Source organism: Anolis carolinensis, chromosome 6 (assembly GCF_035594765.1).
Source record: "Anolis carolinensis isolate JA03-04 chromosome 6, rAnoCar3.1.pri, whole genome shotgun sequence".
Taxonomy (NCBI): Eukaryota; Metazoa; Chordata; class Lepidosauria; order Squamata; family Dactyloidae; genus Anolis; species Anolis carolinensis.
Window position 1 is genome coordinate 27,969,082 of NC_085846.1, and position 114,843 is coordinate 28,083,924.

Consider the following 114,843-nt stretch of genomic DNA (forward strand, 5'->3'; position numbering starts at 1 on the left):
CGGACTGGAGAAAGTGCAGGGCTGGTTTCCTATAAAAGAAGAAACTTCTCTGAAGTGAAGGCAGTGGAGTGCGTGGGACTGGGAGTCCCGTGACACAAGCCACAAACTCTCTTAATGGCACTTGGGCAAAGGAGTGAGAAACATAGAAAGGAAGCTTCTGCTAGCTTGTGTGGTTTCCCAGGTGTTTACCAATTTCTGTAGAAGAGAAAAAGATTTATTTGAGGAGGGGGTGCAAATGGAGGCAAGGCCCTGGAGAATAAGAGAAGTCCTGCTGGATTAGATAAAAGGCCTGTCTAGTCTAGTTTCCGTAATAGCCAATAAGATATTCCAGTAGGGTTGCCAGATCACAGTTGGCCCAAGTCTGTGCAAAGATACGTAATATAACAGATCAAATAGGATGTTGACAACCAATGTTAATTCAATTATAATTTCAGGTGGAATACCTATAAATGGCATTCTCTTTAGTGGAAGAGGCAGCAACATTTCCAAGAAGTTAGTAGTGTGCATTCTTACCCTACCTTTTTCATGTTATAAGGCCATGTAGTAAAAAGGTCCTGGGTCTCTTATTAGAGGGATAAAGTGGGGTATAAATAATAATAATAATAATAATAATAATAATAATAATAATAATATCTAAGAATTCTCACAAAATTTCACATTTGATGTACATGGATGACCTGAAGCTATATGGGAAAACGGAAACTGAAATCCAGTCTCTGACCAACACTGTCCGAATTTTTAGCACTGATATCAACATGGAGTTTGGTTTGGACAAATGTTCGACAGTGGCATTGAAGAAGGGAAAAATCATTGAAAGTGAGGGCATAAATATGCCCAATGGCCAAACAATAAAGTGTCACCAGCCAGAGGCCTATAAATATCTGGGCATACTACAGCTGGACAACATCAAGCATGAACATGTGAAAACTGTGGTCAGCAAAGAATACACACAAAGGGTCAGAAAAATTCTCAAAAGCAAGCTCAATGGAGGCAACACCATCAAGGCCATAAACACCTGGGCCATACCTGTCATAAGATATACTGCTGGCATTATAAATTGGACACAGGTGGAACTGGACAATTTGGACAGAAAAACAAGAAAACTCATGACCATTCATCATTCACTGCACCCTCGCAGTGATGTTGACCGGCTATATCTGCCTAGAAGATCAGGGGGCAGAGGACTCTTACAAGTAAAGCAAGCAGTCAAAGAAGAAGAACATGCCCTGGCAGAATATGTCAAGCAAAGTGAAGAACCTGCTTTGATTGAAGTCAAAAATCAGAAACTCCTCAAAACACAGCAGACAAAAAACCAGTACAAGAAAACCGCACTACAAACTAGAGCTGACAGCTGGCACAACAAAACACTGCATGGAAAGTTCCTTGACAAAATTGAAGGAAAAGCTGATAAGGAGAAGACCTGGCTCTGGCTCACGAATGGGACCCTGAAGAAGGAGACAGAAGGCCTGATTCTTGCAGCCCAGGAGCAAGCCATCAGAACAAATGCAATTAAGGCCAAGATTGAAAAATCAGCTGATGACCCAAAATGCAGACTGTGCAAGGAAACCGACGAAACCATTGATCATATCCTCAGCTGCTGTAAGAAAATCGCACAGACAGACTACAAACAGAGGCACAACTATGTGGCCCAAATGATTCATTGGAACTTATGCCTCAAGTACCACCTCCCAGCAGCAAAGAACTGGTGGGATCACAAACCTGCAAAAGTATTGGAAAATGAGCACGCAAAGATACTGTGGGACTTCCGAATCCAGACTGACAAAGTTCTGGAACACAACACACCGGACATCACAGTTGTGGAAAAGAACAAGGTTTGGATCATTGATGTTGCCATCCCAGGTGACAGTCGCATAGATGAAAAACAACAGGAAAAACTCAGCCGCTATCAGGACCTCAAGATTGAACTTCAAAGACTCTGGCAGAAACCAGTACAGGTGGTCCCGGTGGTGATGGGCACACTGGGTGCTGTGCCAAAAGATCTCAGCCGGCATTTGGAAACAATAGACATTGACAAAATCACCATCTGCCAACTGCAAAAGGCCACCCTACTGGGATCTGCACACATCATCAGAAAATACATCACACAGTCCTAGACACTTGGGAAGTGTTCGACTTGTGGTTTTGCGAAACGAAATCCAGCATATCTATCTTGTTTGCTGTGCCATACAACGTCGTTGTGTTGATAATAATAATAATAATAATAATAATAATAATAATAATAATAATAATAATAGGCATTGAGCTTCCTTGTTACGTTCCATGGCTCAACTTGGCTTTGAAAGGTGAATAAAAAGTCACTAGGTTGAAAGGGAATTGGAGAATGAGCAAGCAAATAAAAAAGGAAAAAGGGATGTTTGATAGAGACTTGCCCTTCTACTGAACCTGGGCCTGGATAAAATACCCCGTATCTGTGGCTGCAAAGCACTTAGTGAAACACCACTGGGAACTCTGGACTGCTGGGTCAAGTACAGGCAAAGTGGTTGAAGTTCACATAGGTGTCAGAATAGATTTAGCCTTGTCATAGCCTGCCATGTAGTAGCAGCAGAGGTGAGATGTGCAAAACATTTTTTAAGTCAAAGAACAGCCGATGAAGAACATTTTCTGTGAATTTAAGAGAGTTTCCAATGCAAAAGAGAATAGGGAAAGAACTTCTATTTGGCTTCTGATTTCTTGCTTTTGCAATATCCAGAGATAGTCTTTCTCCATTCTTTACCATCATCACCCCCACCCTAACCATTTATTCCATGATCAGAGTTTAGGGGAGAAATTAGCTGAGGGATTTTAGAAATTGATGGTGGAGACCTATCATTTCCAACTTATGGTGACTCTTAAGTGACTCTATCACAGGGTTTTTGCAGCAAGATATGTTCAGACAAAATTTGACTTTGCCTTCCTCTGAGGTCGAGAGAACGTGATTTGCCTAAGGTGACCCTTTGAGTTTCTATGGCTGAATGGGGATTTGTCCCTGATCTCCAAAAACTGTAGTTCAATACTTAAACCATGACCCCATACCGTATCTCTGTTTTGGGAGACATAATCCAAAACAGCAATTTTTCTCATCTAAATCAAGCTTCTTCAAAATATATTCTAAGAGTCTTCTCTTCATCAGTTTGAGTCCTGAGAACATTCATATCATTAAACTAATTGCAAAAGCATAAGTTGCTTCTGAACATGCACCAAGTGCTTGTCATTTTCCTCCTAAGCAATTACGGTCTGTCCGAGTGAGATTGGCAGCATGAAGCAGGTGGTTCAAGGTTACAAGGAATCACTTCCAGACTGTTTTGAAACATAGTTCTGGTCTGAGTATAGGACTACGATTCTGGAGATCAGAAGCAAATCATCACTGGAAAAGTGTGTTTGTGTGTTGCATTTTCAAAGCCTGGTCATAAACTTTGTCCCACAGTGGGAAAAGAGAGTGTCAGTGCATGATATGGCAGTGTACATGAGGCCCTAACTACAAAGCAGAGGCACTGAGAAATCCAGTTACTGAACTGAATAACAGGAACCAGTAAGAACGCCCAATGCACATTGGTGAGCAGTTCTCTCAAGGGCTGTTGTGATGCACTTTGGGACCAACGCAATGTCCATCATTCACAGGATCCATTGCTTCCATCGTGCATCGGTCTTCTCGTGTATTGGTGTCTCATGCACATCACTCAGTTTGCTAGCTCTGCAGTAATGTAACAACTGTTCTTTACTGGATATAGATGTTACGCAAGTGTGCAATTCAATTTCCTGCAGAGGTAAGTTCACTTATGAATATGTGATGCAGCAACAGCATTCTAGTCAAAGATTTTGTTTTTGTTTTGCAAAGACCACACATTGCTTGTCTGCAGAAAAAAAACAGTGATGCATAGATTGCTAACAACTGGATGTAACCCCGAATTCTACACATTATTTTAATTAATTTACTCTGGTAAACAAACAAAAATATTCAGTTTTTTTTATTTTGATTTTAATTTTTATAATTTTCAAGATATAACTTCTGATGATGGCCAGCCCTCTAGTGGCCAGTCATGGGATAAAGTTAGGAAAGTGTATTCTTTGGTGCCAACATTTTTGTTCTCTGTTAAGTAACACTGGTATCAGGCACATAGACTGGGGCGGGAGACAACACTCTTAGCTGTGTCATAACTACATTTTCATCAGCGTTGGAAAATCTTTTGAACATTTACTACATGAATAGGAGGTGCATCTACACTGTAGAATTAATGTAGTTTGGTAGCATTTTAACGACATGGCTCAATGTGATGGTGGCCTGGGATTTGTAGTTTGGTGAGACACTGGCACAAGAAGCCTATAAATTTTGTAAAATTATATCACTGAGCCATAGCAGTTAAAGTAGTGCCAGACTTTATTAATTCTACAATGTAGATACGCCTTGAAATTAAATTTAAGAAGACTATCAATAGGAGACTCATGCCTTTTCTTCCACCTCCTTCACACTCTACCTTGATCATCTTCATAAACTTTCTTGACTCATACACTTCTCACTGGAAATCATACCCACAAGTCAAGTAAGGAGTGAGAAGCTATGAGTCAGATCAGAGATATTGTGATGATGTTTGAAGCATTATCATGTGATTTAGAAAAATACAAAGACCTCATCATGAACTGGGTATGTATTTACAAACCCAGGTCTAGGGGCCAGAGATCTTGCTAGTAATTGATTTCAAATAACTAGCTACCCATAATTAATTCCTTTGACAAAAAAATGAAGATTGTAACCTTATATGTTAAGGCATGAGAGGAAAGTGTGAAGCTAGGAAGGAGCTCTTACGTTTGTATTGTTTTCATTTTTGCCTTGCAGTATTCTGGGGCAATGGGTCAGTACTTGTGTGTTTGAAAGGTAGTCTTGTTTTATTTTAAATTGTCCATTTAGCAATGCTTGGATAACCATAGTCACAAATAGCTATTGGCTTGTTAAGCCCTTTCCGAAACAATTAGGGTATATGTAACTCACATTATCACTAGTACGCAAAGAAGGTGACTTCATCCCTCTTTCCTGCATTGTTGTAAATATTTAGCTACTTTTCTACTTATGGGGTGTGTGGCCTCATTAAATGGTGAGAGAAGAGTGTTTCGGGGTTCAAGTGGCGACTTGCAATGCTCTGTTGTGGGTGTTGAGGTGGTGACAAGGTCGATGATGGCGGAGAGTGCTTACCGCAGGCCAGCAGCTTGTAGCATTCTGATTTGTATGTATGAAACTGATGCTGTTACTTTTGAAAAACAGAAACAGAAGCACTTTTTGTAATTGGAACCACTTCAGGACCATGATATTATTGATTTTATGTGACTTCAAGCCATTCTGATCTTTGACAATCCTTTCATAGAGCTTTCTGGGGCTAAGAACAGGTGAATTGCCCAGGGTGATCCAATGGGTTTTTATGGCCAACTTTAGGTTGTATGCCTTCAAATTATTTCAGACTTCCTATATTGTAGTAATTTTCCAAATTTTCTCAATAATTGCTCGTCCAGTATTCCCAACAAAGAAAGCTCTGGTTTCATCACAAATTTAATGTTAATAATTTCTTCCAGCTCAATAGATAGGTTGATGGATACAATGGATGTTTTCTTGTATCAGAAGTGAAACTGAGAACATAGCTGTAATGTATTTAAAAATACAATATTAAAAAAAACTTGGCATTATACTAAATATCATTTGACCAGTAGCTGGCCACTTGGAGTGCCTCTGGTGTCACTAGAAGAAGGTCCTCCATTGTGTATGTGGCAGGGCTCAGGCTGCATTGCAGTAAGTGGTCTGTGATTTGCTCTCCTCCACACTCACGTGTTGTGGACTCCACTTTGTAGCTCCATTTCTGAAGATTGGTTCTGTATCTCATGGTGCTAGAAAGCAGTCTGTTCAGCCCCTTCCAAGTCACCCAGTCTTCTGTGTGCCCAGGAGGGAGTTTCTCATCTAGTCTCCCAAGACACCCAGTGACTTTTCATGGCTGAGTCTACTGGTCTCCAAAGTCATCATCCAATGCCATGCTGCTTCTTTTGATCTTAAAATTGCAAGTCATTGTTTTTGAAGGCCACTTTCTGGTTCTAGCTGAGCCAGTGTGCAAGCCTAGCTTAGTCCTGGCTTACAGGTGAACCTTAACTTAATAGCCAGGGCACAGTGTGAGGTGTGCCCCATCTTACAGTTCTCTGCTCAGACCACTGACCAACGGGCTGAGAGGCCTGCTGTTGTGCTGCAGAAGAGGCCAGAAACATCTCCAGCCAGTCTGCCTGTTGCTGCCTCTGGACTCCTTGCCTACTGCCCCCCTCCCTTTTTCCCAGCGCTGGTGAGTGGACATAAGAAGGGAGGGAAGACTTTTAAAACTCCAAAGCCATCCGGAGGAAGAAGAAGGCAGAGGAACTGACTTTAAAATCATTCTGTCTCTTGCTGCAGGCCTACTGCCCTCCTCGCTTTCCCCAGCATTGGCTATTGAACTAAGAGTCTGTCTTACTGAGGTCAAGTCATTATTTATATATTGCTGCTATAACAATCTTTAAATGCTGTTATAATAACTATTATGCACTGTGAAGCCTGGTCCCCCTGACTAGTTTACTAAGTCTATCATCTCTAATTGGTCCTGCCCTGGCACCTTATAATACCATATTGCACCATATTGAATTAGTTCACCATCATAATCCCCACTGGCTGCCTTGCACTTTAGTCAGCTCAGACCTATACCTATGCTGCTCATGCACCCTCTGCACTTTACAACTGCATTTGCACTTTGTATTGTTGGAGGGGGGTGGGGGAGGCTGGAGGGTTATGGGGACTGCAGGGTGGGGGAAGGGAATGGGTGTGAAAGGATGCCAATCTATAACAGAAAACTAGTAAACCAAATAACATCGTTTGGACCAGGGGAAGAGAAAGGGAAAGGACAGTGTGATAGGGGAGGAGGGTGTTCTGATGGGTGGGGAGCCTCTATAGAGGTGGTGTCTGGGAGGGGGAGATACGGGAAAGGGAGACCAAATCATTTAATTCGGCCTAGGGTTTTTGGTAGGACATTAATAGTTCCAAAACGGTCTCCTGACATAGCTAATCTGGGTAGCCAGGATGGCGGTCCCTCCAGGTTAAAGGTGGTGCTGTTTAATGCCAGGTCAGTGAACGGAAAAACATCTTTCATCCAAGATCTCATCTTGGATGAGCATGTAGACCTGGCATGTATTACGGAGACCTGGCTGGACGAGATGGGAGGAGTTAATCTCACCCAGCTCTGCCCGCCGGGTTATTCCGTACAGCACCAGCCGAGATCTGGAGGGAGGGGAGGTGGGGTCGCGGTGGTCTATAAGGATTCCATCCCCCTGACCAGGTGCCCTGTCCCTCAGTCGACCATGTTTGAATGTGTCCACCTGAGGGTGGGAGACTGGGACAGATTAGGGATTCTGTTAGTGTACTGACCACCCCGCTGCACTACAGTCTCCCTGCCTGAGCTAGCTGAGGTGGTCTCGGGCCTGGCGTTGGAGTCCCGGCGGCTCATAGTGCTGGGGGACTTCAATGTCCATGCCGAGACCAACCTCTCAGGTGCAGCTCAGGACTTCATGGCCGCCATGGCAACCATGGGGCTGTCCCAATTAGTAACAGGCCCCACCCACAGTGCGGGACACACACTGGACTTGGTCTTCTGTCAGGGATGGGAGGAAGGTGGCGGTGTGGAGGAGCTCACCAGCGCTCCGTTGCCATGGACCGACCATCACCTGATCAGGTTTAGACTTACTGCGCCCCCCAACCTCTGCAGGGGTGGTGGACCTAAAATGGTCCGCCCCAGGAGACTTATGGATCCAGAAGGATTCCTGACGACTCTTGGGGAATTTCCCGCCTCCTCGGCAGGTGATCCTGTTGATGCTCTGGTCTCTCTCTGGAATGGAGAGATGACTAGGGCAATAGACACGATTGCTCCGGAGCGTCCCCTCTCGAGTAACCGAGCTAAACCAGCTCCTTGGTTTACTGAGGAGCTGGCAGCGATGAAGCGAAAGAAGAGGGAACTAGAGTGCGTGTGGCGATCAGGGTATAACGAGTCAGACCGAACACGGCTAGGCTCCTATCTTAGGGCATATGCCGCGGCAATCAAAGCTGCAAGGAGAGCCCACCTTGCGGCCAACATTGTGTCCGCACAGAACCGTCCGGCGGCGCTGTTCCGTGTCATCAGAGGGTTGTTAACTCCCACCAATCAAGGTGGGAGCCCTGATAACTCGGCAGCCCGCTGTGAAGCATTTGCTCAGTTCTTTGCGGACAAAGTCGCTCTGATCCGTTCCGACTTTGACACCATATTAACGGCAGTCTCTGAGGATGTAACGAGTGCACCTGCTTGTCCAGTTTTGTTGGATTCATTTCAATTGGTTGAGCTCGAGAATGTGGACAAGATCCTGGGAGAGGCGAGACCGACCACATGCATCCTAGACCCCTGCCCATCCTGGCTGGTGAGAGAAGCCAGAGGGGGTTTGGCCGAGTGGGTGAAGGTGGTGGTAAATGCCTCCCTTCAGGAGGGCAAGTTTCCAGCGAGCCTAAAAATGGCTGTGATCAAGCCGCTGTTGAAAAAGCCATCATTGGATCCCACTCAATTCGGAAACTTTCGGCCTATTTCCAATCTCCCCTATTTGGGCAATGTCTTGGAACATGTGGTTGCTTCGCAGCTCCAGGGTTTCTTGGTTGACACTGATTTTCTGGATCCGGCACAGTCTGGCTTTAGGCCGGGGCATGGTACTGAGAAAGCCTTGGTCGCCTTAGTCGATGATCTACGCCGGGAACTGGACAGGGGGAGTGTGTCCCTGCTGGTTCTGCTGGACCTCTCAGCAGCCTTCGATACCGTCGATCACGGTATCCTTCTGGGACGCCTCGCGGGAATGGGACTTGGAGGTACTGTTTTGCAGTGGCTCCACTCATTCCTGGAGGGTCGGTCCCAGATGGTGTCATTGGGGGATGCCTGCTCGGCCCCACAACCGTTGACTTGTAGGGTCCCGCAGGGCTCTGTGTTATCTCCCATGTTGTTTAACATCTACATGAAGCCGCTGGGAGAGATCATCAGGAGTTTCGGGGTGCGGTGTCATCTGTACGCAGATGATGTCCAGCTCTGTCACTCCTTTCCACCTGTCACTAAGGAGGCTGTCCAGGTCCTGAACCGGTGCTTGGCCGCTGTGTCGGACTGGATGAGGGCCAACAAATTGAAATTGAATCCAGACAAGACAGAGGTCCTCCTGGTCAGTCGGAAGGCTGAACAGGGTACTGGGTTACAGCCTGTGCTGGATGGGGTCACACTCCCCCTGAAGGCGCAGGTGCGCAGTCTGGGGGTGATCCTGGACTCATCGTTGAGCCTGGAGCCCCAGGTCTCAGCGGTGGCTAGGGGAGCCTTCGCACAATTAAAACTTGTGCGCCAGCTGCGACCGTACCTTGGGAAGCCGGACTTGGCCACGGTGGTACACGCCCTTGTTACATCTCGTTTAGACTACTGCAACGCACTCTACGTGGGGCTGCCTTTGAAGACTGTTCGGAAGCTTCAATTAGTCCAACGGGAGGCTGCAAGGTTAATAACTGGGGCGGCGTACAGGGAGCGTACTACTCCTCTGTTACGCCAGCTCCACTGGCTGCCAATTAGCTACCGAGCACAATTCAAGGTGCTGGCTTTAGCCTATAAAGCTCTAAACGGTTCCGGCCCAGCTTATCTGTCCGAACGTGTCTCCCGCTACGACCCACCTCGAAGCTTAAGATCGTCAGATGAGGCCCTGCTCGCGGTCCCGTCAGCCTCACAGGTGCGGCTGGCGGGGACGAGAGACAGGGCCTTTTCAGTGGTGGCTCCCCGCCTATGGAACGCCCTCCCCATTGAAGTCAGGCAGGCTCCCTCCCTCCTATCTTTCTGAAAGAGGACAAAAACGTGGTTATGGGACCAGGCATTTGAGCATGAGTAGCAGCAAAAATGAGATAAGAATATATGACCTACTGACAGACCCCACATGAACATGGAAAGCGCCTTAAATGTATATTTAAATGTATAATTATGTATATTTTAATGGATATTCTTAATTTTATTGTAATTTTTAATCTTGATGGATTTTTAAATTTGATGACAACTGTTTTTAATGTGTATGGTTATACTGTAAGCCGCCCTGAGTCCCCTGATGGGTGAGAAGGGCGGGGTAGAAGTGATGTAATAAATAAATAATAAATAAATAAATAAATAAATATCATCACTTTCCAAGCCAAATACATCTCAGCACCATGCACATACATACTTCAGCTACATTCTCTAAGCAAGGAGTTTCCTTTTCTTTATATCAGTGGTTCTCAACCTGGGGTCTCCAGATGTTTTGGGCCTTCAACTCCCAGAAATCCTAACAGCTGGTAAACTGGCTGGAATTTCTGGGAATTGTGGGATGGCATAGGAGAACTAGACACACACAAACTGTCAGTATTGGGTTGCAATGGCAAGTTTTCAGTAAATAATGCAATAAAGCTTGAGCTGGGAAAAAGCAGGATTTTATTCTAGCCAATACCATGGTAGCTGTGTTCACTTGCCTGCTACAAGCAAGGTAAACACCCGAAATCTTTACTCAGTATGTGTGAATGGCAAAATATAAAGAAAGGAGGGAAGACAGATATAGTAGCCGCGGAGGTGCACTGAGTTAAACCTTTGTGCCGGCTGAACTGCCGATCTAAAGGTTGGTGGTTGAATCCACGAGATGGTGTGAGCTCTCTCTGTCAGCCCTAGCTTCCCATGTGGGGACATGAGAGAAGCCCTGGCAGGATGGTAACACATCTGGGCATCCCCTGGGCAATATCTTTGAAGACGTCTGATTCTCTCACAACAGAAGCAACTTGCCTCAATTCACTTCTGACATTTCCCAGCATGATAAAAATAATAATAATAGATCAATTGGTCTCATCACCAGAGTGAAAATCATAGGAAAGCTAAAAGCTGGTGAAATAAAACCCTGGATACATTTTGTAAGAAGCTTATTTAGCAGTGGGTGGCCTAATACTGGTCATTGGAATTGTCCACGATACTCTCAACATACCATCATTCCATGTTCAGTACATAAATAACCTAAGTAACTGTGCACTAGCACATAGCAGCAAGTTTTCTTATTCAGGAAATGCCCTGTTATCTCCCATTGTTGATCAAAGATGAAGGTGGGGTTTCCCTGAATAACACTCCTTCATCTCTAAGCAGGGAAATCCCAGCTCTTATCTCTTATCAGTGATTGGAGATGAAAGTGGGGGATTACCGCACATAGTGGGGGGAGCAGAGGTGAAATGTCCCCTATATCCATCTTAATGACTGAATATATCATGTAACATTATTTTTGGAGCAGTACTCCGCATGTTAATTTTAAAAATTGTATCTATGAGAATTCCTCAGCCAACATGGGTACTTTTTTGGACCAAAACTCCCATTTACTTTTAAAAACTACCTAGCCATCATGCCCCAGAAGGAACCTTTCCAAGCTCCAGGGAACACTCTTGTGAGAGTAAGACATACTGCAATTGCAACTATTGATGAAGAATGTAGGACACTATGTGGGAATAACAGTAGGATTGTAGCTTAATTTTAGTCCTAATTTTAACGATGGTGTGTCCAGCCTCAAGCCACGAGGAAGCAGGTAACAAATAAGAAATAAAATGTATTATATTATTATTATTGCCATAGTTCTTCAGTTCTAAGATTCCATTGATTGTAAGGCACACACAAATTTCAGAACCACTACCAACAAAAAGCCCTTGGTGGTGCAGTGGGTTAAACCATTGAGCTGCTGAACTTGCTGATTGAAAGATCGATGGTTCGAATCCGGGGAGCGGGGTGAGCTCCTGCTGTTAGCCGCATCTCCTGCCAACCTAGCCGTTCGAAAACATGCAAATGTGAATAGATGAATAGGTACTGCTCCTGCAGGAAGGTAACAATGCTCCATGCAGTCATGCCGTCCACATGACCTTGGAGGTGTCTACGGACAACGCCAACTCTTTGGTTTAGGAATGGAGATGAGCACCAACCCCCAGAGTCGGACACGACTAAACATAGTGTCAGGGGAAAACCTTTACCTTTTCCTACCAACAAAAAATACATAAGAATTGTCCCATTTTAGAGATGTTTATATTGAGAAGACCTGCATCTTAGAATTTAAGAAATAAATTATTATTATTATTATTATTATTATTATTATTATTATTATTATTATTGCTATTGCTATTATTATTATTAACTGGAAAGGACACTTGGAAAACTACTGAACTTAGAGGTGATTAAGTCAAATATGTTTTCAATGCATCTAATAAATAAATGGATAAATCTGCCTCTGTTTTCTGTATTTACCAATATTTTAAAGTACGGGTTTATTCCTTTTGTTTCCACAAAAATGTTCAATTTTAATTAAAAAACATAGAAAAACATATTTTTTAGGGTGCACAACAGTACGTATGTTTGGAAGCAAGTTTCTGTAACACGTTACATTGTTACCAATGCATGTCTTTTGTCTGCAATTTTTTCTCAGGGTATGCGTATTTGTATGCAGCTTTCCCTTATGTGTGCATTACGGTGCCGTAAATTTCAATAAAGATCCCAGCAGATGTCTATAGATTTATATTTTCAGTGGTCTCTCCCTAAACCCTTATGGAGAAGGCATCCTGATATCACATCCATATGGCCACAGAGTAAATTCCTCTTCTTCCCACATCCACAAATTGAAACATTTGCCTCTCTTTCTTTAGTGCAGGAAGCCTGGCTCTAAAGCCATTCCTGCCAAGCAGGCATATGATTCTAAAGCGCTTTGCGTTGTAGGTTCTTTCCTCTTTCTTCTAGAAATGTAGAGATCAGCTTCTAGCAAGGCTGCTTCGCCACAACCTCTCGGAAGAGTGGGTTATCTCCTTTACACCATCTGGTCAGGCCTTTGTACGGGTTTGTTTTTTGCTCTCCAAGCCACAAAAGATCTCTAGAATCAGTTTGACTAAAAACTGGCATAGGGAGGGGGGAAGTTGTGAACACAACGGTGGTGAGAGCACACAAAAAAGGCAACCCCAGGGGCATGTTTTCCACTGGTGCATCTAACAAAGCCTTGTAAATCAATAGGTTGCATTGAGAAGGTTCAAGGGGGAGTCTGGCATTTGAAGTCCCTAATTTTGGTCAGACTTTTTTGGCATTGGACGAAGCAACAGGATAGGGATGAGTGTCTTCATTCTCCTTGGAGGCGCCCCGTGCGTGTTGCTACGCAGCAATCTGCACAGGGTGCTTCCCTAAGCCGAATGCTCATCGTGGGGATGAGCCCCATCCCTCCAGCGAGCACTCACCCCTTGGGAGGCACCCTGTGGGAGGCACCCCTTGGGGCACTTCCCTAAACCGGCTTGCCGGGAGGGATAATAGGGCCTCCCTAATATCTGTCAGTTCCGGTTATTAGACATTTGGCCCACCTGTTTATGTCGAATAACCGAAACTCTACTATAATAATAATAATAATAATAATAATAATAATAATAATAATAATAATAATAATACAAATTACAGGATTTTATAGGAATGCATGAAGTACTCTTATATGTTGTCCATAGTGTCTATCTGGAAGAAAGTTTCTTTATCCTGCAACTGCCCTGATTTGGCAGGGACAGCCCCAACTAAACCTCTACTGTCCCACTATTTCAGCTGGTTTTACAGTATCATAAGCTGCTTATAGGTATATGAAGACAGCTCCTGCAATCTGCTGCCTGTAAAATCATCTTCTATGTGCTGAGTCAGTTTCAATTGTGATTTGCTGTTTTTCTCTTTCCTGAAACCAACTTGCTGTGGAATTATACATGAATCTATTTTTTCCATATTTCTATGCAGAATAAGTCTCTCCAGAACTTTATAGAGATGGCACAACTAGGAGATTGGTCTATAGTTTTTTGGATCGTTACGGTCTTTTGCCTGGTTTCAGAATGCTCTTGCTTTCCTCCAGATTTTAGGGTTCTGATAGGATGCAATGCAGTTGTTCATCAACTTCAGCAACCAGCACCTTGCTTTTGGGCCAAAGTTCTTAATTTGTTCAATCTGTAGATCACCCATGCCAGCTGCTTTGCCATTTTTACATTTATTGAGAGCCATCTCCAATTCAGTAGATTTAAAAGGTTCATAAAGGTTGTTGTTCTTGTTATCTGGTTGCTCTTCTCCACACTCGCATGCCATGGACTTCACTTTGTAGCCCCATTTCTTAAGGTTGGTTCTGCATCTCATGGTGCCACAGCACAGTCTGTTCAGCACCTTCCAGGTCGCCCAGTTTTCTGTGTGCTCAGGAGGGAGTTTCTCACCCAGTATCATCCACTGATTGAGGTTTACATATATTTAGCGATGTAGCAGAAGTGATAAGAAACCCTGCTGGTAATTTCTGAAGATGTGTAATGGGACTGTAGCAAGGGTGTCCTGATATACATCGGCACTCCCTAGTTAATGTCCCTATGCACAATGGGACTGATATGCATCAGTTCCATTGAGATTCAGTTCTGCTGTGCAAGAAGGAAGAACTTTGAGGGCGTGCATGTTGCACCCCAAGCCTGGAAACCCCTATTATCACAACACCACGCAAGAGTCCAAAATATAAGCAAACGGTTTATTTTAAAATATATCAAAAGTATAGGAAAAATTCAGGAATAGAGAAAGAAGTAGTATATCCAAAAAGGGTTTAGCAATAAGCAATAATCAAACAAGAGTCCAAATGTCTCAAACAGATTCAAAGGTAATAATAGTCCAGCTAAAAATCACAAGAACAGCTTAAGTCCACAAGCAAAAGGTATCCTTAGAAAAACGTGATCATGAATATAAACATAGGAACATACTTGAATTCCAAAATCAAAGGTTTAACTTGAAACATGAACCAGGAATTCAGGCCTAGCTTCTTACTTCAAACGCTACGTTGCCTGAACTAACGTGAAAGTAAACAACTTTCCAAATAGAAGCCACCCATGAAATCATTTTGTCTCCCCTGAAATCTCTCCCCAGCTTTCCCATGCAAATGCTTTGCCCTATGATGTCTATTGTCTGCTCTGATCTATAAACAAAGCCCTGTGTTGAGTTCTGTATCTCCAGGTGCTTTTTTCTGGGAGCCTTCTATAACAATTCTCTGCTCAACTCTTCCTTACCTAATGTCTCTGGCTGCTTTGACTGACTTTGAAGGCCTGCACTTTCCAAGTCAGCTTTTTCATTGAAAGAAGCATCATTCCCTTGACTTAAATCTTCATCATTTTGTGCCCTTAAAACATAAGTGAACCCATCAGGCTGATTTACAACAGCGCAATCCTGAGGGATAGAGTTAGAGTTCTGTGGGAAAATCAGAGTCAGAGTTGGGTTCCATTAGAATCAGGGGGAAATTTGGCATTCCGCTGGATGAGTGAGTTTCTTCTGAAGGGTTCCATAATCAAAAATGTTTGGGAACTGCTGGTCTATAGCACCCAGTAAGATTTGGAGAAGGGAATCCAGACTTGAAAATCTGGGAACCCTACTGAATGATTTAAACATGTTTTAGCTCTACAACAGTCTTGTTCCTCTTTCTCTCAATCTCCTGGAATAAAGGACTCTTACTTTCTTCAGGTAACCTTGAACAGCTTCAGCTCCTTGAGGAGCAATTCTTATTTGAATCAAATTAGGTCAGCGACACTTAGAAACAATCTAACTATCAAAGAGCCATGCCTTTGCGAAGGAGAGTGAAGAAGAGGTGTCACCTTCTCCACCCCAAAGAACGAAGAGCTTATTAACACCTTCCTCACATTCTTAATAATGAAGCAGACCTCTGCACTTTGTGGGTTCAGGTGCCATGTTTCTCCCTCCCAATGAACATGAAGTATCAGCCACTAATTAAGTTTTAATTATCCGAGGCAACTTGATTTTCATTAACACGTCTGATTCACAAGCAAGTGCATGATGCTCAAATTGTAAAGGCAACTTCATTAGCATCACCTCGCATCTGTTTCAGGAAGCTTCCAGTTTGGGGATGCCATCTTGTTAATTTAACCACAGTCGGGGACCAGTAAGCAACCAACAGTTTTATAAACCATTCACCAGTCTACCATCGAAAGTGTATCAAGAATACGACTACAAGGTTGTGCCTTTGAGCTGTAACGTGTATTTTAGGAAGTCTTCTTTTAATATCCTGGAGTTCTACATAGTCAAATCATGTTGTGAAGTATAACATTTTGGGGGATATCCAAACTCTGCACTGTTTTCTATATCAAGTGTTATTCAGACCTAGAGAGTAAAAGTCCCCCCATGCTACAAAGCCGAAATAGGCAGGAATGACAGAGGAGGATATGCTTGACATAGCACTGAGAAAAAGCGTTGATTAGAAATGTACAGGACTTTCTCAAAAATTATTTTGAACTTCAACTTAAGAATTCCCCAGCCAGAGTGGACCAAGTTCTTCTGAAAAGGGACCCTCAAAAGCCTATTAAGAACTCTTCAGGCTTTTCGGGAATTTACAAAACAGATCTTTGAAGATTATTTGTTAATCTGTTTGTGTTACGTCCCAACTTTCTTCCAAAATGAGACTCAAGCAGCTTACAAAATCAGTTAAACAGCTAAAACAATATAAACTTACTTGATACGTTTAATTGAGGAGACCATCTCCAAGGTATTAATGCACCTATCTTTTCAATGTATGCGTTTATGTGCAGAGTATGCTTGATATGCTGGGCTGTGGTGTCACAGTGGGTTAAACCACTAAGCTGCATAACTTGTTGACTGGAAGGTCGGCAGTTCGAATCCATGGGACGCCAGTGAGCTCCAATTGTTAGCCCCAGCTTCTGCCAACCTAGAAGTTCGAAAACATGCAAATGTGAGTAGATTAATAGGTACTGCTTCTGCGGGATGGTAACAATGCTCCATGAAGTCATGCCAACCACATGACCTAGGAGGCATCTATGTACAGCATCAGCTCTTCAGCTTAGAAATGGAGATGAGCACACCCCCCCCCGAGTCGGACTTGACTAGAATTAGTGTCAAAGGGAAACCTTTACCTTTACTTATACTTGATATACTGTGCCACATAGTGCTGTGCATTTTTACTTAGAAATAATGTGCTGAAGTGGAACATATTAGGCTCTTACAATTGGTTTTAAGGGTATGGTATAGTGGTGAAAAAACAAGCAGAGCATGAATCAGAGCATGTATAGTGCAAATCACACCTCTACCACAAACTCACATATTAGGTTGCTTTTGGTAAGCTAGTCAACCTAGCTTACCAAAGACCACCTAATACATGATCTTTGCAGGATTTAGAGGAAAAAATATTTGAGGTTTTTTTTTTTACTACTGCTCCAAGAATTCCCCAGACAGTAATTACTGATTGACGTAAGATTGCACAACCTCACTCTGATTTCCCTTCACTTCAGAAAAATGGCGTCAGAAACAAAAATGGAACTATGTCCCTAGCACTTTAGAGCTATACAGCCATTTATTGAATCTTCTTTATTCTGACCTTGTATAGGAAGCCCGCACTAAGAAGTGCTGTGGGTACATTTAACAATGTAGAATTAATGCAGTTTGGACACCACTTCCAACTGCCGTGGCTCCTTGCTATGGAATCTTGGGAGTTGGAGTTTTACAAGGTTTTTAGTTTTTCCTGCAAAAGAGTACTACTGTCTTACCAAACTGCAAATCCCAGGATTCCAGGACTCCCTCCAAGAAGTTCTCCTTCTGGAGACAGGGGAATACTTTTCATTCAGATGTGTTTTTTGGCAACTGATCGTACTTAGAAATTGACTCTCTTTTTAAAGAAAAATCAGTCCAAATGTTTTAAAATACTATCATATTTTTGTTCTTTTAAGACTGTACCACAATGCCCCTATGACATCAGATATGATCTCTCCTAGGGTTCAGATGTTGGTCTTTGGTCTGACAAACCTATTCCCAGTCCTATTTTATGATGTCATTTAAATTGGAATGGCTTATTGGTTGCTATGTGGCAAAGCTGTGATAGAAATCATTAGCAAAGAAAACCACATAAACAAAAATATATGTTTGGGTTTAAAAAAAAATTAAAAATATGTCATTCTTCATTGCAGTTTCCTCTTGGAGGGAAAAGACAAAACAATTAAAGACTGGAATTAACTGCAGATATCTCACTATTGTGACAGTCTCCTCCCTGAGAGGGAGACCCATCCAACCAAGGTCCCTGTATTCACTGCCCTTATTTTAAAATAATATAAGAATTTGATCATCCCATGTTCCTGCTAGTTGCCAGTTAGATGCCTTGAATATGCCCACAAACAGGACATAAATGTAGCAATCGCCCTGTATTCCCATTCAAGGAGATTTTGGGTATAAATCCTGTCATAGCCAGAAGGATTTATACCCAAAATCTCCCTGAATGGGATAAATCCCTAGAAACACCAGATCCTAGCTGATCTTGGAAGCTGAGCAGCGTCAGCTTTGGTTAGCACTTGTCTGAGAGACCACCACTGGATATCAAGTGCTGTCGGTTATGTTTCAAATGAAGAAACTTGCAAAATCACCTGAGTGTTCCTTACCTAAGAAAATCCTTTGAAGTCCATGAAGTTGCCATAAGCCTTTCTTTAGGGCAGTGGTTCCCAATCTTTTTTGACCAGGGACCACTTTGACCAGGGACTACTCTCCAACATTAGTACAAAAGGGTTACAAATCAGTTTTTGGTCAACTTTAGATTCAGTTTGGTTATTTGGGGTGCTGATTCAGAAGATTGCATTGAATAGACCATATCAGATCTAGTTTCTGATACAGAACATATGCCATCCAGTAGTCGCCATTTGCTCGCCCACAGAAAACCATATTTAATAATCTAGAGCTGATATGATCTATCCAATGCAATTTTCTGAATCAGCACCCCAAATAAGCCCAGGAACAGGCTTAAAAACAAAGACAGCAAGGCGCCCCACTTCCAGGTGCCACATCGAATGGCTCCCCTCAGAGAGAGGGAGGGAGAAGCAGCAGTCAGGAGGCTTGTTGCACCTTTCGTGAGTAGTCATACTTCCCTTCCTGACATCCCCATTACCTCAGCACTATAAGAGGGTTTCGTGAGACCAGTTGCTGTCATTGCAACGGTGTAGTAACAGTGAAACCACTGACCATTTTTTAGTTGTTGGGGACCACTGATGGTCCATGGTCCACAGGTTGGGAACCAATGCTTTAGGGTATTTGTGAACTATTCAGCACTTAGAGATCATGAGTATAAGCCATGAATATATAACTTTAGGCCATGCATTTCTAACCGTGATTGTCACTTCCAGCTGGCCAATGATGGCGAGTTTCAGAATTCTAGACCAAAATAGTAATTTCTTCTAAGTACTGGACTAAGAATTCTTCCCGATATTGCTGATTACAACACAAAGCAAGTCATTGCAGGTGTAAGAAATGAAATAAATGAAAGTGTCCATCAATTGGCAACTTTTATTGGAGTTATTCTGTTTCACAGAGCACAGAATCTCTTCAGAAGAAAAAACACACATCAAAGAAAAGGATCAGGACAATACAAACAGACCAGTCTCTCTCCCAAGGGTTTTTTTTTTTCTCAGCCCGACAGCTAAGTAAGTTTTTCTTGCTCCTTCATGTTCAGAACAAATAAGCTAGAGAGAAGGGGTGTTGGAACAGAGAGGCTGATTTTTGACAAACAAATAATGTAACAAATGATACGTTCTTTTTCAAACTGTGCTGAATATTCCCTCCATCCCCATTTTGTGGAATCATTCATCCTTTGCAAAAAATGGGACAATGTTTTGTGACTTTTAGGAGGGAGGGTATATTTAAAGAATTTGGGAGCGTGGGGTCTTCACATCACGCCTTGCCATTGCTTCAAGCAACTGTTTGGCTGCTCCCTCTGTGCTTCGTTCCTGGGGCATTGCATTGGCAAGTCCTCCTCGGTCCTTGTGAATTCTTTAAATTTGCCCACTTAAAGTGTAATATAACATTTGGGTGCACTTTGGTCCCTGAAACGTGTGTGATTCAGATGAGCCAAGTAGTTCAACTGAACCATATTTGATTTAGGAAAAAATACTAGACAGAAGGAAAGGTGTATGTGAATAATAAAAAGTTATAGCTGGATTATTCTGATCCTGCCCAAAGGCAAATCTAATCTATATTACCCATTGTGAGACTCCTATGTGTTGGTTAATAAGGAACAAAAGACTAATAAAGGGCTGGAAGAGTATTCACATAAACATGCATTGTAACAGTGTAGAATAATGTACCCCCAACACATATTTTAACAACGCACATAGGAAAAACAATTTGGGGGTTTTTTTGTTTACCTTTACAGAGTTCTCAAATTCACTCCAATGGTTCTAAGAATTTAAAGTCTGTCTTGAAGGTTTGAATCCAAAAATTCCATTTACGCCAATGATTTCTTTTTGATAGTAGCCATGCAGATGTTCCTGGGAAACTGTCAAGCAAGGCATGAAAGAAGCAGCTGACCAGAGCCCAGAAATGTTAGATTTGTGGCCTGGAAATCTCAGAATCACCCTAAGCAATTCTAGCAGCAATAGCTGTAAAGTATAACATTTCCAAGCTCCAGCCCTCCTCCCCTGAAAAATGGTAATGAGAGAAAACTTACATTCTGTTTAGCCATTGGTAGACCCTATACAAGGCATGGGCAAACATTTTTGCCTTAGGACCACATTGTGGGCAGACTGAGATGGACAGGCCGGGACAGAGGGGGCCTGTGAGAGGGTGGGGCCATCCTCAGGTTGTCCTCCTGGCATAAAGATGGGGCTGTTTGCCCCATCCTTATGCTGGGAGGAAGGTAACAGGTGACAGCCGAGAGTGCTCCAGAGGGCTCTCGGCCACTGCATCCTCTCAGCTGCTGCGTCCTCTCGGCATAAGGCGGAGCCGTTTACTCTGTCCTTATGCTGGGAGGAGGGTGAGAAATGTGTTGGCTGAGAGCGCTCCAGAGGGCTCTCGGCTGCTGCGTACCTTCCTCCCCATCCTTTCTGCATAAGGATGCAGTGGGCCACCATGTCCTAATGCTGAGAGGACAGGGAAAATGAGGTGGGCCTAAAGTAAGCACCCAGTGAGCCACATCTGGCCCTCAGGCCTTAGTTTGCCCATGCCTGCCCTATACTATAAGGCTTAGTTAAAGACAGTGTTGATCTTCTAACTTTTGCTCTCTACACAAATGACAAAACTGGTTTATTTTACTGCAAGTAATTCCTACACCAATGTACTGCAATTGGGCAAAAGCCATTCCCCAACTGTACATTTATAGTTGTCTGTTGAGTCTTGGGGTGCTTCTAAAAAGGGGGGGGATGCTTCCTAGGTAACAAAAAGGAATCTTGGAGCCATTTCTTCCCTTCACTCCTTAAACAGCTTTCTTTCTGGCAGATAAAAAAGACTGGAAAAGCAGTGGGACAATGTGGAGAAAATATTTTCATAAACTGAAGGTGACATCTGCCCACCCACCCCATACAATTCTGTGTGAGATGGTTCCTTCATCTGGAAACACTTTGGAGCCACTGATGGTTCCAAAATATCTATGTAAGTTACATGTGCTAAATGTGAAGTTTCATTCAGAGCTGTTATAGGCCACTACTCAGTATAGTCACTACGCTAAACCAGCCTAAACAGATATGAAGGATCTTAAGCAGAGAATATTCCTCTGTTCGTGGCCTTTGCTTCCCCCTCTCATCAGCGCCTTGAGCTTGCCATCCCTTTTTGTTTCAAAAAATGTAATGCTTCAAGGCAAGGAAAAAGAGTTTGGAGAATATTAGAGCCCTTCAAATACGGTAGGCTACGGATTTTTAAAAAATAATATCTCCCTGTCATTTACTGCCCACCCACCTGCACATTTTTTGCTTGTATCATTCCTGCTTCTCATCAGTTCTGAGGTAGATTTCACAAACAGAAATGGAAGAAAGGTAACAAGTGGGAAAGATGCATTTTCAGCTTTGTTCATAGAACTTGCCTGTCTTCCCACTTTTAAAAAATCCCCATATAATCAGAGAAAGAATATGATTTCATGAGGATGAAATGTTTCCGTGGCTAGTTCTCAGTGCCTGTATGAGGGAAGGCCCATACAATATGGGTGCCAAGTGAATCGCTCCATTTTAAATAGATCCATTCAGTGAATTGTGCACGTGTGTAAGGAGAATCACTGCATTTGCCAGACACCGTTTTCCATGCTACTATACAATTTTAGATGAAGACCACTTTGCAGAGGTATCTACAGAACTCATTCTCATAGAGGAAGACTCACCATGGCTCCATGTGGCAACTGTGTCACTAAACTTTGTTGATAAAGATGAGGGAAAATAATGTTGATCTGGCTCAAGCAGAAGCAGCCCTGCCATGTAGTAAAGTGAGGAATTATCTCAGGCTGCTCTGGAGACACCATTACAAGTCAGTGGAATGGGAGACTCAGCAAAAATGTCTCACAAAATAGGTAATAATACAATAAGTGTGTGTGTGGGGGGGGGGGACACCCCTGAATTCCATTTCCACCAGCTTGTCAGATGTTAGCAGAGCAGGCTGTTCAGCTCAGATTCTGAGTCAGCTGACAGAGAGTGGAAGATATGTTCTGCAAGGGCCATCTTCCCAGCAAACTTCTCTTCTTGCGAAACCAACATGTGAACCTTCCAACTGGGGAAAAGTAAGACGAGAAAGGCTACAAATCTGACCAAAACAAGAGTAAGAATGGATGTCCATCAACTCTAGTTAATACAAGTTTTCTGTGTCTCTTTTACCACACTCTGTGGGGACAAAGGTTTCAGAGAATCTTCAAGCAAGTTGATGTGGAAAAGCCCCATAACTGACCTGGAATGGCATGGTAAAAACAGTGAACGAATTCAGAGTGTATCAACAAAAAGAACATGTTAGAACACCCACTATATTTTCAAGGGACTTGGGCACTTTATCATTCTATTCAATAGGAGTCCCCAGATCAGTGGCTCTCAACCTGTGGGTCCCCAGATGTTTTAGCCCTCAACTCCCAGAAATCCTAACAGTTGGTAAACTGGCTGGGATTTCTTGGAGCTGTAGGCCAAAACACCTGGGGACTCACAGGTTGAGGACCACTGACCCAGATGAAAATGAAAACCAAGGTAAGTGGTGCTGGTCCTTGAAAAATGTACCCCTTAAGCTGGTCTTCTCTGACCTGGCTCTCATGATTCCTAGTGTACGTGGTAATGGGAATGATTAAATGTAGTCAAATACATCTGGAGAGTTCCAGGTGGAGAGAGGCAATCTTAATGGATGAGGGTCCCAGCAACTGCCCAGCCCTTATTGGGCTGTACAACTCTCGACAGGTTGTTTATCTCTTAATTAGTATTACGGTAGATCTTAGAAAGGATTAATGCGAAGTTAGTGAAGTTCTTAGAGACTTTAACTGGTTTCCTGTTGATTAGTCCCAACAAGTGTAGGCTCATTAAATGAACTGTTGAATAACACTATGTAACAAAATTTGACAAAAATTCTGTTCCTGGTTTGAAAGTGTTATTTCCTGTTTAATTGTGCAGTACTTACTTTGAAAGTAGTTGTCATACTCCAGAAACTTCATTTTTGTGGCTGCCACAAACTATGTTGAATTGGTTGAGACTCAATGAGATATTCACTGAAAAACTATAACAAAATAAGCTGCAGGATGTCCAATAAAAAACAAAGTCTTTGTAGTTTAATGAACTTTTCCCATGTTTTTATGATAGAACCAATTCGGAAATGACATTTATAACCCAGGAACAAAAATTGTGTTACATAGTGTAATAAATTATCATATATGTAAATCCCATTTATTCAATGGGCCTTCTTTAGGTAAGACCAGGAATCAAATTCAAGCCCTTGTATATAAAGAGACACACAATTTGTAAATGTTCAGTGGCTGAGACAAAGTGACGTGTCCCGTGGGATCTTCCTTATTTTCAACATGCATTTTGTAAGAAAATTGGATTCACCTTTACAAAGGAGCTAGCAAGATAGGGATAGGGACATGTGGCCCTCCAGATGAAGTTGGACAGCAACTCCCATCAGTACATGCCTACACATTCAGTGGCAAGCGACGGTGGCAATTGCAGTCCCACAGCATCTAGAATGCCATACATTCTGTACCCCATAGTAAGATCGCCAAGACTGGACGTAAATCTGGCTAGGAGATAAACAGCCAGAGGCAGGGTGTTCAATCACGGGAGAGAAGTGGACAAGGAAAGGTTCAGCCGCACCCTACTGAATGAGGAGTTAAAATAAAAATGAAAGAAAGGGAATGTGGAAATTTCAAACCATGACAGGAGGGAGATCATACTAAAGATAAAAGGAGGGAAGTAATACTGTTGTATTCAAATCTGCAGAAACAGAAAACTGAACAGGATTACAACTAGTTCGACGGGGATAAGGGAGGTGAGCATAAAGGAACAAAACATCAATAACACATATTTCAATTCCATGTCTCATTTTTAAAATTCCTTTCTCCTCTTACGTTCCACATGAATTAGATAGTGAGTCACAAAGGCTCATGTCTATTTGCCACTGGGTATCCTGAGACCTCTTGGGATAAGGCAGTCTATAAATCTCAACACATACATTTGTTAATAAAGAACCTGGTGATAGGAAGACAGTTGCCTAAAGAGGAGAATTTCCGTGCAGCTCTTTTTTTTCTTTTTCTTTTTTTTTTACTTTTTCAGCAAAGCCTGATGTTATGCACAGGCTGTTCGTAAAGGAGACAATTCTCACAATATGGAGGCACCACACATCCGGAAGGAAGAGATCAACCGGAACATGCCTGTTGTTTTAGATCAGTACAGCAAAAAATATGTTCAGTAAGGCCAGAGCAAGAGAAAGAATGAAACGATGGATGTCAGATATGGAAAGTGTGTTTACATTTATGCTGTTGTCGAAAACAGTGTCAACATGCTGTCATTGTGAGAGATTTATGAGGCAGAATGTGGTGAGTACCATTCTTGTTATACAGGAACTATCTAAAGCAAGGTGAGAAGTGTGTTTATGAGAAAGGCGGAAAACAGTCACCAAAAGAGAACACGGACAGTCACGCGGGGACACTTCCTGGAGCCCTACCCAGTCAGGGACGCACAGTTCCTCTAGTGCAACACACAAGAAAATTACATGGGAGACCAGGAGGAGCTCCTCTGGAAGTGACAGTGGGGAAAGCTTTGTGTGTTATAATGTCCAGTGCAAAAACATAAGAACGTCCATGCTACACCTCTGGAAGTTGGCTCTATTTCTCAGCAGCATCGTTAAAGTAGCCTTTTAATGTAAAAGACCAAGACAAAGACACTTGAACCAGTGACTGGAGGCCAAGGCTTTCTATGTCTGATAAATGACCAACCCAGATGCCCTTCTTAGGTGCTGAAAAGGTGGGGAGATTTGACCCACTTGGATATCCCTGCACAAGATTTCTTATCTTCTGAGTGGCAGGCTATGCCCTCAGTTGACTGCAGTCCATCTTGTCTGTTCCTGCATCCCACCCCAAAACACGCAACAAGGTGTGACTTCTCACTCATCCTACCCTGAGATCTTCCAGAGACACCCAAACTGAACCATGTAGACAGAGCCCCCCAGAAGGCAACCTCGCTTCTGAGCTGTTGGGTTGTTATGCCCTGCTCAGCCCGGTCCGAGGATATTCCTCACCCCCTCCTCTACCTCCACAGATGGTCCAAGCATTGGAGAAATATTGCAAGTCCTGCTCAGAAAGAGCAGGAAGGAGAGGCAAAACCCACTTTACACACCAAGGCAAAGAGAAGAGGACAAAAGAGGGAGGCAAAACTCTTCATGGTTCAGTCTGCCGGAGACTTGGAGGTATTTTAGAGAGAGCCCCTGTTGCACCACCACTTTTCATGCAGCATCCAAGACGGGTGGGGTGGGGTGAGGTGGGCAGGTCTCATTAAGGAAGCCAGAAGAGGAAGAAGGGCAGCCCAAGCCTCAGATCTTACTGTTCTCCAGGTGTGAGTCAATATGTTTTATCAAAGCATCGTCTGGGTAACCAATGGGAAAGGCCACCTGGCAGAGAGGGCAGCTTCGGATGTCAGAGTCTACCGTCTCCATCAGCAACTGCAGGATAACAGAGTAGGAGAAGGAATGGAAATTAGAGGAAAATGTCACTTTTTAAACAAACCGACACGAATAAATATTGATGATTTTTAGATGAAATTAGAGCTCAATGTATTCTGAAAAGTGAACATCTCCTATATACTCCTGATCAGCACGTGGAAAAAAAATCGCTATGTGGAAGTTAATCTTCTTTGCTGTGAAAAAGAGCTTTTCACAGCAAGTCATATGTTTTCCCTCTTACACTGGTCCCTTTTTAAAGAGAGAAGCCCATGACAGTTTCAGGTGCACAGAAAGGGAGCTACGGTAGCAAGGAAAGGACATACCGTAAGTGGCTCTTGGAAATTCCTGAAGGGGATGCACACAACTGCAAACTAAGCTTTTTTTGGTAATTTCTGTAGGACATGATGAAACTATACTAGTAGTAGTAGTAGTAGTAGTAGTAGTAGTAGTAGTAGTCATTCAATTGTAAAAATAAAACTACAGATAATTTCAGTGTTTATAAACTGTGTTTCTATACTGTGTGAATTTAGATAATTTTATTTATTTATTGTGTTTTGCCTTTCTCCAAGAGTAGGACACGTGATAGTCATTTGAAGATAAGAGTACCTGCACTCACATTATGTGGAGTGGTTCTCCACCTTTGGTCCTCCAGGTGTTAGGGACCTCAATTCCCAGAAGCGCCAGCCAGCTTGGTCAACTGTAGGAAATTCTAGGAGTTGGAGTTTAAAACAACTAGAGGACCAAAGGTTGGGAACAACTGGTATAGAAAATAAAAAGCTAGAAGAAAAATATTTTAAGTATCTAACACTTCATTGTTTTTTGAAGACTTGAGTTAGTCTTATACAATGCTCTTGAGCATTCCTCAAAGAGTACTCCCTTACAATCAGATGGTATATATTTTGCTTCTAAGATAGTTACCAATGTGATATTAATCACAACATAATAATGTTACACTTCCACAAACAGCGTAGCTATTGGCCATACTAACTAGGGTTCAAGGGGTTCTAGGCCAAAAGGAGGAACTTCTCCAACATCTGCACATTACTGGGTTGAATCTTCTGCAATGCCCAATTTCAGTCACTATTAAAACCTGGTAGTGTGCTCCCATTAGGCAATCCCTGTCCAATCCCTTCCCTTTTTCTATCTGTCACTCTAAAATCAGGTTTCACATACATCAGTCCATACTTCAAGAAATCATGAAAATTACTGTGAAGTAAGCTCTGAAAACAGCTGATAAGTGGTGGTGATGGTGAGGCAGAGAAGAAAGTGTGACCAAATGATACAGAATTCCAGAACTGAGTTGGATTTCAATGATCACAGATGCATATGACTTAGTATTATCAGAAATATTACTTTACCACTCAGTGAACTATATATTGCCCAGAAAATGAAAAAAAATTGCAAAATATAACCCTCTAGCTCCATGATCCTAGATCCATGAGATCTTGTCAGTAAATCCCCATTGTTCAAAGGTGGTAAATCACATCCTCTGTGGACCACAATCCACCAGTTTAATACAGTAGAGTCTCACTTATCCAACCCTCATTTATCCAACGTTCTGGATTATCCAACGCATTTTTGTAGTCAATGTTTTCAATACATCATGATATTTTGGTGCTAAATTCATAAATACAGTAATTACTACATAGCATTATTGCGTATTGAACTACTTTTTCTGCCAAATTTGTTGCCTAATATGATGTTTTGGTGCTTCATTTGTAAAATCATAATGATGTTTAATAGGCTTTTTCTTAATCTCTCCTTATTATCCAACATATTCGCTTATCCAACATTCTGCCAGCCTGTTTATGTTGGATAAGTGAGACTCTACTGTAGTTTCATGATGGCTACCATCACCACAGAAACAGCAGCCTTCATAAAGTTATATAGCAGTTCCTCCCTTCTTCCCACCAATCTTCCACAACCTATATCTGAATGTAAAATGAATTAGGCAAAATAAGACTGGGTATTCCATTGTACCTTAGTAATTGGACACAGTGCACCTAAATTGGGGCAAGGGAGGGCACAGAACACAGATGGCACTGGTATTGCTTACATTGATTGAGGGCCAGGACTGGGCATGTTCAGCCCTGGAGTACGAGGCATCAGTCCGGTGCATGGAGGTGTCGGGGATGGGGAACCCTGCACAGAAAGAGGCGCAGCGGATGCCCCCTGCTTCAGGGCTGGGGGGACTTGGGAGGGCCCAGTCGTCTTCGTCTGAGGACTGCTTCTCGAAGCGCAAGTGCTCTTCAAAGGCGTCTCTGGCGTAAACCTCACCGTAGGGACGGTGCTTTGGTAGGGTGGAAGCTTCAGGCTGCAGCCAGAGAGAGCGGTTCTGCTGGTACAAAGCCGCATCGCTCACCTCCGAGTAGCTCCGACGGCCTTGGAAGCTTGCTTTGATGTGGTGGCTCGAGGGCTTGGAATAGCCCAGATCCATAATGCTTCTCTCGCCACCGGGAGACCTGTGTTGTGAACTGATGGCAGGGGATGAACAATTGGGGGATGGTGAGCAACGCTGCTGGGCAGGAGACTGGTTAGAAGGTGGAGCCGGAGAACGGCGCTGAGAGACGGGTGACTGGCAAGGAGGCGGAGCTGGGGAACGGCGCTGATGAGCTGGAGACTGACAGGGTGGTGCTGGAGACCGTCTCTGTAGGGCCGGAGACTGGCATTGAGGGATGGAGGGTCTTCCTTGCTGAGCTGGGGAAGTGCACTGAGGAGCTGGAGAACGGCGTTGCTGGGCAGGCGAATGCCGCTGGGAATGGGGAGAGTGCCGCTGGCCTGGAAAGGATCAGAGACAAGTAAGAGAAGAGCCGGAGCCTACCTTGGAGAAGGAATAGATATTCCAACATCAGGGAACACACACATTTACGCTACACTGAGGGGAGATTGGGTTGCTGCCCATGGATGTTTAACTGTGTGTGAGGGGAAAAAAAACAATTCATGCTACAATTGTTAGAAAAGACAATAAAAATAACACATCAGTATGGTAATCCCATTAAACAAATTTACAATGAAATTATGGTGCACATTTTAATGACTCAGAAAAGATATTACAGAATAAAAAAAGACACAAATCCAAGCTGTGGGAGGAATGTTTAATCTTCTTTCAAAGGAAAGGCCACAATATATGGACTTTATAAAAAAGGCAAGGGAGAATATGTTTCTTAGGTTTCTGTACTTATGAAAATGAGGAGAGAGAGAGATGTTTTTCCTCTCTCTTTTTTAAAATGGTTTTTATTTAGAATTTTTCAATAAAATAGAATAAAAATGAGGATGGGGAGAGGGATATTAGAACTGGGATCAACCAATGAAAGAGATTTGAAAGTGGTGTGAATACTTCTTCACACCGCATGCAGTTAATGGGAAGAAAGTCCCACAAAATGTGTTTAAGATCTACAGTGTTTAGATGGTTTTAAAATAGTAAAATGTTGATGGGAGAGAATGCTGTATTAGACTTGATGGGACAGGATGCCACCAAACAGCATTTATGGAAGAATGGTAGCAGAAAAAAATATTACTTTTGTGTTTCCCACACATATCTCCTGAAGCATTGTGGGACATATGACAACAGGCTTTTGATGCATCTTCCTTTATTTATATGTGGGCACATTGCCCTGCCTTTGATTCTTTCTAGTAAATTTTAGGCCATATGTATGCATGCATATGCACACACAGAGAGGCCAAGATCTTGCACTGACCTACAAGATCCTGCATTGACATTATGCCCTTGTATATCACCTGGAGGTTTCTAGTCATAGTCTCACTTTAGGAATTAAATACCCAAGTTTACACATGTATGCTTCAACTTTTGACATCTTCTGAACTGCTATCAAATCCTGCAAATCTCTCGCCATCACTTCTTTGATTCCTACTCACCACCACTGATGGTTTGCTCTTGCATAAGCGTCCGAAGAATCTGGCTTTGCAGAGAACTCAGGTTTCTCAGACGGCACAATTCCTCTGTCAGCTCTGTGTAAGCAAGAGCCAGGTTTACCCTAACAAAAGAGAACAAATAGCCCCCAAAGGCAAATAAGTTTCAGCTTCTACAATAAGAAACCATTTAATTTCCAGCGTGAAAAATTAATTAACCTAACCCAACTACTTGGGATGTGTGTTTTTTTGTCTTTCCAACATTTTGGGGATCATCAAGTGAAAGGGCAAACCTGTCTTTCTGAGTCATCCCCTGCAAACATAGCTTCAAAATAAGAATACCAAACAAAATTAGTGATGCAAACAATTCAACTTTGGTTGTATGATTTAAGCTTGGTTGGAAGTCCCAACATGAAGTCTCATCAATCTGGACTGTTTACCTGTAGTGGCAGAATCTGCATGTTGTCAGGTAAGTTCATATCTGTCCTGTCCACATTGCCTATTATATTGCTTTTCCCATCTCTAAAACCTCCAGACACATAGGCCTGCAACTCCTATCATCTCATGATCAATAGAGGAAACCAGGTTGGAAAGTACAAGGAAGACTGCACTACAGAGTGTTGGATGAGGTGCAGAAATTTAGTGAAAGAGACTTTTAAGCAAATAATGCCATTATATCAAATCAACATTTTTATTCTTCATTTCACAGTGCTCAAAATCTGGCTTAAGAGTTTGTCCAACTCTCGAATATTTTTATATGTAGGATTGCTCAAGCTAGGGCTTAAAATATTTACTTTTTTTAACAACTTGCAGAAACTTACTGAACATGCTGGCTGGGATGTAGCCCAAAAAAACAACTGTCCAAGCTCTGCACTCAACCACAGAATCCTTTCTTTTGATGATCATAGCTCAGTAGTAGAAGACTCGTTTGCTCCCATTAATTATATTCTGCAGTGTCTCCATTTCAAAGAATCTCCAGCAGAAATACTTACAAAACAACTGCCAGGAGATCTTAGACACCCTTCCCTAACTAGATGACATTCACTCATTCTGGGGATTATGAGACTTAGAGATTCATATCACACAGAGGTCATCATATTGGAGAAACCTGCTCTAGGGAACTACTGGCAGAAAGTGGAGCCAAATGGACCAATTCTCTGAATCACTAAAAATAACACATTCAAAGCATTATAGTTGAGGAATATATTTCAGCACCTCATATATTCTGTTTGTGTCATCTAGGTCGTTATGTGGTTGTTCTACACAACATCACCTGGTAATTTCTATGAGGCAAGGAACCACATATTTTTAGCCCGACCACATAGTTCCAATCTATTCATTACCAGATCAGTGTGGGAAGAATGTGGAGGGAACCAGTTTCCACATCACTGTGATACCGCACATCATTGTGGGTCATCTGGGCCACAAGGAAATCTAAAGAGGTGGTGGTGGAAAACTACGAACCTCATGCTATTCATCATGTTTTCTGAATACTTGCACTGTCACCGTAGTTTGGAGAAATTTAATAATGTGTTTAGAACTGTTTGTTAGAAACCAAAACTCAAGTGCACAAGGAAAACAGCCACAGAATCACATCATTCTGTATGTAGGGTCCACTGCTGTTGTTGTGTTTTTGCTTCTGCAAGAGGAAAAGAACAAGGTGAACATTTTTGGGTTTAATGTCCCCTTTTTTGCTGGAGTGCTAAAGAGGGCTGTATGTGTAGACAGTGAGACTGACTGCTTATTTTTTCCAGGAACTCAAATTCCACAGACTGGACCCAGATGCACAATTACAGCTCAGAAGTCATCTACTACACGGGACAGCATACATTTTGGATCCTCAAATGTTAGACCTGTTTCTGGTTATATTTGACCTGCTGGTTCCAAAAATGGAAATATTTTCCCCTATCAACTCTAATTTTTGAGATACATAACATATGCCATATACCAGTTGCTATCTGCTTGCCCATAGAAAACTATGGTAACCACATCTAAGAAACTGATGTGGTCTATCCAATACCATTTTCTGAATCAGTGCTTCAAATAGCCCCAGGAACAAGTCTAAATGGCAAGACACCAATAACAAAAGCATTTTTGGTTGGGCTGTGCTATAGCCTGTGAACCTGCCTTCCTCAAGCCTGATATAGTCTAGTTTTGAACTACAACTCCTATTAGCCGTAGCTTTCATGATCACTGGTTAGGGCAGTTGGCAAGAATGGTTAAAAAAAATCACCATATTAGATAAAGCTTCCTAAAGGTCACATTTGAAGTTACCAAAGATATTTAAACAGTGTAACTTTTTTAAATGTAAAAAACCATAATTGTGAACAAATACCCTTCCCATTTTATTTGGCCTGAAAACAAGTTTCATTTCTAATTTTTCAATGCTTGGTCCAATCCTTTCCAATTCTCAATCCTGAATCCAACAAGAAATGAGGCCATCAATCAGAGTAGAATTTTCTGCCTGCATTTAGGTATGGCATTGTAAAGAGAAAGATGTGGAAGTCCATCCCAATGAACACAATAACATCAGTACAAAGATGCGATATGGGAGCTCTTCCTCCCTTGAGGGGCTGACCCACTGCCCATCAACGCCTTGACAAAACCATCAGCTCTCACAAAATTCCTGCCCTGAACTCCCATGTCACCTTGAAATAACATATTGGCTACGTTTATAAGAATGGAGAACCTGTCTGATGAGGTTACCAAAGGCATATCACCAGGAGGACGTCTTGCACTAAGAAAGCCATCGAGTTAAACTGAATGGCTGTGACAAGTGGGGGGGACAAACGCAGGAGATGGGGTGCGCCTAACTTCACCAGACAGCTATTCCTTTTCCATTGAGATGTCGCCAATTGTCTCTTCAGTGTTCTGGGGGCAGGGGTGAAGATTATGCCGTTCTGCCAAAAGAAAATTAAATGATATTCTTTTTCGCTGCTGAGTTAAACTGGACAACAAAATCCCCTCAGAGGGTGCGATTTGTTTCTCACAATATTTGGAAGCTTTTCTTGAAGAGTTTTGATAAGCCGTGACATGAAATACCTTGAAATATCTGATTGTGAGTGACTGTCATAATCTGACAAGAAGCAGCACACATCCAAAACAAAACAAAAGAATGCAGCTCCCAAATAACACAAATGGCATGTCCACCCCTAAGACAAGATGTTCCATCAAGAGTAACCTCCACAGCTATGGCAAAAGAGGATTGCTTTCTGAAGACTTCCAGCTTTATGCTCCCTTCTTGCAACCTTAGCCTTTTATTTACATTTAAATCAAACTTTCCACTTGCCCAATTTGAGGCCCAGAAGACCTGAATACAATGCCAAACACATCGAGTAATAGGAAATATTATTGACCCACAAGATGCATTCTTCATTGGCAGCAGCATCTTCTGCTTGTGAATGTACAGTATTAGGGAGAATCCCTGAACCTCTTCTGCATCTACAAGTAGGGTCTCCACCATGGTCCCATAGAGCAGTGGTTCTCAACCTATGCATCCCCAGATGTTTTGGCCTTCAACTCCCAGAAATCCTAACAGCTGGTAAATTGGCTAGTATTTCTGGGAGTTATAGGCCAAAACACCTGGGGACCCACAAGTTGAGAACCACTGCTATTGAGGCACTTGAAATGAGACTTCTGAATGTCTCCAAGACCATTACCAACTTGGAAAATGGGACATCTTCCAGTGTCCATAGTAGGACCAGGACATTTCTATTGTCACTAGATATTCGGACCTTGGATTTAACAGTTTTATGTGGCCACAATTTCCATCTGGCAACAAATACTTAAGTGAACCATGTGTATTAGTTTAAGTCAGCCTTACTATGTTCATGGAAATTCGATATCCACTGGGCTACATGAGGTTGCAGACTTTTGCTCTCTTTTGCTCTTGTGACCCATTGTCTGATGTGGTTGGCACCAAGGATGTGGAAATTCTCATCTTCTGATGTCTATCTGTCTCCATTTAAGTATTGTATTACAAACTTAAGCCATTCCCTGCCTTACTTGCTGAATATTAACTTTCCATGTCATTTTGAGCTCTTTGCCGTTATATTTTTTAATTACTTCTTGTAGATTTTATGGACTTGTTCTCACATCTTTTTAATAGCATTGTTTATCTTTGTTTCTATCTTGTTTCTCTGAAAGCCATCAAGAGCTTTACCTATGCTGAGAGCATGCTATAAATGTCCGAATAATTTTTATTGAGGTTTTTTTGGTGATGATTTTACATTTGAATGTCTGAGTAGGAGACTCAACAAGTGCATCTTCCCATATTCTGGAGCTGACATTATGAGAAATGCTGCATGTTCTCTACAAGCTGCAATGACTACAGAACCAAAAAGTTGTCAAGAAAGAACCCAACTGCAATGCTGCCATAAGAGTTGCATTTAAGTTTGTCCAAATGAACGATCCTTCTTGTCTCATATGCCTACACATTCGGTAATGACACTGGTTTGGTATTTGTTCTTATAGATGGAGGCATATTCCTTCTTACTTGACAGAGAGAAATGTTTCTAGCCCTTATGTTCACAAGAAAAAATAAACAAATACAAGCCACACGTAGAGAATGGGACTGCTGCAGCTGTGGTTTCATAGCACTAACTACAACCACACCAGTCAACAATAAAAACACAGTTAAGGGCCCTTCCACATAGCCATATAACCCAGAGTATCAAAGCAGATAATCCACAATATCTGCTTTGAACTGGGTTATTTGAGTCCACATTGCCATATAATCCAGTTCAATGTGGATTTTAGACAGCTGTATGGAAGGGGCCTGAGCTAAAATTCATCTAGAAACTAACAAAACCACTAACTTTGCATTTCAAGGCCCTGAACCAGATTACTGTGTGCACAGAGAAGGGTGTGTGCATGCTCTTTGAATACTCAGATCACTTCACATGTCGCATGTTAATAAACCTTAAATACGGCCCTATAGAGTAGTCCGCTATTATCATCTTCACATTGAAAAAGTGTAGGAGGGACTGAGGCTGTGAGATCGCAATCTTGCTAAATCCGCATTAAAATATGATGTGAATTATGGGCTGCATCATTCATAGTGTTAACCAGTCTGCCAGTAACTGATAAACAACTGTGTCAATCACAGAATAATACATATAGATCTTAAACTGCAAGGGAAATGCTAATGCTTTATGTAGATTGTAGCCATTTCTGATTGGTACAAAAATAGCTTGCTTCCCAGTGCAAATGTATTAGCTTGACTGATTGAAATAAGTATTATTGTTATTACTATTATTCGACACGTATTCATAAATTGTTCCTCCATTCACTGAGCCCATAAGGTAATATTTAAAAATGGAAAAAAAGCACTGAGTTTTGATGCAAGACTAATGTTTAAAAGCAAGGATCAGGTGCAGTCAGATATGTGAAGAGTGCCTCTGGGCATGTGCTGAATGAACTATCCTCTCCTCTTCACCTTTCCCACTGGAGCAGCCTCCCTCTGTATATACAAAATAGATGAGGAATCACGCACAGAAAGATAAAATGTTGGACTGCAACTCCCAGCATGCTTTCCCATTGATTATGTTGGCTAGGGATGCTGGGAGTTGAAGTCTAACACATCCTAATACAAGATTAATCTGAAGTCCCAATACAGATCATATAATGCACCAGAAATTCTCTGTCCTAACACTTGAAACAAAAATCACTGGTGTTCTGTTGATCTTGCAAACCGTACTTTCTGAGTTCAAGATAACTTTTTAAAAAACTTTTCACAACAGATTCCACCATTGCCTTTGAACCTTTTAAATAAAATTGGTCTTGTCTAAAAATATATATGGTAACAAGATGAGATGGGTTTGTTTCTGACCATAAAACCAGGTAAGTACCACAAAATATTATTCTCAGAAAGAGCTAATGGTAAGAATAGTGTGTGGTGGAGGACCACTATGAAAATGGGCAAAAGGTACTTTTGCATTTCACACCTCTGATATTTTGCATCCTTGCAGGAAACCAAAGCAAATGAAGTCTTTTAAAAAAAAATCAAGAACAAGTGCTTTTCATAAAAAGATTTCTGAGTGGGTGAAAGGAAGAAGGCGGAATACTTCTGACAACAACACAAAAGGAAAAATTCAATAGGCGAAAAGACTGGCTTTAAAAATCTGCTTATTTATGATCCAGCAAGGTCTGTCTTGAATAGAGGTCATGTTTTTCAGAAATGAGAATCAGATTGGAAATTGACTTACACACATACAATTTCTCCCATTCTCCAACACATGGCTCAAAGGTGAACGACACTCAAAATGATAGCACATGAGGACAACATGAAACGTCTCTCTTTGATGATCCATTCACATAATATTTATCACTGGAGGGTCCAGTCATCAACTGATGAAGGGTATCCAAGTGTGTGAAAGAGCTCTGCAATTGAGCGATTCTTTCATTACAGAGATTTTCAAAGGTCCTCAACATTTGATTACCATATACCATTTTTCCTGAAATCTTTACTCTGTAGCCTCATACTATGGAACATTTGTCAGAGTCCCCTTCCACACAGCTGAATAAAATCCCACATTATCTCCTTTGAGCTGGAATATATGGCCATGTGGACTCAAGACAACCCAGTTCAAAGCAGATATTGTGGGATTTTCTGCCTTGATATTCTGGGATAGAGCTGTGTAGAAGGGCTCAGAGTTGATATAAGGACTGTATTACTTTCTGAATTCCCCCACCCTGCATAATCATAGGACAAAACTTTCCAAACTGTATGTGGGTTAAAGTGTAGTGTCACACAAATATAATGAGCTTCTGTGACATAAACAATAAATAATATATATTTAAATATATATAAATGAAAGGTTTTCATGAGACATGTTGTGTCTCCATACATCTAATTATTACAATTTACTTATAAGTCCGTATCTCTGGTTTAATCTCTGGTTTGCTAAGAAAACATGAATTACTGTGTTGCGAAATGATGCATGTCTAAAAAGTGTGTCACCAGCACAAAATGTTAGGAAAGCTCCACCATAAAGGCTCAGAGATGCTGGGAGTTGTAGTCCAAAAAAGCAACATTTCAAAGTTCTGCTCCAGCATTTCTCCTTTAAAGCGGAAATACTCTTCTTTGTTTCCCCATGCCATCTTTTCAGAACATGGTTGCAATTGGAATTGGGTAGCAACAATAATTACAAATAATTATAAATAATCTATCATTATCGCAGCACACCAAAATACCCGGGAGTCACTCTGGACCGTGCTCTGACTTACAAGAAGCACTGCTTGACTATCAAGTAAAACGTGGATGCTAGAAATAATATCATAGGAAAGCTGACTGGCACAACCCGGGGATCACAACTAGATACAGTGAAGACATCTGCCCTTGCGCTTTGCTACTCTGCTGCAGAATATGCATGCCCAGTATGGAATGCATCTCACCACATTAAAACAGTGGATGTGGCTTTTAAGGAGATATGCCACATTATCACAGGATGTCTATGCCCAACACTGGAGAAATTATACTATTCAGCTGGTATTACACCACCTGAAATCTGTCGGGAAGTAGCAGCCAGTAATGAAAGGACCAAGGCATGGACATCTCCAGCCCACCCTATGTTCGGATATCAGCCAGCATGCCAGCAACTTAAATCAAGAAACAGTGTTCTAAGATCTACAGAGATACTTGCAAGAACACCTCAGCAAGCCAGAGTCCAAAAGTGGCAGGCTAAAACTTGGAACCTCAACCAGTGGCTGATACCGGATGAGAAACTCCCTCCTGGGCACACAGAAGCCTGGGCGACCTGGAAGGCACTGAACAGACTGCATTCTGGCACACAAGATGCAGAGCCAATCTTAAAAAATGGGGCTACAAAGTGGAGTCCATAACATGCAAGTGTGGAGAAGAGCAAAGCACAGACCACCTACTACAATGCAGTCTGAGCCCTGCCACATGCACAATGGAGGATCTTCTTATAGAGACACCAGAGCACTCCAAGTGGCCAGCTTCTGGTCAAAGGAAATCTAGCATAATGCCAAGTTTTTAACTTTGTGTTTGATTTTTTGGAAAAAAAATACATTATAACTGTTTTCTCAATTTACTTCTGACACAATAAATAAATATATCATAATCCATTAAAGGCACCCAAAGCCCAAGATACTTTTCTTCTTGAGGCAAAGAACAAGACGGCACCAACAATAAGAATTTCACATACAGCCTTTGACAGGACTGGCAGGTGAATCTTTCTTCGGCACTGATGAGTGTACAGCAGTATACACAACACCTGAGGTCAGCAGCTTAGCTTAGGGGAAATGCTGGACAGAGAGCCCATATGACAGACACCACAATTTCTCCTGGAAAAAAAAATGGTTGGAAGCCTTAGGAAGAAGAGAAGAAGGTTTGTAGTCTTTAGCTGCAAATCTAGTTTTTGCTACCTGAGGCTGTGGTTGGCTTGATGGGGCCGGACAAAGAGTTTACAATGATAAAATATGTTGAACCTTTATTTTTATAGTGGAATCTTTTGTCAGTAGTCTATACCTATCAGTGTCTGCTGACATTGCCGCAATGTCAGTAATTTTTGGATTGGTTTATTAAATACTGTTTATGCACGAAATACAAATTATTGCCTCTGTTTACAAAATCCTTTTCTGTCCATTTGTTGACTACTCAAACGTGGCTTATCGACTTAATTAAGAAAAAAATATGACATAAGCTGTAAAATGAGCAAAGGTTTGTTTTAATGGAATTCAGAAGCAGAGACCAAAACACACCGAGCAAAACAGATAATCCAAATGCTTAAGATTGGTAAAATGTAGACAATTCTGACAGATTCTGAAAAAGGCAATATAGAAAAAGCCAACTGGGCATCCTAAATTAAATATGAATACAAGTGTTAGGTTCTTTCAATGGCATGGATTTATATAGCTAACCTTAGCTCTCAGAGAGAGGGGCAAGATAAAAACATGATGACCTATCTACATCATCATTAGCAACATTTGATGTAATATGGTAAAATTTAAAAGTTGGGACATCATAATATGTTAAAATAATTTAAAGAATAATCTGATGCTGCTTGAAAGATTTTAAATAAATTATCTCTCCCTTGTTTATTAATTTCTTTCTGATTGCTATCTATAAAAGAAATAGTAGGAAATCAAATTGGGATTTGCCCCAGGTTCTCCTTTAACCAATCAGGCTTCAACTTGATGGGAATTTCTTCCCAAACTGAATTATCTCAAGCTCTTTATTTTTTAAAAAATTTGAACAATTGTTTTTCAATGGTTTCCACCAAGGGATTTAACAATACTTTCATTAACTTGATCTCTAGCCACACATAATCTAAAAAGGAAACAACGCATACATAACTTTTCTCAAGTATCAGAAATCCTAAGTATTTTGTATCCAGATAATATTACTGTTTTCTCTCTGTTCTTTCTTTTTTCTTCAAAGAAAACATTTCAACTTCTTACAGTTCTGAAGAGTGTGACACGATAATATTGTGGGTCTTCCTAGGTTTAAAGGGGAACCAAAAGGAGAGACGAAGCCAGGTGATTTGTGTCTCTGTTTTACCTATTTTCCACATGTTAACTGTTGGCTCACATTTGCAAGACAGTGCACTTTTTAAATTAATGATATGATAATAATTATTAAAGCACTAACTGGCCAGATTGTATTAGTGCAGAATGCAAAACAATTGTAAAAAATTATTAAGTTATTAAAAAACATAGTTAAATCAATGAAGGTCGGTACTGGTAGGCTTTTTTCTCAATGGGCATCAATGTTTGAAGGCATTTGCTTACTAGCCTTTGGAAAGTATGTCCCCCAGGAGAGCTCTATTACAATTTGAAGCAATATCATCATGGAGTTAATCTCCATTAAATCTCAGCAAATACAAGTCCTTTAACAACCCATTAGCAAAAGAAATTAATGATCAGCAGCAACAAAACGCAATGTGCTTGGTGCATAAAATGCCATTAAAACGGTGCCAGGCAAACAGAAATGGAGAGGGAATTCCATAAGGGAGGTGCATCTACCAAAAAAGTCCTGTTCATGACAGCCAAACACCAAAACTCAGAGCATTGATTCTGATGAAGATTTTAATATTTGGGCAGGAAGAGGCAACTCTGATCAACCTTGAAAAAGCTCATAGCAACATTCTGTGCCATTTTGCAGTTGTGAGGAAGGAAATAAGCTGGAAAGCTCAATGTATCAAATAAGAGACAGGTTTTATATGGCATCTGTCAGGAAACAGTAATTTGTAAGGAATGAGTGACAGATTAGATTAGGTTTAGATAGATTTTGTAGAACAGCATTCTTGGGGTGCAATTGGATTCTTTATGCACTGTTTACACATTTGTAAATAAGGTGATTATAGCATCACCAAATGCTGTAAATGTCTGCTGGAAAAGAAACTAATAGCAGCTTTATACCACCTACTCAGTGACCTACTACTATGCTGACCTACTCAGAAGTCAGTGAGACCTCATCCTTGACAAGTGATATATACAGTATATATATATAAAGTAAATGATGGCAACAAAAATTTAAGAAAGTCACAATTCTAGTGGTACAAATGTGGGGATTTAGTGCTCTGTGCGCCTTTTATCTCACTAGTAAAACTAAACCAACATTTTGCAGATCAGCGGCCGACCTTCAGCCCAGCTCACTGCCCACCTAGCAGATCGGGAAAAAACCAGTTAAAAGATAAATAGGTACTGCTTAATTGGGGAAGTATTTTAATGGCATCATAAGGAAATACCAAAAAAATTCCAGCGATCAAAAAAAGAGGAAGTCTGTGAACAGGGTTCTTCAACATGGAGGATGGAGCAACAGCTCTCCCCCACTCCCCGGTAGCCAGAATTGAGCATAACACCCAGGACACCAAAGATGGGAAATGCTTATAAACCTCTATCTGTACTGTTGTCTATCCTGTCTGTGTATAACGGCATTGAATGTTTGCCGTATATGTGTTCTGTGATCCGCCCTGAGTCCCCTTCGTAGTGAGAAGGGCGGAATACAAATATTGTACATAATTATAAATAAAATATCCCCCAAAACTTGGAAATATTACAGTTTTAGACAACTGCTTCTTAAACTGTGAGTCCCGGCCCCAAATGGGACCCTCTTAGCTCAATGTTGGGATCATGAAAAGTTTGGCAACACCACCCAGTTACACAAACCTATTACCAACAACATTTTTACAAATGAACTCTTCAGAAAATGTTTTGCTGTACCACAAAAAAAGGAAAACCAGCCTCTTCAGCAAAGCTTGCAAATAATGATTTATTATCAATAAATGTTTTGATGTTTATACCTTTTCGTTATACCAATACACCTAATGTCAGGGAAAGGGTCATGAATGGAAGAATTAGACTACATGAATGGAAAGTTTTAGTCTACAGTGTCAAGACAAACTTTCCCTTCCAAGTCAAAATAGATAGTCTCCATGCAGGCAGAGAAATTCTGGAAGTGGTAGTCCTCTAGGAAGTAACCGTCAATTCTGGAAATTCTCAAAATGGGGAGGTCCTGACCATGCATTTCAGTACGGTTCCTTTTTGCAAGCCAAAGTTGGGCAACATATGCCTCCCCGTTGTGAGCATGCCACTTCTGAAGCCCCCCATCCAGCTTCCTCCTCAGGAGTGTCATGGTACACAGGGCTCTCTGTGTGGTTTCTGTGCGGCTGGGGGAAGTCTGCATCTACAGCCACGGCAGGGGAAAGAGCAAAGTGCACGCCTCATCAACAGAATCATACACAAACCAAAGAACAGAGCTGAAAAACCACAGCCTTATCTACAACCTCAGCGTGGCTGAGTGGGCAGAGGAACAGAGCTGTGCAGAGAGAGGAAATGGCCAGGCCAAGCTCACAAACCATTTGTTTTTGTATTTTTAAAAAGAAGTTTTTTACAAGGGAATAGATGGGACCATGATATTTTGTTAGCCACAAGAGATACTCATGTTGTTATTTTTAAATTTAAGTTCCAGCCCGTTTTCACATCTCATACATTAATCAACTGGGAGGGGGTGAATCTACCTTTTATATTCTATTAGACACATGGGCAAACTTTGGCCCTCCAGATGTTTTGGACCAACTCCCACAATTTCTAATTGCCTGCCAGCTGTTGTGGAACTTAAAGTCTAAAACACCTGGAGGGCCAAAGTTTGCCCATGTCTGTTCTATTAGTATCATGTTATACTCTTTGTACTATGTATGTCAGGCATCCTCCAACTCCAGCCCTCCAGCTGTTTGGGCCTCCAACTCCCAAAAGCCTTAGCAAGCTTGTTCAATGGTCAGAAATTCTGGAGGTTGAAAGCCCAAACATCTGATGGGCTGGAATTTGAGGATGCCGAATATATGTTAATATATGTTTTTTAATATTATTGAATATTACTTGGGTCTTTTAATTGTCTTTTACTATGCTTTGAGTCTTGAGGAAAGGCAGATAAAAAATAAAAATTATTTTTATTTTTATTATTATCATTATTATTATCATTATTATTATTATTATTATTATTATTATTATTATTAGTGTTATTATTGTGTTGTCGAAGGCTTTTGTGGCCGAAATGACTGGGTTGCTGTGAGTTTTCCAGGCTGCATGACCATGTTCCAGAAGCATTCTCTCCTGATGTTTCACCCAGATCTATGGCAGGCATTCTCAGAGCTTGTGAAGTATACAGGAAACTGATAACCTCACAACCCCTGAGGATGCCTGCCATAGATGCGGGTGAAAAGTCAGGAGAAAATGCTTTTGGAATATGGCCATACAGCCTGGAAAATTCACAGCAACGTATTATTATTATTATTATTATTATTATTATTATTATTATTATTATTATTATTATGGAACATTAAAAAAGGAGGTATTGGTAAGGCTCACCGTCTTATGTACATTTGGAAGACAAGGAGCAGTAAGATAAGAAAACTTCAGAATGTCTATTTCATCAATGATTGGTGTGAATTTCTGGAGTATGGTACATAACCATACGTTGTCAAAAATCCTGTTAGTATATCACCTATTCTAAAAGTTTACAAGGCCAAAATCATGCCTACAGGGCAGAACTGTGGGGTCAAATGAAAGTATCCCTCTTGGAGCAGGAACAGAGCTGATTCCTAAGGAGAATATTTGGAATAGACAAAAACACCCCAGTCCAAACAGTGAGAGCAGAACTTGGGGCCCATTCTATCCAGTGTCAGTTAATGATAAAAATCTTTAATTACTGGCTAAGGAGTCTTCAAATGGACCCAGGGAGACTCCCCAAACTCTGCCTAAAAGAACAGTTTGGTCTGTGCTGCAGCAGCCCAACTTCTGGATATTCCAGCTTTACCAACCAACACTTTCCACCCTCCCATCTACTTTCCCTAGGACATTCAGCCCAGGAAACATTCAAACAAAGAGTTCAGTGTACAAATAGATATAGCTTTGGGTGGCTGTGAGTTTTCCAGGCTGTATGGCCATGTTCCAGAAGCATTCTCTCCTCATGATTCACCCACATCTATGGCAGGCAGCCTCAGAGATTGTGAGGACAACACAACCTCTGCAGATAACGGCCACAGATGTGGGCAAAACGTCAGGAGAGAATGCTTCTGGAACATGGCCATACAGTTCGGAAAACTCACAGGAACCCAGTGATTCTGGCCATGAAAGCCTTCAGCAACAGATACAGCTTAGCTGGCTGTCTTCAAATTTCTAAACTGGTTAGCCAAAAACAAAACAACATTTGGCACTGACAAATACCTTAGGATGAACCTCACACAGGGACAGATAATAACTTTTACCAGAGTTAGATTGAGCAATTTAATTCTAAGGTAAGAACAGGATGATTTCAAAAAAACAAAACAAAACAACTTTATCACAAAAGAACATGCATCGGTGGAATACCATCCATAGAGGACATTGTGCAAGTTTTGTTTGATTGTTATCTATATACCAAGATCAGATCCCAGTATTAACAACTGCTTTTGGTTAGATCAACCAACTGAGATCCAATTGCCAAATGGTCTTATTTTCTTTCTGGGAGAATCTACACTTAGGGCCCTTCCACACAGCCATATAACCCAGAATATCAAGGCAGAAAATCCCACAATACATGCTTTGAGCTGGGATATCTGAGTCCACACTGCCATATATTCCAGTTCAAATCAGAAATTGTGGGATTTTATTCAGCTGTGTGGAAGGGGCCTTAGTCCACTGCATAGCCAAAATCATTATAAACGCTGAGAGATCTCTTCATCTCACAAAATGGTCCCTTGTCATAGTGATGAACTTACCTAACTTCTCTGATTGATTTTTTTCCACTCGTCAATCTACTCCCACTGCTTTTGTCTTGCAATTTAATCCCATTTTACCAAACTTATTTATTTTAGTTAATTATTAGAGGAGTTTTAGGATACTGAGGAGTGTTTGTCTGCGTGTTCTTTGTTTTTTGTCTTTTATTGTTGATATGGCCAGTAGAGTAATCAATAAATAGATCTATCAACCTAACTAGCTATCTCAGGGATAGACAAACTTCAGCCCTCCAGGTGTTTTGGACTCCAACTCCCACAATTCCTAACAGCCTCAGGCCCCTTCCTTTTCTCCCTCAGCCGCCACATGCCAACCACATGACCTTGGAGGTGTCTATGGACAACGCCGGCTCTTCGGCTTAAAAATGGAGATGAGTACCAATCCCCAGACTAGGACACAACTAGACTTAATGTCAGGGGAAAACCTTTACCTTATGTGTCCAATCTCAGTTCTTGTTCTTTAATACTCAGATTACTGATTTGCTCGTTGCTCTTACTTCAGCCACTAGACATATCAGGAAATTCAGCCAAAGTGTACTATTTCCAAAATGCAAATAAGTAGCTCGTAAGAAAATCCCAACAGTTGTTTATGCAATTGTGCTGTGTGTTGTTAAGTTTTCAAGAAACAATCTTGGCCTGGTGAGCTCAGAAGAGCAAAGCACATTTGCAAAATACAAGCGTACTTTGAGAGAGAAACAAAAATCCCAGTGGAGTAGACCTATTTGTCTGCTGCAGCAAAGACACAGAAGAAAAGTCTTGTAGAATCTTAACAACTAACACATTTACTGTGGCACAAGCTGCCACTAACAAGAAAGTACATAGCTTTTTAGCCTCAAGAGTACCGCCCTCAGTGACACAATTAGATGTGTGACTACATGGCCGTCAAAAAGCAACACTTCAAGCAAGAAGTGGCCAAGAGTCCACAAATATGTAAACCAACTACTAGAGCTAGCATGATGTAATGACCCAGCTCTAGATAGTCATGGTTCAAAGCCCCCGTCCACCTCATATGCCAATGGATGATCTTACCCTGTTTCCCCCCAAAATAAGACATCCCCAGAAAATAAGACCTAGTGGAGGTTTTGCTGAATTGCTAAATATAAGGCCTCCCCCGAAAGTAAGACCTACTGTACAGTATATAAATAAGTTTGTTTGTTCAACAATAAATGTGAATTCTTCTTCATGGAAAAATAAGATCCCATGAAAGTAAGACCTAGCTCATCTTTAGGAGCAAAAATTAATATAAGACACTGTCTTATTTTCGGGGAAACACGGTAGGGATGTCACATTCATTTAGAGAAAGGCAAATTTTCTCCCAGTCTTACCAAGAAAACTCTATAATGGGGTCAACATATGTCAGAGTCAACTTTTTTTTAATAGTGTCAGAAGCAAATTGGTGTGAGAGAATTAGCTGTCTACAAATACGTTGCCCAGGGGACACCCAGATGTTTTACCATCCTGCTAGGAAGCTTTTCTCATGTCCCAAATGGGAAGCTAGAGCTGATAGATGGGAGCTCATTCTGTCTTGCAGATTCGAACCTCCAACCTTCAGGTCAGCAGTTCAGCTGGCACAAGGATTTAACCCATTGTGCCACTGCGGCTCCTTGGAGTCAACTTGAAAATGCTTAACAGCAGGTATTAAAAGGTGTAGTTTTTTAAAATGTAAAATAGTGCTCTTCTCGATCAGAAAAATTAAACTCAAATCAATCTCTTTGAAAAACAAATGCTGTTATATTAAAATAACCCTTGAAAGTTGAAGCTGAATATGCCAACAAAGCTGACTCTATCATAGATGTTAGGGATGGGAAGGTTCATCTGGTATTGCTGGATTTCACTCCTGGTCCCATGCATTTTGGATAAGGGATATTCAAATTATATAAGAATCCCAACCAAAAATACATGCTAGTTGGTTTAAGTCAATGATAAGTCCCTATACATATTCCATTTAAATATTTGCAAAGGCCTGCTGTTTTTAATATGCTGCTGCTCACCTGAAACATTTGAGGTGCTGTGAACTGTAATACAAATAAATTCAGAAACTAAATTAAAGACAGAATGCTCTCTATATTTTAAAATAATTTGAATGCAGTACATCAAAAATTACGGTATATCCTTGCACATAGGCAGAATGTAGCAATAGCCACAATTCCATTGCCTTGTCACATTCACCAAAATTTCAAACTTCACTTGTTATTGAGGGTTTCATATGGGAATTGTTAAAAGAGTAGAAAATTGGCCTCACAATTGCAAGAAGCTGAATGAAATTTCTACTTGGATTTCCAAAATATGCATTCAGTTGTTACTTGGTAAATGAGAACATGGGAAGTAGTCTTAAACTGAATCTGTCCCGCTAGTTCAATGTTTGTTTGTTTGTTTGTTTGTTTGTAATTTATATGTCACCTTTCTCCCAGAGTGGGACACAAGGTACCTCCCAGTGTCAAAATTCACTGGCAGCCAAGTACCTCCTCTTCCAGTATAAGCTGAACATTCATTATCTGAATTTCTGGAATCCAAAAATCTCCAAAATTGTGCACTTCGAAAGCTGAAATAGTGACATCTTTGCTTTCGGATAATTCATGTACACAAATGTCATGCACAATTATTTAAAATACTGTATAAAATTACCTCCAGACTGTTTATATGAAATAAATGAATTTCGGGTTTAGACTTGGGTCTCTTTTCCAATTATCTCATTAGGTATGTATATACAAATATAGGTATTCCAAAATAAAAGCATAAATAAATCCAAAATCCAAAAAAACTTCTGGTCCTTAAAGCATTTCAGATAAGGGATTTTCACTCTGTACTTTCATAATTTTTCAAATATAATTATATTGTACCACATCCAAAAATTATTACAGGAGATTGTCATTATGTGCAATGTGGATCTTAGGAGGAGGAGGAGTAGGAGGAGATGATGATGATGATACTAGCATATCTATCTTGTTTGATGTGTCATACTATGCTGTTGTGTCAATAATAATAATTATACTTTATTTGCATTCCGTCCTATTTCCCCGAGGGGATTCAGGGCGGATTCCAGCATAAACAAACATAAAGGCAAACATTCAATGCCGAGACACAACCACAACAGAGATAAAGTTTCAGCTCTGGGGGGGGGGGTGCTCATCTCCATTTCTAAGCCAAAGGTCCATAGACACCTCCAAGGTCATGTGGCCGGTATGACTGCATGGAGTACCGTTACCTTCCTGCCGAGGCAGTACCTATTGATCTACTCACATTTGCATGTTTTCGAATTGCTAGGTTGGCAGAAGCTGGGGTAACAGTGGGAACTCAGTCCATCCTGTGGATTCAAACTGCCAACCTTCTGGTCAGCAAGTTCAGCAGCTCAGCATTTTAATCCGTTGGGCCACCATTGCCCCTTTAGACATCCTTCTACCATTAGCCATCGTTCTTCAACCTGACAACTTCCAGATCTGTTGCACTACTATTTCTACCTTCCCTGCCCAAACTGGTTCTGTTGGGTTGGGGACATTTTTTTTTAATTTAAAGAATTTGCATATTTCCCTTCAGTAACAAAGGCTCCCAGAAAGGCTTAAATTATGGGATCTAAAATCATATAAATCTGGAAGACAACAAGTTGCTTTGATTTAACTTGGGATTTTTTATTTTGCTTTTCTTGGTTTCAACATTTTATGAGTTTTTTAGTGTTGTTCCATGCCATTTAATTGGACAGAGCCTTGAGAATCAATCTCGTGGAGAATATACCTTATAAAGGCCTAAAATGATAAGCACTCTTTCTATGATTTAGCCTTTCTCAAGCAAATAAATAGAAATTGACATATTTTCTGAAGATGCCTCCCACCATCATTGTGCAGAGATGTTTAGTTCGAGGATGGCACAGTTAGCACTGCCAGTTCATTTGAGGTGGGCGTAATGAGACCTTCCTCATTTGCACTTTCGTTTTCCAATAAGAGAGCAATAAAAGGATGAATGAAGAGAACGTGATTAAAACTTTCAGTCCCTTCCACCTTTTTGTGGGTAAGGTTTGGGGGTGAAGTGACTGGTGCAGGAAGTTGAGAAAACCAAAAACACATTTTTAAAAAATCCAAGCACTCCATGCTGCCATGCAATGGAAAAGCAAAGTTTACAAAAAACGGAACTGCAGTTACAAGAAAAACTATTTCAAGAAAGCAGACAGGGCCATTTTTTAATGTTTCTACCAGATGGCATAGCTTTTGGGCGGGTTTTTTCCTGATGCCATTCCTTTTTTATCCTCAACTGAAGCTTAAGATGAACTGAGCTTTGTCTTTTTATTTGTCCTATATTTATTTATCTATGGCTGTGTCTGCAGTAAGTGAAATGCACCAGAATAATCTGCACCCCAAAATCTATTATGCAGTCCGGGCAGTCAGTATGTCAACTCTGGTTCCCTGTCCTCCTGGTAGCATTGCCACCATTACTGTTTTGCTGGCAAGAACCAATTCTTTGGCGACATTGTTCCTGGTGAGGTCACAACAAGGTGCCCAGATATGTGACCACCAGAAGGGACGTTGCCAGCAAGGCTCTGCTGGCGAGCTGCTTCTGGCTGGTGAAACAGTGAAGGTTCTTATTGACATATGGATACTCAATGGACCCAGATACAGCACAATTTAGCTGTCTCCACATCAAAAACATAGGGAAACACTTTGGAGTTCCTTGCAGTCCTTCTTGTGCTGGATTAACACCTGAGAGCAGCACTTCTGCTGTGGAATTGCCATAAGCCATGTTAATGGCTTGAAGGGGGTTTGAAGTGAGCACATTCTATTTGGCCCACGTCATAATGGTATACAGTAGAGTCTCACTTATCCAACATAAACGGGCCGGCAGAACATTGGATAAGCGAATATGTTGGATAATAAGGAGGCATTAAGGAAAAGCCTATTACACATCAAATTAGGTTTTTATTTTACAAATTAAGCACCAAAACATCATGTTATACAACAAATTTGACAGAAAAAGTAGTTCAATACGCAGTAATGCTATGTAGTAATTACTGTAATTACGAATTTAGCACCAAAATATCATGATGTATTGAAAACATTGACTACAAAAATGCGTTGGATAATCCAGAACGTTGGATAAGCGAGTGTTGGATAAGTGAGACTCTACTGTATTAGCCCATGAACTAACATAACATAAGGTATATTAGTACACACCAGCAAAAACTAATATTCATCTCTTGATGACTATTACTTCAAGTGGGAAATAGATACTGTAGAGAGGGACTTCGTAACTTCCAAAGTGGTCCCCAAAACAATAATTTTCAAGTAAATCTATTCCCCAAATAAAACAACTGAAGTTGAACATGTAATTTCTTGTTAGAATGTCAACTCCAGTCAACTGATGTTGGAGGAATCCAACAATATATCCCAGATTATAGAAGAACATGAAACACATCTTTCAGTTACTCGGGGCCATTCTACACAGAAATGCAGAAGAAACTGGGATAAAAGGTGGGGTGGCTACATGACTTTGTCGAAAATACATGCTGGATTGCATTAACAGATGAAAAACACATGTTAAAAAGGTGTGCTTAAAATCCAATTTCGGCCAAAAAATGTGCATATTTGCATCACTATATATCCCTGCACTCAAAAAAAAAAAGTATGACTTTGCTGCTATTTGCTAGTGTGGGCTGCTCCAGTGCATTTTAAAACCTTGAAACAGCTGATGAAGGCTGTAAACAAATGGAGTCACAGACACACAAGTGGCTAAATTGAAGCACAAATGGAAAGCAATTCCCATGAGAACTCTCTGCAAGCATTCCTTTGTTCTCATGTTTAAACAGAGCTTGAATTTACACAATGGGCACCAGCATGGCAGGCAAGTGACCCCATAGGGAAACAGGGTTCAAGAGGGCAAATGTAAAGGCAGCAGGAGGATGAGGAGAGATAATGATAAGAAATCTGCTTGTGTGCACATTATTACATTCGCATCAACGCTCATGAGGTCCAGTGTACCTTGGAGAGTCAATTAAAAAAAGTAAACTTCCAGCAGATGTCCCATGTCCATCTTGTGGATTGCTACAACTGAACCTGCCAGGATGGCGGGGGATCATTTACTGAAACTGACAACTCCATGTCTGGACTCTCCTTAAGGGACGGTGATTTTTAAACCCACTTCTTGATGCTGTCTGGAAGGGCCCTTGGTTACATATTCATTCATCTTTCTATGTTCTTCTGTAGGAAAGATGTACTCTCCCTTCCCAGAGAGCTTTAAGCAAAGTTTATAATTATTTGTTTCCAAAAACCTAGTTCTGCAATTCCTGACTTTGGACAAGATTGTTTATAACAGAGGCAGGCAACATGTAGCTTGCAGGTCACATACCAGCCTCCCACCCATTGTGTAAGTCTCAACAACCCTCAAAGTTTTCCAGTCCCTTATTGCTTCCTCAGTACCAGGTTCTCTGGACCACAACAGATCCAGAGAGAGGACAAAAGACCAAACTCTCCTAAGTCATCTATCCTGGCTTCCAAAGCGCCCCTCAATTTTACAGGTCTCTAGTTTCAGTTTTGTTACGGAAACTTTATTACATCTTACAACTTCTCTACAACTTTATTACTCCTTACAATATCAAGAGTCTGGGTAAAAACCAAGACTTCGTGGATTAATATGGATAAAAAGGGAAACAACACCAAGAATACTGCAAATTTCTACATCAATGGCTGAATTAAACCTGCTTTTACATCAACAAACAATTTCCCAAACTCCTGAACACAAGATGATCAGCACTATCTAGGCAATTACATCACACCCGCTCTACTAGAACATAATTCTTTTTTATTATCATTTTAATTATATTTTGGTAGATATTTTTGCTATGGAATGCAAAAGAAAATGTTAACAGTGGTCATTCTTTCACACAATAATTGAGTTGCTACTACTTATTACTCGGCAAGCTATTTGCACATTTCATTTTGAATCACACAACAGCTATCAGTTGATCACATTTGCAATCCTACACATTTAAATCGTTGAAATTAATGCAATTTAGTTCTGAATAAATATGAGTATGTCTCCACTGTAATTAAACAAAACAGATAACAAAGTCAAAATATTTAAAAGGTTAATAGTCTTAAATGTCTTAATTTATCAACATGCATTGCAGCAAAATGTGCTATTGGTTACTAATATAACTTTTTCTCTCTCTCAAACGGTTAGACAACAATGACTATAATGGCTGGAGATGTTGGGGACTATTCAAGAAGAGCACCTTAAAACAATACATAACTCAGTATGTAACCTCATTTCCCCCAAATTCTGAAATCTATATTACTTCAGACATGTATTTGACCCTGCAGCTGTCTTCCTTTTGTAAATCTCCATGAAATCAACGCATCTTCCAAACAGATTGCTTTTTCCTCTATTGTGAGAACAGAAACAAAGAGCAACAGAATTCCCTCCAGCCCTGTAGCACCTCTCTGTCTTCTCCATGCCAATACTTCTGCATTAGCCCCTCTATGCCGTGTCAGTCCGTGTCTGTCCACAGGTTGGGAGATGGCTTTGTCTCCATGATTTTTGTTCACCTTCACATTCTGTGGCACATTTGATCTGGGCTCATTGTGTTCTCTTTGAATAATGCAGCCCTGTCATGGGCCTCCTTGCACCTTGTAATGTGTGGGTTAATCTGGACAAGGTTGAATTTGACATGCCGACAGAAAAAGAAGCTAACAAATAAATATCCAGGCACAAACACTGTAATACAATTTGGCTTGAATTATGATTGACAGTATTTTTTAACATCTTCAGGTTCAAAGGAAGTAAACAAGGTATTGAATTCTCTGCTATAAATTACATTATCCACAGCTGTGTAGAACTGAAAATAGTGCATGGAAGTGGGTTGCTGTGAGTTTTCCGGGTGGTATGGCCATGTTACAGAAGCATTCTCTCCTGAAGTTTCACCCACATCTATGGCAGGCATCGTCAGAGGTTGTGAGGTCTGTTGGAAACTAGGCAAGTGGGGTTTATATATCTGTGGAATGTACAGAGTGGGAGAAAGAACTCTTGTCTGTTTGAGGCAAGTGTGAATGTTGCAATTGGCCACCTTGATTAGCACTGAATGGCCTTCCAGCTTCAAAGCCTGGCTGCTTCCTGCCTGGGGGGAATCCTTTGTTGGGAGGTGTAGCTGGCTCTGATAGTTTCCTCTCTGGAATTCCCCTGATATTTGAATGTTGCTCTTTATTTACTGTCCTGATTTTAGAGCTTTTTAATACTGGTAGCCAGATTTTGTACATTTTCATGCTTTCCTCCTTTCTGTTGGAATTGTGGGGTTCGATGGCTTCTCTGTGTAGTCTAACATGGTGGTTGTTAGAGTGGTCCAGCATTTCTTTGTTCTTAAATAATATGTAGTGTCCAGGTTGGTTCATCAGGTGCTCTGATATGGCTGACTTGCATGTGGACAATTTCAACAGAACAGAGGAAACCATGAAAATTAAGAAAATCTGGCTAATAGTATTTTTAAAAATTCTAAAATCAGGACAGTAAATAAAGAACAACACTCTAAGACAGGGGATTTCCAGACAAGAAACAATCAGGGCCAGCTAACACTTCCCAACAAAAGATTCCCTCAGGCAGGAAGCAGCCAGGCTTAGAAGCTGACAGGCCATTCAATGCTAATAAAGGTGGCCAACTGCAATATTCACACTTGCCTCAAACAGACAAGAGTTCTTTCTCCCACCCTGGATATTCCAAGGATATATAAACCCCACTTGCCTAGTTTTCCAAATGACCTCACAACCTCTGAGGATGCCTGCCATAGATGTGGGCGAAATATCAGGAGAGAATGCTTCTGGAACATGGCCATACAGCCCAGAAAACTCACAGCAATCCAGTAATTCTGGCCATAAAAGCCTTCAACAACATGGTGCATGGAAGGCTACACAGAACGTCTAGGGATCAACTACAGAAATGACCCTGTGGGTCTCTCTATTGTTCGTAAGTTGTGATCCATAGGTTCAGAAGATCTTAACAAGTTTCCCCTTTGTGTGATGTGCAAGCAAGTGAAATATCACAAAATAAAGCATCTGTTTTTAACACAGGGAATGGACTCTCACATATAGGCTTTGCTAGAATCATTTCCGGCAGCTACTGCAAATTTTTCAAATTTTCTATAGAAATATCTCCATACAGAGGCTCACCAAAGCAACAACAACACTGGCATTTCAGTGCTAGGCAAAGATATTTGGTTCTCTGGTGTCCTTTAGTCTAAATAGTTTTTATCTTTGTTAGATTCTTCTTCCACAGCTCTTTTAAGACATTGCAGCCTGCAGTGTTGCTCTTTTTAATGTTTCCTTTATAATGATTTTACTTGTATTTTTCCTCTTAAATTAATTTGAGAATTTACTCACAGGCTGGGATATAAATACTCATAACATTAATGTAATTAAATTAATGCAATTGAACTGCAGCATTGTTCCCATGTTATACAGGAAAATTATGAAGATACTGCTCAGCAACATCTATATTGCGATGCAGCAATAATAAACACAGATGAGGAACAGAAGGCGAATAGGCATTTGGCTTGGTCTATGCATTGCTCTGCGGTGATACCAGCCAACTAAAGCACTTCTTCCATGGAAAGTAGCACCTTTTAAGTATTCTCAGTGACATGGAGAGTACAGAAATATATTCAGGTGTACATCTGGCCTGGCAAGGTTTCCACTTTTCCTTCTCCAACCAATTCTGGTGCATGGCATTCATTTGCTTCTACTCAAAACAACTGTTCAAGAATAAGATGAGAGGAAGAAACAGTAGCCTACAAAACGCAGACTAGAACAGCAGCTTTTAACAATGCATTGCTGTGAGTTTTCCAAGCTATATGGTCATGTTCCAGAAGCATTCCCTCCTGACATTTCGTCCACATCTATGGCAGAGGTTGTGAGATCTGTTGGAAACTAGGAAAGTGGAGTTTATCTATCTATCTATCTATCTATCTATCTATCTATCTATCTATCTATCTATCTATCTGTGGAATAATGTACAGGGTCAGAGAAAGAACTCTTGTCTGTTTGAGGCAAGTGTGAATGTTGCAATTGGCCACCTTGATTAGCATTGAATAGCCTTGCAGCTTCAAAGCCTGGCTGCTTCTTGCCTGGGGGGAATCCTTTGTTAGGAGGTGTTAGCTGGCCCTGATTGATTCATGTTTGGAATTCCCATTCTTCTAAGTGTGGTTCTTTATTTACTTGAAATAAATAAAGCATCATAGGGGAATCCATGAAAAATCTTAAAAATCAAATGTAAAACAGATTTTACAATAAAACCACACAAAGCTAACTATTTGATTTACAGTCTGTGTAATGCAGTGATTCTCCACCAGTGAGTCCCCAGATATTTTGGCCTTCAACTCCCAGAAATCCTAATAGCCAGTAAAGTGGCTGGGATTCCTGGGAGTTGTAGGCCAAAACATCTGGGGACCCATAGGTTGAGAACCACTGGTGCAATAGCTATTACGTACGACAACTATTACTATCAGGTATGGTTATCAATTTCAACATTTTATTTACCATCCAAACAAGAATGATTCACCTCACCTTGATTTTATTAAAAAAAATTATAAATTCTTTCTTGGACAATTTTTGAGATGAAAGGCATTTGGGACATCAGGATATTATGACATTATTATTATATTATTCAATATCAAGAGGAAATTTTACTTTAAAATTAACAGAGAAAATTGGGAAACATATCTGAATTAGCATAATATATAATTTGATTAAGCCAATTAGGGATAGAGATATTTGATATTATTGTATGTTGGTTTTATATCTGTAAGCCGTCCCGAGTCCCTCTGGGGAGATGGTGGCGGGGTACAAAAATAAAATTATTATTATTATTATTATTATTAGATAGGGTTTCACAGAAAATAAATGTCTTATGAAGAATTCATGACCGAAAAAAAATTGTGAATTGCTGCGTTAAACTATGGTTCTGGAAACAAGGGATTTGATTCCATGCTCAGGCATGGAAACCCAGGCCCCTTGTACACTGCTATGTAAAATCCAGATTATCTGCTTTGAACTGGATTCTATGACAATGTAGACACATATAATCCAGTTTAAAGCAGAAAATGGCCCCTTCTACACGGCCATATAATCCAATTCAAAGCAGATAATCTAGAATTTATATGGCAGTGTAGAAGGGAACAATGTGGATGATCTGCTTTGATAATCTGGGTTATATGACAGTGTAGAAGGGGCCCCACTGGGTGACCTTGGGTGAATCACATAACTCTTGGCCCCAGAAAAGCCCCAGGTGAGGTCACCATAAGACCAAAATTACATGAAGGCACAACGACCAAAGAAGGCTTTTGTAAATGGTGGTAATCTGTGCAAAACACTTTGAGCATTTCCAAAATAAATGAAAAATATTTTCTATTTACAAGATGAAAGGTTACAAGAGGTTCTTGAGTCTTTCCCTCCTACATATCTAGTCTCCTCATCTCTGAGATCTCAACTGTTTCTCAATCTTCTTGACTATACATTCCGACTCTTAACCCTCCCTGCACACACACACTGCCCTGTTCTATAAAATCCTTATTCCTTTGATGTTCTCACTGCCAAAAATGATACCGCCTTAGAGCAAATAATGCTAGTCCCCAGGCCACCTTTTCTCTTCTGCTTTCTCTTGAGAGAAAGAGGAAGCTCTAAGAGTGCGAGGCACTTGTAAAAGCACAGAGCACAAGAGGTTGGATCCCAACCTTCCCACAATGCAGGTTTTCTCAAGAGGGGAGGAGAGGTTAGCTGGGGGCACACGTTCAACTGCTCAGTTAATTGTGATGCACTGGAGCGGACCTGTAAATCTGAAGCAGCATGTTCGTGACACTGCAAACTAAAGTACCATCAACCAAATTACCCATTTAATGCACTTGTTAACAAGCCAGAGGTCACATATGCTAATCCATCAAGGGGACCATGCAGAATGAAAAACAGCCTCATGGACAGAAACACAGAAGGAAAAGGAGCCGGACACAGAGTACTTTCAGCAACTAGCCCAATTTTGGCTGAGTCAGAATGATGACTAAGCAGTCTATTTTAAAGAGGTGGAGATCGGTGGTAACAATATATACCTACTGTTCATTTGAAACGTCGCTCCTAGTTCTCCCTCCATGCCTCCATGCAGAGTTCAAGATGCAATGGCTCAGAGGCCTCTTTTCTCACTCAGCACAAGAGCAAGGTAGGTGTCACATCAGCTCCCTTTGACACATTTTACATTCACACTTCACACCCCCTTTCAGTAATCCATCTTCCCCTTCCCTCGTCAAACATCGACTAATTTAAAGGAAACATGCTAATCACCAAAACCAGAAGCATAGCTCATTCAAACTAATTTCCCAATCTGGAAGCACATCAACGACTAACAAGTTGATCACGGCACAAGCCTTTGTGGAGCAGAACGTCCTCATCGCAGGACGTCCTCTTCTCTCCGATCTCTGCAAATTTCCATCACTCACTGATGCCCCAAAGAAGAGTGAGGGGCTCCAACTACCTACCTGCCCAGATAAGGACATTAAAGGGAATGAAACACCTGGCACTACTTACATATACTGTAATAGTAATAATAATAACCATAATCATCATCTTTGTGTCTATCTCCCCGAAACGATTCAGGGCGGCTCACAAGTTACAGGCAACACTCTAGGGCAGTGGTTCTCAACCTGGGGGTCGCAACGCCCACAGGGTCGATTGGCCATTTCAGAGGGGTCATGGCACCATCTCCTTTGATCCAGCTTCCTGCTATGGGGCCTCCCTTGCCTGTCTCATGTCTCCTGCTGGGCCTGGCAAAGACGGGAGTCAGGTGAGAGGCTTCCTGTCGGGCCTGGGCCCTGCCGCAGGACCTCCCTTGCCCATCTCCTGCTGGGACCCCCTTGCCCGTCTCCCATCTCCTGCCGGATGGGCCCATCTCTCTCCAATGGATCTGAAACTGGGCCTTGATGTAGGGGTCTAGGCACCCAGCTCTTGCCGCCGGCCATAATGGATGCCCCCATAATGAAGTGCCCCCATAATAGGGCACCTCCACAATAGGGTTCCTCCATAATAAGGCACCCCTGTGGTCTATGGAAGTTTGAGCTGGTCTATGGAAGTCCGTGTGAAGGTACTGCAAGATATGCAGGCACCAATAGGGTGCCTATAATTTGGGGGGATCTCGGCAAAATTACAGCTATAAAGTAGCAACAAAAATAGTTTTATGGTTGGGGTCACCACAACACGAGGAACTATATTTAAGGGACACATCATTAGAAAGTTTGAGAACCATTGCTTTAAAGAAAGTGCCATTTCCCCTACCTTAGGAAACCATAGAAACTTCAACAGGCAATTATCAACAATTGGGAAACTGGTCATTTTACTGACCAATCCCTGCCATAACAAGCTCCACTTAATACAGCCATTGTTGCATAACTGCAGCTATGCCTGGGGGGCGGGGGGTAGGGTTGAAGGCTTTGCCCTTCTCCAATAATGGTGCCTTTCCAAAGAAATGTTCTTCTACCTCCCCACATTTCTAGCATAGCAGTAAATTAAAACTTCAGAAATACCATTTAGGCATTCAAAGAAAAGGTGCAGGCAAGGTTAATAAGGATATGTGAACATAGCAAGTGCAAGAGTTCTAAGTGTGAACAATTTTCAAGGTCTCACTCTCTGCAGTGCTAGAAGATTGAGGACTGAAAGAACATGTAATTGTGGAAAGACAATTCTTATGGGGAGGTCAATGTCCTCATTTCCACCCAGGCCTGTATTCTTTTTTACTATCAGCCACCTTGGAGCCATCTTATTAGGAAAAAGGGTTTAGGTTACAAATACATATTCAAAAGGCATACGTTCATAGCTCTCTGTCCACCTGATGCTCTGGTGTCAAGCAATAAGCACCCTGTCTGTAGTCTGCTACATCGCTCCACTCTTAAATTAAACATATACAGAATATGTTGTTGTCACATGATTGGTCATTCCAAGTGCCTAAAACTACTGTGGATGATTTCTTCTCCATTAACAGTCCTGTGCTTGCAGAACTCTACAGTGTTCCTAACTATTTCTTACGTTTCACCAGGTAGAATTTCCAAAGGAGTTGCTGAATGTAATTGTTCCGGTCAGTACTTTCTGCATTTAATTTATTCAAGCCTCACTGTCTACAATCTCATCTTCTTATTTCAAGTTCTAATTATCTTCCTTACATACTACGAGGGTTATCCAGAAAGTACATTACGTTTTGGAATTTAAATTGAACAAAGTATAGGAGAAAATATTTACCATATGCAGTTGAAAGCCACTCCCAAATACCACTTATCACGTAGTCATCATTCAAATCTAGGCACTTACCATAGCGATGAAGGAGCTTTGCAACTCCTCCCCCACTAAATTCTGCCGCTTGCTTCTTCAACCACTTGTTTCCAACAATGGGGGCGTGGCTGGCAACGCAGCATTTTGGCGATGCTGCGCAGCTGCGGAAAGGGGTGACTGGCTGGTTGAGGAAGCAAGCAGCAGAACTTAGTGGGGAAGGAGTTGCAAAGCTTCTTCGTTGCTATGGTAAGTGCCTAGATTTGAATGTCGACTACATGAGATGTAGTATTTGGGTATGGCTTTCAACTGCATATGGTAAATGTTTTCTCCTATACTTTGTTCATTTTTAATTCCAAAACGTAATGTACTTTCTGGATAGCCCTTGCATAAAAAGGACCTCCTACTTCACCTCTAAGTCCCCAATTGGTGCTTCATCTGGCTGCACAGGCCAGCTCTCAGGGTGTAGTTCAAAAGTGGGGAATAATATGCGATCCTCCAAATGTTGTTGGATTGCAATTCTGATCAGCTGTAGCCAGAAGAGGGAACCATGAAGGATAATGAAAATTGCATTCCAACACTATGTGGAAGGTCTTACATTTCCCATCTTTGCTGCAGCCGTTTAACTTTGTCTCTCTCCAAGTTTGTCCACACTGCTTTCATCTACTCATTCACCAGAAGGCAAACCTTCGAATAGTGGTTCTCAACTTGTGCATCCTCAGGTGTTTTGGCCTACAACTCCCAGAAATCCCAGCCCGTTTGACAGCTGTTAGGATTTCTGGGAGTTGAAGGCCAAAACATCTGGGGACCTACAGGTTAAGAACCACTGCCCTAGAGAAAGAAGGTGTTTTGGGGAAATGCAGTTCATTACCTCAGTTTTGATGACAATTAGCAGTCCAAACTTCTCAGGTGTCCTTCACTTTAGATACTCTCACCATCTCCACAACATATCATGGCCCTGCATCCCAAATATTGTTCTACAAACATGCAAGCATCCATACTTACATCCACAAGGCATTAAATGCCAACAAAATAAACATCCACTCATTAGAATGGGCACTTACTGGTCATCCCCAACCTTCTTCACCCATGCCATATCTCTCTCCGACTGACTGGTTGCAAGATCCTATGAAACATTAAGACAAGCCCTGTTATAGTAGAAGGGGAACAAGGCAAGCAAAAAAGAAACTTACTCATCATCATATGTCTGCAATACCCCAGTTTAACCAGTTAGAAGTAAGATGAATTCTGGAAGGAACTGAATGTTTGCCATTTTGCTTGGAAGCCGCCCTGAGCCCCCCTGAGGAGATAGGGCGGCCTATAAATAAAGTTGTTGTTGTTGTTGTTGTTGTTGTTGTTGTTGTTATTGACTATACCAGGAAAATATTAATTAAATAATTAATGTATTGATAGCCAAATTTTGATTTTCCAGGTGCTTTGGACTTTAGTTCCCATAACTTTCTGACAGCTTGGCAAATAGTCAGGAATTCTGGGAGCTGAAGTCAAAAATATCTGGAGGACCAAGTTTGGAAACCCCTGATTTAAGACATTTTCCCCATAAGACATGACACAACAATAATTACAAAACAAAAGTACCACATATTCTAATAGCTAAAAATGTGCAATCTAAAGAAAGCAAAAAAAGCAAGTGTGATCAAATAAAATTGGCCTAATTGCATAGAACAACTATAACCCCATTGGATCAAAGACTTGGCAAAATAAAGAACCTTTTACAATTTACCTAAAACTCAAAACAACAAAAACTGAGGCCTACTGATTTTTCTCAGGGAAATTAATTCCACGGTTTAGGTATAGCTTTGGACAGGTTCTTTCCCCATGTTGGTCAACAACATTTCAGTAGGCAATGAGATGCAGTAAGCAGCAAATGATATTCACAATTTGATGTTTTATGCAACTAATTTAGGAGACAAAAACATAGTTCATTGGGGTTCATGGCTAGAACTCAAGATGTGGGTTTCTTGCCTGTATGGAATAAGGAATTAACCAACACAACCTCTAAAGTCTTTATTGATCATATTCCTAAACTCTGATCATTGTCTAGTCAGCAACAAATCTATGTTGGTAGTTAACTAGACGTAAGAATGGGATATAGCATAGTAATACTAATATGCTTTAATTCTGTAAAATGAAATTCAGACTGTGGCCCATCATCCTTCTTTGTAAAACATGGTTTCTTGTCTGACAAACACAGCTTTAATTTTACACAAGGTCTGTTTTGCATCAGCATTGTGCCATTAATCCAGAAACAATAATACCATTTCAACCAGAGCATTAATACCTCTTTTCAACATGACTCTCATACTTCAGTAGTCACATGATCTTAGAATAATCTACATTATTAGCATGTGTTAAATAAAAATCTGTCTCTTGACTAACTCAGAATCCATTTTTAGTTTTATAATCGGATCAATGTTTTTTCATTGTCGTAAGCATTGTCGGTTACCTTGCATTCTTAGGAACATTATCTAAATTACACACAACAAATACAAAATACTAAGGCACCAGTCATAATGTGTTTCTTCGGGCTTTAATCTGTTTCAAAAAACTTGCCTTTTATCCCAAATTTTTACAGAAAACCCAGACGTTTAGACACGTGACCAGCCCTCCAGGCTACATCACTTTGTTGTATAATTGGGGAGTGACATTTTAGTCGCGGATGAGAGGCAAGTTTTCATGCTAGGAAGTGGCTCTTTCCTGGATTGAATTTTTTAAAGAAGGGGCATATGTGCAAATACTTGCATATTAGGTACAGGTTTCCCCTTGACCTTAAATCTAGTCGTGTCCAACTCTGGGGGTTGGTGCTCATCTCCGTTTCTAAGCCGAAGAGCTGGCACTGTCCACCTGCAAGGTCATGTGGCCGGCATGACTGCATGGAGCGCTGTTACCTTCCCACCAAAGCAGTACCTATTGATCTACTCACATTTGCATGTTTTCTAACTGCTAGGTTGGCAGAAGCTGGGGCTAACAGTGGGAGCTCACCCCACTCTCAGGATAAGAACCGCCGACCTATCAGTCAGCAAGTTCAGCAGCTCAACGGTTTAATCTGCTGCACTACCCGGGGGCTCCTAATATATACTTGCATATTAGTATATCAGTATTAGTGCACCACCAGAAGATATACTAGCAGAAGATACATTCATTAATATAAGATACATTTATTTGAATGCATTGCATAATAGGTGGGCAGTGGAGCATCCACAGCCATGTGGCTAAAATTAATGCAAAGGATTGGAAATGAGGACCACCCTCTAACAGTGAAGTCCAGAAACCAAGAGGAAATGTATGGCCAACTTGAGAAACTACAAGTCGCTTCTGGTGTGAGAGAATTGGCTGTCTGCAAGGATGTTGCCCAGGGATACCCAGATGTTTTTTGATGCTTTACCATCCTTGTAGGAGGCTTTTCTCATGGGAGCTGGAGCTGATAGAGGGAGCTCATCCACTCTCTCCCCAAATTCAAACTGGCAACTTTCAGGTCAGCAATCCAACCTTCAAGTCAGCAGTCCTGCCAGCACAAGATTTTAACCCATTGCGCCACCGGGGGCTCCTAGTTCAAATCCATTTTATTTATGTAATTCAAAATAGATAAGGTGGATTATCTGATTTGATAACCTGTATTATATGGCAGTGTAGATCCAGTCCTTGTGCTGCTGAACTGGTAATCTGAAAGTTGGCAGTTTGAATCCATGGGAGAGGGTGAGCTCCCATTGTTAGCCCTAGCTGCTGCCAACCTAGCAGCTCAGAAACAAGCAAATGTGAGTAGATAAAGAGGTACTGCTTCAGCAGAAAAAAGCAAGTCATGCCGGTCACACAACCAGGAGGTGACAAGGCAGGTTTCTCAGCTTGGAAATGGAGAAGAGTACCTCCCCCAGAGCAAGAGATGAGCACCGCCTCCAAAGCTGGAAGTTAAAGGAGAAGCCTTTGCCTTTGTCTGCGTATGTGGGACTGATTGTATTGTAACAAGGCATTGAATGTTTGCCTGTATTTGTTTACACTGTAATCCGCTCTGAGTCCCCATGGGGAAAAGGGCGGAATATACATCATTATTATTATTATTATTATTATTATTATTATTATTATTATTATTATTATTATTATTATTAGGAAAGGCTTTTACATGATCAGACAGTGCCCTTCATTGCCTCACCAAATACAAACCCCAGGATTCCACAGGATGGAGTCCTAGCAGATGAAGTGGAACACAAGCCCTATAAAATAGTGCAAAGTGAAAGGTCCTATTACATGGTTTCCAGGTTACCTGCGCCCGTGTCTCTTGTAGCTGCTTCACCTCAGCCTGGAGTCTTTCACATTCGGCTTTCAGCTGTTCCTCTCGGTGTTGAGAGTTCTGGACTTCCTGCCTCGATTCTTCCAGCTCGACTTCCAACCGCTGCACCTCCAAGCCCTCTGCCTCGCCTAAGCCTCTGGGGCTCTGCCAATTCATGGAACGATCCAATACTAGCAACAGAGAAACAAAGAGGAAGAATTGGCAGAAGAGGAAAGAAAGACATCAGTGAGCAAGTGCAAACTTTGTGAAAACTCTAGGTTTGGGGCCGGGAGAAGAAATCTTAGGCATGTTTGTGGGGGGAGATGCCTCTGGTGCCCCCTATTCTCTTTAGGACCAAGAGTGGAGAATCTCTTTCAACCTCAGGGCCAAATTCGATCTCAGAAAAGTTCTCAGAAGCTTTCCAGAAATGGCTGATATAAAATAGTAAGACCAAGTTTACCACATAATTTAAACATAAATGTTGTCACCAGACGTGCTTTCGTTGGCCATTATGGAAAAAGAACTGGATAGTAAATACCAGTTACATCTTGGATACATGACAACAACAGCAAGAATATTGTTTGTTCATTCCTGAAAATGGACTGAAGTACTGAGGATGGAAGAATGGATTGCTATGGTTGCTGAGCTGGCCCAAATTGACAAATTAACAAACTTTGAAGGATAAGCCAATTGAAGGTTGATTTTTTTAAAGACGGGAAACAATTTATGGAGTTGGGTTGCTGTGAATTTTCCAGGCTGTATGGCCATGTTCCAGAAGCATTCTTTCCTGACATTTCGCCCACATGTATGGCAGGCATCCTCAGAGACTGAGGTCTGTTGGAAACTAGTCAAGTGGGGTTAATATATCTGTGGAATAATGTCCAGGGTGGGAGAAAGAACTTTTGTATGTTGGAGGCAAGTGTGAATGTTGCAATTGGCCACCTTGATTAGTATTGAATGGCCTTGCAGTTTCAAAGCCTAGCTGCTTCCTGCCTGGGGAATCCTTTGTTGGGAGGGGTTAGCTGTCCCTGATTGTTTCCTGTCTGGAATTGCCCTGCTTTCTGAGGAGAGAATTCTTCTGGAACATGGCCATACAGCCCAAGAAACTCACAGCAACCTGGTGATTCCGGCCATGAAATCCTTCAAAAACAACTTTGAACAATAAGAAATCTACCAATATAATAACCTGTGGCTATAGCTAGTAGAAATTTTAGTAGGATTACTTAGCTAGATCTGTGCTGACAAAATGTTTTTTCTCTTTTCTAATTTTTATTAGAGTCACAGCTCTAATGTGTTTTACTTATATGTCTTTTCCTCCCTTTCCTAACTTTATCTCTCTCTTTAGTTTCTTTGACTGCATTTTGATTGAAACTGCGATAGTATATTAGATTAAAAGCTAATGTTAAAAATTAAGGGTGTGAGATTAGAATGTGTTCCTGCTTTAGCAACCTTTATTAATTGCAGAAACCATTCCTTTAAACATAAATTTGTGAGAACATTTACCTTGCAATGAGAAGTTAATATGAACCACTTTTGGTGCATAATAATGATAAGAAGTGGATGGTGATGGCAAATACATTACAACCTCCCTGCCTTCCAGTTTTTAAAGAGTGACAATTATGCTTTGAACATTTAAATGAAGAATGGTCAAATAATATTTCTGCAGTCATTTGGAAATGGATTATATTAGATAGATGTAAGTGTGTGTGTTTGTGTGTATGTGTCCATGTATCTATTTTTGTCTATCTCAAAGAATTATAGCACCATCTACTGGTAAAAAAAAATATTGATCCTCAACACAAATATCAGACAGGAAACAATCAGGGCCAGCTCACACCTCCCAACAAAGGATTCTCCCAGGAAGGCAGCCAGGCTTTAAAGATGCAAAGCTATTAAATGCTAATCAAGCTGGCCAACTGCAACATTCACGCTTGCCTCAAACAGACAATTATTTCTCCTACTCTGGACATTCCACAAATATGTAAACCCCACTTGCCTAATTTCCATCAGACCTCACAACCTCTGAGGATACCTGCCATAAATGTGAGCAAAACGTCAGGAGAGAATGCTTCTGGAACATGGCCATACAGTTCCAAAAACTCACAGCATCCCAACTCCATAGAGAAAAAAAATCAACAGACTAGACAATGCAGTCTCATTAATTAGTTTTTTCCCCCTTAGGATGTGGCTTCACCAACTTTTTCCAACCACCTGAAAATATATATTCCATGATACTCTGAGACATCACCTCCACACTATGAATGTACAACTACAGCTCCCAGAGAGGACCATATGAGATATTTCTGCAGAGGGACTTATTTTCACATAAAGGGTGTTTCAAATTTCAACCTCACAAAAGCACAAGGGTCTCCAAGGGATTGGGGAAACCTGGAGATCAAATATTTACCATGGCCACTGTGAAGCGACAGGTATTGAACTTCCTGGTTTGGAAGCTGAGAGTTGAGGTTCGGAAATGAGTTGCTATCTCTTTGCCTCAGCTGCTGCTCCAGGCTTCGGATCCGATTCAGATGGGTCTCAACCAGTGCTCTCTGCAGGAAGATCAGGGCCAGAATAGATGGAAAGAGAAAGGATAGGGAGAAGATACCTTTAGTTACATGGCCACAAAACCTCTTAACAGAGGAGATCCAAGATATGACCCCAGATTATTGACACCATCCTTCTTGTCCCACATTAAACATCCCTTAGAAAGCATAATAAAATATATAGCTGACCACATTTATGGCTTTTTTATTACACTATGTAACAATTTATATATGTGTGTGTGTGCCTGGATTGAAAGCATTATTCCTGTTTAACTGTGCAGTAGTTAACTTTGAAAGTTTTTTTATCATGTCAGAAGTGACTTGAGAACCTACTGCAAGTCACTTCTGGTGTGAGAGAATTGGCCATCTATAGAGACGTTGCCCAGGGGATGCCCGGATGTGTTACCATCCTGCTGGGAGGCTTCTCTCATGTCCTCGCAAGCTAGAGCTGACAGACTGGAGCTCACCCTGCCTCGCGGATTCAAACCAGCAACCTTCAGGTCAACAACCCAACTTTAAGGTCAGCAGTCCAGCCGGCACAAGGGTTTAAACCATTGTACCACCAGGTGACACTGGGCAAGTCTCACACCCTGAGGCCCCTTCTACACTGCCATATAAAATCCAAATGATCTGCTTTGAACTGGATTGTATGGCAGTGTAGACTCCTATAATTCAATTCAAAGCAGATAATGTGGATTATCTGCTTTGTTAATCTGGATTATATGGCAGTGTAGAAGGGGCCTTACAGTTCTCTTATCATGCTCTCAGAGAGGCAATACCCTATCTTACCATTTTAACTAACAAGACTGTTTCTCCCTCTCCTCCCTTTTCATTCTAGTCCTCTTCACAAAACTCCATTAGTCTCAGAAGAAGGCACACTCTTAGGCCCCTTCTACACTGCCATAAAATCCAGATTATCAAATCAGATAATTTATGTTATCTGCTTTGAACTGAATTGTACAAGTCTACACTGTCATATAATCCAGTTCAAAGAAGATAATTTGGATTTTATATGGCAGCGTAGAAGGGGCCATAGCCTTGATTTTGTGTTTGTGTGTGTGTCAGGAGCGACTTGAGAAACTGCAAGTTGCTTCTGGTGTGAGCGAATTGGCTGTCTGCAAGGACGTTGCCCAGGGGACACCGGATGTTTGTTGTTTTACTATCCTGTGGGAGGCTTCTCTCGTGTCCCTGCATGGGAAGCTAGAGCTGACAGACCAGAACTCACTTCACCCCCTGGATTCGAACCGCCGACCTTTTGGTCAGCAGTTCTCCTGGCACAAGGATTTAACTCACTGCACCACTAGGAGCTCCCATAGCCTTGATAATCACAAGAAACATGTTAGAAGCACACTGTATCCATTGGCTTGAAAGAAATACAGTATAATGAGCATTGCCACCATTTAATAATGTAGCATTTGATCATTCACATTTTTTGGTATCTGTGCAGGGTCTTGGAACCAAACCCCTGCAGATACTGTAACAACTTTACCTGTAACATGTTACTTTGACAATGAAGGTATATGGGCGTCCCTTTTGTAAAAGCACATAACTGATAAGGATATCACCCTTTCAGTGTGGCAAACACCATTTACATATTATTTCTAAAATGTTGTTTGAAAAAGGTCATTAAAATATTTAATTGCATTTACACCCCAATTTTAGTCAGTAATTTCAAAGTAGCATACATAGTGCCTTATCCTCCATACTCCCTTGTGATGTAGATGAGGGTAAAATCATCCACTGAATTTCACGAATGCAATCTATTTGGATCTTCCAACTCCCCATCTAACACTCGAATCACTTTTTCCTTTTAAAAACACAAATTTAATTAAAACACAATCTGTTGCTTGTAATGCCATGAATTTTAAAAAGTACGTCTAATCAATTCACTTTTTAAAAGATAACATTTCAAGCTGTGCTTAAATCGGAAGGCCCCTGATTGGAAGGCCAGTTTCCTGTCCTCCTGCTCGGAAGCCTCCACTCCCAGTTCTGCTTTGATCCTCATCAGCTTTCTCTTCATTTAGATTTCCTGAATAATGCCCGTGGCTTTCCGACAGCTTAGCTAGTCAGATCAAAGCAAAACTCAAATCTTTCTTCGTACTTTCCCACTATATTCTCCTCCTTTCCCCGACACCTGTTTCTCCTCTCTTCATTCTGAGTATCCAGATCTTCCTTTGTTTCTTCTTCTCTTTTTCTTCCTCTATGCCCCCTTCCACACAGCTGTAAAAAACCCACATTGAACTGGATTATATGGCAGCATAGACTCAACCCAATTCAAAACAGATATTATGGATTATCTGTCTTGATATTCTGGGTTATATGGCTGTGTGGAAGGGCCCTATGTTGTTGTTGTTGTTGTTGTTGTTGTTGTTGTGTGCCTTCAAGTCATAGAATCATAGAATCGTAGAGACCTCACGGGCCATCCAGTCCAACCCCCTTCAAGCAGTAGGAAAATCTCATTCAAAGCACCCCCGACAGATGGCCATCCATTTCTGACTTATTGCCATTATGGGGCTCACTTGGCAAGACTTATTCAAAAGGGTGTTGCCATTGCCTTCTTTTGAAGCTGAGAGTGTGTGATTTTCCCAAGGTCACCCAGGCCCCTTCTACACTGTCATATAATCCAGATTATCAAATCAGATCATCCACATTATCTGCTTCAAAGTGGATTATATGAGTTTACACTACCATATAATCCAGTTCAAAGCAGATAATCTGAATTTTATATGGTAGTGTAGAAAGGCCCCCAGTGGGTTTCCATGGCCAAATGGGGGATTCAAGCCCTGGTCTACCTGGTCTCATCAACACTGCCATATAATCCAGTTTCTGAATCCAGATTATTTGTCTTGAATTGGATTATATGGCAGTGTAGACTCATCCAGTTCAAAGCAGATAATGCAGATTATCTGCTTTGATAATATGGATTATATGGCAGTGTAGAAGGGGTCTGAGAAACATCTGGTTGAATCTTATGCAGCCAGAAAGTAGATTAAATGCTTGGTTAGTATGGTTATATGTTAACCGTTTTTACAACAATTTCAGTCTTCTATCACAGAATTTTTGGTAAAACTGACAAGTAAAGCATGTGTTAAAATCGGTGATTGCATCAGGATTGATGAGCAGCCTTTCTGATTTCATGAGAAGTGCCACTAAATGTCAGCTTAGCCGAAACAATTGCTCAGGAAGGCCTTTGGGGTGGAACTTTTGGCAATTCTCCACATGTTGGTTTTAGAAGAAGATCTGGTTCCAACAGCTAAACTAAAAAAAAATAGCAAAGCTGCAGTTTGAGCATATGTAGCAATGGCCATCATCATGTCACAGCATCATGCCAACAAGTATATGGAAAAGGAGGGCAGTGTGTGCCTTGCGGCCTGGTCAAACCCACCATCTGCCCCAGCTCTGATTCAAGGTCAGTCTTCTCCACACACAGCTTTTCATAGGCTTGGATCATCTCAGCCAGCTGCTCTTCTCTCTCCTTGCTTTTCTGCAACTAGGGATGGGAAGCAGAGAAAATAAAAGACAGAAAAAAACAAGATGAGATAGTCAAATTTGAGATTGTTCAGTTTCAAAGGGTAGAGACTGACAATAGCATCTCACGGTATTTTACTCATGCTATTCCTTCCTATGACTAAGCTCAGAGGAGATTTGTTCTTCCAATGTGTATCAAATGCTGAGTATGTACAGTGCTAGCAGTTCAGTCTTTCAGTTCACCAGTCCCTGTACTTTTGTTGAGCTAACATGATGATGAGCATTTCACTCAAAAAAAATTTATTTATTTATTTATTTACAGTATTCATATTCCACCCTTCTCACCCTGAAGGGGACTCAGGGCGGATCACATTACACATATAAGGCAAACATTCAATGCCTTGACATAGAACAAAGACAAAGACAAACGCAGGCTCCGAGCTGTCCTCGAACTCATGACCTCTTGGTCAGAGTGACTGGTCTCAGCTGGCTGCAGCTGGCTGCTCACCAGCTTGCGCCACAGCCCATTCCATATCTCCTCAATGGTTTATTTTGCCTCAATACATTAATTTAATTTTAAGTGATTCCAATTCTATCCAAGAGGCACCGTTGGACCAGGCAGCGCCTCGTAAGTAGTGTCATATTTTTGCAATGATATTATTAAAATCCTATCCAGAGCAATACCATCATCTTCCATTCATTTAGAGTTCTCCTATCACATCAAAAGTATTTTCTCTAGGAATCTCTAGGTCCTCTAGTGTGACTCTACAACAGTGGCTCCCAACCTGTGGTGCGTGGACCACCAGTGGTCCGCAAGAACTAAAATATGGTCAGCGGCCTCACTGTTACTACTATGGATAGTAACACAACCCAACCAAAAAAAAATTGTGTCTTCATTTTTAGGCCTGATTCAAAACATTGCATTGTAGAGACCACATCAGATCTAGATGATTAAATATAGTTTTCTGTGGGTGAGCAGATGACAACTATTGAATGGCATATGCTCTGTATCAGAAACTAGAGCTGATGTGGTCTATCCACTGCAATTTTCTGAATCAGCACCCCAAATAACCAAACTGAATCTAAAATTGGCCAAACACTGATTTCGTAGCCCTTTTGGTACTAATGTTGGAGAGTGGTCCCTGGTCAAAGTGGTCCCTGGTCAAAAAAAGGTTAGGAACCACTGCTCTACAATCAACTTCCTCCAGTAATGCTGGAAGACTTCGGCTGTATCCCAGGATTATCTTCTAATCCAATATTATCTGGCAGTGTAGACTCATATAATACAGTTCAAAGATAATCTGGGATCAGATCCTGAGATATAGGGCAGTGTAGATCAAACCTTAGAGATTTCTAGAGGTAATACTTCTCTAGGGCCCCTTCTGTACTGCCATATAATCCAGATTGTCAAAGCAAGTAATCCACATTATCTGATTCGAACGGGATTATCTGAGTCTACACTGCCATACAATGCAGTTCAAAGCAGATAATCTGGATTTTATATGGCAATATAGAAATTGTACTGAAAAACCTAGAAATTCCTAGAGATGTGTTCTCTCAGGTTAAAAAATAGCTATTTTTATCTATGATTTTTCACTTTCTTGAGGGTTCTATGCCGCTAACCCAAACAGAGAGATGACTGTCTATCCTAATATAATTAATCTTTTCCCCCAAAATGGCATCTTACAATAATTAACATAAATATGGTTAAAAGTATTTACAAAGGCATCAATAAAAACTACAACGTATTGTTAAAATCAAATTAAGCAATTCATTAATGAAAGCCTTTTAAAACAAATCCACTGAAAGATGTGAGATAAAAATCAATCAGGCAACAGGCCACTAAAAGCACTCAATTAAAAACTCTTGCAGTTAATTCCTAAGCGTTTGTCACTTGTCAACAGAAAGCAAGCAAGGAGAGTCATTCTAGCCCCTAATTGAGATTTTTAAACAACAAGAAAATGGAGACATTTCTCAACCTGTGCTGAAGTGTTCTAAAATGCTTTGGCAGCAAGTTGGGAAAGTATCCAACAGCTTTTCCAACAGGAAAGACGTGCATTTTAAACAGGAAGCTCTTGATGTTTTGGAAAACTGCCGGTGAAAGAAGACAATATTGGGCAGCTGGGTGGACCCATCGTCTCTATCAGCTTCTTATGCTCCTTTACAAGTCAAAGCTCAGGAAGTTATGTATGGAGAGGGGGCATTCCTGACTTACTTGCTATTACAGCTATTCTGTAAAGCAGCTATGCAGGCTTCCTTTGAACTCTAGAGGGAAATAAATATACTAAGGCGAGAGGACACACATTATAGTTCTAGTTCCTTGATGGAGTCAGACAGGATAATGTTATTATGCTATGCTAACTGTTGTGGTTCAGCCAGATGAAGAGCCTGGGAGAGTGATAGATGGTTCTTTAGATGAGGAAAAGGAGTATGGTGCCATATATTCTAGTTCAAAGCAGATATTGTGGATTATCTGCCTTGATATTCTGGGTTATATGACTGTGTGGAAGGGCCCTAGGGCCCCTTCCACACTGCCCTTATATCCCGGAATCTGATCCAGGTTATCTGCTTTGAACTGAATTAAATGAGTCTCCACTGCCATATAATGTGGGATAAACAAATAATCTGGGATCAGGTCCTGGGATATAAGGACAGCCTAAAGAAGGTTGTGTGGGGCTCTGGTGGGAGTTATTAATATCACTAAGGCCCTTTCTACAGTGCCATATAAAATCCAGACTGTCTGCTTTGAACTGGATTTTATGGCAGTGTAGACTGGTGGTGGCGCAGTATGTTAAAGCGCTGAGCTGCTGAACTTGCAGACCGAAAGGTCCCAGGTTCAAATCCCGGGAGCGGAATGAGCGCCCGCTGTTAGCCCCAGCTTCTGCCAACCTAGCAGTTCGAAAACATGCAAATGTGAGTAGATCAATAGGTACCGCTCCGGTGGGAAGTTAATGGTGCTCCATTCAAGCATGCCGGCCACATAACCTTGGAGGTGTCTATGGACAACGCTGGCTCTTCAGCTTAGAAATGGAGATGAGCACCAACCCCCAGAGTCGGTCACGACTGGACTTAACGTCAGGGGGAAACCTTTACCTTTTAGACTCATATAATCCAGTTCAAAGCAGATAATGTATGTTACGTATATTATCTGCTTTGATATTTTGAATTTTAAGACAGTGTAGAAGAGGCCTTACCCATTTCTTCCAGAGAATTTTACTGACACTCCTCTCAAACCACTGCTACCCCTTTTCTCTCACTTTGCTTTATATTAATATTTACAGTTGAATCTTCCTTCTCCACTAATGGATTCAAGGTAGCATGCCTTTGAGATTTCTGGTGTTTTCAGTAGAAAAATGGTACTAGAATTTAAGATGGAAATGTTGTTTGAGATCTAAACCAGCACAGAAGTATGATGTCGCCTAGCTTGAAGGTGTGATTCGAGACGTGGGTAATCCAATCTTCCCACCTGCCCTTGATTCCCATGATCTGCTCTACAATGTCATCTCTGTGCTATGGAATTTCCAGAGCTGAAACTGTAGAGCGCTTCCTTTCACCTCATCTTGCCTTTGAGGGAGGAAAACAATGTCATCTTTTTGAAAAACAAAGTATGCCCCACCGTGCTGCAACTCTGGTGTATACCGACAAGCTCTGGCACACGCCTGCTCCAAGAAACAACCAACAATGAGAGCAGCAGCAGGTGATCTTTATAGAGGGAAGAAGAGGGAAGAAGCAGGAAAATGAAATCTCCTAGCAACAGCAGTGGTGACAGGACCAGCCTGACCAAAAGGCACAGTGAGGTGGCTGACTCAGTCAGCAAAGTGGAGGGACAGAAATGGCTCTTTCCCGCTGCTACAGGAGAGAAAGGTATCCTTTAGGCAATTTGTCTTTCATTCCTTCAGCTATCTTGCTTCCCCCTGAAGCACATTGCCCTCTCACAAATTTTGCAGAAAGTTTCAACTACCAGCATCAGTAGAATTGAAGCTACAGGTTAAACAGCCACCATGAGTTCTTTTGGATATCGAATGGAAGAGCAAGCATGGTGTAGTGGTTTGTGCGTTTGACTACAACTCTGAAGACTAAGGTTCATTCCTTGTTCAACCATTAAAATATGGCTGGGTGATGATGGGTGAGTCACATACTCTTAGCTCCAGTAATTTATTATTCTTGATGAGTTCCTTCAAGTCATTTGCAACTTATGGCAACCCTAAAGAAACCCTATTGCAACCTTAAGATCTTGCTGACCAGAAGGTTGGCAGTTCAAGCCGCAGGCAGAGTGAGCTTCTGTGGTCAGCCCAGCTTCTGCCTACCTAGCAGTTCGAAAACAGCAATGTGAATAGATAAATAGGTACCGCTTTGGCAGGGAGGTAAAAAGCACCACTGAAAAACATGCCAGTGGTTCGACCAGGAAGACATCCATGGACGACAGGCTCCTCAGCATGGAAAAATGGAACAACAGCACCTACTGATGGCCAAGTCGAGCACAGCCTCCAGATGCCAGAGATTAAAAAAGAGGGAAGCCCGCCTCTGTGTATGTACTGTCTGTCTTTGTCTATTGTATAGCTACATTGAACATTTGCCATATATGTACTTGCAATCCACTCTGAGTCCCCTTAGGGAGACTGAGCGGAATATAAATTATTTTATTGTATTATTATTATTATTATTATTATTATTATTATGCGGGCTGTGGCGCAGGCTGTTGAGCAGCTGCAATAAATCACTCTGACCATGAGGTCATGAGTTCGAGGCCAGCCCGTGGCGGGGTGAGCACCCGTCAATTAAAAATAAAAAATAGCCCCTGCTCGTTGCTGACCTGGCAACCCGAACGATAGTTGCATCTATCAAGTAGGAAATAAGGTACCACTTATAAAAAAAGTGGGGAAGCAAGTTTAACTAATTTACGACCTGGAATGAGGAAGTGCCGTCAGAGTGGATGATGAAGCAACTGCTCCCCCCTGTGGCCAGAATCGAACATCCCCTCAGGAGAAGGTTAAATTGCCTCTGCGTCTGTCTGTCTCGGTCTCTGTTTGATGTGTTTATGGGCATTGAATGTTTGCCCTATGTGTGTGTAATGTGATCTGCCCTGAGTCCCCTTCGGGGTGAGAAGGGCGGAATATAAATACTGTAAATAAATAAATAAATTATTGCCATAAGACAGTAACAACTTAAAGAATCACAACAAAAAACCAACAAGAAATATTGTAAGAAAATAAAAAAATAATAGAATGGTAGCAACGTATCTACTCTTGCCTTTTACCTGGGAGTTTTCCTATGACTGAAAGCAACAGTTAAGGGTTTTACATACCAGCATTTTAAAAATGAATAGTCTAGGATCACTCATTCCCAAACTCTGGTCCTCCAGGCATTTTGGGCCCCTTCTACACTGCCAAAAATCCAGATTATCAAAGCAGATAATCCATATTAACTGCTTTGAACTGGAAACACCGTAGACCACATTCTTGAGCTAATCACCACAATTCATGAAGCACTAGTGCAATGCATCCTGCTAGAGGCAAAAATCTATGAGCTAAATTGTCAGCTAAAAGCCTTTCCTCTTCAAAAGCCCCTTCCATGTGTTTCAAGACATATCACTCACCTCACGCTGGAATTGATTCAGCTGTTGCTGGAGATTGGCCTTCTCACTTTTCAAAAGAGATGTCTCTTTGGAGTCGTAGGATGGGAAGATACGCTCCTCTCCAAACTCACTGATCAGTGGGAACTACATACCGGGAGTGCAAGAAGAAAAGTGAGCAAACCTGTGGTGCTTGTGTCTTTTTCTCCAAATATTTATGCAAAGTGGGGAGACAGTAATTGAAAATGCAAAATTGAAACAGTAAGATCTTGTATATCAGAGGGGCAGCTATCTTCAATATGTTGTATTTTTTAAAAGACACAATATTGTAAAAGTTAACACTTCAAGGTCAATTTCCATGCTGATTGGAGGATTCTGTAGATTCTGCGCCACAATTCAAGCGGGATATTGACAAGCTGGAAGGGAACGGTGACTAAAATGATCAAGGTCTGAAAACCATGCCCTATGCCTCTTTCTATGTAATATCTGTCTTTGTTATTAATTGTGACTGCATTGAATGTTTGCCTTGTATTTACTCTGTAATCTGGTCTGAGTCCCCTCAGGGAGATATAAGGTAAAGGTAAAGTTTTCCCCTGACATTAAGTCCAGTTGTGTCTGACTCTGGGGGTTGGTGCTCATCTCCATTTCTAAGCCGAAGAGCCGGCGCAGACACCTCCAAGGTCATGTGGCCGGCATGACTACATGGAATGCCGTTACCTTCCCGTCAGAGCGGTACCTATCGATCTACTCACATTTGCATCTTTTCGAACTGCTAAGTTGGCAGAAGCTGGAGCTAACAGCGGGCGCTCACTCCGCTCCCTGGATTTGAACCTGGGACCTTTCAGTCTGCAAGTTCAGCAGCTCAGCGCTTTAACACACTGAGCCACCGGAGGCTCCCAGGGAGATATAGCAGAATATAAATAAAGTATATTATTATTATATTATTAGGCACCACTGCTATCAATTTTTTAAAATTAATACACATGCACACACCCCTCGCTAATAGTTGGTGTAGTTTTGAAAGTGTCTTTGATTTTACGCAACCTTGAATTCCATCACTGTGAAAATAGCAGGACATAAATGAATAAAATAAATAAAAATATTCACCTACATTCCCTTGCTTTCTGTTGTAAGGAAATGCTTGAGGTGATTAATATTTAAGGTAGTATTGTGGGTTTGAAATTTAACACAGGTAATAAAATAACAGGACAGGTAAAGGTGATTTTGTGAGAAGAAGTCCAAAACATTTGGCGAAATGAATGTTAGGAACGATAGCAAGGGAGCATCCATACCTGCAAACCACGACTTACTTTGATCTCATACATCTTGAGTTTGCGTTTGAGACTGGCGTTCTCACGCTCGAGTCCCGTTAGGCGATTCTTGATGTCATCGTAGGCCGTGATTAGAGCAAAGTGAGAAGCGGAGCACATCTCACTGGAGAAGTCGGTGTTGGGGCTGTCCAGCCACTCGTCGTCCTGAACCAGCGCATCTTGGGTGAGGATGCTGATATCATCCTCAAACATGGAGTCCATGGCACGGTCCGGAAAAGCTGGGCGTTCAGCAGGGAACACCAGGGCATAGCAAACTCTGACTGTGAGAAATGATAAGAAACACGAGTGAGAAGTAGATGAGGCATGCTCCCTCTTGTTTAATTTACTTTCTTTTGCTTTGACTTTCCTTTGAGTATGGGCCAAAAAAGGGAGTTTGAAAACCTGAGGAAAAGATCAATGTTTTAGAGTCTTTGGGACAGTATTTTTAATAGCTCTGTGTCTCCAACAGACACAAGTTTCTCCAGAAATCAGGACAAACATATCTATCTATCTATCTATCTATCTATCCACATAATAAAAGTGATAAAATTGACAATCTATATGTGTGTATGTGGCATGGGTGTCCGCTCACACAGACAGCTTCCGGCCTCCACAAACAGGCTATAGTTCCCAGTCTTGTGGAGTCACCAAGTCATTCCCTCCCAGGACATTGCAGGTTACAGTGAGTACATCCCAGTGTCTCTTTCTCTCTCTATTTGCATGACCCCACCCACTGCCTCTCCCTGAACCCTTTACTATCATTTCCTATGGCACACAGCAAACAGAGGAATTGATCAGCAACTGAACATACAGGAAAGGTTTGTGGATAATTCACCATCATTTATAGGAGTTGCAGGGACTGGGATGTATAATTCACCTGCAATCTAAGAGCACTCTGTACCCTACCATCGATGGACCTATAACTAACTTGGCACACAGACCCAACATGGCCAACTGTGAATACTGGCAGGCTTTGCGGGTGATTGAACTTGGCATCAGAGAATTCACTCGTATTCAGAGAACACTGAACCTAACAAGTGGCGGATCTGGACCAAACTTGCAACACAGACTCAACATGGCCAACTGTGAATACTGGCAGATGTTTCAGGAAGATTGCCCTAGGAATCTGGGAGTTGTGGTTTACCCTTATCCAGAGAACACTGAACCCAGCTGACGACGGATCTGGACCAAACTTGCCACATAGACCCAACACAGCCAACTTTGTATACTGGCATGGTTTTGGGGTGATTGCCTTGGAAATCTGGGAGTTGTAGTTCACCTTATCCAGAGAACATTGAACCCAGCAGATGGCAGATCTGGACCAAAGTTGGCACACAGACCCAACATGGCCAACTGGGAATACTAGAGATGTTTTGGGAAGGTTGACCCATGATTTTTGGGAATTGTAGTTTACCCACATCCTTATGCATTTTCTAATGGGAGCCTTCATAAAAAAAACAACAGGAAAGACTAGTTTTTTTCTAAGAAATAGTGTAACATATGACGAAACTGATATTACCTAACATCCAAAAACAAACAAGGCCCTTTACAAATAACCCAGGCAACGCCAGGTCCCCAAGCTAGTAATAAATAAAATAACAGGAAAATGCAGCTTTGAAGTTAATACAGGTCCCATCTACACAGCCGTATAAAATCCAGATTTTGAACTTGATTATATGAGTTTACACTGCCATATAATCCAGTTCTAAGCAGATAATCTGGATTGTATATGGCAGTGTAGAAGGAGCCATCAAGAAAGTGAAAGAGCTAGAGAATTTGTTATCATACAGTGTGAGCCCTTTGGTTTTATTTAAAACACAAGGATACAAAATCAATAAACCATTAAGTACTTTTTTGCATTTCAAAAATGTAATAAATAAAAACCCAGACATTTAAAAATCCATTTAATATCAAATTGATGTACAGGAATTAATCAGAAATTGATTTCCAAATCAGAGCAACTATAGATTTCCATACTGTTTTTTTTTTTTTTCCAGCAGGTCTCTCTATAAACGATCATGAGAAGACGGAGGATTTACAGTCATATGATATAAATTGAGTAGAAGTCAACTTTGTATTCTTCTAACAAAACAGTCATGTCATGCTTCTCATTCTCCACTTTCCTGCAGATCCAGATTGCAACAGGTAGAATGGCACATGCCCCAAGCCCCACACAGAAGTAAGCGCAACTGGTAATTCAGGGCAGAAGGCTACTTGAAGCCTAGGACTATCATATGGAACAGCCTCCAAGAAAGGGAGATAGAGGAAAGGTGCTACCACCACAGTCATTTGAGCCAGTTACCTCATTCTGTCTTAACAACAGGGCTTGACCTACTTCTTTCTTTGATGTTACCTGACTTTCACCCTTCATGCACTGAAAATATGCATGAGCGACTGGCACTGCCACTTGCTAGCATGTGCCAACCATACCTCCCGCTTAGGTCAACCAGGATTCCCTTGTATGTGGAGAATTCCTTCACACACTTGTCAATATGCAAACAGGAATCCTTGTACAGTGATGGATAAGGCCATCTGGCACAGCTACGTCTCCTCCTCTTCCTCCTCCTACTTGCTTTCAGAGTGTGAAGGGATGTCAGATCCCTGCCTTCTCTATGAAGTCTTCTCTTGCACACTTTGTTTTATTTCAGGGAACTTCTGTAAGAGAGCTTTACTAGGGATCTTGTTCCATTGCTGCCTCCAATTCTGCTTCCCTTCATAGCACTACTAATTTAATTTCCGGAGCAGGTGGAGCATCCCTTATCTGAAATGCCCAGGACCAGAAATGCTCCATATTTGGGACTTTTTTTGGATTTGGAATACTTGCACAAACATAATGAGATATCTTGGAGATGGGTAAGGTAAAGATAAAGATTTCCCCTTGACATTAAGTCTAGTCTATTCGATTCTGAATCTGGGGGTGGTGCTCATATCCATTTCTAAGCCGAAGAGCCAGCGTTGTCCATAGATGCCTCTTAGGTCATGTGGCCGGCATGACTGCATGGAGCCCTGCTACCTTCCCGCCGAAGCTGTACCTATCGATCTACTCACATTTGCATGTTTTCGAACTGCTAGTTTGACAGGAGCTGGGGCTAACAGCGGGAGCTCACCCCATCCCGCAGATTCAAACTGCCAACCTTTCGGTCAGCTAGTTTTACAGCTTAGCAATTTAATCCACTGCACCACCACAGCCCCAATCTTGGAGATGGGGCTCAAGTCTAAATAAAAACATTATTTATGTTTCATATCTAACTCATTCACCTACCCTGAAGATAATGTTACACGCAACATATTACTAATGTTGTGCCCGAAACAAAGTTTGTTTACATTGTACTCTCGGAAGAGAATGCCAGCTACATAGACAATTTCGAATTTTGGCATTCTAGGTAAGGGATGCTTAATGTGTGTGTGTGTTTTGTTTTTGTTTTTTTGGGTTTTTTTGTTTTTGTTTTGTGACACAACTATATTAGGGGTCAGATATTTGGTTCTTCTAGACTGGGGCTTCTTAAATGTTTTCACTCAGTAACTCTTTTGGCCCAACAAATTTTTACGTAACCCCCCAGGTATACAGGCAGTCCATGAGTTACAAACATCCAACTTACTAATGACTCACAGTTAAGGATGAAGATGAGATAACAGGAAGTGACAAAAATTTCCCCTCGGAAGGAAATTAACTCTTAAAAGAGTTATGGGGGGGGGGGGGGAGGTGTCTCCACTGAAGCTTTATCGCCAATCTTTGTTTCCACAAGCCACATTTTTTCAAAATCCAATTCTCACAGGGACAAAAAAGTGAGGTGAAATCTTCTGAATAGTGGCACAGACAACAAAACAAACACTACAGGAGTGTTAACACTTCCCTATACTATCTATGTATCTATCTATCTATCTATCTATCTATCTATTTATCTATCATTTCCGGAATGGACACCACTCTTGAGAACTGGCCTGAGACTGGCAACCCTAGGAAGAGATTCTGAGAAGCCGCATCCAGCACATCCACATTCTATTTCCAAGGACGGCAACAGCAAACCAACTCTGAAAATTCCTTGCATTAGGCCCCTTCTACACTGCCATAAAATCCAGATTATCAAAGCAGATAATCCACACTGCCTGCTTTGAAATGGATATGAGTCTACACTGCCATATAATCCAGTTCAAAGCAGATAATATCGCAGTGTAGATGGGGCCTAAGAAATCCCTATGAAATTCATGGGGTTGCTTTAAGCCAACAGGTTACTTGAAAACAGACACACACAAGCACACAAAAGCAAAGAAGGTGGTTTAAATGCAGCCCTTCAGTGAGCACTTCGCCATAATCAAAATCTTTGTATGGACCTAAATAACTCTCACCTCAAAAAAGATTGCATTTGCTGTTCTCTATAAATAGCCACTGCACAACCCACAGCGCTTTTAATCCCTCAATCTTTGCTTCTTTTCTATAAACAGGCAATGAAAGTGCATCTTTCTTCGATGCAAACATTATAAATTGTAGTGATGTTCGTTTTTTTACATATGGGATCAGTGTGTGAAGGGTAAGCAAATCAGACATATGAACCTACTTAAGGGACAGCAGAAGTATTAGTTATCTGGTCTAGTAATAAACAAAGGGTCATTCACACCTTTGAACATTTCACAGATGAAAATACAAAGTACATGGCCGAACAAGAGGGCAAAATTAATGAGGAACATCACATAAGATAAGAGAGACTGCAGCAGTTTACTCTTGACTGAGGGCCCTTCTATACTGCCATATAATCCAGATTATTTTTTCTCTTACAACAGTGGTTATTAACTTGTGGGTCCCCAGGTGTTTCCCCAGTTTACCAGCTGTTAAGATTTCTGGGAGTTGAAGGCTAAAACATCTGGGGACCCACAGGTTGAGAACCACTGTCTTAGGATCTTCCATGCTATCTGTGGATGCAGGTTCTTACAGTAAGTGCTTGAGTCACCAAAATAAGCAGAGACGGGATGAATGCTAAAGCCTGGCTCTTAATCTTGAGTCATAAGAATGGTTTTCTTCCTTTGTTGTTGTTGTGTGCCTGCAAATCGTTTTTGACTAATGGTAACCTGAAGGCAAATCTATTATGGAGTTTTCTTGGCAGAATTTGTTCAGACCACTATTATGATTTGATTTGATCCCTTTTGTTGTTTTGTACTTTCAGAACATTTTTTACTTATGGGCATAGGGTTCTCTTTACAGTTTTCGAACTGCTAGGTTGGTAGAAGCTGGGGCTAACAATGATAGCTCACCCCACTCCCCGGATTCGAACCACCAACCTTTCAGTCAGCAATGTTCAGCAGCTCAGCCGTTTAACCTGCTGCGCCACCGGGCTACTATATGAGTCTACACTGCCATATAATCCAGGTCAAAGCAGATAATCTGGATTTTATATGGCAGTGTAGATCCACGCTCAGCTTCCTAAAAGGAAAACAATGGCAACCTCAAACTGGACAAATCTTGTCCCAAAGATGCCCATGATAGGTTTGCCTTCGGATCAATGGAAGTCAGAAATGTCTTCAAGGCACTCAACAACAATTTAGGTAACTGCATCCTCCCTCTTTACCCATATTCCTGCATTACTTTTTGGACAGTAAATCAAAGTGTAAATGGCATACAATGAACTTCCTGCTCTTTTGATAAACTATAACCTGCATTTTTAAAAACTTTACAGTTGCTGTTTGGCATGGTTCTTATATAAGGTTGCGCATAATACTTTGTCATTCGAATCAAGTAACATGCCTGCTTGCGCCACAAATATACAAATGTCAAAAGGAGAAATGCGGGGCCCTTTCATGCCACACAATTTTAGGACTTCTAGCCTATGGGATCCTGGAGTTTGTAGTCCATTCAGGCACAAGAACTCCCTGGTGGAGACTTTTAAATGCCCCATAAGATGTTTTCGTGGCAGTTAAATTAGAATCATAGCACTGCAACCGTGTGGTGCCAAAAGAGTCCCTAGTCTAAATCAGCGAATTAAAACACCTTGCTTTAAATCCATCCAACCCAATATCGACTTGCTTTCATCATCGGTTTACAATACATAACGTTTCAAAAAGTCTAAATTTCCCCAGGCAGCATCTGTATTTTTTAAGAATCATCAAAGCATCAGTTATAATGAGGGAAGTTGAAGATCTGGAAAAACAAAATCCTCTACAATGACTCCCTTTTTAAAATTCTAAGTGTTACAAGGTACAGGGCTGTATTCCATACAATGCTGGCTTAGAGACCATCTTCTAAGACCTATTCAAATGTGTCATGTTTAAATAATAATAATAAGAAGGCAAGGTGGTGACCATTGGGTGATTGACTGAAAAGATGTGCTATGGGCTTTAACAGGGAAGAAATACCTTCCTGTCTCCGAGCAATTAATGCCCAGTCCTTCTGAAGAAAGGTAAAAACATTTCTTGACCTTGCAAAGATGGATATCAACTATTTAGTAATTATACTAATTTATGTCACAACTTTTTCCCAGTCCAAGATTCAAGCCATCTTCCAAAAGTTAAAGCAGAGATAGGTTAAAAATACACATCATACAAAAATATTAAACATAGTGAAACTACCAATAGACTTAAAAGCATGGTCATTAAACAGGGTACCATTCTAGGGGGGAAAATCCCAAAGTCTGGGAACAGCCACCAAGAAGGCCATCTCGTGTCTCTCTATGACCCCTTCTACATTGCCATATATAATCCAGATTATCTGCTTTGAACTGGATTAAATGGCAGTGTAGACTCATATAATCCAGTTCAAAGCAGGTAATGTGGATTATTTGCTTTAATAATCTGGATTATATGGCAGTGAAGAAGGGGCCTAGGATTTGGGTTGTAAATTAAATACATTTCATTCTACTGCTGAGTGCAGATTTGAATCCTGGCTTTCAGAGTCATAGTCTGTTGCAATTTAGCCTGTGATAGTGTTTGATGTCAATGGGGATGCTGGAGTTTCCAGGCCTGTGTCTGATGACAATGGGAATGATGGTTTTCCTGACAGGCCTGGCTCCGAGAGGCCTGAGGTTTCTCTCTAACAGAGCGTGGATGCTCAAGGCCAAACTCTGAGAATCGGGAGGATGATTTGTCAGTTGCAGAATTTAATGAGCTTGAAGATAGAAGGCAAGGCTTTTTATAAACAAACGAAGAGTTCACGTGTCTGTCATTTCTGGGGGGAAATGGGAAAATAAATCTTTATCTGGTGGGAAAGTGAAATGGAATATGTTCTTTTCCTTGCATGAGACAGGAAAGTCTTTATAAGAAACAAGGTAAGGCTTTATACCTCAGTCTGGCCAACATTGAATTTTCATAACAGTCTTGCTTCCAACTGGATTTCTAGTTTTATGGTTCCTGTTTTGCCAAGTCCCTGTTCTAAGTTTTGGGATCTTAAGCTGCCTTGTTCTTGTAGATTTTTGCAACCTTGTTCCTTGTGTTTTATCCTTGTATTTGAAAATTCATGGACCAATTGTTGCTTATTGAAGATAGCTTTTTGGACTATACTGTTTGCATCATTTTTATTGCTTTGCTCTCATATATTCTTCAATAAACTGCTTGCTGATTATACTCAACTGGTGTGATGTCTAAGGTCAGAGAAGTTTCTGCTCTGGGATACAACATAGTCCAACATTCACACTGCTACTCCAGACTGGCTCTCCAGCTGAGACTGACAGATTATATTTCCAGAACAGAAAAGAGTTACATACTAGTTATTTTAAAACTACTCTCCACCCCACAATTGGCAATAGGCATCAATCACCACTGTCCTGTTTAGCTTCTGAAATCAGATGAGAAAGTATGTACAATCGTCCCTCTACATGGGTGGTTTTGACTTTTTGCAAATTTCATTATTCATGGATGTGACAAAAAATGTTCTCTTTAGGCATGTCTAGTTCATCTACTGTGACTCTATAGCCCCATCTATACTGCCATATAAAATCCAGATTATCTGATTTGAACTGGATTATATGGCAGTGTAGACTCCTATAATCCAGTTCAAAGGCGATAATGTGGATTCTCTGATTTGATAATCTGGATTATATGGCAGTGTAGATCCAATCTACAATCAATTTCCTCTAGTCCTGTTGGAGGACCTACAGATTTCTAAAGGAAATAACTCTTGAGATCCTCTAATATAATGCTATATTCAGTTTCCAGGGTAAGTCATGTTGGAAGACATAGACATTCCTAGAGAGATGTCTTTTCTGGGGAAAATAGAGATTTTTCACTTTCATGGGGATCTTGTGGCCCTAACTCCAGTGAGTGAAGAGGGATGATCACATTCATATTTCATTACACAAACACAAACAAAGAGAGACACTCCTTCACTCTCTGTTAAAATGAAGGGGGCATCTGGGAACTTGAGTAAAAATTCTCAGCTATCAACACAGAGAGAGAGGATGGATCAATCAACCCAACAAACAGATGGCAAGCTCTGAGAATGGCAGAATTTAACCATCAAGGCCCACAGAGAAGGAAAACACTATGCAAACATTTTTTGAAGTAGCAAAAAAGAGGAACATCAAATGCAAACAGAAGGAAAGAAGGGATGCAGTGGCTGGGGAAGCATCAAACACGGAAAAAGTGGGATTCCAGATAAAATTGCAATAACTAGAAGGACACATCAGCATTTTTTTAAAAGTGGTTGACGTGGGTGTTTTCGTTGCAGAAATGAGGATGCAGACACCATAAAAAACAGAGATTGTTGCAGTCAATGGTGAATGAATCTTATGCCACATACACAAGAACACCCCCTCATTTTCTGTCATTAAAAAAGAAATGTAGAGTAGCTGACAGAAACTGCCTCTGTACTCACAACTAGGCAGAATCTATCCAGCTCAGTACAACCTATGGAAATAGATTGGGATGTACTAGTAGGTTACTTGAAGTCATTCCTGACTTGTGGCAACTCTAAGGCAAAGCTATCATGGGATTTTCTAGGCAAGATCTGTGGTGAGGTTGATTTTGCCTGAGGCCCCTTCCACACAGCTATATAAAATCCACACTGAACTGGATTATATGGCAGTGTGGACTCAGATAACCCAGTTCAAAACAGATATTGTGGATTATCTGCCTTGGTATTCTGGGTTATATGGCTGCATGGAAGGACCCAGAGGGCCATCTGTCAGGAGTGCTTGAACTGTGTATTCCTGCATGGCAGAGGGTTGGACTGGATGGTCTCTGAGCCTTTTCATACAGCCATATAGCCCAGAATATCAAGGCAGATAATCCACAATATCTGCTTTGAACTGGATTATCTGAGCCCACGCTGCCATATAATCCAGTTCAGTGTGGATTTTATACAGCTATGTGGAAGGGGCCCTTGCGGTCTCTTCTAATTCTACAATTCTATAAATTACAAAGAACGAGTAATCTGGAATTAATTACATTTTACTTAGGCCCCTTTTACACTGCCATATAATCCAGATTGTCAAATAAAATACTCCACTTCATATTCTTTGAACTGGATTATATGAGACTACATTGCCATATAATCCAGTTCAAAATAGATAATCAGGATTTTATATGGAGCATAGAAGGGGCCTTAGAAGAACTGTGGGTTCCAACCAAGCACTGTTTCTGCTGCTTTTGGCTAGTAGCAACTTTTGGGTAACATGTCATTTGGGGATGGCAAGTTAAATGTAAAAACCATAAAAATTAAAAGTAAAATTCCCTTTGCGAGTTCCCCCTGGATACTATTAAGTGGAGGCGAATCAAAGAGCAGAAGGAGGAAGAAAAGAACCCAAGTACGAAATTCAATGTGTTCAGCCTCTTTGTTCAATTGTGTTATTGTAACAGGGAATGAACACAAAAAAATCAAAAAGCGACCTTTTTTCCTACTGGTGATATCTTTTGTTTATTAAATTGTAAATTATCTTCCGCTTTCATTATTTCAAAGGGCACCCCCGTGCATGCCTGCTTATCTGCAAATGTATTTAAATATGACCATTTGATTGATTCATCTCTTAAAAGTCAGATAATTTAATGGCCTCCATCTCTTGTACGATTGCATCTTATATGCATGTTTCCAGACAGATGGCTTGTAGTATTAACAATCAAAAGGCATTGTGCAGCTCTTCCATTTTCTTCTTCTGAATAATCTTTGCAGTTGTTTGGTGATAAGGGGGAGAAATGGAAGAAGCAGATGAAAAGCCAGAGCTCAGAAAAGTTCTATATTTACACAGAAACGCCGTTCAGGGGATCTGGGACCTCGTTTGAAAAAGACAATTGTCCAAGCCTTGGAGTAAATACAGGAGGGTTAGAAGTGGAAGATGATGGAAATAGCTAGACCTTATGTAAAATTCTGAGTCAAAGTCAAAAGGGAGCACCTATGACCATTATGTATATGGGGGAGGAAATTATCTATTGGACAAATGGCAAGCTATTTAACCTCAGCAGACTGAAAGCCAAAACCAAGGTCACAACAACATCTGTTATAGAATTCCAATATACTGATGACAGTGTAGTTTATGAGTGTTCAGAAGACCTACAAGCCACTCTAAACACCTTTGCAAAAGGAATATATGAGAAGCTCAGCATTTTATTGAACATTGAGAAAACCAAAGTGCTCTGTCACCAGCCAACCCCTCTGCAATGCCAGGAATACAGCTTAATGGTGTAACATTAGAAAATGTTGACCATTTCCGCTACCTTGGCAGCCACCTTTCCACAAAAGTCAACATTGACACTGAAATACACCACCGCCTGAGCTCTGCGAGTGCAGCATTCTTCCAAATGAAGCAGAGAGTGTTTGAGGGTTGGGACATCCATAGGGATACCAAGGTGCTTGTTTATAAAGCTATTGTCCTCCTGATGCTGTTATATGCCTGCGAAACGTGGACTGTCTACAGACGTCACACTCAACTCCTGGAACGATTCCATCAGTGTTGGCTCCAAAAAATCCTACAAATCTTTTGGGAAGACAGGCAGACAAATGTCAGAATGCTGGAAGAAGCAAAGACCACCAGCACTGAAGCAATGCTCTTACACCATCAACTCCGCTGGACAGGCCACATTGTCCGAATGCCTGATCATAGTCTCCCAAAACAGTTACTATACTCCCAATTCAAGAATGGAAAACAGAATGTTGGTGGACAGGAAAAGAGATTCAAAAATGGGCTTAAAGCTAACCTTAAAAACTGTGGCATTGACACTGAGAACTGGGAAGCCCTGGCCCTTGAGCGCTCTAGCTGGAGGTCAGCTGTGACCAGCAGTGCTGTGGAATTTGAAGAGATATGGATGGAGGGAGAAAGAGAGAAACGTGCCAAGAGGAAGGCGCATCAAGCCAACCCTGACCAGGACCCCCTTCAACCTGGAAACCAATGCCCTCACTGTGGAAGAACATGCGGATCAAGAATACAGCTATATTGTCTCCTACACATCCACCGCCGAGACACTACACTTGTAAGGCCATCATATTTGGACGACGAAGGATCGCCTAAGAAAAGAATATGGGGGACGGAGCACAAATAATGTCCCAAGGCCTTATTCAAGACGTGAGACTTGAATAAAGGTTTCCTGGATCTAACCCAACTCACTGGCACAGAAATAGCTAACTTTTCACCTTCCTGAAGTGTTGAGCTTCAGCTCCACTAAGCCTCAGGCAGTATGACTAATGGTGAGCCATTGTCAAAGTTGTACTGCAAAACACCTGGGCTGCAGAACCAGATTACTTGCCCTAACTCTTACATAGCACACAATTCTCATGCGAAAAAAGAAGGAAAGAGGGGAAAGAGTTAAGGCAGAAAAATCGAGCCTACCCAAATTATATCAACTGCCAATCCCTGGCCAACAACCTTGCACATTGGTTCATTACCCAATGTGATAACAAGCTGCATGCATTTCCAAGCGAATCCCCTCCGGCAAGAAAAGCTTTCAGTTCCAAGAAACCATGAGCAACATTCCCTTAAACTTTTTTATTGTTGAGGTTTCCTCCCCTTATGCCATTTCTTGCTGCTGGAAAGCATGTTATTTCCCTTTGGTATTCCATTGTTTTGTTTCACTACCACACTGTTCATTTTTTTGCAAGTTGGGAGGGGATTGTGGTTACTACAGAAATTAGCATTTAAATGTATTCAATTACAGTAAATACAAACCCACACTCTTCTTTGAGAAAGATATCATTAAAACTGTTTTTAAACGCTAGCCATGCCTAGGAGACAAAACATATTTTTCCTTAAAATAAGAACATCAACAAAACAGAACAAGACATTGCTTTGTATCTAAAACCAGAGAAGGGGCTTAGCTCAGGAGGATACAGAGGCATTTTAGGAATCTGGCATTTGCAAATTCCAAGATGAACCTGTTGGGCTACAATCGGTCCTATCTGTTGAGCCATTCTGGGACTCAGGACTCTCAAAACTAACTTTTCCAAGCTTGGATATGAACCAGCTTGATCCACATCTTCCATACTAATGTGAAAATCAATGGGACTTAAATTGATCGTGACAAGCTTAAAGTTCTAATGATTTTGATGGCTCATCTCTAATTATGATTAGATGGGGATACAACCTGCTATGTGACCCAATTAAATCAACTTCCTTGGAACCTATGGAAGGAGAACAAAGACTTCTTCAAAAATGTGCATAACAATAGCCTTGCTTAGCAGCTATAAACTTCTAAAGCAAAATATAATATCCACTTGGGTATAGCATAAAACTCAGTTGGCCCTAAGCCAACTGGTAGTCACAGTTAGATTGACGGAAGCAATGGGATTGGAATAAGTGTTTGTTCAACAGGTCTACTTTAGTTGGAACTAGCAACTGGATTTAAGTCTTTGATGCCACCAGGTAGTTAGTTCCCCTACATATAAAAGCAGGTGCTGGCTCCTCCATTCCCCCATTATGATTGACACCGGTATGGTGGCCTAAGGATAACAGCTCCCACATCATTTCCCCAATAGTGTGTGCCCCACATATATGCATTGGCATGTTTTTGTTCGGTTTGTTGTAACCTTGTACTCCAATCCAAGCTACCTGGCAGGGATACAGCCATATAACCCAGAATATCAAGGCAGAAAAACCCACAATATTTCCTTTGAGCTGGGTTATCTGAGCACACACTATTCCGGTTCAAAGCAGATAATGTGGGATTTTATTCAGCTGTGTAGAAGGGGCCTAGGACGGCTCATCTTATGACTCTCCTCTTGAACAGTCATGCTGCTGACTTTAGAGAGAAAAAAGATGTAGATATGTGCTTTCAAGTTCACCTGTCAAATATACGGCAATCTCATGAAATCCATAGGACAAGGTATAGTCTGCGGTGATTTTGACAGCTTCTTTCTCTGAAATACAGTCAACTAGTATTCTTTAGTAATCTCCCATCCTGGTACTAATCAGGTCTTCCTGATCAGATGGGATATGGTGCCTTTTTAAGCCAACTGCAAATACTAGTACTGACCAATACATAGCTCTGAATTATCTTTCTCAAACTTCTTACTGAAATTAAGTCAAAATTACAACATTGGGAGGGCAACAAGTGGCTCATTCCTACTTTTAAAATGCTGGATAGTTTAACAAGTCAACTTCTGACACCATAAACCACTATCTCTCCTCCAAGCCAGTGTTACTCAAAGTGGTAGACCATGATCCATGAGATGTTAGATCTCCAGAAGGTTTAGATTCATACAGAGTTCAAAAGTATTCCCTTAATTTTTAGTAGAGAAGTCTACAGCCCCTTCCACACAGCTGTATAAAATCCACAATGAACTGGATTATATGGCAGTGTGGACTCAGATATTCCAATTCAAAGCAGATACTGTGGATGATCTGCCTTCATATTCTGGGTTATATGGCTGTGTGGAAGGGCCCTTTGGCCCCTTCTACACTGCCATATAAAATCCAGATTATCTGCTTTAAACTTTGGAAGCTTTTAAGCAGAGGCTGGATGGCCATCTGTCGGGGGTGCTTTGAATGCAATTTCCTGCTTCTTAGCAGGGGTTGGACTAGATGGCCCATGAGGTCTCTTCCTACTCTACTATTCTATGATTCTATGATTCTATAATCCAGTTCAAAGAAGATTATGTGATAATCTGGAAGATATGGCAATGTAGAAGGGGCCTATGTATCCTAAGGTAAAGGTAAAGATTTTCCCCTGACATTATGTCTAGTCGTGTCCAACTCTGGGGGTTGGAGCTCATCTCCATTTCTAAGCCGAAGAGCCGGCGTTGTCCATAGACACCTCCAAGGTCATGTGGCCAGCATGACAGCATGGAGCACAGCTACTTTCCCACGGGAGAAGTACCTATCAATCTACTCACATGTGCATGTTTTCAAACTGCTAGGTTGGCAGAAGTTGGGGCTAACAGCAGGAGCTCACCCCGCTCTCTGGATTTGAACTGCTGACCTTTCAGTCAGCAAGTTCAGCAGCTCTGTGGCTTAACCTTCTGCACCACCGAGGGCTCTTATTTATCCTAACATACTGCAAAACCCAGGTATCTGTAAGACAAAGCCATGGCAGTTAAAATAGTATTCAAAGAACTTTAATTTTGCAGTGTAGCTCAGTACTATTCAAAGTGGCGGTCCATGGACTGCAGCTGTTGGTACCTGGGGAGTTTCCAGGAAAGTAAGAATTGTAGCCAGAAGACACAAAAACAGTATTGCTCCCTGGCACAAATGGGAAAAGATACCAGTCTCCCGGATCAGATAGCTTCAGAAGAATTGATCTAGACGGATATTCAGAAAGAGATCTGTCGGGATGCTATGTTGATGAAGAGAAAATGATACCAAGTCTGTCTCGGGGATGCATTTCTGCTCATACCCATCTCTCTAGGCAGAGCAATGGGGAGAAGGCAGATTGAGCCTATTTGTAGACCACCAAGGGAATTAGAATGTGTTTACTTACAGGCAGCTGACCACCTGGATAACTGCAGAGAAGATACTATGCACATTTTAAAATCATATTCAGCATTCCCAAGCCTAGAAATGAATTATCGATTCACTGGCATCCAAGCAATACAGCCAGATTTAGATATTGTGCAGGTTTCCATGTCATTTGCTCCAACTCAGCAAGGGCTTCAGGTTAGCTGCGATTCGGCAGTAGGGACAATACAAAGCCCTTTCTCCCTCTGAAATTAGACTGCAGAAATAAAGAAAGCCTGGCAGTAAACAGAAGTAGGAGTAGATTCGTGAAATAAAGGATTTCGGCATGAGCTGTAGTTCTGGGGGAATAAACCTAGTCCCTTGACTGAGCAAGTGCTGAGCGTAACCTTGGCCTGCAGTCCCACATCCTCCCCTTCTTAGTTGCTAGTTTTTATCTGGCTCTGTGTGACAGATCTTGGACATACCTTAGAAAAGTTTTCTTTTCTGAAGGTTAGAAACTAAATGTTCCATAATCCAACCCAGCCAGCATAGCCAAGTTCTCTGCAGCTTCTTATTTTCTATTAGTCACTCTTTCCATGACATAATTCTTGTACTCGTTGCAAGTAAAAGATGGTCCCAATTTGATCTTTTAAGGAATACTCTTGAAATATGTCATTAAAGTACATATGTATGTTAACACTCTTCAAGAGTAAGTCCCTTCCATGGAAAGTGAAATCTCTGAAGTGCCAAACAAACAGATATTTGAATGGTAAACAAAAAGGTGCCATGTGGTCGGAACACAGTTCAGGACATAGGATTTATTTCCAGTTGGACTCTCATTGAGAGAAAGCTAGCTGAACACCCATCTTATTCCAGTCATATTTCACATATGTGTCAGAGATTTCAAAGGTTTAGGTAAAGGTAAAGATTTTCCCCTGACATTAAATCTAGTTGTATCCGACTCTGGGAGTTGGTGCTCATCTCCATTTCAAAGTCAAAGTGCTGGCGTTGTCTACAGATGACTCCAAGGTCATGTGGCCGGCATGACTGCATGGAGCGCTGTTACCTTCCCACCAGAGCGGCACCTATTGATCTACTCACATTTGCACGTTTTCAAACTGCTAGGTTGGCAGAAGCTAGATCTGACAGTGGGAGCTCACCCCGCTCCCCGGATTTGAATCACCGACCTTTTGGTCAGCAATTTCAACAGCTCAGCAGTTTAACCCACTGGGCCACTGGGGGCTCCTTTCAAAGGTTTAACTATGATTAAAAGCACATTCCTTAGTATGAATAAAACTAAAATTTGTCAAGGGCTAGCTGAGCTAAGACTAGACTAGTCTGCCATGCTGAATGCAAATCCCTCTCTATCTAGGGATGTGGGAGATTAATACTTAGAATAGGCCACTGAAATCAATGGCATTTATGTTAGGTATGGTTTGAGTCTCATGGATTTTCAATCTAAGGCCCCTTCTACACTGCCATATAAAATCCACATTATCTGCTTTGAACTGGATTATATGGCAGTGTAGACTCATATAATCCAGTTCAAAGCAGATAATGTGGATTATCTGATTTAATAATATGGATTATATTGCAGTATAGAAGAGGCCGAAGTAGAACTGGATCTGGAAACCAATTGCATGGCCTGATCTGCTGGAAGATAATGCATCAATCATGTAACACCTTCATGTTAACGCTGCTGCTGTTATTGTGGGATTTCAATCCTCCATGGCTCCACATCTTCTCTATCACTTCCTTTCTGCTTAGGCAGCAGAGCAGTTCTGCCAACAGATTGGTCTATCTCTGAGCGAGCTTCCGGAAGAGCACTTTTATGAACAGAAGAGATTTAAAATTAATCTTAACCCACATATCTATGAGTATTGTTCTGTAAATCTATGAAGATACCTTAACTTGTTTGCACAAGAATGGGAAATACACCCAAATATGTTCATGTCTTCAATTGATAATCCTTAAGAACAGCTGATGAAGCACTGGGCAGCAGAACATACCAAACTCAGTACCAAATACTACCGTTCTATGGCCTCTTCTACATTGCCATATGAAATCCAGAGTCTAACTGGGAATAAATCCTATGTCCTGAACTGTGTTCTGACCACATGGTACCTTTTTTGTTTTCCATTCAAATGTGTGTCTGTCTGGCATTTCAGAGATTTCTACTTTGAACTGGATTATATGGCAATGTAGACTCATCTAATCCAGTTCAAAGAGGATCATCTGTATTACCTACATTGATAATCTGGATTATATGGCAGCGTAGAAGTGGCCTCTGTAAACATCTTGTGTCCTGTTACCTGGTGGAATAGACACTTTGCATAGCGCTGAACTTGGAAGTAACAAGTTACAACTAACACACAGTAACTAAGAGTGGGAAAAAAATTCAAAAACAAGGGTATGATACTATCACATCTCCAAAGTAACACAATGATAAAACTGTAACAGTTTACAGTCTCTAGCTACGGTACATTTAAAGTTACAGTAGAGTCTCACTTATCCAACATTCTGGATTATCCAACGCAGTCTGCCTTTTAGTAGTCAAAGTTTTTTCAATACATTGTGATGTTTTGTGCTAAATTTGTGAATACAGTAGGTAAAGGTAAAGGTTTTCCCCTGACATTACGTCCAGTCATGTTTGACTCTGAGGGTTGGTGCTCATCTCCATTTCTAAGCTGAAGAGCCAGCGTTGTCCGTAGACACCTCCAAGGTCATGTGGCCGGCATGACTACATGGAGCTCCGTTACCTTCCTGCCAGAAGGTACCTATTGATCTACTCACATTGGCATGTTTTCGAACTGCTAGGTTGGCAGAAGCTGGGGCTAACAGCGGGCGCTCACTCCGCTCCTGGGATTTGAACCTGGAACCTTTCGGTCTGCAAGTTCAGCAGCTCAGCGCTTTAACACACTGCGCCAACGGGGCTCCAGTAATTACTACATAACATTGCTGTGTATTGAACTGCTTTTTCTGTCAAATTTGTTGTAAAACATGATGTTTTGATGCTTAATTTGTAAAATCATAATGTAATTTGATGTTTAATAGGATTTTCCTTAATCCCTCCTTATTATCCAACATATTCGCTTATCCAACGTTCTACCGTCCCGTTTATGTTGGATAAATGAGACTCTCCTGTATTGTTTAAAGGCATTTTTGAGAAGCATTTTGACAGGAGTTTTGTGACGTTTTCTTACCACATCTACAAGCCAAAATGCAATGACCACCCACCAATTAGAAACCCATAAATTGAAGATAATTTACATAGATGCTTTCTTGTTATATTTTCATTGATTCAGTGGGGTTTTTCTCATTGGGGATAGACACTGGATTTTAGCCAAACAAAAAGTAACAAGCAACATAACAAGTACTGCAACAGGTTACTAAAATTAAAGCCTGCAAGATATAGTGACAACTTAAAAAAACACAGAACATAATGGATAAGCAGAGTTACTTCATGGGAAGGGGTTTTTTTTAAATCGTATCAGAAGCGACTTGAGAACATACTGCAAGTTGCTTCTGGTGTGAGAGAATTGACCGTCTACAGAGACGTTGCCCAGGAGATGTCTGAATACGTTACCATCCTGCTTGGAGGCTTCTCTCGTGTCCCCATAAGCTAGAGCTGACAGACGGGAGCTCACCTCACCTCGCTTTCAGGTCAGCAATGCAACCTTCAGGTCAGCAGACCAGCCAGCACAAGGATTTAACCCATTGTGCCACAGCAGCTCCATTAAGGAAAGGTTTGGGTTACAATACGAAGCTGACTGGAGGATTGGTTCCATCTGCTACAAGGCAGTAGCTTTTGTTTACGCTGTAATTTTCAAATTCTCTAAGTAGGATTGTAAGTGTGGCAGTGGTACCCAGAGGTCAACATATCTGTTGCTTTTGTTTATTGCCTTTTTTGCCCCATGGAACCAGAACTATTCCTTCTGCCCAGCATCACCATTTCAATTACAAGGTGGGAGGGGGAGAAAGAAGCCAGGGAATTGAAAGCAATTAAGCAAATATCTTCTTCGTCACAGCCAAGTAACTAGCAGACGGAAACAGAGGCTATAGTCCTCCTTGCAAAAAGAAGATCCACAAAGATTTGCTTTCCAGACAGCGGCTGGTACACGGTGTTATTTAGAACAACCTGTTTGGAAAGGATTCCACGGGGCCATTTAGACTCACCCTGCATCTCAAAATATGGCAAAGCAAAAATGTGCACCCAGAAAAAAAACTGTGTCTAAACCCTTTGACAAAAGATCCAAGACAGCATGGTTTCTGACATTTACACTCCCTCTCCCAGTTCATTACCCCAGCAGGACTGATGACTTGAAGGTTGGGTTGCTGACCTGAAGGTTGCTGGTTCGAATTCAACCCAGAGAGAGCATGGATGAGCTCCCTCTATCAGCTCCAGCTTCATGTGAGGTCATGAGAGAAGCCTCCCACAAGGATGGTAAAACATTTTTAAAAAATCCAGGCATCCCCTGGGCAACGTCCTTGCAGGCGGCTAATTGTCTCACACCAGAAGCGACCTGCAGTTTCTCAAGTCGCTCCTGACATGAAAAAGAATCTAGAAGAAGCAATAAATTGTCATGCTTACTATGAACAACCTCCCCAAAAGTCAAAAAAATATATATTTTGGGATTTTGATATCAAAATCCATAATTTTGGCCCCAAAACATGCCCTCGACTTATACATGAGGTTGACTTATACATGAGTATATATGGTAGTTAAAGGCCATTCCACAAAGAGGAAGCTCCAATGCTTCTAGCCCACCATTGCCACTGCTACCATTTTCCCATCCAGGCTTCCAAAATCCCACCCAGATACTGAAAATGACCAGAAGCAGCACTGCTGTAGAGAGAGTAGAGGAGGTCAATGTTTCTCCTAGAAATGGCTTGTCCGACCTGTGGCCTGTGGGCCACCTATTAAGGCGGTCCAACACAAAATTGCAAACTTACTGAAAACAAAAACGGTTTTTCGTAACTGAATTGTGTGCTTCTCGAGTGCAAACTCTGTAGACGGCAACAGAATGCAATGGAATAATCAGAGCATGTTATGTGTACTAATATCAGAGTATTATCTGAAATTCATATTATAATTGCAAACAGTTCAGCCAAAAGACCTGCTTGACAATTTTAAAAGACTCTCTGAACAGGGCAGTGCATAATAAGGATTATTATGCAAGGACTTTTTTTACTTATCTGTGGTGGCAGATATCATGGAAATTATGCACAGACCCATTTTTGGCTCATCAGTTATCAGTGCTAGCGTATTTTATGTTTGTCCCAAGATAATTTTTCCTTTTCAAATATTGGCCCAGGGAAGCCAAAAGGTTGGGCATTACTGTCCTAGAGCAAATTGAACTCTCACCATTTACCACGCTACACAGAAAAGAGGGTGGTTTCTTTTTATAAGAGTTAAAGTACAATACTTACATCAGTCCTTGAACAGTTAACCAAGATTTCTGGGATTGACATTATTATTAAAATCTGTGGACTTATGCATGAGTCCAGTATGTCTCCTTCAAACTATCTCCTTCAAACAGCATGGTGAATATAGTTCAAACGAGTAGGTTTTCTAAAGCTTTCTACCCCACTGACTTATACCGCTAAGAAACTACCGGACTTGGTAATTTGAATGTATATTAATATACATAAAGGCTAGAGACTTTACATTTGACAATTAAAAGGTAAGCAAAAGTAAAAAGAAATTGAAAGCAATTGTTCACAAATTTGGAATTTGCATGACGAGGTGGGTAGAAGAATTGCCTTACCTATTTTCAGGGACATTTTCAAATATTGTACATAAATAATACATTTAATATGCAAAATGTGTACACTAAGACCCTTCATACCCATGGGAGATATATTCTTGGACAGATAACGCTTACCTGAAACTGCAGGTACAACCAAATTTGTGAAATTACTTGACTTCCAACTCCAACATCCTACAGATTCACCCTGGAGGACCTAGAAATTCCTAGCATGTATTCTCCCCAATGTTTTGCTAGGTTCTCCGGGGCAACTGGATAGTAAATTATGGAGAGAGGCCGTTTCCTCTCCCTGCATGCAGGTAAGTCAAATTGTGGGTACAAGTTTCACTGTCACACAGCTCTTACGATATGCAAGAAATCTCTGTTGCAAACCTACACAGCTTATATACATATGTAAGCAGGAGAATATACACATGACTTTCCACTTCATCTAAACAGCACCAAAAACATTTGGAATTGTATAATGATGTTTTAAGAGTTCCTATACGAATTCCTTTTCTATCTATTACTTTACAGACTCTATCTATAGAGGACCCAGTCAAATAATGTGGGTGACCTTAAACACACTGTACTCAGGCTCACTGTTTTCCATCTTACTTTTTGTTGTGGACCTTCAAGTTGTTTCTGACTTCTAGTGATCTCAAGGTGATGCTATCATAGGTTTGTTTGTTTTGTTTTATTTTTTATTTTATTTGGGGGGGGGGGGTTGCAAAATTTGTTCAGGGTTGGGTTGCCTTTGCCTTCCTCTGAGGCTGAGAGTATGATTCATGCAAGATCACCCAGTGGATTTCCATGGCCAAACAGGGATTTGAAACCCAGTTTCCAGAAGCATAGTCCAGCACTCAAACAACAGTCCCACACTCCCAGAATGATTCAGTCTCCTAGAATCCTAGAATCATAGAGTTGGAAGAGACCTTGTGGGCCATCCAGTCCAACCCCCCTGCCAATAAGCAGGAAAATCGCATTCAAAGCAACCCTGACAGATGGCCATCCAGCCTCTGTTTAAAAGCCTCCAAAGAAGCAGCCTCCACCACACACCAGGGCAGAGGGTTCCACTGCTGAACAGCTCTCACAGTGAGGAAGTTCTTTCTAATGTTCAGGTGGAATCTCCTTCCCTGTAGTTTGAAGCCGTTGTTTCGTATCCTAGTCTCCAGAGCAACAGAAAACAAGCTTTCTCCCTCCTCCCTATGACTTCCCCTCACATATTTGTACATGGCTATCATGTCTCCTCTCAGCCTTCTCTTCTGCAGGCTAAACATGCCCAGCTCTTTAAGCCGCTCCTCACAGGGCTTGTTCTCCAGACCCTTGATCCTTTTAGTCGTCCTCCTCTGGACACATTCCAGCTTGTCAACATCTCCCTTAAATTGTGGTGCCCAGAATTGGACACAGTATTCCAGGTGTGGTCTGACCAATGCAGAATAATTCTCTTAAGGAGAGTTATATTCCTAACTCTCCTTAAGAAGACAAGTTTAGCAATCTGGTTGCCGACAGGAATGGATTATAATTATTATGTTTATTTATACCCCACATTTCTCTCCACATGGACTCAAAATGGACTTTGTGAGGGAGGCATCAACATGTATAAAGCAAACTACATTTAAAACTTTCAGAAAGATTAGCTTGAACCCCTTTAGAACAGCACTCTAGACGCCCCCCCCCCCCCCAACTAAAGCACAACTGATAGAAGAATACATGGCCAAAAAATCTTTCTGCAGATTGCAGTTGTAGCCAGAAAGTGGCAAAGATTGAACTGCACATTAAGCTGTAATTGTTCTGTTTCTCTTATGGGGTCATGATCAATGAAACTATACAACATGTGTATAGAAAGAGACATGCAAATAGCTGAGCCATTTGAAAATTTTGTTTACAATTCTAGTCCAACCACTTCAACTGCTGAAGAGGCAGGCTGGCTTTCTGTACAAAATTACCACAATTACACTGAGAAGTGAGAACCAGCAGGAGGAAATAATTCCGGCATTCAACTATGATTCTGGAAACCAGGATTCAAATCCTTTCTTGCTCATGGAAACCCATTAGATCAGCGTCCCCAGGTGTTTTAGCCTACAACTCCCAGAAATCTCAGCCAGTTTGTTAGGATTTCTGGGTATTGAAGGCCAAAACATCTGGGGACCCACAGGTTGAGAACCACTGCATTAGATGATCTTGAGCAGGTCTCATCCTCTCAGCCTCAGAGGAAAGCAAAGGCAACCCCAATTGAACAAATCCTGCCAAGAAAACCCAATGATAAGTGTGGTATAAGGTGCCCTACTACCTTACAAGATACTGACTCTGTTGGGTTGTGAGTCTGTCCATCCACTGGTTCAGCAGCGAACATTACAATAAGTTCCCTACAAGGTTGCCATAAGTGAGAAACAACTTCATGGCACTCAACAAGAAACATTATGAAATACGTTATCTCTTGGGCATGCAATAACACCATTCAACATGAGAAGCTTCACCTTTCAATAAGTCCTTTTCCATTTTTATCACAGTCTCAGGAGTAACCTGCTGAGCCCTGTAAGGGCCACTGGTAACCCCAAACTGAAGTCCAATGATCGCTGTAGTAATACGAGCCTATCTGCATATAAGAAGGAAAAAGACTGTTGGTGCATGGTAAGCTCATAGCACAGCTTGCTTCTGCTATTTCACATGGTTTACAGATAAATAGATTGCAGGGATGTTATTTCACAGTTCTCAAATCATTTCAATGAGGAATACAATTGAGGGGACTGGAACCCAAAATTCAGACAGCCTGCCTTCCCCAACGTCATTCAAAATTCATGCAATGGCAGCTGCTTACCCATGAAGCAAAGAGCATAAAACAAGGCATACAAGCCAGACCAAAGGCATACCTCGTCCAGTGTCAGGTTCCCACAGTAGGCAGCCAAATGCCCCTATGACAAACCTAAAATCAGTGCATGACGATTACCTGGGAAAGAATCCCACTGGACCATTGCAGCACACCAAAATATTTGGGAGTTACCCTGGACCATGCTCTGACTTACAGGAAGCACTGCTTGACTATCAAGCAAAAAGTGGGCACTAGAAATAACATTGTACGAAAACTGACTGGCACAACCTGGGGATCACAACCAGACACAGTGAAGACATCTGCCCCTGCGCTTTGCTACTCTGCTGCTGAATATGCCTAATGTGGAATACATCTCACTATGTTAAAAAACAATGGATGTGGCTCTTAATGAGATATGCTGCATTATCACAGGATGTCTATGCCCTACGCCACTGGATAAATTATACTGTTTAGCTGGCATTGCACCACCTGACATCCGCCAGGAAGTAGCAGCCAACAATGAAAGGACCAAGGCATTGACATCTCCAGCCCATACTCTGTTCAGATATTAGCCAGCACACCAACGCCTTAAATCAAGAAATAGCTTTCTAAGATCTACAGAGATACTCGCAGGAACACCTCAGCAAGCAGGAGTCCAAAAGTGGCAGGCTAAAACCTGGAACCTCAATCAGTGGCTGACGCCAGATGAGAGACTCCCTCCTGGGCACACAGAAGACTGGGAGACTTGGAAGGTACTGAAAAGACTGTGTTCTGGCACCATGAGATTCAGAGCCAACCTTAAGAAATGGGGCCACAAAGTGGAGTCCACGACATGCGAGTGTGGAGAAGAGCAAACCACAGACCACCTATTACAATGCAGTCTGAGCCCTGCCACATGCACAATGGAAGACCTTCTAATAGCAACACCAGAGGAACTCCAAGTGTTCTGCTACTGGACAAAAGATATTTAGTATCAATGCCAAAATTTTGTGTTTTGAAATACATTACAACTTGTACCCTCAGTTTACTTCTGACATGAGAAATAAACAGTGCATGAATGTCATAACATCCTCTGCTATTGTTTTCATATTTTGTCCCCACAATGACCAACCAAGTACTCCATGAGAAGCCATAAGCAGCCCACAACAGTGCATGGTGTTGTTCTCATAGGCAACGGTATGCAGGATTCTCTCTGCTACCAGAGATAATGAATTTAGCTTTTGTTTTGCCCTGTCTTTCTCCCCCAACTGAGACTTAATGTGGCTAATTAAATGAGTAAAACAAGTACAGTTTAAAAACAGTCTGAACTAAAACAACTTCAAAAGCACATCATGGCCGCCATTAATTGCCTCCCCCTCCACAATCTGCCTTATTCGTCTCATTTTAAATCCATTCAAGCTCACATCTATCATTACATCTTGTTGAAGTGCATTCCACAATTTAGCTATGCGCAATACTTCATCGTGGCCTCGTGGTAAGAGCAGTCAGGGTCCACTCTTGCCACAGGAAGGATAACAGAAGCATTTAGTTGAAGGCAGATATGATCTGGAAGCCATATGACAGTTGGAGGCCAAGATATGAGGGTTGGAGGAAAATAGAAAATAAGGATCCAAATACAAAACATTCCGTTTATGGGTGATAGGCTTTGGCGACATAACCTTGCAACAGAAGGGAACAAAGATGCCGCGATAGAGAGCTGAATGTTTTGTACTAGAATCTTTATTTTCTATTTTTACCCCTCTCTCACATGTACAGCACCATACAGAAACAGAACTTACCAGCCTACTGGGTAAGCTGGGAAAGAGCTTGGGGAGGGGGGAGTAGTGCCTGACTGGTAAGGAGAAATGTACTCTGTTTGTACCCAGAGGCATTCTTCTCTATTATTGCTTCACAAATCAGGTTCTGAAGGGTGAGCTTGGACTCTAGTCTGCACAGTTTCGTTAGGCACTTATGGGGGAGAAGGATATGGTAGAGGCATGGAAGAATACCATAGTTAGAATTTGCTGCGGAGGGAGCAAACTGTCACAGAAGACAATGGGATCAATTTGATAGACAGATTACAGGTTGAATAGGTGGAGAAATTAACCCTGGAAAGTAATAGGTGATAGGGGGAAAAATCTACAGGTCAAGGAGATTTGGTTGCAACTGTTTGTTTATAATTCATTATATGTATTTTGCATACTGGGATCCCACCTTTCTTTAGTCACAGAACTTAAGGGGGAATACTTGTGACTTCCCAGGTTGCCTCCAATCCCAAGATCTGACAGATTAGATGGGCAAGGAACAAATTCTGAGTCAAAGCAATCAATAAGGAGTAGGGTAGCTTAAGGACACAACCAAAATGCAACCAACACAGAAAAAGTACAGGGAGAACCACACCATACAACGGGGTGGTTATGGGAAGTACAAAGCAATACCCAGGAAAGACAAGTGCAAAACGATGGGAAATGGGGAGGCATCCACGTCAAGACGGTGTGAGACGGGGCGTCAAGGTGGTAGGAGTAGAAAGGAAACGGGAACAGATGGAAAGGCCAACAAACAGCGGGAATGTGGGTGCAGAGTCCTTAGCAGATAGCAGCCTAGTAAGAGAAGAGGGGGAAAGTTGTAGGGAAAGAAGGGGAAGCTCGAAGTGTAGAATCTGGCACAAGGAATGCAAGAGACCCTTCCAAATGAGGAACAGGATGGGAAAACAAACAGTAAACAGAGAGAGGGCCGCAGGTTAGTAGGAAGTACAGTATCATGGAAGGAAGGAGATTGGGAAAAATGCAAGCAGAGCAATTAGTTGGGAAGGAAATTCAGAGTCAGGACATGATAGAACTGGACAAGGCAGAGGGAGACCTTACAACTGGAATGAGTGGAAACCAAAAGAGGGGATTTTAGGAAAGGAATAAGGGGAGATTCAGAGGGGGGTGGCTAGTGCCTTCCACATAAGATGGAGAGGGAAGCGGAGGGGGAGGGCATGCAATGGGGTGGGGGAGAGTCAACAGATGTGGGGAGCTTGCTGAGAAGACCTGGGAGGGGGGTTGCTAATGGCAGGAGGGGGAGTCAGGCTGAAAAGCAATTCAGGAGAGGTACCACAAGATCTTATTGCTTCTGAGGGGGGTAATAGGCGCAAAGGAAGCAGCTGTGAATAACATGTCAAGGCAAGGGAGTGAAGGGAGGAAAGGGGATCCAAACTAGATGGGGAGAGTCCAAGGGGAGTCATATCAAGGGGGGGTCTAAAGGAGATGGGGAGGAGTGCCCAAAAGGAGTCTTGGGGGTTCAGATGGGAAGGAAGAACCCAAAGGGAGTCAAATGAGGAGTCCAAATCAGATTGGGGAGGGGTGGGGGAAGAAAACCCAAAAGGAGCTATTATTATTATTATTATTATTATTATTATTATTATTATTATTAATTTACATGTCGCTTTTCTCCCTAATGGGACCCAAAGCGGCTCAAACATAATACAATACAAATCAAAGCACATTTAACATAAAATACAAGACAAAAATCATACAAAACACAACAACATCCAATAATAAGACATAAATAAATGTTAAACATTCAAAACATTCAAAACCAATTGCAATTATTGTGGAGACTCATCAATTAAATAGTATATTTCGCTAAGCTCGGTCATCAGTGATAAACATGACCCAGTGAGAAAATTAAGAGAAGTCTCCACACAAAATATAAATAAAAAATGACAAAAATAAAGAATAAAGAATAAAATCTGAAAACAAAACAAAAACAAAAAGTCCCCACTAAAGCCGAAGAAGAATAGAGTCAAAAGAAAGTTGAACATTGGCAGAGAAGTCAACAACCCCAATCCAAGCCAAATATGGGGTCCAAATCAAATGGGGAGGGAGAGCCCAAGAGGAATTAAACGGGGGGGGGGGTGCAAACCAGATTGAAAGGGAGAGCCCAAGAGGGGTCATATGAGGGGTTTCAAGCTAGACGGAGAGGGAAATCCAAAGGGGAGTCATATCGGCTGGTCCAAAACAAATGGGGATGAAGAACCCAAGGGGGTCATATGGGCTGGTCCAAACCCCCAGCCCCAAGAAGAGACTATGGGTCCAGACCAAATGAGGGGGTCTGAAGCCCAAAAGTAGTTATGGAGGGGGGGGGGAACAGATGGGATGGAAAAGGTAGTGAAGAGTCACATGGGGGGTCCAAAATTAGATGGGGAGGGAATGTTCATGTGAAATCATATGGAGAGGAAGAAGCCAATGGGAGCTTTATGGCGGGGGGGGGGGGGCAGATCTGGGAAAGAGGGGGAGAAAATCCAAAATGAGTTATATGGGGTCCAAAGCAAATGGGAAGGGAGAGCCCAAGTGGAATTAAAAGGGGGAATGCAAGCCAGATGTTAAGGGAGAACTCAAGTGGGGTCATATTGGGTTTTCAAGCTAGATGGAGAAAGAAACCCAAAGGGGAGTCAAATGGGCTGGTGCAAAATAGGTGGGGAGGAATGGGTCCAGACCAGATATGGGGGTCCGGAGCCCAAAAGTAGTTACAGGGGGAGAGGGGGCAGATGGGATGAAAGAAGTAATGGGGAGTCACATGAGGGGTCCAATACTAGATGGGGAGGGAAAGCTCAAGTGAAGTCATATGGTGAAAGGATTCAAACCAGATGGGGAGGAAGAAGCCAATGGGAGTCATATGGGTGATGTCCAAAGCAGATCTTGGAGGGATGGGGGAGAAAACCCCAAAGGACTTATATGGGGTCCAAAGAAGATGAAGAAAGACAGCTGAAGAGGAATTAAAGAGCGGGGAAGTGCAAATCAGATGGAAAGGGAGAACCCAAGAGGGGTCATATGGGGTTTTCAAGCTAGATAGTGAAAGAAACCCAAAAGGGAGTCATATGGGCTAGTCCAAAACAGATGGGGAGGAAGAACCCAAGGGGTCATATAGGGTGGTCCAAACCCAAGGAGAGACTATGGCTCCAAAACCAGATGTGGAGGTCTGGAACCCAAAAGTAGTTATTGGGGGGGGGGGCAAAACAGATGGGATAGAAGAGATAGTGGACAGTCACATGGAGGGTCCAAAACTAGATGTGGAGGGGAAATTCAAATAAAGTCATATGGGGAGGAAGAACCCAAGGGGGTCATATAGGGTGGTCCAAACCCAAGGAGAGACTATGGCTCCAAAACCAGATGTGGAGGTCTGGAACCCAAAAGTAGTTATTGAGGGGAGGGCAAAACAGATGGGATAGAAGAGATAGTGGACAGTCACATGGAGGGTCCAAAACTAGATGTGGAGGGGAAATTCAAATAAAGTCATATGGGGAAGAAGAACCCAAGGAAGTCATATGGGGTGGTCCAAACCCATGGGTCCTGACTAGATGTAGGGATCCGAAGCCCAAAAGTAGTTATGGGAGGGGGGGGGGGGCAAAACAGATGGGATGGAAGAGGTAATGGGGAGTCACATGAGGGGTCCAACACTAGATAGGGAGGGAAAGTTCAAGTGAAGTTAGATGGGGAGGGGGTTCAAATCAGAGGAGGAGGAAGCCAAAGGGGGGTCATATGGGCTGGTCCAAAACAGATTGGGAGCAAGAACCTAAAGGCATCATATGAGGTGGTACTAACCTGAGGAGTGATTATGGATCCAGACCAGATTTGGGGGTCTGGAACCCAAAAGTAGTTATTGGGGAGGGGGGGCAAAAGAGATGGGATGGAAGAGGTAGTGGAGGGTCACAGGAGGGGTCCAGTATTAGATAGGGAGGGAAAGCTCAAGTGAAGTCATATGGGGAGGGGGTTCAAAGCAGATGGGGAGGAAGAAGCCAATGGGAGTCGTATGGAGGGAGTCCTACCCAGATAGGGAGGAGAGTCCAAGATGAGTTATAATATATGGTTGCAAGGAGGGGAGGCAGAGCCCAAGGAGAGTCTCCATCCCAAACCAATGGGAGGAAGAGCCCCAGTAGAGGCTTCCCAAGCTCTTCTCGATTCAAACGTTGGGCCGAGGCCATTGAGCCCACCGCCGGAAGCCCCCTCGATGGGGGGAGGGAAGTGTGGGGCCAGATCTCCCCCTTCCTCCCCCCCCCCCTTCGGGAGCAGCATCCCATTCCTGGGGGGGGGGAGGCAGAGCCACCTTGCTAACCCAATATGCACAATGTACACAAAGGCTTCCTTAGGCCAACATCCGCTCCCCTTCCTCCCCCCTTCCCAGGCCATTCCTGGGGAACAGATCGGACTCACCTGGCCCCCCAGCTCTTTGCAGAACGGCGGTCCATGCCGAAGAGAGGGCTGTGGAGCAGGAGTGGGGCTGTGGAGGGGGGAGAGGCTGGCCTGGCTCGCTTCTCCTCTCCCCCTCCCCTCCTTCCCCTCTTTTGTTGCTCCTCCGGCGCTCCCCCTCCCTCCCTCCCTCCCTCCCTCCCTGCTTCCTTCCTTCCTTCCTCTCCTCCTCCTTCAGGCTCACACCACCGTCAGGCTCGGCTGGCCAAACCCACGTGGTGGCTTCCCCTTTGGAGGGCCCGACACACCTCCCCCGGGACCCCCAGAATAAAGCGGGGCCCGTTGTGTGGGGCCAGGAGAAAGCTCTGGGCCACCTTCTCCCCGCCGCCCTGGCGCCTGGGCTGCTCGGCTGGCCTGGTGTCGCCTCCTCTTGCCTTCCTTCCTTCCTTCCCTCCCTCCCTCCCTCCTTCCCTCGCAAGCCTTGCCTGCCACTTCCAGCTCCAGTTTCCTGCTCCCGATCAGCAGCACACGCAGCAGAAAGCAGGAAACAGAGCGAAAGAATCACAGAGCCCAGCCGTCCCCGCGTTGCCTTCGGCGCCCTCCCTTCTCCTTAAGGCTCAGCGCTGCTCTCACCCGTCCCCTCGCGTCAGGACTCCCTGCGAAAGGAAACTTAGGGATCAGCCTTCAAGGAGCCCCATAGACCCTTCTTTGTTGCTTTTAGCCCCACTGTCCAATCCGTGCAATTTTGGCATCACTCTTAACTGCTATGGCTCAATGCCATGGGATGGTGGGAGTTGTAGTTTGGCAAGCCGCCTCCGCCAAAGAAGGCTGGTGCCTCCCCAAATTGCAATTCCCAATTAGGGATCAGCCTTCAAGAAGCCCCTTTGTTGTTTCGATTCAAACTGTAGAACAGGGGTCCCCAAACTTAGGCCCGGGGGCCGGATGCGGCCCATCGAAGCCATTTATCTGGCCCCAACGGCACAAGGGCAAAAGGGGGCTGGGCAAAATGACCAGTTAGGGTCTCTTCTCTTCCAACCCTCATTATTATTATTATTATTATTATTATTATTATTATTATTATTATTATTAACATTGAGGCTGGGTGGCCATCTGTCAGGGGTGCTTTGCTTGTGCTATTGGTGCACAAAGGCAGAAGAGGGTTTGACTAAATGGCCCATGGGGTTTCTTCCAACCCTCTTTATTATTATTATTAACATTGAGGCTGGGTGGCCATCTGTCAGGGGTGTTTTGCTTGTGCTTTCGGTGCACAAAGGCAGAAGGGGATTGGACTCAATGGCCCAAAGGGTCTATTCCAACCCTCTTTTTGTTGTTGTTGTTATTTATTTATTATTGCTCGGTGGCCAACTATAGTCCGGCCCTCCAACAGTCCGAAGGATCGTGAACTGGCCCCCTGTTTAAAAAGTTTGGGGACCCCTGCTGTAGAATGTAGATAGAAATCCATGCAATTTTGACATCACTCTTAACAGCCATGGCTCAATGCCATGGGATGGTGGGAGTTATAGTTTTGCAAGCCGCCTCCACCAAAGACCAAATTACAACTCCCAATGATTCCATAGCATTGAGTCATGGCTGTTAAAGTGGTGTCAGCCTGCATTAATTGTACAGTGTTGAATTTATTGTACAGTGTAGGACAGGCACAGGCAAACTTGGGCCCTCCATGTGTTTTGGACTCCAACTTCCACCATTCCTAACAGCCTCAGCCATTTAAACTTGGGGAAATGAGGAAGGCAATAAAGAGTCCATGCTTGAGCTTCACATTGAAGTTATCAGGGCTACAGGGAAACAGGCGTAAGATGAAATGAGGAAAGAGGTAGGAAGAACTCAGGCTGGATCTACACTGCCCTACATCCTGGGATCTAATTCCAGATTATCTGCTGTGAACTGAATTATATGAATCTATGCTGCCAGATAATCTGGGATAAGATAATCTGGGATGAGAGCCTGGAATATAGGGCAGTGTAGCTCCAGCCTCAAACTCCAGCATAGAGATGGACACCTGGTAACCCTCCAGATGTTATTGGACTGCAACTCATCAACCATGGTGTATCTGTAGCTGTTCCCTAGGAAGTATGGGCAAGAGGGCAACAAATACAGAATTGTAGAGTTGGAAGAGACCCCCAGGGCTATCCAGTTCAAACCTCTGCCATGCAGGAACACACAATCAAAGCATTCCTGACAGGTGGCTATCCATCCTCTGTTTTAAAATTTTCACCACTCTCCAGGGCAGCACATTTCACTGCTGAATAGCCCTACCACCAGGAAGTTCTTCCTGATTTATTTATCGTGTCAGAAGCGAATTGAGGATACAGTTATTACGTTTTTAAAAACACAAAGTTTAAAAAATGCCATTATACTAGATTTCCTTTAACCAGAAGCTGGCCACTTGTAGTGCCTCTGGTGTCACTGTGAGAAGGTCCTCCATTGCGCATGCTCAGGTTGCATTGTAATAAGTAGTCTGTAGTTTGCTCTTCTCTTCACTCGCATGTTGTGGACTCTCCTTTGTGGCCCCATTTCCTAAGATTGGCCCTGCATCTCATGGTGCCAGAGCACAGTCTGTCCAGTGTCTGATATTCTTCCTGATGTTTAGGTGGGATGTATTTTCCTACCATTTGAAGCCATTGCTCTGGGTCCTAGTCTCCAGAGCAGCAGAAAACAAGCTTGTCCTTCCACAATGTGACATCCTTTCAAATATTTAGACATGGAGATCATGTTCCTTCTCAGCCTTCTCCAAGCTAAACATACCCAGCTTCCTAAGTGGTTTCTCACAGGGTTTGGATTCCATATTGTTGGCCATTTTAATCACCCTTCTCTGGACACGTTCTGTTTTGTTAATCTCCTTCTTGAATTGTGGTGCCCAGAACTGGACACAGTATTCCAGGTGAGATCTCACCAAATATACATTAAAAATGCAACTGGTTTTATTCAGAACTGAGCTCTATCATTAGATGAAATAAATACAGTAGAATCTCGTTTAACCAGCCTTTGCTTATCCAACGTTCTGTATTATCTGTATTACAATCTGCCTCCCAATGGACAGTGGTCCTCTCCACATGCTGGGCACCCGCCGGATGGGGCAAGACATGATTGGCACAGACTTTAACTGTTGGGCACAGTGTCTGGCCTGCACAGCATCCGGCCTATTATCCATTATCAGATGAGATTAAAACTATGATCAAAAGTGGAACTGAACCTCAAGAAAAACTGTGAGTTAATGTTGCTTTATTATACCACATCTCTCCATGTCTGACTCCTTAGTCTCAGAGGGAATAGGGAAATGCCACCCTCCAGGAGAGTAATGTAAACATGACCAAATCATGTAATGTGAACATGACGTTTAATAAGCTTTTCCTTAATCCCTCCTTACTATCCAACATTTTCGCTTATCAAACATTCCATCAGCCTGTTTATATTGGATACGCGAGACTCTACTTTATCTTTGGTTCAAAGACAACAGCATTCTCAAATGAGGAGATAAGATTCTGCCTTTCCAAGAAGCGACGTTCAAATGTATAATTTCCTCTGATCTATTCTGTCTTACTCCAGCTCTTCCATCATGGATGGATTGGTGGAGTTGGATCTGCAATCTATTTCTTCCAGAAGGAAGGGAACTCCACAGCATTCTGGCAAATCTCTCTCTTTGCCTTTAGATCATAGTTCATTTTATTCTTGGCCTCTGTATGTAGTATTTCGGGGGGTCGGGGGGGGGGTGGACTGTCAGAAGGAAGGAAGGAAGTCTGATTCAGTTAGCTCATTTGCACATACCTAAATCTGTATCCAACCCACCGAATTTATGATGGGAAAACTAATGTAGAAGCAATAAATTTGGAAGCATGATTCAAGTACATCATCAGGACATCAGATATTTTTAAAAATCCATTAAAATCACATTTGGAAGGAAACAGTTGAACACACACGTATTTATTGTAAAGATGGAGACCTTAATGACACACCGCCTATAAAGTATACATTACATTGAATCATGACAAGTGAATATCAGGTTCAAAAACACACACATATTTTGTGTTCTTGAAACTGTCCACAATTCCCTTCAGAGTCAAAAGGTTTGCCTCATTTTGGATGTATACAAAATATATATTGGTCTAGCTCAGGCATGGGCAAACTTCAGCCCTCCGGGTGTTTTGGACTTCAACTCCCATAATTCCTAACAGCCTACCGGCTGTTAGGAATTATGGGAGTTGAAGTCCAAAACACCCAGAGGGCTGAAGTTTGCCCATGCCTGAGCTAGCTTCTATTACTATATTTGAACACCCCACAAATGTAAGAATCTAATAAAACCTATGAAGGTAGAGAGAACATTGTGTCAGAGGGAGAATAGTTAATAGCATATAATTGTTACATATGGCTCAGAGTGAAGAGGATAACTTCCAAGTCCAAAGGTATAATTTTATGAAGCATGGCATAGCAATTCAAAACCAGAACATTATTTTGCAAAAGAAAAAAAAGATGATTTTAATGTAGGAATCTGAAAAAGTCCTCTACAAAATCATCTATACCCAGTACTTAATACCACAAAGATTAAACAGAATATATAAAGTAACTATATGAGTAATATATCGTAAGGATGGAGGCCTCCATGACACACAGCATATAAAATATACATTACATTGAATCGTGACAACTTAATACCATGAAGAGGGAAAGAAGTGCAAAGGAGAAAAAAAACAATACAGAAACTCATCATCAGCTTTGCTGCTGTTCACCCTTTAAAATCTACTTTCAAAATCCAAATGCTTAAACAGGTTCGTTGTAAAATACACATATATTTGCCTGCCGCAGAACCTCAATGGCAACCTATCCAACATACTGTAATAGCCTTTTTCCTGGCAGGGCTGCCTCTAGAATTAGACAGAGGCAAAGAGCTGCCTGAAACAGCAAATGCAGTCCAACAAAGAGCAGAGGCAAGATGTTTATTTATTTGATTTATATCCTGCTTTTCTCCCAAATGGTAACTCAAAGCAGCTTGCAATACAAATTAAAACAGAACACGTAAAACAGTATGGAGTACAAACATTTAAAATGCATTAAAACTAGACATTTAATTAAAGCAGTACTTTAAAAACACTTAAAATACACATTGCATTACATGTTAAAAGGACAGGACTCTGTTTGCCAGATTTCCTTTTGCCAATATTTAAGGAAGATGTAACTGTCAATGTAGCTAGTTTCTATATGTTAGGGGCATCATTTTGTCTTCTAGCTCAGTTGGCCAAACATCTCCAGCCAGACCTAGATGTTGGACTTGTTAAACTTTCAGCTGTGGTAATGGAGCCAATCAAGATCTGCGAATATTTTAGTTGAGACAGACTGGGGATCTATCTTTTTCAAATTAATTAGGTCCAACTACGATATCCATCAACTACAGCACAACAACAAAAATGTTTTGATATCTTGGTTTTTCGGCCTGTTCCTGGGGTTGTTTGGGACACTGATTCGTATACTGGATAGATCACATCAACTCTAGTTTCTTAGCTATGGTTATCATGGTTTTCGATGGGTAAACAGATGGCAACTGGTATACGGCATATGTTTTGTATCTCAAAAACTAGAGCTGATAGGTGAAAACTAGTACCATTTTTGGAATCAGCAGATCAGATATACCCAAAAACAAGTCTAACATTTGAAGCACCAAAATGTGTGTTGGCCAGTACTATCGCTCCCCATGCTGCAAAACGTGGGCGCATAACACAGGCAAAGTACTTGGAAGATTAAAGCAAAGCAGCATAGTGAGTTAATTCCTCATAATAACAATCAGAGATGGAAGAAGGCCATTTCCCCTAATTCTGGACCAAGAGGGACTTTAGAATGTTTTCACTTTCCAAATGCTTAAATCTTCCAAAGATAAAGGGTAAACTAGGGTCCCTGCAATGTAGTGTTTCTGCATATGCTAATCAGGGTATTATGGGAAGTGTAGCTTTTTCAACTGTAGCCTTTCCAAACTACCATGTGCATGAGAATTATGTAGCTACATTTCATACCACAGTCTTCTCAAAACAATCCAAATGTGTTATGGTTTCACCACCTCCTTGATGATGTCCTCCGGCTTTTATCAAACACGGTTCCCTAGTGTTGCCCAAATGCCAAGGTCTAATTCCCTGCCTGTCAGAAAAAAGTCCTAGCTGACTGCTGCCCGCATGCTTTAGTCTAGCATGACTGCTTTGGAGTTGCTTATTTATTTATCATGTCAGAAGCGAATTGAGGTTACAGTTATAATGTATTTAAGAACACAAAGTTAAAAACTTGGCATTATACTAGATTTCCTTTGATCAAAAGCTGGCCATTTGAAGTGCCTTTGGTGTTGCTATAAGAAGGTCCTCGATTGTGCATGTGGCAGGGCTCAGGTTGCATTGTAGTAAGCGGCCTGTGGTTTGTTCTTCTCCACACCCGCATGTCATGGACTCCACTTTGTAGCCCCATTTCCTAAGATTGGTTCTGCATCTCGTGGTGCTAAAGCACAGTCTGTTCAGCACCTTCCAAGTCGCCCAGTCTTCTGCGTGGCCAGGGGAGAGTTTCTCATCTGGTATCAGTCATGGATTGAGGTTACGGGTTTTAGCCTGCCACATTTGGATCTCACATGCTGAGGTGTTCCTGCAAATATTTCTGTAGATGTCATGAAGCTGTTTCTTGATTTAAGGCATTGGCATGCTGGCTGATATCCAAACAGAGGATGGGCTGGAGATGTCAATGCCTTGGCCCTTTCATTACAGGTTGCTACTTCCCAACAGATGTCAGGTTGTGCAATACCGGCTCAACAGTATAATTTCTCCAGCGGTGTAGAGCGTAGACATCCTGTGACAATGTGGCATGTCTCATTAAGAGACACATCCACTGTTTTAACGTGGTGAGACATATTCCACACTGGGCATACATATTTAGCAGCAGAGTAGCAAAGTACAAGGGCAGATGTCTTCTCTGTATCTGGTTGTGAACCCCAGGTTGTGCCAGTCAGCTGTCGTATGATATTATTTCTAGCACCCACTTTTTGCTTGATATTCAAGCAGTGCTTCTAATAATTCACAGCACAGTCCAGAGTAACTCCCTGGTATTTTAGTGTGCTGCAATGCTCCAGTGGGATTCCTTCCCAGGTAATCCTCAGAGCTTTAGATGCTTGTCTGTTCTTAAGATCAAAAGCACACATCTGCAACTTAGATGGATTAGGAATCAGCTGGTTTCCCCTTTAATAGGCAGTAAGAGCACCTAAAGCTTCGAAGAACTTCTGTTCAACCTTTTCAAAGTTCCCTGCTTGAGCAGTGATAGCACAATCGTCAGCATAGATAAAATTCTCTGTCTCTTCTGGCAGTGGCTGGTCATTTGTGTAAATGTTGAACATTGATGGAGCAAGCACACTCCCCTGAGGCAGGCCGTTCTTCTGTTTTTGTCATTTTTGGAGTTGCTAATATAGATCAAAAGGCCTACAATCCAGTCATTTAGATAGGCAGTATACAGATCCAAATAACTGACCCAAAAGACTGGACCAGTCATATAGCTACATTTCAGTATTCATCCTATACCAGTGGTAAGGAACTAGTAGCCCTCCAGAAGTTGCTTGACTATAGATCCCATCAACCCCCCCCCCCCATGTCAATGATTTGGGAATGATGAGAACCAGAGTCAAGCAATATTCAGAGAACCACCGTTTCCTCAGTCCTGCTCTATACAATACAGAATAAAGTTTAATTTGTTAGTACCCAAGGGGTCTTTTACAAAAAAAATTGCTTGAGATGCCTCTTGCAAGCAAACTGGTTCATAGACTGCAGAGATCAGCAACCAGATACAGGATTGTTAATCAGCTTGACTTACGAGGCAAATTCATTACCAACCTTGGAACTACACATAATAGGAATCCAAGCATGAGAAAAATAAAAACATGGCTTTGTTAATGAAAGCTCTGTCTCTGGGCTCTACCTCATTTTCCACATTATATAGGGATGCACTGAATAAAGTCAAATAGATGAAGAGGACAAGTGGAGAGAAACAGAAACAGCTTAGAGACTACTGGAGCTGACAATATTTGCATTAACCATGGCAAAAATAGCATTCTGGCCACATTTAAGTAGAGAAGTGCAGAATTCAGATAATGTGATAATGTGCACCTCACAAGAAAATGAGTATATCTATCTATGTGTGTGTTGGAGCTCAGCAAGGAGCTGGGGATTTCTCAGAGGATGAGGGAGATGGTGGGTTTCAAAATGAGGAGTCTGTCTGTGATTGGGATGAATTGCAGGCCTTAGATCAGAGACAAGTGCAGGCAGTTGAAGATGAGACAGATGATGTTTTGGATTCCAATGTTTGTTCCTTAGTAACAGGTGAAAGGTCCAGCTCTCTTGGGAATCGACCTTCAGTCTAAGGGGAGTTTTCCCGCAATAGCAGATTAGGTATCCTGATGGAGAGAGTGAGGGATAGATTAATTAGACTTTTGGAGAAACTTAGTTAGAAATCCTTGAAACCCAGGTGTGTGAGGCATGATCTCATGGCTTCTTGGTCGGACTTGGGCTTAAATTAAGAGGAGACAATATTGCTAAAAGGTTCAGGTTCCTGTCTCAGCTCTCAAGTTCATGATGCAAGTCTCCTGTGTTTGTTTATATTCCTGAAAGAGTTTTGCCTTTGAAAAGTTCCTGGTTTCATTCTCATGGATTTATGCCTGTGATCTGGATTTTCTTGACTTCATGTACTTTGCCATTTTTGGACTACGGCTCTTTCTGTACTACTACTGCTATTGTATTTTCTTCTGCTGCTCTTTTGGGAAATGCCCTTTTCCCCTTTGTACATGCTTTTCTTCATAAACAGTTGTAGTTAGTACTACTGGACCGTGGTGTGGTGCTGGGTGAAAAAGTGTCTAAGTCTAGAGTGCAACTGTGTGTGTATCACACATTATACCTTATATATACCTGCATTTAATGAGACATTATATACATATAATATGTATGCTAGTGTGTGCATAGTTTAGATGAAAAATATATGTCATCATAGTGAAATATGTGGGTATGTTTTTGAGAACATTGGCTCAGAAAGATGCATGATAGGCAATTTCAGGTTCCTTTTTGCTCTCTCTCCCTTTTGGTTCTTGATCTATAAGCCAGACAGCTTTTCAAATCAAGAACTGTCCTCTATAAAAGTGGACAGATGGCCATTGCTGAATATACATTGTAGAGATTTTTTCTTTTTTAAAAAGGAAACTAGCGGTTTTAATACAATCATATGAGCAAGAGCGAGGAGGAGGTGGAGTGCCAGCACAATCGTTGTTGCACCCAGGATTTAAAAATAAAATCCCTTGCTCACAAAATAGGTCTATGGAAGTTGAAAGGAATGAGAAGAAGAGAGGCAGGCTTTATTTTCCAGCATTTCATCTCTTGTCTTTTCCTTTCTCCCTTTTACTTTACCGATTTGCTGTAGAGAACTTTGAAGTACAAATTAGGTCTTGCCATCAGCTCTGGTGTTAAGCATTGATGGAAAGGAAGCAGAAATAAATAAATAAAACGAACAAACACAACACACAGAGAGAGGAACATTTCTCTTCCAGTCTGCTGAGTTTTACTGCATGAGAATAGACAAGTGACTCAGAGACAAAATATAACATCTGGAGGTATAAGGAAATCAACAGTCTCCTGCCAGGAAGTCAAGGGAGGAAGCCACTCCACTTTAAGTACGGTATGTTTTATTCCAGAGGCAGCAAAAAGCTATATGTGGGATTGTACCACTGAAGAATAGAGATGCAGGTTTACATGTTTGAATCGAGAGAAGAGGAGAATCCCTCTTCACAGCAAACTAGAATGTCGCAGAGAAAGGTT

The 114,843-nt window shown here is 41.7% G+C and overlaps 1 protein-coding gene across 3 annotated transcripts; it reads right to left on the minus strand.

Annotated features, from left to right (window-relative positions):
• Window positions 1-19,365: 19,365 nt before the first annotated feature.
• tbkbp1 (TBK1 binding protein 1) lies at window positions 19,366-105,570 on the minus strand. Of its 3 annotated transcripts, none has more exons than XM_062984619.1 (11): window positions 105,041-105,193; window positions 98,536-98,654; window positions 75,529-75,809; window positions 74,243-74,365; window positions 68,564-68,668; window positions 65,043-65,184; window positions 62,630-62,826; window positions 59,418-59,479; window positions 29,856-29,974; window positions 28,342-28,757; window positions 19,366-25,979 (listed from the first exon to the last, which is right to left on the minus strand). In XM_062984619.1, the coding sequence occupies exons 2-11, from the start codon at window positions 98,555-98,557 to the stop codon at window positions 25,851-25,853; spliced, it is 1,596 nt and encodes a 531-aa protein (XP_062840689.1). In that variant the 5' UTR covers window positions 98,558-98,654; window positions 105,041-105,193; the 3' UTR covers window positions 19,366-25,850. The 3 variants fall into 3 exon arrangements, with proteins under 3 accessions (XP_062840689.1, XP_062840687.1, XP_062840688.1); XM_062984617.1 differs by having other exon boundaries at window positions 28,036-28,757; XM_062984618.1 differs by lacking the exon at window positions 98,536-98,654 and having other exon boundaries at window positions 28,036-28,757; window positions 105,041-105,570.
• Between the last annotated feature and the right edge of the window lie 9,273 nt (window positions 105,571-114,843).

Excerpts from the sequence above, each read along its gene's own strand:
- tbkbp1 (XM_062984617.1), bottom strand. The coding sequence starts at position 98,557 with ATGGAAAAGGACTTATTGAAAG. Across the intron at positions 75,810-98,535 it reads GGAAAAGGACTTATTGAAAG|TCAGAGTTTGCTATGCCCTG; the intron begins GTGAAGCTTCTC and ends CATTTCTCACAG. Across the intron at positions 74,366-75,528 it reads TCAAGATGTATGAGATCAAA|TTCCCACTGATCAGTGAGTT; the intron begins GTAAGTCGTGGT and ends CCCGGTATGTAG.